This window comes from Juglans regia, chromosome 12 (assembly GCF_001411555.2).
Source record: "Juglans regia cultivar Chandler chromosome 12, Walnut 2.0, whole genome shotgun sequence".
Taxonomy (NCBI): Eukaryota; Viridiplantae; Streptophyta; class Magnoliopsida; order Fagales; family Juglandaceae; genus Juglans; species Juglans regia.
Window position 1 is genome coordinate 22733307 of NC_049912.1, and position 110777 is coordinate 22844083.

Sequence of the window (110777 nt, forward strand, 5' to 3'; positions counted from 1 at the left end):
AAAAAAAAATAAATTATTTATTTTATTTTATATTAAAAATTATAATAATTAGATGAGATGAGATAGGATAATATATTTTTTAAAAATAAATAAGACTTGTTTAGAATTTATATTTTTCAATAATTAATAAAAGGCTCTGAAATAAAATATGAATATGTTATTTATTTGACAGCTAATATACAACCGTGTAGAAAAAAAATAGATATTGAAATATTTAATTTAACCATACATAAAGTTACTGTTCCAACTATGGTTGAAATAGTTGAGAAGGAATAAAATATTAAAAAAAACAAAACAATGTCTACTTGTTATCCCCAAAACAATGTCTATTGAATCATTGAGTAATGGATGATAAATCATTTTTTAATTATTTATATCATATTATAAAATAATAAAAATATGATGATAAAACATATGATAAATAGTATTTCTCTTCAAATAATGATAAAACAAAGACTATTCTTCAATAGAGGCGAGCCACATTATAGAATTGTAGGAGGATGATACAACAAAGACTATCCTATAATATTGTTATTTTTAAAATCCGAGAGAGATTTTTTAGTTTTATTTCTTAATTGTTTTATGAAAATCGTGGGACTCCTAAAAAAACATATTTAGATTGGCAAAGAATTCTATGGTATGTAGTTAGTGGGGTTTATAAAATAAGCGTAACTCAATAAAAATATGTTAGGAAAAAAATTTCTTTAGGCTATTATTATTGGAAAACTTATCGTTTAAATGACATTCTTGATTTGACACCACCACATAATATCACGTGATTTATTAAAAAAATAAAAACACAAAATGATATATTCAAAGAGACAGAAGCTCTATGTTCATTTTGTATTTGTATGTTTTTAGTTCCCTCTATAGTACTTTCTTCTCTTTATACTCGGCATATATATATATATATATATATATATATATATATTTATATATATATAAATAGATAAAAAATTCTACATAGAAATTCTACACCACATATTTTCACCTTACGGTAGCATTACAGCTATCGAGGATTCCCACCGAGAAATCCCGATAATGCCATTTCAACTTTTTTTTTCCATACATTTTTTTATATCCTTAAACATTTAAGAAAAAGCACAACATATTAAAAATACTTCCTTGATAGTTAATCACTAAGTAAAAAAAAGAAAAAAATTGAATAGGAAAAATGTCTCGGGACCACCTCTCGGTGGCCCAAGCATTTTCCTTTCACATAAATTAATATGTGATTTGTCATTTTTATTATTTTATTTTAATGTTTAAATATGTTTGTTTAAATAAAATGATAAATCAAATGTTAGTTAGCTTGAGTGTATAGTGTAAAACATTCTTGTAACATTTCTCTAAGGCTATTTTTGGGTAACTAAGTATTCTCAACACTTTTCAAGTATTTTTATATTTTTGTTTTTGAAAATACTTCACATGCCGAACTACTTAAAATATTCTCAATGAAACCCACAAACTCACTTCAATCTCTACTCAAAAATATTTACAAAGATTCTATAATACTTATAACTATTATATATAAATAACAAATAAAATCATTATAATATTTATCACTATAATATATAAATAAAAAATAAAATCACAAAAATATTTATCTCTATTATATATAAATAAAAAATAAAATCACTATAATATATAAATAAAAAATAAAATCACTATAATATTTATCACTATTATATATAAATTAAAAATAAAATCACTATAATATATAAATAAAAAATAACATTACTATAATATTTATCACTATTATATATATATAAATAAAATCATTATAATATTTATCACTATTATATATAAATTAAAAATAAAATCATTATAATATTTATCATTATTATATATAAAAATAAAATAAAATCACTACAATATTTATTAATATTAAAAAATCACTTTAATAAAATCATTATAATATTTATTACTAAAAATAAAATCACTATAATATTTATAGGATCCACATATTTTTCAACTACCTATCCAAAAGTCAATAACTCAACATAATTCACACATCTAAACAACTTAAAATACTCTCAATGGGACCTATAAACTCACTCCAATCTTTACTCATAACTATTTACAAATATTCTCGACACTTCTCAAATATTCTCGCTACCCAGTAAATTAATTGAGAACCACGAATCAAAACCTGGATAGTGATAAGATGGTCTGATTCGAATATTGAATTTAGACGTTGGAATTAATTTGAATCATGTTGTACCCCTAAAAATCCGTCTAAATCCAAAGGGATATTTTTCCACCTAACGACTCTGAATGAAATCTCTAATTTTCTTCATCATGATCTGAATGGCCATGTCAAATAATGGTGAAACGTACATCGAGTAGCCATATTGAGAATTGTCTCCAAATTATAATAATCCATGCATGCATGCAAAAACAGAAATCAATTAAGAAACAACTGTTCGTGAAGATCCACTACAAGACAAATTGTCTTTTTTGGTGCCATTAATAATCGTCGCAAATAACTCCTAATATCGCCGTAATTAATCTTTCTTAATTATTTCTCCTGCACGAACGTTCATCGTTATTGTTTATTCACTTATAAGTTGAACCAGGCCAAAAATCGTCGCAAATATATGATCATTTTCAGCGATTTTGTTTGCTGCAAATACCAGGAAAATTCATCGCAACTGCACTTGCACAGTTCAAGGTGAAATTGTTGGAAAAATTATTTACAGCGGCACATAACTGTCACAAATACTTGGAATATCGCCGCAAATAGGTATGTTTATTCCCAACATTTGGAGAAATCATCGAAATTCATATATTTCCCAGCATTAAAAAATCGCCGCAAATATAATTTTCAACATCACAATACTATCTATTTCGACGCTTAAAATCACCGCAACAAAATTTAGCAACGACTTTTGGTTTGCCCCGAATAAATCACCCATCTAGATAGCGATTTGTCACTTCAAACTAAATTCGCCGAAAGAGTATTTATAGCGAATATGGATTTGCCGGTAAAAATATTTGGTAGCTACTTATTTTTTTCGCGTCCAACTATATTCGCCGAAAAAGAGATTACCAATCTAACACTTAGTCTCATCGATTTAAAAATGGCTGCAAATGGACTTATAATTAGCTATGTCCAGTACACAAAATGCAGCCTTTTTTTGGGTACCTAATTTCGTGGACATGTGTTTTTTGGGTTACTTGTGGCCGTATATATCCCAAAATACCACTTCAAATCCTACTCCAACTCAGTTACAATATTCTCAAATACTACAATACACCATATGCTAAACAGCCTAAACCAAAAAAATCAGTCATCCAATACTTGGTAACTTTAATAGCATATAAATTCAATCATCCAATACAACAGTTTCAGATTCTTTTAGTAATCTATACACTAACATGGTGCATTAATGAAAGGCAATCAATATACTTTAAGTTGGTTCACGGCCACTGCATATTATATATATTTTTTGGAAAATATAAATATACTTTCGTATCAATAAAATTTCTTACTTGTATATCATATATAAAATTAAAATTAAAAAAAAAATAACAAACCCATATTCTTTCCACTTCAACTCAATGCACAGCTTCATAAGCTGATCATGACTGGTTTGCCAATTGAGTGGGAGAGCACCAAAATAGTCTAATAGTCTATTGTTGTATGTGTAAATTTTCTCAACCTAAACTTCTGACTTCCTAACAAAGTAAATTTTCTCAAGTTCATGTCTTGGATGCAAAATATTCAAATTCATTAGTGAGACATTAATGTTCATATATGGTGACTGTTACCAGAAAACGTATGCATATAACCAAATGTTAGAGACAAAACCTTCGAAATAAGTGTTGGGAATAATTGTATATCTAAGACTAACTCGAAGTAAAGTAGCGGAACTAAACAAAAGAAAAGATGACAATCACACAGAAAGGACACCAAGAATTAAGTGGTTCGACTCAAAATGAGCCTACGTCCACTGGTGGGGTCGGTATCGAAGATTTCACTATCAACAGAGATGGAGTACAGATGAATACAACAAAACTTCACAAGGAAGTTATCTCTCAAAACTCACTCTATAACTTCTCTCTCAAGAAAACACTAAAAACAAGACAAAATGTGATTTTCTGAAGTTGTGGGAGAAGTGGGCGCCGTTTGATATTTATAGGAACAGAAATGTTCACTTCTGTGAACATTGGCTCGAGCGAACACTCGAGCGTGTCGAGCGAACGTAGGTTTTCTGTACTTCGCTCGAGCTAACACTCGAGCGAGGGTCGAGCGAAGCTCTTTCTGACTTGATCTCGCTCGAGCTGGGTGTCGAGCGAGGGTCGAGCGAAAACTCTCTGACTTGATCTCGCTCGAGCTGGGTGTCGAGCGAGGGTCAAACGAACACTCTCTGACTTACTTCGCTCGAGCCAAGTGAACCTTCGCTCGAGCGAACCTACAACACATGCACTGTTCCATCTGATTCAAGCCACCTCATAACAAATCTCCACCTTGGCTTGAACTCTGCCAAAAAACACAAAAAACCTCTGATCACAAAACCAATCCCCACCCCCAAATCCCTTACGGGAATAACAAACTGCAAACACCAATCAAGTCCAAACAAAGTTTGAACTTGTATACTGCAACTGGCTTAGTCATCATATCTGCTGGATTCTCTGTAGTAGCAATCTTCAGAATCTGTATAAGACCCTCTGTAACGGTCTCTCTGAGAAAATGATACCTGACATCAATGTGCTTCGTTCTCTCATGATACATTTGATTTTTGGTCAAATGTATTGCACTCTGACTGTCACAAAATACTGAGATCCTATCTTGCTTCAAACCCAAATCATTGACCAGGCCTTTCAACCAAATGGCCTCCTTAACAGCCTCTGCTGCTGCCATGTACTCTACTTCGGTAGTTGATAAAGCAACAGTGGATTGCAGTGTTGCTTTCCAACTAATAGCTGACCCACACAGAGTGAAAACATAACCTGTCAATGATCTTCTCTTATCTAAGTCTCCAGCATAATCAGAATCAACAAAACCAGTAACTTTGGAACTGAGATCGACATCTCTATAAAAAATTAACCCAAAGTTCATGGTTCCCCTCAAATACCTGAGTATCCATTTCACAGCCTGCCAGTGAGTCTTACCCGGATTAGCCATATACCTGCTAACCACGCTCACTGCCTGTGAAATGTCTGGACGGGTGCAAACCATTGCATACATGATGCTGCCAACAGCGCTGGAATAAGGAACACTAGCCATGAACCGTTCCTCTTCATCTGTCTGAGGAGATAGGCTAGCTGAAAGCTTAAAGTGCGTAGCAAGTGGTGTACTTACTGGTTTGGAATCAAACATTCCAAATCTCTGAAGCACTTTCTCAATGTTCTTTCCCTGGGACAAGTACAACTTTCCAGCTTTCCTATCTCTGATGATTTCCATTCCCAAAATCTTCTTCGCAGCACCTAAGTCTTTCATTTCAAACTCATTTCTGAGTTGGGTCTTTAACAAACCTATGTCAGATATGCTTCATTGCCTTGGCGACTGCTTCAAACCATATAAAGATTTCTTCAATCTGCACACATGATCTTCCTTGTTTTCAACAATGAATCCCTCTGGCTGATGCATATAAATGGTTTCTTCAAGTTCACCATGAAGGAACGCTGTTTTAACATCAAGTTGCTGCAGCTCTAAGTCATACAATACTACTATGGCAAGTAGCAATCTGATCGAACTGTGTTTCACCACTGGAGAGAAGACTTCATTGAAGTCGATGCCTTCTCTCTGACTAAAGCCCTTAGCAACTAAGCGTGCCTTGTATCTTGCATCGGTATCACCCTGGATTCCCTCTTTTCTTTTGAAGACCCATTTGCAGCCAACAGTCTTCACCTTCTTTGGCAACAGAACCAAATCCCATGTTTGGTTTTTGTGAAGAGACTCAATCTCTTCAGTCATAGCTGCGCACCACTGAGCAGAATCTGCTCTCTTGACAGCTTCAGAATAACTGGAAGGCTCCTGACCGACAATATTCTCTGCTGTAGTAAGAGCATACATCACCATATCTGCATGAGCATATCTCTGAGGTGGTCTAATCTGCCTCCTCTGTCTACCAGTCGCTATACTGTAGTCTTGCTCATCTTGTGCGCTGCTACTCGGATCAGAATCATGCTCATCTGCAATAGCATGATCTTGGGCGCCACGAGGCAGCCCTTATGGTGCTTCAACCTGAAACTCCACCTGCTTTCTGACATCCTGTTCTTGTCCTGTAGACCCAGTAATCTCCTTTCTCGGAATAAGCATGGATTTTTCATCAAAAGTGACATCCCTACTGATCACAAACTTGGGTGATTTGGGATCAGTACACCACAACCTAAATCCCTTCACCCCACTGGCATACCCAATGAATATGCCCTTCTTTGCCCTTGGCTCAAGTTTTCCATCATTAACATGGAAATATGCAGGACAACCAAAAACTTTCAAATTCAAATAATCAGCAGGAGTATCAGACCATACCTCATTCGGAGTCTTCAAACCAATCGCTGTGGCTGGAGAACGATTGATCAAGTAACAGGCTGTGTTGATTGCTTCAGCCCAGAAATCCTTACCCAAACCTGCATTAGAAAGCATGCTCCGGGCTCTCTCCAAGAGAGTCCTATTCATCCGTTCAGCTACTCCATTTTGCTGTGGAGTATGTCTAACTGTACGATGTCTGGCAATACCCTCATTCCTGCAGAATTCATCAAACTCACCTCCGCAGAACTCCATACCATTGTCAATGCGAAGTCGCTTGATTTTCTTGCCCGTCTGATTTTCAATCAAAGCTTTCCACTGTTTGAAGTTAACAAATACATCGCTTTTCTGCTTCAGAAAGTAAACCCAAACCTTCCGTGAGAAATCATCAATGAACGTAAGCAAATACTGAGCTCCACCTTTTGACGGAACTGAAGATGGACCCCAAAGATCAGAATGAATATAGTCCACAGAACTTTTGGTTCTGTGAACCCCTGTAGAGAACTGAACCCTACACTGTTTTCCAAACACACAGTGTTCACAAAAATCCAGTTTCCCAATCTTCTGATTACATAGCAAACCCTGCTTACTCAAGATTGACATCCCCTTCTCACTCATATGACCCAAATGCATATGCCACAAACGTGTGACATCTGAATCCGGATCATCTGAAACAGACACTGCAGCTGCACCTGTCACTGTAGAGCCCTGAAGGAAATAAAGACCATTTGTCTTATCTCCCTTCATCACAACCATAGAGCCCTTACTGACTCTGATAGCTCCACCTTCACCAGTGTACTTATAATCCAACGAATCAAGTGTGCCCAAAGAAATAAGATTCTTTTTCAAATCTGGAATGTGTCGAACATTAGACAATGTCCGGACAATTCCATCAAACATCTTAATTCGGACCGAACCAATTCCAGCAATTCTGCAAGCCATATCATTCCCTAACAAAACGGAGCCTCCGTTGACCGATTCATAGTTAATGAACCAGTCCCTCTTGGGACACATATGGAAAGTGCAAGCTGAGTCCATGACCCACTTGTCACTAAAGCGACTATTTGAGTCGCTAATTGCTAGAACGAGGTCTAGGTCGTTAGACCTATCATCAGCAACACTGACGGCATTAGATGAACTAGTGCCGTCCTCTCTGTTTTTCAGTTTTGGACACTCATTCTTGTAGTGGTCAAACTTATGGCAGTAATGACATTTGACGTTCTTCTTACTGAACGTTGTTTGTGAACTGCCCCTGGATTTCCCCTTATTCTTATCTGAACCCCTGTCATTTGACCTACCCCTGCTTGAGGACCCCTTAACAAACAAGCCACTAGCTTGTTCATTAGTGTTCTTCACACTCAATTTATTTCTCAACTCCTTAGAATTCAAAGCAGACTTTACATCTACCAAGGAAATTGAATTTCTACCATATAACATGGAATTTACAAAGTTCTCAAAGGATGTGGGTAATGAACATAAAATAATTAACGCTTGATCTTCTTCTTCAAGCTTAATATCTATGTTCCTAAGATCCATAATGATTTTGTTAAATTCATCTAGGTGTTCAGTAATAAGAGTATCTTCCTTCATTTTTAGAGTGTATAACCGTTGTTTCAAATACAAACGGTTTGTGAGAGATCTTTTCATGTATAGATTCTCAAGTGCCGACCAGAGACCAGTTGCAGTCTCCTCGTCAGCAACCTCTCTTAATACTCCATCAGATAGTGACAAAATGATAGCACTGTGTACCTTTTCTTCTTCTTCTTTCGAAGGAGCCGGAGAATCTTCGGATATCGACACCTCTAATACTTTTGACAAGCCCTGTTGTCGCAGTAAAGCCTTCATCTTGATGCGCCATAAACTGAAACTGTTTTGACCGTCAAATTTCTCCACTTCGAACTTAGCCATAGCCATCCCTCCAGATCTGTTTGAGCCAAGCTCTGATACCAGTTTGTTGGGAATAACTGTATATCTAAGACTAACTCGAAGTAAAGTAGCGGAACTAAACAAAAGAAAAGATGACAATCACACAGAAAGAACACCAAGAATTAAGTGGTTCGACTCAAAATGAGCCTACGTCCACTGGTGGGGTCGGTATCGAAGATTTCACTATCAACAGAGATGGAGTACAGATGAATACAACAAAACTTCACAAGGAAGTTATCTCTCAAAACTCACTCTATAACTTCTCTCTCAAGAAAACACTAAAAACAAGACAAAAAAGTGATTTCTGAAGTTATCTAAGAAGTGGGCGCCGTTTGGTATTTATAGGAACAGAAATGTTCACTTCTGTGAACATTGGCTCGAGCGAACACTCGAGCGAGTGTCGAGCGAACGTAGGTTTTCTGTACTTCGCTCGAGCTAACACTCGAGCGAGGGTCGAGCGAAGCTCTTTCTGACTTGATCTCGCTCGAGCTGGGTGTCGAGCGAGGGTCGAGCGAACACTCTCTGACTTGATTTCGCTCGAGCGGCATGTCGAGCGAGGGTTGAGCGAAGCTCTCGAAACTCTCTGACTTGATCTCGCTCGAGCTGGGTGTCGAGCGAGGGTCAAGCGAACACTCTCTGACTTACTTCGCTCGAGCCAAGTGAACCTTCGCTCGAGCGAACCTACAACACATGTACTGTTCCATCTGATTCAAGCCACCTCATAACAATAAGATCATAGTATTTGGATAGAAGTCCATACTAAAAGTAAATCGCTACGGGGAATGAAAACATCATCTGTTCGTTCAACCTCCCTAGAATTTTTGCAAATGACTTTTGGTCAAACATAAGACAAAACTAGTCTCAGTCCAGCTTTCCAAGAGTGAGCGTAATTGCAGCTTCTTTCAAATTCAAGTTAGAAGTATATACACACATATATATATATATCTATAGCTGAAGATACATGCATGCAGGTCTTTATCATCCACCAATTACCACCTTAAATCTTAATTTTGTGTTGAATTTCTCGTACTTCTTCCAAGAATTACTGCAGAATAGAATTAGCAATTCCCTCGTACGTACGTGTTTTATGTGTCACAGAGAGAGAGAGAGAGAGAGAGAGAGAGAGAGAGAATTATGGGTATATTGAGTGCATATATATGTCGTTGGTCAGTCTCAATATTTGACCTGGAACTAGAAGCTAGCTAGCCAGCCAGCCATTTGCAAATTACAATGCTCGATTGGAGTCTTGATCACGAGAATGAATCCAACCTGAAATTATGCCACAAAACATGGTTTCTGTTCCTTATAAAGCGGGTTGAATATGACATCAATCTTGATCGATAGACTAGTACTACTTTGGCATGCATGTGGTTCTAACATTCAATGTCACTCTGAAGTAATTGATCATCCCCCATACTAATTCAAGTTTCATATCAACGAATTATATGTTTTTTTCAAAAGCAGTAATCAAATCAACATACCTATCATTTCAATATTGGATCATGACAATCAAATTATAATAAACCGCGGCCGGATGCTAAATCCCATGTGAGTGGGGAAAAATGCATAAGCTAAAAGTCTCGATTATTCAATGGAGTTGGTTAATAATGTCAAAGTTTGATGGGGTCAACATCTCGCAGCAGCTTCCCCTTTGGTGGGTTCAAAAAGACTCGTAGAAGCTGGTGCAAAATCATTGTCAAGGCATGCTAGTTGCTTTTCACAAATTAAAGAAAACAATTAACCGAGACCCCCCATATTCATTCTTTTCACTTTCTTAATGATGGTGATAAGATACCTCCACCAGAATCACTATTTCTATTTTTGAAATATTTTAGCTATATTTAAATTTCACAAAAATTAATTCAAATTGACGTGATTTTATGTAATATATTAGATTATAAAATTATTTTTATTGTAAAATAAATCTAACATATCATATAAAATCATATCAATTTATTAGTTTAAATATTTTTGTAGCTGTAACGGCACTCGCACTTTTCTTAAAAAAAAAAAAATCAAAAAGATAATAGAACAACATGGATTATTTTAATTAAAACATTGGAAAATAATGCACTTCTTAACTTCTTCTTCTAATGACAAGATTAGCGGCAGGATTACTTTGATGATTTATTTTGTCGGGAGATCTTTTGCTAACTTTATTTAATGCAGAGATTATCTTTGGTGGATCGCAAAAGGGTGCATGGTTTTTTTAAGGAATAATACTAGCTAGTCTTTCCCCTGGCGGCTCCCGCTGATTTTTTTTTTTTTTTAAGTGTTTTTTTTAATGATATTTTAAATTTTTTATTTTTAAAAACTATTTAAAAATGTTAAAAAAATATATAAAAAAAATAAAAAATACATAAAATATACTGATGAGAGCTCTAAACAATAACTCTAGAGTTACATTTTTTTAAGAAAAAAAATTGAAATACACTTGGGTTGTAGATGGATAATAATAGGATAGTAAGCCTATCACTATCCTATAATTAATGAAAAACTCTATACATTATACTATTATCTCATTTTCATCTCACTATATATGACGTGACATGTTTATCATCATTGAATGATCATTTATTAAATGATTTATTATTATTTAATAATAATAAATATGTCATATCTTACATAATAAGATAAAAATAAAATAATAGTATAGTATATAGTATTATTCATAATTAATTCAATATCCTTGTGGTCCTATGGAGGGAAAAGTTTCATCAATCAAGGTCTAGCTACCTATCTTGTCCAGCTTGATGAAACGTCTACGTATTATATTATCATTCCAGCTATGTCTTACCACACAAAGTCCAATCACAATAAAGTAAACATTTTTTTTGGGGGGAGGAAATCTACTCAACTCTATGGTATATCCGTTGCACACCACACAACACACATTTTACATGGCAAATCTGGTTGGTTGGCCACGTCACGATTCTTCTCCCCTCACTCTTCCGAGTTTTCCTTTCCCTAGCAATATATATTTATGCAAAATATTATCTGTCAAACTACAATTCTGTTTTATTTTTCTTAAGCTTGGTTTACACAAATTGTATTCTTTTTTATTTTTATTTTCTTTTATGTCAATTTAGGAAAAGTTTAGATTCAAAATTCATCTCAACTCATCTCATCTTATCGTTACAATTTTTTTAAATTTTTTACACAAAATATAATAAACAATTTAACTTTTTCAAATCTCAAAACAACTTTCTCAAATTTTCACACAAAATATAATAAATAATTTAACTTTTATTCTACTATTTACAAACTATCTCAACTTATCTCTGAATCCAACCTCTCCATAATTCTTGATTAGTCTCCCATTGAGATTTTGTTAATATATAATTAAAATAATTAAATTTACTTTTTCTATTAATTAATTTTTAGAACAAGCAATTATTTAATAAAATATTAAAGCACAATTTTTAAATTGATTTTTTTACTCTACATTTCGTCCCCTCTAATAATAATTTAGGAGAAGAGACGATTTAACAGAATTTAAGATATAAATTACAAAAACTTCTAAATAAACTATAATTTTAAAGTAATGATAGATACAGTCTTAGAGTGTGCTAGTCTCGCGCATTCTATTTGAAAAAAAAAGTGAGGTTCATCATTAAAAATGTTATTTTTTTATTTAGATTTTAATTTTATTTACTTTTTTTAAATAAAGTATATAGAATTTACACATCTTAAAATTATAAATATCATTTTTTTTTATTAATTTGGATGGGTTGATCTGACATGGGTTCAAGTTCTTAGCAGATATGAAGCCCAGTAATATTCTTCAAACAGCTGGTGTTCATCTATTCAACTATTAAGTGACTCGGCCCGTCATAGCCCAATACACCCACTTCCAAGATCACTTCGTTTTTGGGCTAAAACTTTTTTTTTTTTTTTTCGGATTATGGTTCAGATTACTCAAAGTTTTAATTTTTATAAAGCCCTTCCTTAATTATTAAATTAAAAAAAAAAAAGTACCGGAATCTATTATGAGAACGAGTAATGCTACACAACTTTTCAATCTCCACGTATTATATTATTTTAAAATTTTTATTTTTTTTAGCTTACTTTTTTTAAAATAATTCAATTTTTCTATTCATTATTCATATATTAAATATTTGATAAAAAAAAAATTAAAAAAAATGTGGTGTGTGGAGGTTGTGTTAATAGTAGAAGGTTGTGTAGATTTTTTGTATGAGGACCCACTATCGAAACACTTAATATATTTCTTAAAATATAAATATAGATTAAAAGAAAATAAATATGTAAAATAAATCATACAATATTTATGGATATTTATCTAATTATAAATTGAGTAGTGCTATGGGAAAGCCCCATTAATAGCATCGAATTGCGGACGTGGATAAGTTGAAAAATAAAAAATAAAACAAAAACAAAATAGAAGCTTCTTCTCCTCATGTACGAGAATGAACTGCTTCTCCATGATTTCTTAGCAAACAAAGAGGATGACTCCAAAGAGCCATCCTACGAAAAGATTACAGCATACCGAGACAAATGCATTGGGTTTTTTATATTCAAGTGAAGATACGCATTTCCTTCATCCTATTATGAATTTTTGTTGACAAAATCCTCAAGAACTTCTGGATGTTGGACTTTGCACGTGTATTTTTTGTCTGTGATCTCAAGGGCAGAGATTCATAGCATAATTGCAGGAAAAAAAAAAAAAAATCACTTTTACGGCATAAAAAATTCTCCAAGGTATATATATATATACATACACACACTACAAATATATCAAAAGTGACTATGAGAGAAAGTAGTGATTAATACAGAAAACGACATACTAGAGAAAGACAACGAAATACGAGTAGAGCATTACACACATCAAGTTGTGTTTTAAAAGCGGGTAAATTTGACATTTTACGATATAATGAGGTGGAGGGTGTGCATTTCCTGCTACTAAAGAGGTGTCCTTTTTAGAATTTTTGTTATAAATTTTGTAGTTACACATTATGTATCGAGCTACACTACGAATCAGCCACTATTTACAGTTGATCCGTAATACACATGACGTCTTTTTTTTTGTATTTTGTATTTTGTATTTTTTAAAGCAAAATCTCATTTTCCCCTCCCCACCCGATTCTCTCTCCCCCCACTCGATTCGCTTTCTCGACTCATTGCCTCACCCAGCTCTGTTGTGCGCCACCTGCAGTGCCACCACCCGGCTCCCCCTTGTGCCGGCAACCTCCAGCCACTTGCAATGCCCTGTGCTTGACGGAAGCCCCCACGTGTAGCGCCCCCATGCGCAACTCGAAATGGGTTCTCCTAACGGTTTGCCGCTGCTATTGCCGCTGTTGTCAGCCTTTAGCCCCACCGTCGAGCACTGCTGAGCTCCTTGACCTCCCCTTAGCCCGTCGAGCATGGTAGCCCTCTCCCTCTCTTTCCCAAAATGGGTTTCACCCATACATACGGGTTCTGTAGTGCCACCGAGCCGTACGCCGCCACCTCGATCCTCCCTCAACCACCAGTAGCTCCACTGCACCTCCCTCAGCCGCCATGCTCAGCCATGCCTCTCATTTGGCCTTAGGGGGGTATGAGTAGGGGAGAGGATGTGATGCGAGTTGCATGCAGGTGGGGGAGAGGATGGCAACACCAAGTGGGAGAGAGAATGCCGACGCGGGCAGGTGGAAGGGGTGGGGGGAGAGGATGGGCGAGGGGTGGGGTCGAGGGAGCAGGAAGAAACGTGAAATGAGAGGGAAGTTGGTTTTGTTGTGGGGGGTTTTTTGGTCATTTTTCTTGGGGACACATAAGGTGTGTCTCAACTGACCCAAAATAGTAATTGATGCCAAGATTTATTCTTAGAGCCGTGCTATACATCAGCCGGCACTCTCTACACACTGTGATTTTTTTTTTTTTAACTCAACACACTGAGTGTGTTGAGGATTACATCAAAAGTAGGCTGATGTAAGTAATTTCTCTTATTCTTATGTGCCTCTCACTTTAAATCATAGAACATTTTCTACACCAGACTACTATCTCATTTTTATCTCACTATATAAGACATGTCATATTTATCATTATTGGATGATTTTTTATTAGATGATTTTTTATAATTTAATAGTAATAAACTTGTTACATCTTACATAGTGAAATGAAAGTAGGACGTGAGTGTACTATATAATATGCTGATACTTTCTTCTCGATTCCTTCTTCTATAATCCGAGCTCGGAGAAGGAAGAGATAAGAGGGCCCCATGGAAAATGTGGTCAGAAATCCATAATAGAGTCCGACCACAACGACGGAATTGATTATCTTCATGCATAAGGATACTAGATTACCTAGTATAAAATATTGAAAAATCATCACAAACTCCCCTTTTTCTTTTCTATTGCAATTTCTGGATTCTTATATGATGATTTTTCAACTTTCCATATATATAGAAATAGAAACAGATAGACTAGAAACGACATCTCTTATCTCAATGACACCAAAGGGATATTAAATGAATGGAATTGGGACATGGATGGAATATAATGAAATAGAGCTGCTTTGAGGTTCCCTATGAAATGAGGCATGGAACAGAGCCACTACGAAGAAGTTTCCGGAAGTTACTCATGATTCAAAAGTTGGATAAATAATGTAGATTCATGTTGAAAAATAAATACAGTAGTGAGTTCTTTGTGTCCAATATCCATTATGCAATTCTTTGTAGACATTTTATGTTCTTTAAACGCCGTAATTAGTTTCCAAAAAAAAAACACTTTTGGGCCTTGCCTTGCTTTGCTTTGCGTTGGTCAATACGGTGCCGTAGCTCACACAAGCACGTGGCTAAATTGCCAATGAATTTTACTTGCTATAAACACCGCAGTTTTGCTGTGAACTATAGAGCTGCACTGCACAAGGTCGACTTCCTCTACGGCGTCGGTTCCTGGCTCTCCATTTACAGCCGGCAGCGCTCTCTCAGGCTCCATCATCTGGATCGGTAAACGTCTCTCTCTCTCTCTCTCTCTCTACACGCTATATGTCGAACTTGATGTGATAAGCTCCATTCTGTTTCTTGAGAAAACGTACGGAAAGAAAGGAAACTTAAGAATTTGAGTATTATATATTTTATCTTGTAGGAAATGATGAATAAAAGCTCAAAAGCGAGTATTTTGAAACTTTTAGCACGATGTTTATTTATTTATTAGTTAGAATTAAATGATGGGAGCTATGCGTAAGAGAGAGATGGCAGTGACAGGCAAATTTCTTGAAGAGGCATTGTAGATTTAAGCCCTTGTATTCCATTCGATTAGAGAAACATAGAATACTAACCTTCATGGTCATCATCCGCTCTTAAGTTGATTTCCCACCTCAAATTTTGATGGTGTTAGTTTTATGCATAATTGTGCTAATCAGATAATCGAGAAGGAATTTAAATGATAGCGGGGGCAACAAGCCCAGACAAACAACGAAATAACTCCCAGTCCCTATTCATCGATATAGTTTTCCAGTGAGAAAATGAGTCCCTCATGTCACTTGAAAAAGTCCAATTTTGTTTAAATGAAGTTTCATCTTGGGTCTCTGAAGCTTGGAGACAGCTATTCGGTGCTTTACAATGTTTCACAAGAAAATAATGAAGATTTTAAGCCATAAAATGACAATTAAAAGAAAGAATCGTCGCTTCCCAGGATAACTCTCAGAAATTTTAAAGGTAAAATAACTTATCTAGCAGTTATTTGTCAGCGGTTTACTTATAAAAAAAAAAAGTTATTTGTCAGCGGTACTTCATTGCTAATATTTTCAATACTAACTGGATGAAAAATAAAATATTATCTGGCTGAAGCAGTTTTTTTTTTTTTTTTCTTTTTTGAAATCATCTGTGCCTAACACCATCTTTTGCAGTCATTTTATCAACAGGGTTGCCTTCCGCTCACATATACCTCTGTTAGCCTGCTATGGCTTCCATTGACCCCTCACTAGCTTTGGACATTTTAGGTACCTAATTTTTGTTTTCGTTATCATAAGCTCTATATTGGCTGTCTCTTATTTTTCTTTCTCCTCTACCAGTTAGGGGACCAGAAGGGTTTTGTCTCTGGAACGGGCCCCCATTTAGCAATGGTCAACCTGGTATCAAGATTGAAAAGGTTCCTTGCAGTAATGCAAAGTTCAGTGAAGATGGATCCAGACTTATGGTGATGAAATCTGATTCCGTGATTAGCATCTATGACTGCAGAAGCTCCAAAGAAATCAGATCTTTTCAAGTCCCCAATGTAGCTGCAGCCAATTTGTCCCCATGTGGGAATTTTTTTCAAACCTTTCATAAATCCTCTACTCCACAGGACAAAAATGTGAATTTATGGAAGATTGAGACTGGTGATTCTGTTTATAACCACTTTCAAAAAAACATGACAACAGCCACATGGTACACCTAGTAGAGTTTATTGCACTGGTTTTTTACTCTTTCCTCTTGAAAAATTATACTATATGAGTTGATTTTACTATTAGACCTAATAGAGTAATTAAGGTCAATTTTCTGGTAAAACAGAGCGTGTGCCTGTTTTGAGATCCTTGTTTTGAAAAGTAATTTCAATTGTTAATTGTTCTGCCCTTCAGGCCTTCAATTCGATTTAGCTCTGATGAAGCTGTTGCATGTCGACTGGCAACTAATGAGATCCAATTTTTTGATGCTCAAGATTTCTCCAAAGGAGTTGTCTATAGGCTAAGAGTTCCTGGAGTGGCAGCAATTGAGCTTTCTAAGGCACCTGGGTCCCATGTGGCAGTATTTGTTCCAGAATCTAAGGTTTGTGCTCTGTAGGCCCAGACTGATTTTGTGGGCTGTTTTCTTTTTTCTTGACATATGAAGAGATAACTTGGAGTTGCATGGGAATGAGTTTAATTGTGTCCTAAGTGTATAGTATTCTGTATGCCTTTCCATTTGTGTGGTTGCAGACCGGATAAACTGGATTCCCCTACCCACCCTTCAAACCGTGAACTGGGGCATGCATCCTATTTTGTGATACTGCCTTATTCCATTTTGTGATAACTGGGGATCTTGAAATGCTGAGTTTGTTCATCGGGGTTGAATAGGGATGGAATATTTGGTGAATTTTTTATAAATATATGGGAAAGATGAAGAACAAGAGATATACACTTGTCTTAGATATTTTTTATTCTGTATATACATAAAGTGTGTTGATATAAATGTACATATGCATGTACGTATAAAAATCACACCTAAGCAACCTGAATAAACTGTTGATGCTAACCACAACCTAAAATAACAAAGCGACTAAGCTAGCCTGAATGTACTGTGTACCAGGTGTAGGAGCTATCACATCTCCATACCTGTATGACTGCCATGTTCTTGTTGCATACCAGGGTTTTCTATTTTTCTTTCCCATCTATTGGATCTTAACTATGTCATTATAGGAAAGAAAGTTTTGACTTCTATGTCTGCCTTTTGTCACAAGATAAATGAGATGATATTTGATAGCTTGCTGGACCTTGTTTTTGGGGGTTGAGTTTATTATTTTGAAATCCTGAAAGAAAGCAGCTCAGCATCTATCAAGTGTTTCAAATGCAGAAAATATTGAAAATTAAATTCATTTGAGTCAGTTATTTGAAAATAATAATAATTTTTCATTATATCAATCGTATGGCAATATGGTTAAAGCCAGGAGTGTCATATACAATTAATTATTTGATTGATTTGTACTTATCAAAAAATAATTATTTGATTGATTTGTCAATATGTGCCATGTATGGAGGTTCAGTACATCCAGTGGATGGCCTAGCATTCATTTATGCTAGAGTCAGATATGATAATTTCATTTACTGGTTACATAGCATCTGGAAATATAACTGATATTCAGCTTTTTGAGGTTTTATTTCATTATCAATTTATTGTATCCCATTAGAATGGGAACTGAACTCTATGAGATCCAATCCCCCATTGTTCCTCAGTAGCTCAATGGTAGAGTGGTTGGCTATCAACTGGCTGATCATAGTTTCAAATGCATGGTTTTTAATTATAAAAAGGTGAGATATCCTCTAAGTTAAATACTCTACGTATGTAGGGGGTTCCTGCCAGCATCCAGATATTTTCCTGTGGAAAAGATTCACAGAGTCAACCTATTGCTCGTCGGAGTTTTTTCCGATGTTCAACAGTGCAATTAAATTGGAATCGTGGCTCATCTGGACTTCTAGTTGTGGTGCAGTCTGATGTTGATAAAACCAACCAGAGTTACTATGGAGAATCAAAGCTAAACTACTTGACTACAGATGGGACATATGAAGGAGTTGTGTCTCTTCGTATGTTCTAAGTTTTACTATAAATCAAATAATGGTTCTAACTGTCTGCCTGCAACTGATCATTGATTAACCTGGCAGGTAAAGAGGGTCCTGTTCATGATGTTCAGTGGTCTTACTCTGGTTCAGAGTTTGCCGTTGTTTATGGATGTATCCTTTTTCTCTGTTTCATTACTTATTTCAGAGGAGAGGTTTCTACCGGTGAAAGAAACAGCATTATATTAATTTGGATGAGCATAACCCATAGGCCATATATTTATTCTTTACCCTTCAATGTTCCAGCTTGTGGTTAAGTTATCATCGATTGGCCCCCCTTATGTGTTTCTAAATAATTTCTAGAAAGGTTCCTGGTGGTACAAAGTCAATTTGTAAATCTTTTGTTTGATAAAACACTAGATTTTTTTATTTTTTATCATTTTCCATTGCACTTTATTATGCTTTTTTTTTTTTTTTTGAAAAACTGATAAGACACAGATGATATCCAGTTTTGGGCCCCTCTACTGGTGATTCTCTAGTACTTGGCATCTGTTGATGGTGTTAGTGTCAATGTGACAGAACAAGGATTTAAAAGATTTTCCTTTTTCTTTATCTTATATGGTTATGGCTGTTAACGTATTTGATGGGAATGCAATTGAAAAAGATGGGTTGTTTTTTTATCCGTTTGTTTTTCTTGTCACCTGTTTGATCCCTTGTTTTCTCAGTTGGCATTATTATCGCACTTATCCTTGACTAATTTTAGTTATGCCCGCTAGAGCAACTGTGTTTGACAAGAAGTGTAATCCTCTGCTTGAGCTTGGAACAGGCCCTTACAACACCATCCGCTGGAACCCGAAAGGGAAATGTATCCTACATTGAAAAAAAATTGATCTCTTTTTTCGTTGAGAGCATTAGAAATTTATACATCTATTTTGTGGGTTTGAAATAGTTCTTGACCGTATATATTTTTCTAGAAAAAGAAAAGAAAATACCTTTCAAATCTGTCGCCTTAATTCTCTTGTTTGCAGTTCTATGTTTGGCGGGCTTCGGTAACTTACCTGGTGACATGGTATGTAATTTAGATGTTTTCTACTTTACTGTTACTCCAGTTGTCTTTTGAAAAGGGGTCACTACCCAGTGCTGGTCCCACTTAAGTGGGGTACTTGGAGGCTTTGCTTGGATATGGTCTTGCTCTCAGCAGTTTTTGTATGGAGTGGCTCCTTTCAGGACTCTATACGCACACTTGTGCTTGGCAGCCAGGGGCTTTTACCGTAGTCTTGGTGATTAGAGGGGACAAAAAATAATTAAAAAGAGTATCAATTTTTATTTTTTTTGCTTTCCATAACTTGCAACTCTTATCCTTCTAAAATAACATAAATCGGTCATGATTTCTTCCCTGTAATGGAAAAAAGTTCTGAAACATATTTATTTTTCATTTTTTATCATTGATCGACATAATATGTCAATTTCTTTAGAATTTGTTTTGGTCAATAGGTATTTCATGTCCTTGGTTGATAATTGTTGGACCGATATTTCAATATTTTTTCTTGGATATTATCATTAGTGGCATTTGAGATGAAGAATCTATGGCTGATACTTCTACCGTATCCCTCTTGCTTATTTCCCACCTTGTGCTTTTTTCAGCTTTTTCTCTGCTTGGGAGTAAATTTTTTCTTATTGAGAAATCGAAGGAAAAAGAAAAAGTTGAAATTTGGAGAGTCGCTTCTAGCCTTCTACAAGCACTCTTATATGCATCAAAGAATTCTTTTTCTTTTTCTTTTTGGTCCTGAGAGGACTTATCATATATTGGTTGTAATCTCAGAGTTCATATATGTACTTGTTTACCCTATAGGCATTTTGGGACTACACAGAGAAAAAGCAGCTTGGAACAACTAAGGCTGAATGGTCCGTTACAAGTGAGTGGTCTCCAGATGGCCGGTATTTCATGACTGCAACAACAGCTCCAAGACTACAAGTTGACAATGGGTATGTTAATCTTTATATACTGTGTCAATGTGTTTTTGGGAGAGGGCCTAGTTAGTTAATAGATACATACCATTAAATGGTGCATACCAACTACCAAGGCATGCTTCCCACATGTTTATCTGGAACTGTAAGTTTGAAGGCTTAAATTTTTATTTTGGCTGATCAAGAGCACCATCTCCAAGTAAATTCCATTCTCCTTATTATCATTCAATAAGAAGTATTAGTTGTTGATTCGCAGGAATAATTTTTTTCCTGGTGTGTAATATCAATCAGACATTCCATCTTATATTGATTTGATTGTTCCATTTGGTGGTATTTTCCATGGATCATGAATAATTCCAATGAGAATATCCTTGCTGGTAGATTACAGTTTTGACTTGTGGTACTTTAAATTCACATTTTGCTACTAAAGTTAATGATGCTTAAACTACAAGGTGACTCGCACCTTAGGCCTTTTGTTCTAAGTCTTGGCATAGCATGTAGGAAAGAAGTCCTTTGTGATTTGAAAGGAAGTGCCTACTATTTATACTTGAAAAGCATAAAATGGAAGTAATAATATTCGTATATTTTTCCCAGTTTCTGGTTTATATACAAGCAATACTAATGGTGGCTGGGACTCAGCCTGATGATGTGATTCTGAGAAACTTATTCTAAACGAACCACTTACTGATTTTCCTGTTCTTATTTAAGGATTAAAATTTTCCACCACAATGGGTCCTTGTACTTCAAGAAGATGTTTGACAAGTTGTACCAGGTCAGTGTTGATCATCAATGTTCTCATATGTGCTCATAACTTATAGCCCCTGATTATTTGAGGAAACTATCTATACAGGTCGATTGGAAACCGGAGTCACCTGATAAGTATCCTGAAATTGTGGAACTCATCAAGTCTATTGACTCTTTAAAGGTTGAAGACACCAAACCACAAGGTTCTGTCTTGTATTTTGAATCTTGAATTTTTTTTTGTTTCTGGATTTTTTGGTTGTATACGTTTTTTTCAATTGCACAGTCTAATTGATTTTCAGGACAAGGGTCAAAATCTTCCCAGGCCTCCACAAAAACCACCTCCAACAACCCTCCTGCACAGAAACCTGCGGCATATCGCCCACCACATGCTAAGAATGCTGCTGCCGTTCAGGCAGAGGTATACACGAGCTACATTTGGTTTCTTTATCCTGAATTGTTTTGTTTGCTGGAACCAAAGGCGAGACCGTCATTTAGATGTCTTTTGGCATTCATGGTCAGACCAAATATTTGTGTCAGACACAACATACAACAAGATTTTCTATATTTGAGATTAGTTGACTTTGTATTTACTGAAGATAAGACACGTTTCCTACTGCTTAGATTGAGCTTCAGTTGGATTTAGTTAATTGCTATGCTTGGTTCTCATAATTTGATATTTTTTTGTAATGACAGCTATTTGGGGAGAGTCCTCAAGAGTAAGTTCAATCCGTATTGATTGGTCATTTGTTCTTTACATTCATGGTTTGGATTCATTGTGAAATGCTAATGGATTGTTTGTTTAATTTAGAGCAACGAGCAAGAATGCTTTGAGAAACAAGAAAAAAAGGGAGAAACAAAAGGAAAAAAAGGCTGCTGAGGCTGGTGGTGGTTCATGATTATATGCAGGAATGCTTTGAGATGGCTACGAAGTGCATCATATACATTTGACGCACTGAAGCATGACTTTGATACTTCTGGTGTGAATGCCGCTGCAGTAGATCCTTCTTGATCAGGTTTCAGCGGGTATGGTTCTCGGGCGGGGTTCGGCTTACAATTCTTGAACAATTTTGAGGTCGACAAAATAAAAGGATTCAACTATAAGCATGCATCCTTGTATGTGATGCTTGCTTTGTCATGCTGTTTTGGAAGAATTGTGATATTACTAGACGAGTCATAGATCTATTTATTTTAAGCAATATGGCTTATGGAAGAGTTTTTCAACAGATGAGATATTTTCGGCAGTATCAAAAGCAGGTCGATTATTTTGAATTACAGCTGCATTTAGGACTACTAATTGAACCAAGCTCTTCATTAAAATTCTGATCGTTTGAGTCACAGCCGGATATCATCCTATAAATCCTCTCTTTGTTGGAAGCTTGCTCACCAATAATCTCTCTTTAAAATATACTTCCATAATAAATCCCATTTACATTCGTCTTTCCAACAGACTGCCCACTTCCTAATCCTCAAATACCATTAGCCGAAGCCAATTAAACATAATTTGGTTTTGCACGATTCATTTTCTTCGAAATCAGCATATGATGATGATATGGTACGATCATAGGGTTTGTTTGGACATACTATTCATAAAAAACTCAGCTTAACTCAACATCTAAACGCAGCCTTAGGGTTTGTTTGGACATTAGGCCTTGTTTGTGTACACAGATATTTTTAGGGATTCTCATTTATTCCCAAATATCACTCAAACGCAAAACACTTTTTACTTTCAAATTCTCAATTTTTTTTCATTTAACCATTACAATTTTACCAAACTTCCAAACAAAACATTAAGAAAAAGTACATTTTTTTCAAATTTAAAAAATATATATTTAAACAAAATTTTAATTTATAATATTTTTATTCAATTTTATCGAATTAATAGTCCTTTAACTGAGTTGATGTACTCGTTCCCTTCCTTTTCATGTTTTTTTAATCAAGGTTTACATGATTGATTACAGCGAATAATATATAGTTGGTAGAAATATGCTCTGTGAATAACTTTAACTTATGGAAGGAAAGGAATCTACTTGTTTAATTTTTTTTTATTGGGTCCCAAAACAAATTATCAGCTAATCCGGGGAGTGCACACCCTCAGCACGAGTTGGGAAAGGAATCTACTTAAACATATACACAATCTGTGATAGAAATCCAAGTTCACATGATATTCAGTTCGCTTCTTGAAGCTGAATGACTGCATCAAAGCTGAATTTTTCACCTGCCACGAATGTTACTTCGAGATCTTCGAAGCTTTGCTCTACTCTCAAGTCTTTGCCGACCTTTAAACCTTCCTGCAACGATTTAAAACAGTAAGGAACTAAATTTAGGCTCCACCACATTTGTATGTTTACAAAGTGAAGTAGGATTTCTTCTCTACTTCTCTTCTCTTTTCTGCTTCCCTAATATTGTTTATCTATCATCCCAACCATCTTGCATGTACTTGACCTACATTGATGCTGAACTGCATTCCTAGCAGTGGATCATCCAGGAACATGATTACCTACTCTCTTGAGGATTGAGTTCTCTAGAATATATATCACAAATCAACAATACCCTAAAACTTGATGGATATTTAGTAAGAGAAATGTTACCATGCCACCCCAGTTATACCGCTCACTTTACTCCATTGATGTGACACCACGTAGCTTATTAAAAATACAAACATAAAAGGGGTAGAGGGAAGTTGGGTTTCAATCTTCCTCTTTTTGTGTTTGTGGACACCATTTTGTTTTGAATATATATTTTTTTTTAATAAGCCACGTGGTGCTACGTCAATGAAGCAAAATGAGTGATATGACTAGAACAACATGGTAACGATACTCATTTAGTAAAACCAATAATTACATGTTTGATTTCTTTTTTGGACACAAGTGATTTAAATGAGAGATAGCGGGCCATGATGATGTGTGTCATCGGAAATTCACTTTAGGTTAGAAATATTAGGCATTCACTCAGAATACCTTATCTTGCCAAAAACTATTGTTACTTGAATACCAATCAACTGGTCGATCATTCATATACAGGCATCACATTTCTATTCTGCAAAAATTGCTTTTTTGCTGAAACACAGGATTTTTTTTATACAGTTATATGCATAACCTTTTAAACAAAAATGCTGGAAATCAATATTACATGCCCCAATTTTCAGAAATTCTCATATACTTTTGCTCCAACTATTAAATGCATGAATATTAGAAAGAAGATGCCCATTTTTCTCTACTAAACAGAGTTCTTTGTAGCACTGAAGAAATCTATTCCCACCATAACAACAGCAATTATAAGTGAGCACAGTGGCAACATGGTGAACATTTACTGCATATCTATAGTATAGCTATCTATCATCAGTGACATTGACCACCCACTCTTTTTTTTTCGGTTGATAAGTGACATTTACCACCCCATCATAGATCATTAATTTCTCATACAGTTACCACTTTAAGATGCACTAGTGCTTGTCAGTCTACAAGAACACAGGAACTAAGATATTGGAAAGGTCAAATTTGGCTAAACATTTCTAAGGTTTAATATTTATCATTAATAAAAATTATCACTAAGTTTATACAAACTGAAAATTTAAAATTCATAACATCCAGTACAAGCATTTGAATACACTTCAAAGAATTTGCCTACTAATATTAGAGCATGACTAATATAATGACAATGGCCGGCAACAATTATTTAGATAAAGCAACTAAGACAAATTATTCTAATATGTATTTCAAAAAAATATGTAGTAAATAGAAATAATTCAATACATATTACCTTTTCTACATATTCAGCAATGGTAGAGTTGATTACTTCCATGATTACTTGCTTGTAAACTTTAGAAGGTCCAAGAACTTCTAACAGAATATCTCTTGGTATCTGCTAAAAAAAAAAAAGAGTAATGCAACCCTCTCCAGTCTCCACGGAACAAAATTAGGAAACCACAATGCTTGTGTGTCTGCTATATCTCTCTCACACGCACAAAAACAGAGACATACACTTGAATGCATGTATGTCTGTGTTTGTGGAAGTATCTGCACATAAATGCATCTCTGTTGGGTGGTTTGGATGGGCGTTTGATCTATAAGATGCATGCATCAAGTGTGGCTGGTAAGGGCTAGGGTGGACGGTGTGCCAAGAATGCCCCAGCAAGACATTCACTTAGCTTCCACTTGAAAACCATTTGTCAATTAAATTACCAACGACAGTAAGTTAAACAAGTTGGCTGCGGGCAGCGGCAGAATTAAAGGAAACAGATACTTACATTTGGTGTTTTTCCTGATGATCCTCAAATTGTTGGTCAGAGACAAAATAGCCAAGGAGAGAAATCATGAGAAAAAAAAAATGTTAGACATTGAGAGTAGGACATGACAAAATAAAATTCAAGGAGGAAAATGAAAAAGAAAAGAAATTACAAAAATATGCTCTTTGTGTAGAACAATCATTAGTTCTCATTTTAACAATCTACACTACAGTCAATTTAACAAAGCATTCCAGCTTGCAGAAATAGAAGAGACCAGCATTTGGAAAGGGAGTATAATCAACCAAAGGCAGCAACAGAGGACACTGCTGCCACAAATTCTCAATGGACGCAGCTATGCTGTGAAGCAATCTCTTTGAAATTCTTTCCCCTTTGTGGGGTTGTCCCCTATATCAGTCTAATATATTCTCATCCCCAATCAACTTATTTTTTCTTCTTTTAATGTAGGGAGATATCCACTCTCTGACTTATAATCCTTATCATATATTATATATAAGGAGCATTTAGTTCATTTTTCACAGATCTGTTACATAACAGTTCCAAGTTTCAAGTGTTATATCAAAGAATAAGACCCATGCCACAAAAGTAACACGTGATCACCAAAAGCAATGGTGAATGTGACAATACCAAAAATAGAAGCCACCAATGTCATGGCATCATAATTACCTACCAGAATGTTATGTCAAATACTACAAGCAAATACGTGCACAGGAGTGGTGGCAAAAAGTGCATGGTCGGAGCATGTTGAGGTCCCTACACTCAAAACCACTTTGGTTCTCCTCCATACTAGCCAACCTTAAGAGGCCACTTAAACATTAAGGCCTTGTTTGTTTTCACAACTACTCTCAAATCATCTCATCTTATCTAATCATTACAACTTTACCAAATTCCCACATAAAATAAAATAAAAAATTCAACTTTTTCAAATCCCAAAACAATAATAATATTAAAAAAATATTTCTAACAATATTTATTCAACTTTTAACTTTAATTTCAACTCATCTCATTTCATCTCATCTCATCTACGAAAACAAACGAGGCCGAAAGCCACTTCACGGACCATGGTGACTCTTCGTAGATGACCCATATGGGCCATATGCAGTTGAAGAGAGATATTTAAAGAAATGAGCCTTTCCATTATAAGATGTCCCCTGAATTGAATGTTCCTACCTCCTTTTACTCTTCTAAAGCCAGGGATCGGCTGGGCTGCAGCGACCATTTTGTCAAAAACACTCTCAAAAATTGCTTTAGTTCTGGCACCAAAGACCTCAACACTTATCTGGCAACAAAAAGTTACAAATACAAATTGCAGTCGAAATCCATAATAATAAAGACTAATTATGAACATCTCTGTAACACAGATCATTTTAATAACAATAAAGGCCTAGATGTCCTGGATTACCATTAGTTCTCTAGCATCACTGACCCTCGATCTAGTGACAGAGAAATCATCCAATTGAGAAGAAACTTCAACATCTTCCACATCTAAGAAAGTAACTCAAAGCATTATATGGCAGAATATTAAACAATATATGGTAACTAGAAGAAACTCCAACATCTTCCACACCTAAGAAAGTAACTCAAATCATTATTTTGCAGAATATTAAACAATAGCATGATATGGTAACCAGAGGTGCTCCTTGAAAGAGAATGAGTGGGAAGTCACACCTGATAATATGGCACAAACAGGAGGAAGATGTTCATGACTTATCCTGAAAAATAAAAGGGAAACATGAAACAAAACAACGAACTAAATGCAAACATCCCGAAAGTCTTGCTCATTATATAAACTCATTCTCCAAAAAAAGGTGACCCACTTTATGAAGGAACTAAAAATGATGCCATTTAAATGAGAAACATTAATGAATTCCAATAAATGACCTCAATCCCAATTCTTATAGTGATGCCTTCTGTATTGGAATCTACCAACTTCTTTGTTCAGAAGTTATCTAAACCGAAATAGATTGAAAGCTTTCCACAATTTCCTCCAAGGTCAAAGCAAAATTATGATGGAAATTCTGAGAGTCGCTTAGCTAGCATGTCAAAACAAACACCAACATACCACAGGCTCAGTTCCAATTAACCTTCTAACGATTTCCCATACTACACTTTAAACAGTCAATATGCTGTTCAAACATGGCCAAAAAGAAAGAAAAATTCCTCATTGTTTGTTAAAATTTTCAAAGAATGACCATTCCCATGCCCTATCCAGGCTATCCTGCTCAACTTCGAATTTCACTAGTCATGCTTGAGCATTTCTGTTAACTTTTGAAAAAATGGGAAAGAAACAAGTTTAAGAAATATGTACATAAATTAGCACAAACTATGATAGTTAAACCTTTGAGTATTCAGAGTGCACGGATACCCTGCGCGAAATTCTCGAGAATCGAATCTGAAATGACGTGAAAAATCAGAGCTTCCGTAAGTAAGTTTTGGAGCATTGCCACCCACGAGCTTCTTGCGATTTACTATCATCTACACAAAATTCCATTTTGCAAAAGAAAAATCTACCATGTTACTGAAAATCTTTAAACGCTTGAAGGAAAGGAAAATAAACTTAGGAGTGATAACCTTCGGACTCAAACTGAAGAAGAGGACAGCTATATCCATTGTTCCTTTTTCTCCCTCCCTATGTTATGCTCTTTTAGAACTGACTATTGAGATTTGAGAACACCCAGCCTCCCACGTTCTAACGATGCGAGTAGACAAAGCTCGGTCGCGGCAACAACGACGTTGTGATGTAAGTCTATGAGTATGCATAGAGATTGTTATTTGAGTAATCATATCTCTAACGTTTGTTTTTACCAACGATATAAGTGAATTGAAATTAAAATTAAAAGTTGATTAAATTATTATTTAAATATTTAATATCATTTTTGTTTTTAAGATTTAAAATAATTGAATTATTTATTTTATTTTATGTAAAAATTTTAAAAAAATTATAATGATTAGATGAAATGAAATGAGATAAGATGAGTTGTGAAAGTAAAATTTCGTGTGGAAAATGATAATTAATCCCCTCAATTCTACTGATCAATATTATAGCTTTGGCATTTTAATTTTTTCTTAATGATTAAGAAAGTGATTATTAGGTCTTGTTTGGTTACATATATGAAATGAAAAATTTATAAATTGTAGTAAGATAATTTGTGAATAGTAATAAAATAATTTGAGTTAAGATATTTTATGGGATTTTGGAAAAGAAAAGAGAAAAAATTAAATAAAAATTTATAAAATTAAAAGAGAGAATATTATTTTTATTTTAGAATTTGAAGAAGTTAAATTATTTTTTGTGTTTTGTTTGAAAATTTGTGAAAGTTATAATGATTAAATAATAATTATATGAAAAAGTTTAAATTTCAAGAATTTGAAATTGAAATTTTTTTGTATTTGAATGGTGTTTGGATATTCAGATGAGATAATATGAAATGAGATAGAATGAGATAGTTTCAAAAGATTTTTTAAACCAAACCAGGCCTTAGTGAAGTATTTTTTTTCCTTAATGCTTAAAGATGTTAAAAATATATATATTTTTTAATAACAATTTCATTAGTAAAAATAGAAGAAACATTACGATGATAAACCATATAATTGCACATTAGCATCTAGTAAGACTCTAGATTGAATAAAATTTGGACATTGCAACCACTGAACTGTATTATCCACAAGACTAGCATGTCTTGCAAGTAAATGAGCTGCTTCATTATCTTATCTCCCAACATGAAGTACATTAGAGTTCTCAAAAAAAGGAAAAAGTCTTTGGATCTCATATTTTTTTTTTCTCTATTTGGAATATTAGGTTCCTTTGAGACAATTTAAGTTCCTTAGAGACAATAGGTTCAATCAAAGACAAATAATCTCCTTCTAATAACAAACTGAAGAAACCCAAATGTAAGAGCATCTTTAAACACCTCAAAATAGCCAAAGCCTAAATATCATCCACTTCAAACAGCCCAACTTTTTTCCAACAGAAAGCAAATAAAATATCTCATTTCTCATTCCTTAAATAGCTCCTATACCTCCATATTCAGAAGAATGAAACAAAGCACTATCAAAATTAAGCTTTACCGTACCTTGCAAAGGAGATTTTCAAGAAAGAATGATATCCTTACATACAATCGATTGGTGCAATTTACTCCTCGACATTTCCCAAACAATTATCAACCACATCATTAAGTATACAGTCAGAATTCTAAAATAATTTCATATTCCTATATTTTCCAAACACCTCAAGAAATAGTAATAAAACGTGAACTCAATTTATATCATATTGCATCAAAACTCCTACCAAATTAGAATAAGAACTCAGTCTCCAAAAAAGGCATAACAAAAGGACAACGTACAGACAGCAATTTCTTCACATCTAGATAGCCCCAAAAAATATGACAACAATCTTTCACTGCCAATAAGCAAAGAGAACAATCCACATTAAAAATATTATCTTTACATGCTCTCCACCCAAAATTCTTAACTTTGTTCGAAATATTTAAATTCTAGAATTGACGTCAAAAGAATGAAGAATTCTGGAAATCAAAGTTACCCGCACTAACAATAAAATAAAATCATGTGACAACACGATGATATATAGACTTTAATGAATTCAAGCCATTTTTAGTACTTGTCCATACAAACTTATCATCTCAATCCCTTGAAAATAAAGGAAGTTGTACAATAGCATTAGCAACAAAATGATAAAATATAGATTGAATCAAATCCACATCCCAATAACCATTAGGTTGATGCATAAATATATTAACTTTTGAATAATCATGAATGACATAATTTGGTGGACGAGACTCAGGTAACTAGAAAATTGGGAGCCATTTATTTCGAGTTATCCCTACATTAGCACCCTTCCTTATCTTCCAAATACCCCCAGCTGGCAAAAGTGATTTAGCAGCACAAATACTTCTATATACATAGGACAACTTACTACCCAAATGTGAATGAAAAAAATCTGTGGAAGGGAAATACTTAGCTTTATAAACGAGAGACATCAAGGAATTATGATTTTGAATCAACCGCTAATCTTGTTTTGCTAACAAAGCCAAATTAAAAAGCTCAAGATTCTTAAAACTCATACCACCTCGAATCTTTGAAGAACACATCTTTAACCAACTAAGTCAATGTATCTTCCTTTCAGATTGACGTTGTCCCCACCAGAATTTAGCAAACAATCCTTATATTTTTTTACAAAAAGACTTTAGTACTAAAAAACAACTTTAAAAACTTAAAAGAAAGGAAAATAAAATTAAGAGGGATAACCTTTGGACTCAAACCCAATAATAGGGTATTAACAATTATATCAATCATTTCATTCTTCTTCCTCCCTCTAGTATTTGGCTCTTTTATAACTAACTACTAAAAACACCAAGACTCCCACATTCTAATGATGTGAATAGACAAAGTTAGGTGGCGGCAACGACGTCATTGTGATGTGAGTGTATACGTTTGCATAGAGATTGTCGTTTGAGTAATCACATATTTAAATTTCGAGTGGAAAATGATAGTTAACCCCCTTAATTCTATTGTTCAATAATACCACATGGGTATTTTTTTAATGATTAAGTAAACGATTATTAGTGATGTTATTTTTTGTTTTTAATGGTTAAGGATGTTAAAAAAGTATTTTTTAGAACAATTTCATTCATAAGAATAGAAGAAAAATTGCAATGATGAAAAATGTAATTACACATCAACATCTAATAAGACTCTAGACTGAATAAAATTTGGACATTGTGACCACCACTGAACTGTATCATCCATAAGACGAGCATGTCTTGCAAGTAAATGTGTTGTTTCATTATATTGTCTCCCAACATGAAGTACATTAGAATTCTCAAAAGAAGAAATAAGTTTTTGGATCTTCGATAATATTTTTCTTATCTGGAATAGTTAGGTTCCTTAGAGACAATAGGTTGAATCACAAGTAAATAATCTCCTTCCAATAACAAACTATAAAAACTCAAATGTAAGATCATCTGTAAACACCTCAAAGTAGTCAAAGGCTCAATGTCATTCACTTCAAACAACCCAACTTCTTTCCGACAGAAAGCAAATAAAACAACCCCTTTATCATTCCTTAAAACAACCCCCACGCTCCCAGCTTCAAAAGAATGAAACAAAGCATCATCAAAATTAAGCTTTATCATAACTTGCAAAGGAGGTTTCCAATAAAGAATGATGTCCTTAAGTACAATCGATTGTTGCAATTTACCCCTCGGCATATGCCAAACAATTATCAAATACATCATTAAGCCTATAGTTAGAATTATGAAATAACTTCATATTCCTATATTTGCCAAACACCCCAAGAAATAGTAATAAAACGTGAAACTGAAGTTATATCATATTGCATCAAAACTCCAATCAAATCAGAATAATAACTCAATTTCTAGAAAATGCATAACAAAAGGACAACACACATGCATCAATATTTTCACATCAAGACAACTCCAAAAGATATGACAGCAATCTTCCACTACCAATGAGCAAAAAGAACAATCCACATTAGAAATAACCAGGGGTGTAAGGAATTCAGTCTGGATTGGAAAAACCGACTGGACCGAACCATTCGATCAGAACAGGAGGTCAGTTTCAGTCCCATAAGTTGTGGACTGAAAAAATTCGGCCTATAAATTTTGGACTGGACCGGATCGGACCAAACTCCTATATATATTTTAAAAATACTTTTAATAATTTAATATATTATTTTTATATAGTAATTATATAAGTTAATGATGTAATTTTCATTTAATTTATTATCATTGATCATATAAAATATTATTTTTAATGAGTTAGTTATATAATCCACATTAATAATTCACTTAATTTTAATTTAGTAATTTGAATAATTTTTTATTAATTTATTTGAAAAAAAAGGATAAAAAATAAAAAATAATTGGGCCAGACCAATAGCTACCAATTTAATCCGGTACTTATGGATGTCCGGTCCGGTCCGGGGAAAATGATGGACCAAAAATTTCGGTCAATCACCCCCCGGACCAGGTCAGACGGACTGATTTATACCCTTAGAAATAACACTCCTCTGTAGCAAATTCAGTTTGTACAAAAACTACAAAAACTATCTTTACATTCTCTCCACCGAAAATCAAAATAAAAACTCATAGTTTCCAATAAAGAAAAATAAAATTATGAGAGATAATCTTGGGTCTCAAACCCAAGAAGAGGGTAGTAACAACTATATCCATTGTTTACTTTTGCTTCCTCCCTTTGGTATTTGACTCTTTTATAACTGACTAATGAGAACACCTAGTCTTCCACATTCTAATGATGCAAATAGACAAAACTCGATCACGGCAACGACGACGTTGTGATGCGAGTGTATACGTATGCATAAAGATTGCCATTTGAGTTATCACATATCTAAATTTCGAATGTAAAATGATAATTAACCCCCTCAATTCTATTGTTCAATATTACCGCTAGGGTATTTTAATTTTTTTTTATGGTTAAGGAAGTGATTATTTGTAATTTTTCTTTTTCTTAAAGGTTAAAGACATTAAAAAAATATTTTTTTTATAACACTTTCATTTATAAGAATAGAAGAAACATTACAATGATGGACCATGTAATTACACATCAGTATCTAGTAAGATTCTAAACTAAAAAAAACTGGACATTGTGCCCACCACTAAACTGTATCATCCACAAGATGAGCATACCCCTCAAGTAAATGGGCTGCTTCATTACCTTGTCTCTCAACATGAAGTACAACAGAGTCCTCAAAAGAAGAAAGAAGTCTTTGGATCTCATATATTATTTTTCTTTGTCTAGAATAGTTAGGTTCCTTAGAGACAATAGGTTCAATCACAGATAAAGAATCTCCTTCCAATAACAATCTGGAAAAATCCAAATGCAAGATCATTTGTAAAGCCCTCAAAGAAACCAAAGCCTCAATGTCATCCACTTCAAACAACCAAACTTCTTTCCGGCATAAAGCAAATAAAACATACTCTTTATAATTTCTTAAAATAACCCCACACCCCAGATTCTGAAGAATGGAACAAAGTACTATCAAAATTAAGATTTATTATACTTTGCAAAAACGATTCGAAAAAAGAATGATATCCTTATATACAATCGATTGATGCAATTTAATGGTACTGTACCCATCAACATATGTCAAACAATGATCAACTACATCATTAAGCATACAGTTAGAATATTGAAATAACTTCATATTCCTAAATTGCCAAACACCCCAAGAAATAGTAATAAAACGTGAAGTAGAAGTTAAATTATATTGCATCAAAACTCCAACCAAATCAGAATAAGAACTCAGCTTCCAGAAAAGACAACAAAATGACAACGTACATGCTGTAATTTCAATTTTGTACAAAGAATATCCTTACATACTCTCCACCCAAAGTTCTTAACTTTGTTCGGAATATTTAGATTCCAGAATTGATGCCAAAAGGATGAGAAACGAAATCAAAGCTACCCGCACTAACAGTAGAATCAAATAATGTGACAGCAAGATGATATCCAGAATTTGCTAAATACAAGTAATTTTTAGTACCAATCCATACAAACTTATAATCTCAATCACTTGTGAATAAAGGAAGTTGTTCAATATCATTAGCAACAAAGGGAGGAAATATAGATTGAATCAAATCCATATCCCAATAACCATTAGGCTAATGCATAAGCATATTAACTTTCAAATCATCATGAATGACATAATTAGGTGGAAGAGACTCAGGTAACCATAAAATTGGGAGTCATTTATCTTGAGTTATCTTTACATCAACACCCTTCCCTATCCTCCAAATATCCCAAGCTAGTATAAGAGATTTTGCAAAACAAATACTTCTTAATACCCAAACGTGAATGAAAAAAATCTATGAAAGGAAAATACTTAGCTTTATAAACCCGAGACAACAAAGAATTAGGATTTAAATCAACCGCAACCTTGTTTTGCTAACAAAACCAAATTAAAAAGTTTAAGGTTCTTAAAATTCATACCACATCGCATCTTTGACCAACTAAGCCAATATATCTTCCTTTCAAATTGATGTTGACTCCACCAAAATTTAGCAAACAATCATTCCAACTCTTTACAAAAAGACTTCGATAATAAAAAATAACTCATGGTGTAGGTAGGTACTGCATGCACAACCACCTTTATTAATACTTCTCTACCCTATTGTAAAAACAACTTCTCATTCCAACCTTGTAACTTATTCCAGACCTTATCTTTTAAACCCTTTAAAGTATTACATTTCGACCGTCCGATAAAAGAAGGAAGACCCAAATAGTGATCATGAGACTGTAAATTATACACATCCTAAATAGCCATAATTGCATTAACTTCCTCAGCCTTTGTATTAGGACTTATCAAAAGTTCATATTTATTCATAAATCTACGAGGCTTTTCGTTCCCAAAATGAAAATCTAAAACAATTATTACAAGTTTATGGGTTGGCAGGAGCTTTAGGACAAATTCGGACCCTATTGATCAATTTTTTATGTTCAGTAGCCTGAAGTAGAGAGAATAACCCCTCAGCACATAGAACAAACAAAGTACGGTAATAAAAGATCATCCTGACGCAACCCCTAAATTGCAGTAAATGAATAAGTAGGCACTCCATTAATAACCGCCTTATAAGAGACTGAATTAATGCAAGATAATAAAAAAGCCACCCATCTTCGATCTAAACCAAGTTTCAACATGACGTTCTCAAGAAAAATCCATTTGACCCGATCATAGATTTTACTCATATCCAACTTCAATAAAATCATACCACAACGACCCCTCTTCCTTCTACGGATACAATGCACAGCTTCAAATACCACAAGAACATTATTCGTTATAAATCTACTCGGATAAAAAACACTCTAACTATTTGACACCACTAGGGGTAAAATGGTTTTTAGCCTATTAACAATAACTTTTGCAATGATTTTATATATCACATTGTATATGCTAATAGGCCTAAATTTTTGAATTTTCTCAGGCCTCTTCTTCTTTGGTATAAGAACAATAAAAGTCTCATTTAAAGCATATGGAACTAGACCATGATTTAAAAAGTCTAAGACTGTCCGTATAACCAAACTCTCTACAATGTGCCAATATTTTTGGAAAAACATTAAACACAAACCATCAAACCCAATGCCTTTAGAGGGTGCATCTAAAATAAAGCATAGCATACCTCATCAGCTAAATAGGGCTTCAAGAGATCATCATTCATTGCTATTGTGACCCTCAAATTGACAGCCTCAATCAAGTCTCCATACATGTTGGATAAGAAATTGTATATAAGTGTTGGAAATATGATAACACCAAAGAATCTAAAGCACGACCTTCAGTCCAACAACCAGAGTTATCTTTAAGCTACGATATAAAATTTCTTAAATGCAATTGTGAAGCCTTCCGATGAAAGAATTTAGAATTATGATCCTCTGAATGTAACCATAAAGCCTTAGACCTTTGTTTCCACATCAACTCCTCACATTGCAGTAAAATATTAATATCATGTCTAAGGGAGTTCAAACTAGATCTGGAAAATAAAGATGAAGGGCTCTCTACTAAGCGAGTTAATTCCATTTTCTTTAATCGTAGCTGAGATTGCAAATTACCAAATTGACTACCCTACCAAAGTTCAAATGTTGACTACATGAAAAGATAGCACTCAACAATTCTGAAACAACATCAACTGTTCTGATGATTGCCAAGACGTCTTAATAATGCCCTCACACCCTTTAGCCCCCACCCACATAGCCTCAAACCGGAAATGTTTAGAACCACGTCTCCAAGAACCAACTGAGCCATTGGTATTGAGGATCAAAGAAGTATGGTCAGTGTAGATGTAAAAGTTTGGCTAAGACTAGGTGACTAAGTTGATAAATTTGTATAGGATTAGACGACTAAAATGATAGAGTTTATCCTATCATTAAGTTGGTAATTTTGGATGAATGTAAATTATTTATTGACTTTATCTATAACAATATTAAGTTTATCTAGGATGTATTAGAAGTTGTTTAGATAAGTCATAAGTGGAAAAATCGAGTCCCAAGTAATCTGCATTTATCCAGATAAGAGGTTGATCTGAAATCTGCTACTGCAGTGAAAAGTTATTGCGAAATGTCAGCATTCTGTCAAGAGACGACTTCGCGACCGTCAGCAGAGTCCTACTACAGATCATATTCCTACCAGACTAATTCCGTCAGTAGAGTCATACTGCAGATCAAACTCCTATCAGATTTGTTATGTCAGCATAATCCTACTTCAATTGGAATTGATTTTTAGATTGTTTATTTAATGGATCCTTTTGGTTAGGATCAGAAGAGATTCATATTTGCATATTTTCTAGAGCACTTTCCAGTGCATATTTTGGTGAGGGATTTCCTTATAGAATTTTTATATTGTTTCTCTCAGAGAGTGGTACTTAAGTGTAAGAAACTTCTCTTCAGAATTTTCTAGTATTTATCTCTCTTTTTGAGTGTGTGCATACTCCATGTTGGAGAATTGATTGGTCAAGTTTCAGCCACTGGAGTTTCAGGAGAAATGCCAATATTTGAAGATCGTCAGAGGTTCTGGCTGCTGCTACGGTAGAAGACAAATGTGTCATTTGTTTGGTTAAGTAAAAATGTTACTTGACAAATGTTTTGTAATTGAACTTTACTTGGAATTGATTTTCAAATAATAAAATTGAATTTTCTGGGTTTGACTACCCCGTAGGATTTTACCTTTAAATAGTTTTTTAAAGGGTTTTCCTTCGATACCAATTTTGGTGTTACGCACTTCGTTTATTTTATGTTATTATTTAATTAATAAGTTGATAGTATGCTTGACGACTAACCAATTTGTTGAGTATATTGGTAGATATTTTCGCTGCATTACGATACATGGATACTTCGGTAATTTCAGTTAGAATAAGAAGTAATAAAATTTCTAATCCAGGATCCTAGGAATAAAGACAGGCAATCTACATTAGCTAGGAATTGATCTAGTCGTTCTTGAATATTAGCTACCACATCCCGCATATTAGATTAGGTAAACAAAGATCCATCAGTATCGAGGCCTTTAAAACCACAATAATCAACAATCTCTTTAAAAATATTCAATTGTCCAACCATACGATTATAGTCTCCTTGCTTTTCACATTGAACCAAAATCTCATTAAAGTCCCCAAAACAGAACCATGGACCCATAACTGAAGTACAAATAAATTTCAATAATTTGCACATCTCACAACGTTTTCAAGCTTTAGGATGCCCATATACTGTTGTTAGTCCCCACTTTAACCCCAATACCCCATCAATCACCCAAGCATCAGATTGATGCTTTGAATAAGACACTAGATCTAGATTAGCATCTCAACGTCAAAACAATCCCAACCCACCACTACGACCATCGTAGCTAACTGCTAAACATCCAAAAAATTCCAACCCAAATTTCAACCTTTCTAAATTACAAACTAATAATTTGGTTTCCATAAAAAAACCAGATTAAGATCTTCTTTTCGAATTAAGTCCTAAAGGACTTGAATTTCTGTGGATTCCCAAGCCCCCGGGAGTTCCAAACTGAAGACCTTCATGATCGTCCATCAAAACCACCCCCACATAAAAAAGAAAACCATCTTGAGATTTAACCCTTTCGTATCTCCAGAGTTAACAAGACCAAATGAAGAATTGACATCAACAAGTCTTTTTGAGAGAGTTAACACTAACTAACCTGTGTCGTCGTGCCTCGAGGTCTTCCCTTTCTGGTGTTGTCGTCTCTGCAGGCGAGCAGTGTGCGAGATCGGAGCCCTCTTCCTTTTGTCCCCAAACTCCAACAAAATAGACTCCCTAAAATTATTCCTTAGCAGAAAAGACCCTAACTCTGATTGGCCAAAAACATAGTTAAAACCCAAGCCCATATTAGTCTTTAGCCCACACCCTTGGAAAGACATCACCCCAAGTTGCACTGCAAATGCCTTATTCTTCAACCATGCCCCATTATCGTGAGCCCCCACAACAATCACTCCAAGTCCAGTTGGGCCCAAACAAGAAACAAAACCCAAGCATGCATTTTAGATTTTGACTCACGACCATGTAAAGAAGACACATCTGGAATCTTTACCATGGCGTTACCAATTGACGAATCCCCTTCCTCCAGAATAGTGGCCCTAGAACTAGAACTCCCATTCGGACTCAACTCACCACTCAGGAAATTACCCTCATTCTGGGTATCCTCATAGTTATTTTCTGCATGGTCGCTTTTTTCAAAATATTTTTCTGGAAACTAGAGCCACCACCCAAAGCCCACAACCATGCACCAAACGGAAACCCGTTTTTCTCATAGTCAGATCGATTAGCCCCCCCACAAAACACAATCTCGATTTTCATGATCCAATTTGCCACAACAATAGCAAAGATTGAGTAATTTTTTATACTTAAAACATACTCATACAATATGAGAATCACCCAGTACCACTTGCTTTACTCAAGGTAATGACTTGTTAATATCTAGAGAAACATGAACTCGTGAAAAAATCCCCCACTCCGAAGAATTTGTTGGCAAGTCAATATATTCAACAACGCCAATAGAAGCACCAATCCATTTAACAATTTCACATGTCATTCATTTTAATGGTAAATCATAAATTCGAACCCAAAACGAGGCAAAATCCATTTTAATATCAGATGGTTTAAGATCCCCATTATAATGGAGGAGAAGGATTAAACTCTTATCAAAAGTCCAAGGACTATTACGAAGAACATTTTCTTGATCACCCAAATCAAAGAATTGTGCCAAGAAGAGATTTTCACCCAAGTCAAAAAATGTTACTCCTTGCATTAGATTGTAAACTTTTCGCATCATCAATTTAAAGGCCTCTTTGTTGTAAAATGTTAAAAAAATATTAAAAGAAAATGAAAGAAAAAAAATCAAATATACTATGGGGCACGCCAAACCATACATGCTGGGCAACCCCTAGCCGTGTCCATTTTGCGTACTTCTTTAATAAAAAAAAATTTCAATTGTTAAAATAATATTTTTTATTTAATTTTTAAATTTGTTCATTTTTTTCAAAAAAATACTTACAAGTCATTCACATCTTACAACTATACAAATTATTTCCTTCGTCATTTCAAACAATATGGAGATTAATTTTTTTGATGTAAAATATGAACTATATTAAATATTTTTTTATCTATCAACTCAACAATGTTAAAAATAAAAATACTAAAACATCACATTTTTTTTTATTAATTGAATACTCTCAGTCTGTCCTTACAAATATAAACATTTCCTTCCATCTTTTACTCTTTTTTGTTGTTTGAAAAAAAAATTAGTTAGATTAAATGATGGAAATTGGGCTGGGCATTCGGGTCATATTAGAGCTAGGGCCCATGAAGGTAATGGGCCTATACTCGCCTAGTTCAACCTCCAACCCCCAGTCATGGCGACGATATCATCACTCATAAACCCTACTTGCTAACGTACCACTTAGGGACCAGGGTTTTGGGGACATTTTCTGTGAAGTGTCGAGCGTTGAGACTACACGAGAGATTTCAAATCCTCACCGAAAGGTAACTCAATTTTTTTACTTGTTTTTCATTGTAATATGCACTCTTTTCATGATTGGGATTTTATAGAAAACCCAACTCTCCGTTTTTTTAGTTGATATTTGTTCCCTGAAAGTGTTTTCAATGGAGGCAAACAGAGTCCAATGCGAAAATTTGTTATTGTTATTTATTTTATTTTATTTCATATCTGTGTAAGTTAAATCTATTCTGCAGGCGTTATCGAAATCCTTATAAGGTGGAAGGCAATGGGTAAGAGAGGGAAGGGACAGAAGAAAGACTACAAAACCCCTAAGAGAACTGCCCGCGACGATGACGTTCTATTGTCTGACATGGACGACGAAATCGACGCCTGTAAGCTTTTTTCTATTATTCGTGCAATTAATTTTTCGTGGTTCGATAACACTTTCTCACATGAAGGCAAGAAAGTAAAATTGAGCTGGTGCTTGATGCTATGCTCTTCTTAAGGCTTTTCGATTCATTGTTTCTGTGCTGCTCACAGTCAAATGTTATCGAATGAAGGATACACTTATCTTGTGTTGGTACCTGTTTTTAGTCGAGAACACAAAAAATTAATGGGATTCTAATGATTTTGGTCCCATTTTTTTCCCTCTTTGGTGAACTGATAACTATTTTAGTGGAAAGAAATGAGCATGGATGAATTGAGAAAGCGAGGTATCATTATAATGGACTGGTGTTTCATGTGCAAAAGGGGTGGTGAATTGGCAGATCACCTTCATCTCCATTGTGATGTTTTGAAGGCTTTGTGGGATGAGGTTTTTGCTAAGCTTGGTATTGCTTGGGTGATGCCTAAGAGGGTGGTGAATCTCTTGGCCTGTTGGAATGGGATTCAAGGCAATGTTTGGAAAATGGTACCTCTTTGTCTTATGTGGTGTATTTGGAATGAGAGGAATGGGCGCTGTTTTGACAATAGAGAACGCTCGGTGGGAGGGATTAAAGACTTCTTTTATCATACTTTGTTGTTTTGGGGTTCGATTATTGTAATGTATGGGGATAGTCTAAATGACTTTTGTGCTGTTTTTCAGCTTTAGTTTGTAATTAGGCGTTTTTCTCTTGTATACTTCCTGTGTACTTGGGCTATGCCTAATTACGTGGTTTAATAAAAAATTTACTTTTAAAAAAAGAAATGAGGATAGGAATGGGTCCTCTTATTTTATTTCTGTCCTATTGTTAGTCAAGGAGAAAATAATGATGCTAAAAGAAATCCTGTGTGTTTGCAGTTCACAAGCAGAGGGATGTTGTTCCGCTTGATGTGAATATTGGTGTTGGGGAGTCAGATGAAGAAGAAGAGCTGCCTGTCTTTGATCTCAAGGTTTGTGTTTTCCCTTTTCTATCAAGTTGTAATAGGTGCTTTGAAAGTTTGAAGATATTATGTCTATTATTCTATTGAGAATGCTATAGGTTTCACTTGAGTTGTAGGAAATTTTTTGAGTGCTTTATCATGCATGAGTTAAAATTTAGGTTGCTTTTATTGTTTTTGTTTTTGTTTTCTTTTTGTATTATACATAACACTGAAACATTAAACAAGTTAAGGCATTGTTCTTATTTTTAGATTTTGTTTGAGCGAGCATAAGCATTAAACAGGCTGTGGCATTTCCATTTGTATTTTTTCCTTTCAGGCCATCGGTTAATGTTAATATTGCTTGTAGGGTGTCGATGGTGATGAGGATGACGACGATGATGACGGCGATATCAGTGACGATACCCAAGAAACTGGCTTTGCTGCAAAAAGTAAGGAAGATGGTTTACCATTCCTTGCATTTTGTTATTGCATTTGATAATTTTAAGTGGTTTCTTACTTATAAAAAAAAAAAAAAAATTAAGTGGTTTCTATTTTGAAAGTATAGCTGAAGCTGTTTGTCTGGATCATTTTTTGCTAAAAACACTTGAAAAAGTGCATTTATAAACAGACAGAAGCTTGTACTGGGATGATTTAGTTTAATAAAAAGTAAAATATATTAAGTCATCATATCACTCAATGGAAATATATTCTTCTTGTTGGGTTTGACATGGGTCAACATGCTTGCACAACAAGTGATTGTCATTATGTATGCTAGAAATACTATAAGTTATTGCATCATGTGCATCTTTTTAAAATTTAGTGAATTATGGAAAATATGTGTCAGCCAATGGCTCAGCTAGAATATACTTTAAAATCAGGTATAGAAATATTCAGGAAACCCTATGAACCATAGGGATGTGGTGGGTGGGATTGGTAAGCAATTGCACTGGTTTTTATCGGGAGTCTTTTTATGCAACCCATGGATTCATCCCCTCCTCCATTTAATCACTATATGTTTTAATTTTGATTGGTTGGCTGGTTGTAAAATTGATTTTTAATACTAGTGGATAAAAATATTGTACAAAACAATTCCCATTCACTAATATGATTAGATTATGTGCTAAATGTTCACTTATAAAAAAAAAGATTATGTGCTAAATGTTTAAAACAAGTTATCATCTATATATTCCTTGTGTGCTAGGGTGTTGTCTTTTTTGTAGATGGGTTTATGTGGAATGAGCTACGTGGTATGAAATTTCAATATCTTCATAATCTTGTATATAATTATCAGCTTATGATCAACTTGGATAAAAAAAAAATATGGAGATCAGTTTATCTGATACATTAAAGATTACATTTATAACTTCATTGTTTGATATCTTTCTTGGGTGAAATAAGAGCATTTACTCCAAGGAGAATCTTGTTTATTTTTTCAGAAGGGGGGGATGGGGTGGTTGGTGAGGGGATGCTAAATCATCTAGGGGTATGTAGTATACCTACTTGGCTGTTCTGATAGGATTGCAACTTTTATTAATTACGAATACTCTCTGTAGTTGCTAGGCAACAGAAATTTTTACGGGAAAAGTTTGGTGGTGTTGAGGATGACATGCATGAAGATGAGGATGAGGATGAACAAGAAGCCATATGGGGTGGAAAAATGAATCAATATTATTCTGCTGATAATCGTGATTTTGAGGTGATGATTTGAAATTGATTGTCCTATCTCCCCCCTTCCCTTTTCACTTTCTATCCATATATGTTTAATATATAGGAAAAACTGAATTATTCACCCTAAACTACCTCCACTTTTTCAGTTTGCACTATAAAGTATCAAAATTGTCAGTCGGCACCCTAAATTACCAAATTCTGGCCATTTGCACTCAGTTAAGATTGTACTGTTATGATCGATGAAAAATAGGACATGTGGCACAATCTTAATGGTCATATCTTAACTGAGGATGTAAATTGCCAAAAATTTTTAGATTTGGTGCTAATTGCCCGTTATGGTAATTAATGGTGCAAATTGAAAACTTGGTGGTAGGTCAAAGGTGCAAAGTGTAATTTTCTTTTATATATATATTTCTAGAACAAATAAATTACTACCTTGATGGCAACCTATTGCCAACGAATTTCTTATTGCATTCAGATGAACATAAGTGAATTCATAAGTGATGGCAAGTTCTAATTTCCAACTTTTTGATGAAGAGACAATCAAGTGATGATGAGGACCTTGCAATAGAGGAGGAAGAGGCTTTGAAATTGCAGAGGCAGAAAGCAAAATCTTTATCAATGGAAGACTTTGGCCTTGAAGATGTTAATGAAGATGAGAGTGATAGGGAATTAACTCTAGAGGTGGGATTCAATTCTCTCCTTGATAAAAAAGAATTTGATAACTTTAGTTTGTATTTAGTTGTATTCTCATATATACTCTCTGTATACTTGGGCTATGCCTATTTACTTGGAATAAAATCTCTTATTACCTATAAAAAAAAAAAATGATAACGAAAAGTTTGTTAAACCTTTGGTCTTAGTCTTGTGTTCTGTTTTTCCCTAGGCATTTTTTTTAACTTGGATTATTCCCTTTGTGCTGCTATAGTTAATAACTTTTCCTGATAAGTAGAAAGGGACATCTAAAAAAACATTATTTTGAATGACGTGACATGATTTCTCTGCTTGCACAGGAAATATCGACCAAAGGAAAAAACAGAAAAGAAGCTCCAGTGAGAAAAGAAACCATAGATGACATGGGCATGGCTTATGAGGTTAAGAAAGATTTAAATGCTCTATCAAGGGAGGAACAAATGGATGTTTTATATAGGTAGTTTGATTTTCTTTTTTATGGTTATTACAAATATGAGTTTGGTGATTTTTATATTTCTAAGCTATATCTTTTATACCTATGCTATAAGATGTGATGTAAATTGGTTATAGGTTTATTCATAAAAACAATAAATTAGTAGAGGCCCTTTTAGTGTGGTTCAGCTTTTCCAATAAAAAACACGAGGTGCTTATAATTTGTTGTTTTTCTTGATACAAAGAATTACATACTTGTCTTTGGCATTTGTAGACTTATATATTTTTTTAAAGTAAAAATTTTATGAAAAAGCACAAAAGGCACAACCCTATTATACAAGATGTATACAAGGGTGATGATAGATCCATCTAGAATGGGAAAAAAAAATATAAGAAAATAATGAAAGTTAAGCCCACAAAAGTCTATAGAAGTTGTCCAAAGAAAGAGTGTATCGGGAATGAAAGCTTGGAGCTCGTGTACATTCATTCACGATCAAAGTTTTTATATTATCTAGTTCTTACAATAGTTATGCTGCTTACAAATGCTCATAAATTACTTTTCTGGTTTTCTTTGGGGCCTTAATGTGTGCTTCTCATTGAAAATATCTCTGCTTTTGCCAACTACTGCAGTTCAATATCCTATGCTTTTGCGTGATAATTTTTTTATCCCACAGTTCTGCGCCAGAATTAGTTGGTTTGCTATCAGAGCTCAATGATGCACTTGAACAGCTTGAAAGTAAAGTGAATCCACTTCTGACTAAGGTATTATCCGTTCGTCTTGTTCCATTTTCTTATAAGAGGAGTAATTTGCAGTGCTCCAATGAGGACAACTTATGTGGCATGTTCCAGGAAGTGGGTTGATTTATCTCCTAATTCAGAATCTATGCTTTTAGAGGGCCTTATATTGTTTTTATTTTATTTTATTTTATTTATCTGTGGCATCTGCGGAGTCAATAATACGTTCCTCTTGGTAGTTTGACACGAGATATTAGTATATGTGATGGATTCTTTTCTCCTTTTAAAGATGCTCTTAAGGACCTCTCTAGTTCTCGTCTTAAAACCATGTATTCCCAACAAAAAAGATAAATAAGAAATGTATTTTCAGAAAATTATTCTTGAAAGTAGCTGGTTTTAGAGAATATCGAAGTGATGCATCCTGAAATCTTATTTTTTTTCTAGTTTAGGAATAAAAAAAACCTTTGAAAACATATTGTTTGTGTTTTCCAAAGACACAACAAAACAAGCCTTTTTTTCTTAAGTTTGGATATTAACATGCTTGTATATCTAACTTGTAAGTTTGTCTTAAATCATCTAATACGTTGATTTATATAATTTCTATTTGTTTCTTTTCTCCTGCTTTGTGCTGGAGTCCTCATGAACGGATCCTCCCCCCTCTGGGCAGTGGCTCCATTCCCAACCGCACTCCTGACCCAAAGTGTGTTGTAAGATGTTTGATTAGTTCATTTACTTCCACTTCTGTGAAGGTTAAAAAGGGGGAAACCCTGATGGAAGGGGGAATCCGCTATTTGGAGGTGAAGCAGCTTCTTTTGCTCTCCTATTGCCAAGCTATAACGTTCTATCTTCTTCTCAAGTCTGAAGGGCAGCCCATTCGTGATCATCCTGTGCTAGCTCGCCTTGTAGAGATCAAGAGCTTATTGGATAAGGTCCTCCATTCTCTTTCCAAAGACTAAATTATCTTCTATAAGCATTAGGTTTTTTGCTCCAAAATAATAATTTAATTTTCATGAATGTTGAAAATGTGGTTTGTGCTTGTACTGTGCCTTATCTTTTCACTTTTGATTGTTGTTGATACCATACAAATGTATATGTCGCAAGCGTTTGTGCTCTTCTTCAAAAAGAAGGTTACTTCTCCTCCTTGATAATGTTTAAAATTGGTTAAATAGGTACACCATGGCTATTTATTTCTGTGATTTTCATTGTCTGGATAAGTCCCATGCCAAGAGTGCTACTTGAACAATCCAAATTTAAAGCAACATCGAAAATTAATTCATTTATGTTTGAAAATTTTGGTAATATTTATTACAGCTGATCAGCTTTAGATCAAATGACACATTTTCCTTAAATAATGAGATGGAGGTGGGATCATTGGTACCGATGGAAAATAAATATTAGGATTTATTTCAAGAGAAATACTTTAGCTACAAATGGATTGTACAAAAGTAAACTCACAAACTGATATGGCTTAATGTGATTCGTTAGATCTACTTTACAATAAAAGTAAGTTTGTGAGTTTACTTTTGTATAATCTCTTTGTGGTCTAGCACTTCTCTTATTTCAATGCTGGGTAGGCACCTGAAAGGTTAATATATCTATATTTCTGCTGGCTTTTACTTATAAAATATATATAAATATATATATTTCTGCTAGCTTTAGACTTGTATTTGTTTTTCCTGATAGGTACTATTATTGAATGGTTACCTGTAAGTCATCTTAAAGTTTGCCTATTCTATTGAATTTTATGAAATCTAATTTGATTTGCAAAAGAAAAGTTGTCAACATGTTTGCAACACGATGACTGTTAAAGCCAAGTACTTCAATTTCTGGCCTTGTTTGTACTATATTCTTTTGGTAATAAAATGCCAGAGAAAATTCAGATTGGACCTAAGTTTATTGTTATGATGGTAACAAAAGTGAAAAAATCAGCTCAGCAAATAAAGAGGAAAAAATCGGTGTTTTCCCAAAATTCTATATTTTTTAAAATTTGGTTATATAACTAATTTTTTTCCTACAGATTGTTTCCTCTCACTTTGTGCACAAGTACTATAACAGCTATAAATTTGTTGTGGTTCTGTTCAAAAAAAATTTGTTGTGGTCCATCACTTGCTTCTAGTTTCAAAGGTGAAATTAGTTTCACTCATAGCTTGCAACTTGTTAATATTTGCTTCACTAAACAGATAAAACAACTTGATGGGAATCTTCCATCTGAACTTGAGAAATTCCTCAGTAATAATCAAGGGGTTGATGTGGTAGTAAAGTTGGGTGAGGAGAATACTACTTATCAGGATCCCCATCCTTCTGTTGAAACCCAAGAAGCAACAATGGTAATTACTACTTTGACTTTATCTCAGTAATGTGTGCTTGTTTTTCAAGTGATTATCTTTCATGTTTACTTATGGCTTTCTTTTACTACAGCAGCTGCATGACACAAACAAGTCTGAAAATGTGGTCTATTTGAAGGATAAGGATAACAAAGCAGGAAAGCGCAAGCGTCAGGTGAAATTATTTCAGTTTTGATGTTCTCACCTTTATTTTCATTCTCATAATCAGTTGGTTTTTTGTTTTTGTTTTTAATTAGAACTCACCTCAACTAAACCTTAATCCAAATTAACTGGGGTTGGTTTACATAATTCTTTTACTCCGTCCTACAGTTGCCATGTCCTTACTTTTTTCCTTTTGTTTTTAAGACATTTGTTGCTACAATTCCGCTCATGAAAAAAGATGGTTGAAATATGCAGAGTGAACAAGTTGGTGGTCAGAGCATGGAAATGTTAAAAGTAAGAGCTGCCCTCGAAGAAAGATTGAAGCAGAAGGGTTTTCTTAGCTCCATAGTTCCTAAACCTAATAAAGCCCAGAAACATTTGAAACCGGTTAATGGGTACAGTTTTTCTCCTAGGCTCTATGATTTGCTTCTTTCTCACATTGTGAGGACTAATTCAATGAAGCTGGTATGGAACAGACAGCTCGTGACGTATAATGATTTTGATGATGATGCTATAGATGTGGGGTCCACACGATTCGTTAATGATCCTGCAAGCTCATTGAGCTCAAGCAAACTTTCCCACATTGTTGCTGCTAAACAGAATAAGCCCAAGGTACAAAACTCGTTGACTTCCTCTCGGTTGGCCTTTTATAGAGTTTATGGAGACCTTAACTTCATACTTAATTAACCGCTCGCATGAAAGAAAGTTAAAATCAAAATTATTACTGTGGATCTTTGCGATGAAGCATTTTTCGGTCGTACATGTTGATGTCAAGTTCACAGACCATGTTGGTTATCGTCCAATATTGGAGCGTGATGTTGACTTGCATGCATCCTGTCCACCATTGTATGGGTTCGGACTAGAGACAACACCGATGTGCCTGCTCCTCAAGGATTTATGTTTTGATCTGACAAACTAATTAATTTGTAGTATTATGCTTCAATTATTTACTATTCTTAACATTTTTAAATTTCTCAGTAGAATGAGAACTACTGTTTTCAACATTTCACCATTTTTTAGTAGGACTGAACTTGAAATTTTGAAAATGCTGCCCTGTCTTATGTTTGTGAAATGGATTTTTGCTTGCTGTTTACCACTGATCCTCCTTCCATGAATGGTTTCAACAGGCCACTGTGGTTCCTGCCTCCTGCAACCTACAACTTTTTTTTACAAGTAAAATTAAGTTTTATTGAATCAAGTAAATAGCGTAACCCAAGTACACAGGAATTATACAAAAAACCACCCGGTTACAAGTTAGCAGCTAGAAATGGATACCAACTTTATTGTACTTTGACTATCAAACTATTGAAATTAGCTCTGAAAAAAAGAACAAATGAAAAGACTATTTGACCATCGGAGTTAGTGTTTTAGGTTTTTCTTGTGGGTGATTATATCTGGACAGTTCTGGTCTAGGATTTAATGTATTTACCTCTAATTGCAACCTAGGGATTCTGGATCTATGGAATTTTAGGTTGTAATTTCAGGAGAATCTTTTATTGTGCTCTGTGAATATGAGATTCTTCCTCTATCTGATAAGATGTCCCACTACTGCTAAAAGATGAAAAGGAGGTGGGCAAGACGTGGGAAACCCTGATAGCTAGTTGATTGTGTCAAGAAGTTTCGAAGTATTTATCTATTTAAATAACATTTGCATGCAATTTTTTCTGGTTTTCCTTTGCTGGAAGGTGGTTTCTGGTGATGATGATTTACCTATGAGGGATGATATTGGAGAAAGGCGTAGGAAGCATGAGCTTCGAGTGTTGGCTGGAGCTGGAATCAAATCTCAGGATGGGTTTGGAAATGAAGTTGGCAACATTGATGCTGATGAGGATGCTGACATGGAGGATGGGGATGCTGACTTGGAGGATGGAGATGCTGAAATGGAGGATGGTGATGCAGGAGATTCAGAAGATGAGTATTATAAACAAGTCAAGCAACTAAGAGCTGCAAAACTTGCTGCTAAAGCTGAGAAGTATTCAAGGTGTGTTTCTGCACTTTGAGTAGCTGGTACCTTTTTACCACCTCCCAACCAACTATAGTCAGGTTGCTTGGTTTCTTATCTCTTCTGCCAGAGACTTGTGTTCCTTAGTACATTTAAGAACAGGGATGATAACTCATCCGTGTCTTATAGCTACATTATTCCTCATAGGTATATCTTGAGTGCTAGAGATCGATATCTCTCTTTCTGTTTGTTTATGTGCATGTGTTTCATTATAATTATTATCACTGTTTGTAGGTCTCTTGCAATTTTTATGGTTTCAATTGAACTGTTAAATGGCCTTTGCTACACATCGATTTTCCCCTGGTTCTGGTTGTGTTCTCAAAACATGCTTGCTTCTGCAGGACCTCAGCAGTCCCATCTCTTCCTGAAACCATAGATGGAAAACGTCAGATCACTTATCAGGTGAGCACATCCCTATTTTCACCATCTTGTTTGATCTTGACTATAGGACCCCGCCATATTGAGTTAGTTTGATTGTATGATGGGGTGGTGATGGGATGCCACATTGTCTAGGAAATAGAAGTCTTTGGGATTATAAATTATTCTAAGAAACTCCAACTGTAATCTTGACCAATCCTTATGGAGTACAAGTACAAATGTGGTTAGTGCTTTCATTGGGTTGTTAAAAATAGCATCAAAGACAATTTGTAGTCAAAAGTGTGGGTCTTAAGTCATGGGGGTTGAGAAGCTACAACAGAGTGGTCTGACGAGGACATTAGAAATTTCAGTGTGGGAGATGCAATATCCTAGATTGAGTTAATTCACTTGTATGAGAGGGTGACGATTGAGTTTGGTGAATGAGATCCCAATTTATTTGGGGAAAGAGAAGTTCTTCAGGTTTATCAATGATTCTAAAAACATCAATTATAACCTTAACTGATTCGTTTGGAGTATAATAAACGCATACACGATTAGTGCTTTTATTGGGTTGTTACATTGAATTACTGTCGTTGGTCTCTTATCGTTTTTCTTGCCAAATTTGCCACAGATGGAGAAGAACCGGGGGTTGACTCGTAATCGTAAGAAGCAGATCAAAAATCCAAGGAAGAAGTACAAGGTATTACATCATAAATTCAAATTTTCAGATATAGCAAATCATGTCATCCTCTAACGTCCTAATCTCTCTCTCTCTTTCGCTCAAAATGTGCAGGAACAACACAAGAAAAAAGTAAATCGTCGGAAGGGGCAGGTGCAAGAGATTAGGAAACCTAGCGGTCCATATGGTGGGGAAGCCACTGGAATTAATATAGGAACCAGTCGGAGCGTCAGATTCAAGTACTAGATACCGTTTCTTTGTTTCATGTTTTTCCCCCCATGCCAATCGTATTATACTGGTTGTTGGATCCTGTATTAATGTTCGCGTTGAGCATTCAAGTTTTGGGATGACATAAACTAATAGAAATAGTGCCCCAACTGCGGTCACTGCACAACTTCTACGTCCCTTGTTGGCATAGGCATTCTTCTTTTTTTTAAAGTAATTTTAGCCATCCTTCTTTGCTGCGTTTAGATGTTAACCTAAGCTGAGTTTTTTATGAATAGTAGTGAGTTGAGATGGTTGGGTGAGTTTTATGAGACCCATTTAAGACGAATTTAAAATATGTTTGGATGTATATTTATGTGAAGTTGTAAAATTATTGGGACCCACCATAAATATCTACTGTTTATTGACATTATTGTCTCCCCACAATACGTCGAACTTGCAAAAAAAAAAGTTTTCTACACTTCATTCTGGCGCAAGGATTAAGGAACAAATGTCATTCTGTGGGTTTGAGTTGTAGGACCCAACAACACATGTCAATGAGTAATGCACTTGAAATTCATTTTCTAGCCGATGTCAATTGTCAGCTCATGTCTGGGGAACCATAAAGTCCCTTTCGGTAGTTGCCGATGCTATTTACATGGGGCCCAGACAACGAGTTCAAGTTGAATTGTACTCATTTGTGTGTTTGGATGTCCAAAGCAGCTTAAAAATAAAGTACACTCAATTGTTTTGTACATCCAAATGGAGTAAACCCGAACATCTCGCGTTTGGCCCAAATTTGATTGTGCTCTAAGTTTTTCATAAGTTTGATTCTGTGCGGTCCAACTTTTTCTTTTGAGATTGGAAACCCATAATTGATTAAAGTAAACTTATATGCTCATAATCGAGAATAATTAATACATTAATTACCTCTACAAAATCCGATTCTAACCCAATCCTAATTAGATCAAAGAGTTTTGTTACTCGCAAGTAGGTTTATAAATACATTACTTATTTATGTATCCGTGTTGTGCCACATTGCGGCTAATAATATGATTTTTTTAAAGTAATGCTATACACTACACTTTCATCTCATTTTTATTCTATTACGTAAGATGTGATATATTTATCACCATTGAATAATAAATATTAAAAAAATCATTCAATAACGGATGATATTGTGGTGTATAACTTTTTTTTTTTTACATCAATGCCCACATATTGAAATGGTTTTCAAAACCTCAATTACTAGATAAATCTGAATCCGATCCAAATTCTAGAGTTTAGATTACTAGATAGTCGAAGAAGACATTGTGAAGTGAAATTGAACGCTAAAGTATTAATGGGCATACATTTCGCATTGCCTTTCATAAAATTAAGGTTGTCTCTTACTACTCCATTTTATACAAGAATGGCATGTTTGCACCGTTTGGTTTACTAAAAGGAAAAAACTACCTTGCCTCCCAATTGTACTGTTCTATTTGATTGTTTGTCCTTTTTTTTTTTTTTTACTTAGTAATTAAGAAAGTAATTTTAAGTGTATTGAAATATTTTAAAAAAATATATATTTTAAAATATTAAAAAATATGAAAAAAAAACAAAACCTGAAAAGCGGTTAACTTGAGCGGGCTACTTAGAGCGGCAAAGTAGCCCGACTCTTATTAAAATATTAGATTATTACTATTGGGTTGTCTGAAAATTATTGTTCAGATGATTTTTTTTGACGCCAAACCACCACCTAGTGCTATGTGATTTATTAAAAAATAAACATATTTAAAATAAAAAGGACGTCTGAAAATGCAAAAAAAAAATTGAATTGTTTATTATATTTTGTGTGAAAATTTGAAAAAATTATAATAATGAGATGAGATGAATAAAGATAAATTGATGTGAGTTTCGAATCCAAATGAGCCTAAAATCCAAATCCCTTACATATTTTGTGCTTGTGTGTTTAATAAATCACACGACAACACATAATAATGTCACGTCAAAAGAGTCATTAGCGGTAAATTTCAGATTGAGCAGTGCTACGGCTATTGAAGAAGTAGCTCGAAATTGTGTCCCGAACGTGATGTTTTATTTTTTTATCTTTATTTTATTTTTTTTCATGTGTTTTTTTAATCATCATAAATATTTTTTAAAAAAATAAAAAATTCACAATATCTTTAAAAAATATTTCTTTAATCACTAAATTAAAAAAGAAAAGAAAAGAAAAAGAGATTCGGGACACTTTTTTATCCCAAATTCAAAACCCAAGGCATTATGTTTCAGATTACCCAAGAGCATTATTTAAAATATTACTAGATATATTTCAAACAAATAAACATAAATATTTACTTAATATGATTGACTTCTTTAGTAGATGTAAACCAATTAGAGAGACGTGTATTCACCAATCTAAAGTATTTGGCATTGTTGGGACATAGAGTGGTTTCATCTCACTTATTATTATAATTTTTTTAAATTTTTATAAAAAATAATTTAATTTTTTTTAAAATTTTAAATAATAATAATATTTTATAAAAACTAATAATAATATTTTTTTTCCATTCATAAAAAATCATTTCATCCAAACCAGCCCTTAAGACTGACGTTACACGGAGATAAAATTGTAGAGAAACCGTCATATCTCCCGTTCAGGCTCAGTCAAAATCCTTGATTGATCGTGACACAAACTTACAAGTACTCAATTTACGCGTCCCTGTGAAATTATAATTCTCGATTCAACGGCGAAAGGGTTTTGCTTCTCTCACTGAATTTGAGAGAAAGAGACTGCTAGGGATTTGGGTCGGCGATTAGATCTCAACCACAGCCTTCATCATGGTTATTCTCTTCTTTCTGTTCCTCTGCCTTTTTTCCGTACGGCATTTTGTTAATCTAAGAATTTTTCCTGTTGGACTTTTTTTTTTTAAAAATAAATGGATGTTCTGTTATTGCTGATCCTGTTCTCCAATATTATCACTGCGAGCAATAGGATTCGTTGTTCAAATGTAGAGTACTAAATAATTTAGGCGATAATATTGCTGTATATGGATTGTATACGTATGGGTATAAGTCTGTATTTGTGCATGCATTTCTAGATTGTATTTATTTGCAATGCTCGAACTCGTCACTTAGCTATTCGGGACTGTAACCTTATTATTATTATTATTTTGTCACATATGCGTGGTTTTCAATTCCACAGACCAAATTGGGAAATTATTGTATTATTGCTTTTTGGTTAATTATAAATGAAATGGTTCTATATATTATGAAGCAGGGTTTGGATTTATTCAAATGCTTTTTTTTTTTATTGGCACCGGTGTCTGAAAACAAAGTCCTGACTAATCCGGGATGCATAGGTACTGGGCAAAGAGTTTCTGCAAGTGTACCTTGGGTAATTCAGGGGGAAGTCCCCCAGTCTGATGGCCTCTTGAAATTGTTTGCACCCAAGCTGATTCGAACGTTAGACTTAGAGGTGCATACTACCAAGGCCAAGGCTTTTACCACTTAAGCCAACCCCTAGTGGTTCAAATGCTTGCTCCCTGAATGATTCTGTGTTTTATGGGTTAAATTATAATTCCATTGTTGTTTTATGGCAAAGATAGCCTATTTCTGGGTAGCTCCATTTGCAGTTGCTTTTGTGCATGCTTTGATTCCTTTTTGTGATTGGGCTAGATTCTAAAGCAGACTTTTCTTTCTTTCCTGTCCACTTGAAATATTTTTTCAGGTTCTTTTACAGCTAGACCCATTCCTCAATGAACTCACTAGCATGTTTGAGCGCAGCACTGAGAAGGGCTCTGTTTGGGTTACCCTTAAGCGATGTATGTGTCATTCTTTCCTTTTAATTCCATTTGTTTTAATCAGGCTGATGAGTTTTTGGGTGGTCTGCTTGGTATACTAATCAATGCTTTTCATTCTTGTGATCTCTTAGCATCCTTGAAGTCTAAAGTTCAGAGGAATAAAATGGCAACTGCTGGTGAAACGATTGAGTATAGATGCCTTATCCGTGCTACTGATGGGAAAAAGACGATTTCGACTTCAGTATGTAGTCCTGACAATTAGTATTAGTTGCATGCTCTTCCATTATTGACCTTTATTTTTCAGAGTTGAGATTCTAGGCATGTTCTGGAATTGGGTAATGTATAGCTGTTTGCTTTTTTTTTCTTCTTCTCTTTCACCATAGGAAATTATGCACTTGTTATGTGGTTTTGAGTGTTGCGATTTCTTTTTTGTTTCTTTAGGGGTTTGATGAGTTCTGTTATTGGAGGTTGGGTTCTAGTTTTAGATCTGAGATCTGAATGATGCATTGTTCTCCTTTTTATGTGAATCATTCTCCTTTTTATGTGACCGATATGATCCATTCATATTCATTTGTTGCATTTGTAATTTTTTGTATCTTAGGAATGATAGTGCTTTGTGGAGGTTTGATGGACCTTTTATTTTAGAGACTGTTCTTTGAAGCATCGGATTTGGAGAAGAGAGTAAACTGCAGTCCTGGTGTTAATTTAGGAAAAGTTAGGTGGTTGATTTTTCCCCTTGATTTGAAGGAAGGTTTTCGTAAATGCTGTAAAATCTTTAATATTACTTTTACCGATAAAAAAAAAAGTAAATGCTGTAAAATGATAATTGGAGACTCATAAGAATTAGTTAGAGTGGAATGTCTAGGATAGATCAATAGATTGATGAGGGAAGGATGAGATTGTAGATTTGGGTAGGAAAGTGGGCGAAACTTTTGTTGCTTGATTTGGAAACTAAAGGAAATATGAGTGATTAATTCTCCAGGGTGTGTCTTACATCTTTGAGGAATTTGTCAACGGTTAGTTTTTGATAGTTTGTGTTGTCATATTTTCGTGGAGCAGGGAGAGCCTGTGGAAACCTTGGTTCAAGATAAAAGGTTGATTAGAATATGAAGACATTGTTCCATATATTGTGATTGAGGAACTAGCCCATATGGTTTGGATGGCATGATACTGAATACTACAAGGAATGCTGAGATACGAACTCTATACATTTGACATTTACTTTTCCCATGAAAAGTATGTTTTGGCTATTCTAATTCAGAAAACCGATGCTTGGATTGTGCACTTTCTTTTTAAATTAAAATCAAAGATTCTTGGGGGCACAAAGGAAAAAAGGAATTGAAGATGCCTTATGCTTTTAAATATCGTCATGCTAAAATCAAAGTTGCTGCTGCATGGTTGTGGGAGCTTTCATCTCTTCTATTTAATGATAGATAATTGTTGGTAAGTGGGTGTTTGTAAGGCGTATTACAACCTTTTGATCACGTATGACCTTACTCCATTCCCTTGGAAGAACATCTGGAGATCTCGTGTGCCTTCCAAAGTTGCTTTCTTTGTTTGGAATGCCGCACTAGGAAAGATCTTGACTATCGACAACTTGAGGAAAAGAGGATGTGTGGTGATGGATTGGTGTTACATGTGCAAAAAGAATGGAGAATCGGTTGATCATCTCTTACTACACTGTGAGGTAACAAGGGTGTTGTGGGATGAGATCTTTCGGAGGGTTGATGTCGCATGGGTAATGCCTTCGAGGGTGGTGGAATTGATGGGCTGTTGGAGGAATTTGCAGGGTTGTCGTCAAGTGGCAGCAGTATGGAAGATGATTCCGCTGTGTATCATGTGGTGCACTTGGATGGAAAGGAATGCGCGATGTTTTGAAGACAAGGAACGTACAGTGGTGGAGCTGAAGAATTTCTTTTTTAATACTTTATTGCTTTGGTTTTCTGCTATTGTTTTAGTTGGGGACAATATTCAAGACTTCTTGTCTTTAGTTCATCGCTCTTAGAATGTATTTTTTAGGAGTTTTGTGGTATACTACCTGTGTACATGGCTTTGGCCTTTTTCATTAATAAAATTTATCTCTTACATATAAAAAAAAAAAAAGTAAGTGGGTGTTTGGGTTAAGAAAACTTGATACTGTTTGGGTCTGTGATTTATTTAAGAGGTGATGGTTCATTTGGTCTTTGGAATATGCATTTTTTAGAGTTTTATTTTTTATTTATTTATTTTTTGTAATTTGAGATACGTTAGATCGCCCACCCTGGGGCTTGAACCCACAGCCACAAGGTTAAGAGCCTTGTGCTCTACCAAGTGAGCTAGATGGGCTTACTTTTATATGGTCGACAATTGTACCAAATAGGTCCCATTATTGACCTTTTTCCTAGATTGGTCCAAGTTGATGGACATGCTCAGTAATTTTGCCTGTAGATATTAGTGTCCATTGCATTTGCTTTACTTACCAAAAAATAGATGTTAGTGCGCATTTCTTTTTAGTCCCTGGCTAAACAGTTTTTACTGGTTTTCATTGGAAAGGTTGGAGCAAAGGATCATCAGCGTTTTCAAGCTTCGTATGCAACTATACTCAAGGCCCACATGACAGCTCTAAAGAAGAGGGAGAGAAAGGATAAGAAAAAGGCTGCAGAGAGTGATAAGAAAGAAGGGGTTGCGAAGAAGCCCAAGAGGGTGTAAATAACTCCCCCCTTACCTTGTAGTCTCCTCTTTTCTTGAAAACAGAGAGAAAAAAAATTAATCAAGAACAAAAATTGTGTCAACATTGAGCAAGTACAGGGATTGAAGAATACGGGTTTTTGTTTAATTGCCCTTTTTTTAGATGTTACCCTGTAATTGACGATATTCTCGTGATTTGATTGCATTGAGAATTTGAAAGACTTTGCATGGAGCCATTTATAACTTGTGTTTGAATGAATGCGAAAGATTTATTGGATATTTTGGTTTCAGCGTGTTGCATGGTAGAATGAATTGCGTTTACAAATTTCCTGGGGTCAGCATCAAAACATACATTGTTCGTGCCTCTTCTGCTTCAAAAGATAAGTGAGAGTAGTATGTTGTTCAGAATAATGTCTTTAGAGAAGCTTCATTATCATTTGAAACTTTGCTTTCTCGTTAATGTTGAACTGATGGCATGGGTCCAATATGGATACACTTCATCTATTTTCCATGGACGACCGGCCATTGCCTGTTTTGTCTCTGAGAATTTCCAGTTTTTTTTTTTTTTTTTTTTTTTCAGACCAGACCAAAATGGTTAATAGTTTACAATGACTATCCAATCTTTTTGGACAGATTAGGCTTGTTTTGGCCCTCACTTCACCAGATATGAAATTCCCGGAGTTCCTGTTTATGTACGAAAACATTTTTTACCCTAAAAATGTACATGCACATATGAGCTCGAACTGAGTTTTGCCTATATTGTCGCTCTAAAATAAAAAAGAAAATATAGGAAAACAATAGCACAGTGTCAGTAATATGTTGTAGTTGTTTGCAGAAACTGAAACTGATATATATTTTACGAGACTTTCAAATATATCAACAGAAAAGATATTTGCAACTGTGAATTGTGTAATTATCGCGTAATTACTTTGAAAAAAATGAATAAAACATGATACTCACAAGAAAAAAATTAATTTTTTAATTATGAACCCACTATTTTTCAAAGCAATTATGCATATATCGAAACTCCATGCCATTTGATCAACCATTTAAGGTTCAATGCATAGAAGATACCTTTAACTTACGAATACAGTAATTAAATTGCTCAAATTGGAAGTGTAGGAACCGAATTGACACTGCTGTTCAAGGGTGGTATTTGTTAAAAAAAACCCCTTGGAAGTTAAGATAGCAAGTCACCAGAATCATAGTAATTTCGTCTGGAGGTGGGTACCTCAATATTATTTTAACAAAGCAACTGCAAACCTTCATATTACATTCTTTTCTTCAACCTTCATCATTTAAATCGTTGACAGCACCATCTAATGCAAAGTGCAAAGCTGTGGCAGGAATGATCTAGGCAAAGCATAGGAAGTTCTTCTTCCCCGCACCAAGTATAGTGGGTAACATCAAATTTCTATCCTAGATTTTAATTGCTTTTTCACTACTTGTAATCACAAAGTTCAGCCACATAAGACTCTCAACATGTCTAAATAATAAAACCTCGTTCATGTAAATTTTACCAAAAACTGAGACCATCTTGCAACATCAACAGAAATGCAATAATCTGAACAGAAGGCAGGATGATACAACTGAATTCATTATTCCTGATCAGAATTTGATTCTAAAGCCCTAACGAGACGACGGTATTTTTCGGGGCTGTCCCACCAAGTTGTGGTGTTGATAATTGACTTTTCCAACCAAAGCGGATCAGTCTTCTTCTTCTGAGTCAGCTTCTTGTAGAACCTTCCCCACTTGTACATGGCACGCCGTAAACGAGCACTCTGATTTCCGCCAAATAAATACTTGATGTAGTCCTTTGCTAGCCGGGTCATCTCCTCACCGTTGATGATGTAAACATACTGCAAAAAAAAAAAAAAAAAAAGGGAAAAGAACAGAAAAAAGAGCAGTGTTACCCAATAGAGCCTGCAGAAAACCAGCAGAACCTGGATTCCTTCCAAGTTCTGAGCCCCTACATGGCGTTTATTTAAACAACATACAGGTGACCCTTGCTTTAAATCTGAGCACAATTAATCTAATTACTAAAACCAATTCATGAGATCAGGCCACTCCTATACTACATATTAAAATTTTTCATTCTTCATGCATGAAACTCCAAGCCAACATTACTGCATGCCCATCACCTCCTCCATGAGGATGATCCAATGGATTCACTGCAACACCAAGAACAATGGGGCATCTGCCTAACCACCGGCTTTGTCCAGCTTTTCTAAGCTTACGTACACCATGGTTAAGATTGAAACTCTACAAATAGTAGCTCGGCATCGGGAATCAATGAGTTTTTCAACACCGGAAGGTGTGCAGCCTAAGAGATAGTGTAGTGGGTGCTGGTTCCAACATGCCAGTTTATACAATTTAGTTAAGCTCTTAGCTTGTTTTCTGTGCTAGACGTGAAAAATTATGTTCAATTCTGCACATCTTTCCCTCTTTTACCTTCATCTTGGCATATTCATTTCAGTTATCACTCTCAATAGAAGGATATGCTTGAAACTAACCCATTGCAGTCATAAGGAAGTTACCAAGTGCTTCTTAACATGGGTGTGCGAGTGTGAGTGAGAGAGAGAGATGAATACCATAAAAATAAAGCCAATAGTTGCTAAAATCACTTGCAGAGTTTCATCAACGATTCCAGCAAGGCCTTCATCCTCTGATCCACCAGAAGCATCCCCACCACCACCACCACCACCACCTCCACCACCTGGTGGACGTATTCCGTCACCGCCACTATCATCATAGTATCCTTTCTTCTCAATCCGCTGCCGTAATTCATCTTCTAAAGACTTTCCCTTGAACCTTCCGATAACATTCTGAATAGCTTTCCATGGAGAACCCTGATGGAATATGTGAAGTTGAGAGAAATGTATACAGTTTCCCTGATAAAATATTATTAAAAACTCACTCTTTCCCTTTGCTTAGATAACAGGTCCCATAGTCTATTATAGACGACTGAAACATGATAATACATCCTTACAATGCCCTTCACCATGACCAGAAAAAATTTTCATGGACTTTACATAGCAAGAACTAACTATATAACATAGCACACAAATCTAAACATAAAGGCTTCAGAAAAAAATGACAAGGTCCACAAAAAGGGGAAAATTATGATACTCATTAAAATAAAGGCTTCAGAAAACAGCAGAAGACCCAGTAGGATTAAGAAAATTAAAATGATTAGGTTCATAGATAATTTTTCGTTTATTCTGTAGGGCCCAAATGGAATGGAGCCCAACGTGTACTGGGAGTAAAGCTTCCAGTGATATTCACAGTAAACAAATAGCAACTATTAACAATAATCCAATAACGATATAGAAAATCAGACAAAAATGCCTCTTACCCCATTGCCACCTTCCTTATTTCCTTCACCTCCTAACGAGCAAACAGGCATGCTTTGCTGGTAATTCGACACAGCCATGCATTGCTGGTGGTATGATGCATTGGCGGATAGCCTCAAGGAAGTTCTTGGAAGACAATTATCACGGATGGCTAAAATGCATCGATTCGAAGGTAGGCGGTGGGATTGAGAAATAATTCTAACATAGGGTTTTGGCCTGCAGGCAGTTATCTGCGTGGTGCTCATCCTTCAACAAAGAGCTCAGCTGCTTTCTAAATCACACATGGAGCTCCACCACCTATACCACCATGCTTCAAACATCATTGAACAAAAATTTCCCCCCGATAAGTGCATTTAAATTCCTAACATCATAGCAGGCATACATTTCCATATGCTATTAAATATGATACAGTACAAGTATCATTTTTCCAGTTGAAAATAAAAAGATTAAACTTTTCCTTCATAAAACCAAAAGGGTTCTATAGTCCGAGAAAGTTAAATAACTTCACCGAAATATAAGAAGCTTACTCATTTGACTCACTTTCAAATAAGATCATTAATGTCCGTAAAAGTTAATGATAATGCTACTTGACGAACCGACCAGAAAGCTCCCGGAACACAATCAAATCAATAAAAAAACTAAAATTGAGAATCATAAGAAAAATACATATACACAAATTTACACGGGTATATGTCTGCGCAACAGCCTGGGTTTCAGGTTGCTACACTGTTCAACGAGTTTAAAAAACGAAAGACGAAGAATAAAAATCAAAAGCAAGTTCACAAGCCAAATTTCGAGTGCCTAATGGAAATGGTAGTAGGAGAGAGAGAGCTCACCGTTCGTTCTGGACCTTTGGGTTCACCGAAGACAGTCGGGTGCTGCCGCAGAAGAAGAAGAAATGAAGAAAGAGAGAGAAGATAACGTGACGAACAGGTGAGGAAGAGTCTGGAAGAGGCTTTGGGTGGCCGGCCAGATTTGATATGTATTGGGCTGTGATGGACTAATCTGCGTTTTATCTTATTGTGAAAAAGTTAGCAAGGTGGCCCAAAATTAGTGGGCCTAGAAATCGAAGCCCAATAAAACAAATCTGCCATCGTATAAATTCTCTTCATGACTTCACCAGCTAGCCGAGCTGCTCGCTTTCAAGTTTCCACTCCCCCCATGGATTTTGAATCTGATTACGAGATTGCCCGCACCGCCGAGTTTCTTCTCTCTCGGAACTTCACCAGAGTCGCTTTACAGGTTAACTTCCTGAAAACCCTAGAAAAACCCTCTTATGTTTGGAAGCTCTGTGTTTTTGTTTCTGAGAAAACGAGAAGAGAATCTTTAGTCCCTTTGTTCTGGAAGTAAAAAAAAAGAGAGAGAAGCAATTCACAGAGAACAAAAACCAAATAAATTGAATTCTTATATAGCCTTAAAACCTTCCACTAGTCCTTATCTTTATCCTCTGTTTGGTTGCCGAGAAACTGAACGAGATGGAAAGGAAAAGGGTTGATTGTTTTGGCGAAAATTTAGATGCCATGGATTTCATGGGTTGGAGTTGCTATTGTTTTCAAGGACTATCTATGGAAACCCAACTCTATACCTGAATTTATTCTGATAAGTACACCTGGATTTATTTCAGTTATCTCAATGATCAAAGAGAGATTTAGGGCTTAATTTCATTGCTCGTTAATCGAAATCAAACTCTGTTTTTCTCTAATTTCAGTTCCCAGATGAACTATTGAAGGATTCCACGAGAGTGGTGAGAGCTCTGCGCGACCAACTTCGGTCACTGAGAAAATGTGGCGCCGAACAAAATGGAGGCAACAAAGATGTTAGATTGTTTGTGATGGCGGACACAACATACGGCAGTTGCTGCGTTGACGAGGTTGGAGCGTTGCACGTTAATGCCGAGTGTGTTGTACATTATGGGCACACTTGTCTCAGCCCGTGAGTACTTGTTGAAACTTTCGGTGATCTAAATGCTAATTGCTGTGGATGTGCTTTGCATTTTAGTGTTTAGGCAAAAGAGTTGTATACATACTGTACCTTATTCCGTTAAGTCATTCAATGTTTAGAGAGACAAAGAAACATTGAATACGGAAATATTAGGCCCTTTGAGCAGACCAGTTGTTGGAAATACATAAACTTTTCAATGTTTATTTTGAATGCCCATGTCTCAAATACTGGGAGAAAATAAGTTATGCTTCTACCATACGCCTGTTTCTTTTCTCTGATACGCGCATCTCAATTAGCTCTAGGGAAAAGAACACCTAGCATATACATTTTTGCATTTTTCTTAAAAAAGGATTCCCATGATAAATAATCCTTAATATTAGTTTTACGTGGGGTTCTTTTGGAATACTGATTTACTTGTAAAAAATGGAAGTTCTATGTTCCACAGATGCACCTAACCCTATCATTCTACATTAATTCAAGATTCCTTGCGGGGTCTATGATTAGTAGATTGAAGGAGTGCCTGCTGCTAAGTCCCACATTTTTCATAGCTCTGATGTTGAAGTTCATATCTTGCAGGTCTCTACAATCTTTTGTCTTGAGTCTTTCGGGCACTTTTGTTCTTAAAACACGTTAAATGTGTTCTAGAGCATTTCCCTGCCAGCATTTAGCACCATCATTTGATTGCGTAAGAGGTTTTGAAAATTAAATCCAAAACTTCATGAAAAAACTATATTACTGGTAGTTAGGGAAGGATTTAAGGCCAAGGGAAGAAAGTGGTTGGGTGTAATAGAGACCATCATATCTAATGACTTCCACATTGTGACATATTAACTTACAAGAATCTTAGTTCTCATAGGTTGGTAAAGGCCATTAACCCTTCAGGGCAGTATTGCTTTGGGGTCTTTGATATTACGGAACTCGAATATGATATAGTTGTCTTGAGTTTAGGTTTAATCTTTTGTCGTTATTACTTTTAGTTTAGGATATTTAACTTAGCTTATCTCTTAGTTTGTTGTAATGTTGTGCCTTCCTTTCTAGTCATTGGAGTTTTAATTAATGAGTGTAACACCAGAATTGGTTTTAGCTGTGTGGTTTTCTCTGCTACTGTAGTACTTTTCTGTGTACTTCATGTGCCATTCTATTGAAGGCCCCATTTTTGTTTGCAGGACAACAACTCTTCCTGCATTCTTTGTCATTGGAAAGGCTCCTGTTAGCATACCCAACTGCATTGAAAGTCTTTCAAGTTATGCTTTGACCAATGACAAGCGTATCCTAGTACGGAAATCTACTTGAAATAATTTTTTTGATTTCTAGACTGCCAACTTCACATAAATGGATGTTGACAATGGAAATGTGGCTATTTACTGTACACTCTTATAATTTCTTTAAGTATGCCTTCTTTTACTTAATCAAAAAATCAAAGAAAGATTCCTTTGTGATATACTACCAACTCAATTACAATGCCAAGGAAACCACAGTATTGATAGGACATCTTGCTTGGTGGAATTGACATCCTATTTGTAGTTTGGAATTGTTCACTACCTTGATAATGGGAATGATTCTCTCTCTGGTTGCATTTTCCTCTCCATCTAAATACACAACATAATGCACAAAGAAATCATCTTCCAAACTGCCGCTACTTGGGGATAGCCTTGAATCTCTTTCCAACAAGCTATTAAATCCACCACCCTCAAAGGCATAACCCAAGCCACACCAACTCTTCTAAATATCTCATCCCCCAACACTCTTATCACCACATAATGCAGTAATAAGTGATCCACTGATTCTCCATTCTTCTTGCACAAATAACACCAATACATAACAATGAGACCCCGCTTCCTCAAATTGTCCGTGGTCAAAATTTTCCCAAGAGAGGCGGTCCATACGAATAAAGCTACTTTGGGAGGCACACAAGACCTACAAATACCCTTCCACGGGAAAGGAACATTACCATGTGATGATAACATCTTGTAATACGATCTCACTTTAAACCGCTTGCTCCCGTTAAGCCTCCATTGCATCCTATCCCCATGTGCCATTAGACTTCCCGTGGAATATATCAAACTAAAAATTCTGAAACATTATCCATTTCCCAATCATGAATATCCCTATTAAATTGAACATCCCACTAGTGCGAACCATGGGAAAATGCCATCATATCCGACACAGAAGCATCTCTATTGACAACAATGCGATATAGAGCTGGAAAAGCCCTATAGAGAGCGCAATCTTCACACCAAACATCATGCCAAAATCTGATTCTAGAGCCCTCACCTGCAACAAAACAGATTTAAGTGATAAAACTCTTCCAACCCCTCCTAATAAATTTCCATAAGCCCACACCCTACCCCCCCTTCACTTCGTTAGAATGCCAACCCCCCCAAGCACTTCCATGTCTATGATCAATAACCTCCTTTCAAAGCAAATCCCCCTCCAAATGTTACCTCCACAACCATTTCCCCAATAGGGTTTTATTGAATGTCTTCAAGTTGCGCACCCCCAAGCCTCCATAAGAGATTGAAGAACAAACTTTATTCCAATTGACAAGATGAAACTTTGTTTCATCCCCCATTCCACCCCACAAGAAAGTCTGAAATAAGTTCTCAATCCTATTAGCCACCCCTGCTGGCAAAGCAAATAAAGATAAAAAAATAAGTGGGGAGGTTGGATAAAGTACTCTTAATTAATGTGAGTTTACCCCCTTTCGATAAATACATCCGTTTCCAACTAGCCAACATTTTCTCTACTTTGTCAACAGCCCCATCCCAAATGGCTCTAGCCTTAAATGTTGCCCCTAACAAAAGACCCAAATATTTCATAGGCAAGGAAGCCACTTTACAACCCAAGAAACTCGCCAAGCTATTGATACTAGGCACCACACCCACGGGAACCATCTCGCCAAGCTACTTTCTCACACTTTTTTTTCTCTATTATTTAATAATTAAACTATTTACTTTTGCACATTGGTGGCAAGAACCGTTACCTAAATTTGTTTTAAACATTGTTTACCTAACTTTCCTAGTGCAGGTCCTTTATGGGCTGGAATATGCTTATTCGATAAAGCATATAAGAGAAGCATTGGTAGAGGCATCAAAGTTATCCGAGTCCAAATCCAAATTAGAAGTCTGTTTTGCCGATGTTAGTTGTTCTGTTATGAATTCGTCTGATGATCATAGAAGCTCCACTGGACTTGTGGAACCAGCTGGTGTTTGTACCGATGATAACACTTATGGGATGGCACCTGATAATAGATATAAGATTGGGGGCTTGATCTGGACTTTACCTGAAGGACACAAAATGGAGGACTACTTGCTTTTTTGGATTGGTTCTGACAACCCAGAATTTGCGATTGTTGTACTTACATTTAATTGCTGTGATATAGGTAGAGAAATTACTATCCCTTATATGTCTGTCTGTTGTGTTGACAATTTAAAATAAAGTAGTTGCTCATGCGTACACATAAAAGCTAGTTGTTTTGCGTGTCATCTAATATTTTTAAATTGATTTTGTTTATAATTGGCGTTGTTTTACTCATTAAGAATATTTTGTAATGTTGGTTTTAGTCAGGTACAATTTGATTCTTTTGAACATGCTAAAATAAAGTAGTTGCTCATGCGTACACATAACAGCTAGTTGTTTTGCGTGTCATCTAATATTTTTAAATTGATTTTGTTTATAATTGGTGTTGTTTTACTCATCAAGAATATTTTTTAATGTTGGTTTTAGTCAGATACAATCCAAAAGAGAACCGTTTGGTGACAGATGTGTCTCAGCAGAAAAGGATTCTTAAGCGCCGGTATTATGTAACATAATCTTTCTCCCCCCCCACTCCGCATTTCACCTTTGATATCCTTTCCTTCTTAAAAGTGTATCGATTCACTTGTGGCATGGAATTCTGTCCGTTATAGTGTCCAGTACTTCTTTTGCGGTATTTACTGTGGCAATTTTTCCTTGCAGATATTACCTAGTCGAAAAGGCAAAGGATGCTAACATTGTTGGGATTTTGGTGGGAACTCTTGGTGTAGGTTAGTTCCCCTTGAGCTATCAATTTGTACGAGTCTGTTCTGTGTTGAACTATGTTGTTATTTGAAATGATTCATTTAATTTCTTATTCTTATCTGTTCATAAACCATTGATAATTATATACTTATGGGGATGTCATACTGACAAGGATTTAAGTTGTATTAGTATCTTTTATGTGTGTATGGTTATTTTATTTCTCTTAACTCCTTGTTTGGTGTATGATTATGTAAATCTTGAGAATTAAATGGAAAGTTTGCTGAGATCTCTTCATGCTTCTTTCTTAGTTTGATGCAGCAGCACAATCTGGGTGCTGAGAGTCCGAATGTTATTTTTCTTGTACTGTTTTCAACATTATCTGTCATAGTTTTATAGTTTTCCTAGTGGTGATTTGAACGTTACAAGATTTCCTAGTGAACGTTCCAATGACAGCAGATTACGACTAGTGATGACAAAATTTTAGGAGTGTATTTTCGACCTGGGTTTGATGGATATTCCTCTCATGGGTGGTACTTACACGTGATCAAATAATCATATGTGGTCTAGATTGGACAAATTTTTAGCATCATCGGAGTGAGAAACTTATTATCTAGAGCTTTGTCAAAAGAGTTTGCCTCGTCTATGTTCGGATCATTTTCCGTTATTACTAGATTGTGGAGGTATTCAAGGTGAGCGTCGGTATTTTAAGTTTGAAAATATGTGGCTGAAAATTGAAGGTTTTGTGAAAAGAGTTAGGGCAGGTTTGGGGGGTGAAATGAGAATTTTGTGTTTTGTTTTGAAGTTTAAAATATTATGTTTTAATATTATTATTGTATTGGGATTTGAAAAAGGTGTATTGAGATTTGAAAAAGTTGAATTGTTTATTATATTTTGTATGGGGATTTGAAAGAGGTGTAATGATGAGATGAGATGAGATGAGAATTTTATGTTTTGTCTTGTGTCCCAAACCTGCCCTTAGACAATGATGGGATTCTTATCAGTTTAATGTCACTCCTAACTTCATTTTTGCAGGTAAATCGAAAGCTCTAAAAAATGATTTAAAGCTATGGAATATTCAATCTTTTGGTAATATAGGAGATCGTAAAAAGACTATTCTAGAGGAGCTTCAAGAGGTAGAGAGGACACAGGAGGGGCGGGTTCTATCTATGGAGGAAGCATCTTGGACGGATGAGTTAAAGGCAAAATTAGAAAGGGTGGCGTTATTGGAGAGCTCTTGGCATCAAAAATCAAAAGTTTTATGGTTGAAAGAAGGAGACTGCAACACAAAATTCTTTCATAGAGTGGCCAACTCCCATAGGAGAACTAATACTATTGAGATGTTGAAAATAGATGGAGTGGAATGTATGGAGGCTCCGGTGATTAGGGAGCATGCTTTGGGATTTTATGAATGCTTACTTTCTGAGTAGGTGGGATGGTGGCCAACACTTGATGGACTAGTCTTTGACTCTATAGATCCACACCAGGTTTTGTGGCTGGAGCGGCCCTTTGAGGAGTTAGAGGTCCACACTGTGATAAGGAGAATGGTCAAAGATAAAGCACCTAGCCCCGACGGCTTTTCCATGGGATTTTTTCAAACTTGTTGGGATGTGGTGAGGGCAGATTTAATGAAAGTGTTCTAAGAATTATTTTCAGTCGAGAAATTTGAGAAGAGCTTCAATGCCACATTTATAGCACTAATTCCTAAAAAGATTGGGGCTTCGAGGTGAAGGATTTCCGGCTTATCAGCCTTGTGAATGAGATATATAAGATTATTTCTAAGGTGCTTGCCAATCGTCTAGGAGAGGTTTTGGGGAGGATCATTACAAAACCCCAAAATGCTTTTGTCAAAGATAGGCAAATTCTGGATTCAGTCCTCATTGCTAATTAACGCCTTGATAGTAGACTAAAATCTGGCCAATTGGGAATCCTATGCAAGCTAGATATGGAGAATGCATATGATCATGTAAACTGGGAGCTCTTACTATATGTGCTTGGGAGGTGCGGTTTTGGAGAGAAATGGTGCTTGTGGATAAGATGGTGTATTTCTACGGTGAGTCTTTTAGTATTGGTGAATGGCTGCCCAAATGATTTCTTTAATAGCTCTCGGGGTCTTAGACAAGAAGATCCTTTGTCCCACTCCTATTTGTTTTTGTCATGGAGGCACTTAGCAAAATGATTTTAGTCTTGGTGAACAATGGCTTTATTGAGGGATTCTTGGTAGGTGATCCTAATAGGGGCACTATTAACCTATCTCATTTATTGTTTGTAGATGATACACTTATTTTTTGTGAGGCAGAACAAAACCAAGTTCAAACATTAAGGGCATTATTACTTTGTTTTGAAGCGGCATCCGGTTTGAAAGTGAACTTTGATAAATTAGAATTGGTGTTAGTGGGCAATGTTTGTAACATCAGGCAACTGGCTAGTATTCTTGGATGTAAGGTTTCCTTTCTTCCCATGAACTACCTTGGTCTTCCTTTGGAGACAGTTGCAAGATCTATATCGATTTGGGATTAAGTGGTGGAGAAATTGAACGCAGATTGACAGGTTGGAAGAGATTATATCTCTCGAAAGGCGGTAGGATTACCTTTATCAAAAGTACTATTTCTAACCTACCAACGTATTTTTTTTTATCTCTATTCCCAATTCTAGGAAGTGTGGCGAACCGTATTGAGAAGTTGTATCATGACTTTCTTTGGGGTGGGATAGGAGAAGAATTCAAGTATCATCTAGTCAAGTGGGATAAGGTATGTTATCCAGTATCTTCGGGTGGGTTGGGCATTAGAAATTTGATGATCTTCAATCGAGCCTTGCTTGGGAAGTGATTGTGGAGATATAGTATAGAACTGGAAGTCCTATAGAAGTCAGTGATCGATTGCAAATATGGGGCGTTGGGGGGGGGAGCACTAGGGAGATTCACGGGGTTTATGGAGTGGGATTTTGGAAACACATTTGAAGGGGGGGGGGGATCTTTAATCGGCATACTAGAATGGTGTTGGGCGATGGATCTAGAATAAAATTCTGGACTGACCTATGGTGTGGAGACCAAGCCTTAAAGGATTAATTTCCATCAGTCTTTAGGATCACAGGTGAGAAAGATGCATTAGTGGCTAATTGTATGGAGTTATTTGGGGACCTAGTCCAGTGGAATGTGAATTTCACTAAAGTCGCCCAAGATTGGGAAGTTGGCAGCATTGAGGAGTTCTTTGCTCTTCTATACTCCATGATGCCGAGAATCCAAGGAGCAGACAAGATGTGGTGGATTCACACCGGTAAAGGTACATTCTCAGTCTGCTCCTTCTATCTCTTACACAAGCACAAAATATGGAATAATTCCCATGGAGAAAGATATGGAGAAACAAGGTGCCTCCCAAAGCGGCATTTTTTGTTTGGACAACAGCACTAGGTAAGATCTTGACGACGGATAATCTACGAAGACGTAAGGTGATCATAGTAGATTGGTGTTGCATGTGTAGAAAAAATGGAGAAATTGTGTATCATTTACTGTTGCATTGTGAGGTGGTTGGAACATAATGGAATGAAGTGTTTAATAGAATGGACTTAGCTTGGGCTATGCCTGACACAGTGACAGAGCTTATGGCCAGCTGGATAAATTAACAAGGTCTCCCACAAATCACTGTGGTGTAGAAAATGGTCCCGATTTGTATCATGTGGTGCTTGTGAAATGAGCGAAATGGCTGGACATTTAAAGACAAGGAGCGCTCACTAGTAGAACTTATATGATTTTTTGTTAGTACTATTTTTCTTTGGGCCACGGCTGTAGATTTTCTTGGCCTCGATTTTCATGGTTTTCTTGTTTCTATTACTTCGCTCTAAATAGGTGTGACCTTTTGTATACCATCTTGTGTACTTGGGCTATGCCTATTCATATCAATATAATTGTTTACTTATTAAAAAAAAAGTTTTATAGTTTTGAGACAATTTGATTATGATGAGATTCATGTGTATCACCAATTTTTTTTTCCAATCAAAAAATTTATCCTAGTCAGCTAGATGTCTAATTAATTCTACAACTGTTGATGCAGCTGGTTACCTTCACATGATTCACCAGATGAAAGACCTGATCACAGGAGCTGGGAAAAAGGTCTATACACTTGTTGTTGGAAGACCAAACCCTGCAAAACTTGCCAACTTTCCCGAGGTAAACTGAGATAGGTGCAAGTCGATTTCCGAATATGCATGTTTATTAAAAATTTTCGAATTGTGCAGTGTGATGTTTTCATTTATGTGTCTTGTGCCCAAACTGCCCTTCTGGATAGCAAAGAGTATCTAGCTCCCGTTATCACTCCATTTGAAGCCATGCTTGCTTTCAACAGGTACTGGATAAAACATTCTTTTTGGTTAGATCTTAAATTCCTAGTTTTGAACTTTTTTTACCCTTTATTTTTGTGGTTTATAGACTGTGTAGTAGCGCTATGTCTCTTCTTTTTGTCCTGGTCTTTTTGCCACATGAATTTTGTTTTGTTTGTAATGTTGTGAAGTCTGAATGGTATCATGCCTCGTTTGGATGTTGAGATGAGATGAAAAATCTGTAAATAGTAGTGAAATTGTTTGTGAATAGTAATGAAATGGTTTGAGTTAAGATGTTTTATGGGATTTTGGGAAAGGAGAGAGAAAAAGTTGAGTGAAAATATTAGAAAGTTAAAATAGTTTTAGAATATAATTTTTTAATATAATTTTTGTTTTGGGATTTGAAAATTTTGGTTTTTTTTTTCTTTTGTTTGGAAGTTTGAGAAAGTTATAATGATTAACTAATGATTAGATGAAAAAGTTGAAGATTTGAAATTGAAAAGTGTTTGTATTTGAGTGATCTCAACATCCAAACGAGCCTAATAGTAAGATAATTTTTTGGGGCCCAATTAAATGCTTCATTGAGAAAAGAGGCCATTGACACTAAGGATGTCTAATACTTGTCAAGTTTAAAGCTGTCCTAACACTAATTTAGTAAGGAAAGACTAAGAGTGAAGTAAATTCTTTTGGATATGGGTAAGAACCAAAAAAAGAAAGAAAGCTAAGACGGATGTATATGAGGAAAATATCAGCAATTAGTGATTTTATATTTAACTAGTTTATTCCAGCATTTGGTACTTTTTTTTTTCATCCTTGCTTAAAGTTCATTATGTCCATGCCTCAGAGGAAGTCAATGGACAGGAGCGTATGTGATGGAGTTCCGGGATTTGATCAATTCGTCTTTAGTGGAAGTTAAGGAGTCAGAAGAAGCAAGGTTTTCATTTTTGTCTGGTGGATATGTAGAAGATGTTGATCTGCAAGGTAGTTATCTCTTTCCTTTGGTTCAATTTGTTGCAATGGGAGTGATATCGTCAAGTGGTAAGTGGATGGAGGACTTTGGATAGGTGATGGATATTTTTCTGTTGAACATGCATGAGAAGTCAGAAAATGCTCGCATATGGTTTTAGACGGCTAGGTGTTTTCTCTTATATACACCCAGTGTACTTGGTTATGCCTATTGATATTAATACATTTTTACTTATAAAAAAAAAATGTTTTTAGACGGCTAGACAAGTTAGAGACTACTTCCACTGTATTTATATTTCAGTTGAAGTCTTGTAGATTAATATAGAATGATAGAATAAAAATTACAAATTAAATAAGATCCACTAGAAGGTTTCCTCTTTGTCGAGTGGTATATAAATTGAAAACTGCTTCAAACCGATTAAGATTTTTTTTAATGAATGATGTTTGTATCATTATTATATTCTCTGTCTTCTACATTGTTTTTGGTTTAAAACTTTAAAGCAATCTTAGACTTAGAAATGTTGGATGGATCTATGCGGTTGATAAGTTCCTTGACTCAATTAAGGAAACAGATAACATCTGGTGTTGACAAGTTACTTTCTTTGATTGATTTTTGAGTTTTTTTGTTTTGTTCTTTACAGGAAAAGAAATTGACAAGGAAGACAAGGGAACTCTTGCCTTAGCCAATGCAATGGAGAAGGTTCTGCAATTGCGTGATAACCCAAACTCTTTAAAAAAAAGTAGAGCTAGATCTGGGCCAGAGTATTTTGCAGCTCGATCTTACCAAGGTCTGGATATGCATTATGACAATTCCTTGCCGGAACCGTATTTAGTTGGGAGGAGTGGGAGGGCATCAGGATATGAGGATGAGAAAAAATAGCAGGTGGAATTATGATGAACACGGGGGAAAAAGAAAAAGGGATTATGAGCCCCAAGATGGGTCAAAGCTTGAGAAACAGGTTCTTAAGTTGGCTCTGCCGGATGTCAGGGGAAAGATCATATTGCTACAAATCTCCCAGGAGGGTTATGAACCTCGGCAAACTACCGGATCTGGCAAACGGTTACTCATCATTTTCGATGAACCTGAGAGGTTGCTTTTTTCCTACTTAAAATACATTTGTCAGCCATGGAACATCTGTATCAATCTTATTTGAGAGCATTTGCGAAACCTGGTGCAACCTGATCATCCTGTCAGGGGGGTTTGTCTTCATTTTTGTAATTTGCAAGTTTTAGGATGGGAAGTGGGTTTGTTCTTGTTTTTCGTTGTTTTGAGGATTTTATTGTGAATCACATGAGATAACCTGCTTCAAGATCTCAGATTTATTAGTTTATTTGATTTTACATGAGTTTATTTCGGCTAAAAATCCATGTAAAAATGGCGAGATGGCATAATGGCCTATTGAAATGTTTATGAGAAATTTTTCAGACAGGACCCATTTTTACACGGATTTAGTGAGATAGACTTTGTCGAAATAAAACAACCATAACTTTTGAATCCAAAATCGGATGAAGGTGATCTTGTTGGCTTTAGAAAGCTCATTCAAAGTCCTACAACTTCACTCTTTACTCCAATTCTAATGCTTACTGGTTCAAAACAACTCATCAAGTGAATGTAACAAAATCTAAGTTGAATAGTGCTTTGTAATCCAGATTTGAACCAAGGATAATGAGGCACAATTTTTATTCGGGACTTGAGCATTATTTTATAGATTTGTTGTCCCCGAGAGAAAATCCTGGTGAGATATCAAGCCTAAAAGCCAAACAGTCTGCTCTCCTATATACAGAACATCACCATGTTGATCTTTTTTTATCCCTTTGTTCTTGAGTTGATGCTCTTGAGTACTCCATTGGTGTGGACATATTCATTTGTCGAAAGGATTTCCTAAACTGCCATTGTTTCAGAGATCAAGCAGGTCATTCGTGAGACTGCAACAAAAATTTTGTGACTGTCTAAATCTGATTGTAATCAGTTAACTCTATAACATATTTGATCAAGGCCAGTGATAACTGAGAATCTGAAGTTGATTTTCTTTCGAAGAGTTCTTCAAAAGTTTTTCATGTGACCAAAATCTCGTATTTTTTTGCTTTTATTACTTTGGTTTGATATCTGTGATTCCCATATATATATATATATATATATATATATATATATATATTGGTTTGCTTTGTTAGTTAATTCTCCGTTACTCTTGAACTTTTAGAAGTATGCATAGGAAACCGAAAGTGATAATACTGTTACTTTCAGCCAGTGCTAATGCTGAAATTATATCTTGAAAGTATTTCAACTCAAATTGGTTCGTAGTTAGGTGAAGGTAAGGTTGCAATCAAGTTGAGCTAAATGTTTGGAATTGGTCATGTGTAATATATAGTTGAGTATATATCTCCCCAGCTTGGTTTTGGTACTTTTGTTTCAAGAGAAATAGGGTTCTTCATTCTGAAACTTGTTATGATCATCTCTAATCTTATTTGATGATATAATACATTTTAAGTTATTCTGTCTATATAGCTACTACTTAAATGAAGGGAAAAGCTTATTTGCCGCCTATGTTTGACCGTCCTAGTTGACCGTTGGTCAATTTTTTTTTCTTAGTTATTAAGGAAGTGATTTTAAGTGTATTAGTAAATTTTTTTTTTTAATTTTTTAAAAATATTTAAAAATATTTAAAAAAATGTAAAAGAAAAAAGAAATGCTTGGGCTAGTAGAGATGACAAAATTTCAAATAAAGAGTAGCATTTCCTCTAAGAACTTCGCAGAATTCATTAACCTTGTAAATTTCATATGACATCCGATAACCTTGATGATGTTTGACATTTTGAGAATCTATGATCATTTATAGACTTGTATTTTTTTCACTAGGCCTGGTTTGGATACAAGAAACGTTTCATTTCATCTCATAATTATAATTTTTTAAAATTCTCATATAAAATATAATAAACAATTTAACTTTTTCAAATCTTAAAATAACAGTAATATTAAAAAATAATATTTTATTCAACTTTTAATTTTCGTCTCATCTCAACTCACCATCCAAACCACACCTAATCATCGAAAAAAGCATCAAGCCTCTACTAAAGTCATCCGAAGTTATTTGGCCTGTTCCACAATGACAAAAGGTTAATATCGTAGACGTACGTCGCAAGCACTATTGAGAATAATCTCAACACATACAGATTGACATGGATAACTGATCAACTCGGAAAAATTAAGCTTATTGCACATGCAATATCCCCAGTCATGAATTAAAAGTCGGAGACTAGCAGCTACTTCCAATTAGATATTTGAATACAAGTGAATGTCTTCTAGATGATCATAACCAAATTAAGCTTGCACATGGCCTTTCAAGAGTAGATGTGTCAAACAGGATTTTCCTCAGTCGGCGTTGATATTAATGATCATGAATTTTAGTGCATGATTTGGTTTTTTTTCTTGAAAATGATTTTTACAAACCCCGTCGATATTTTCATAATTAATTATGAAAAATATTAATATGTCGCTTTAGTTATTTTAATTGCTCATATATTTAAATTTTTTTTATTTAATGATTAAAAGGATAATTTTTAATGTATTTATATATTATTTTTTTATTTTTTAAAAATATTTAAAAATATTAAAAAAATATAAAACAAAAAGAAAAAAATAAAAATGTGATTTTGTGCTAATGGCACGCCACCGTAAAAGCTGGGCGGCACGACACATTAATTATTCTGTACGTTTTCTTTTCCGTTCCCAACTTCCCCCTCAATTGTATTTTTTATTTTTTATTTTTTTGTTGACTGGGAAACGATCGAGATCAGCCGACGTCTTGGGTGGGATATGATCATCTCCCAGTCTTTTGAGTTTGCGTTTGTGGAGAAATTTAAAGCTAGCAAGCAAGATAGGTACATGCATGCATGCATGGTTAATTATATTGAGAGTTGGGACAAGATGAAAGTAGCCATGTCAGAAACAAAGACTTGCATGTGTTCATATTGTATGTGATCAGTAGCAGTCGTCTTGATCTTGGACTAGCTAGCTAGCAGCCTGCAGGCCAGCCAGGGTTTTCCATTTGCGTCTTAGGACTTGCGTTAATGATGTTGACTATTAAATATTAGGAATACTTTTCATCACCCCGCGAGTTACGGGAATTTAATTTCATATATACATTATTAATATTGAATGTATCTGAATATATTAAGTCTTCATGATCAGCAGATTCATGTGTATATACATATATCCTGCATGCCTATTATATAAAGATATGCTAAATTCGTGACAATTAATTAATTAGCACCGGTCGATTTAGGCGTTGATGGAGGACTAGGCCGAGGGTTGCCATCGATATATATATATATATATATGTATATATGAGCAATGCTAAATTTACAATAGTAATTTGGTATATTGTTAGAATTATTTTACGATAAAATATATTTATATAAATCTAATCAGTTTGTAAAGATTATTTTGTGAATCAAACATTTATATATATATATATATATTATTGTAGTAACTTCAAAATTTGGGTAAGGAGGCTAGCTAGTCTTTCTATTTTGGCTAAGCCAATATTAGTTGAAATAATGCACTCAACAGAGACTGCGGCCAGCATAGCTCAAATGCATTCTTTTTCTAATTACATATAATTAATCCAAGACGATCGAGGACATAAAAGAGGAAGTTTTATCTAAATTTTAACCAAGGAATTCATTTTAGCTTACGAACCTAATGTCAATTCCCTAAAGCATGAGTAGCTAGTAATTATTAATTGGTTGGGTAGAAACCAATCGAAACTCTTGACTTTTGAGGGGGCGGCTGGAAAGAGAGAAGAAATCAGTAATGCATGGAGGAGCTTGATGTGTGGGACTGAGGAAGGCCACGACTTCTTGTGAAAAACTTAAAAAAGATGCAAATACTTTTTGGGGCATCGACTACTACTTAATTAATTAGGATCGAATTACTATGGTAATTAACTATTAGAAGGTAATTAGGTATAATCATCGACGTGACCCTTTGAAAATGGACCACTTCAACTCGTGATTACAACTTGGTAATTTGGGACTTGAATATATAATAACAACATTAAAAGTTCTAATTCTTAAATTTATTTATATATACTTTTAGGCATACGTAAGAGTAATAATTTACGTACAATATTTTTTATAATCACATTTTAAAATGAAGTTATATATATATATATATGTAAAATAACTTTATTTTTGTACGTTATTAATTAGGGGTGGCAGTTTGTATTTTCTAATAATGTTTATGTTAAATCATGGACATTCGACAATATAGTACGTAATAGGTCAATTCAAACCCTACCCGTTAAGCTAAACATGCCAAACTTGTCAAACCTTAGCCCGACACATTTAAATAACGGGTCGTGTTGTATCACTCGTTTTGACCGTTTAATAATTAAGGAAAATTTTATACACTATACTACTATCATATTTTCATCCCATTATATAAGATATGACACTTATCACAATTTCTTTATCATTTAATGGTAATAAATGTGCAACATCTTATTTAGTGAGATGAAAATAAGATAGTAGTGTGGTGTATAACATTACTCAATAATTAATTAAAAATAACTCAACACGACATGACTCATTTCAACCCGTTTCATGTAAATGAGTTGAACTAACATGCATAGCCCATTTGACATCATGATTAACGTAATTCACATACAATTTAAAATCTATATTTATTAGTAGCCACAATATTTAAAAAAATAATAAGACTACTTAGTAACAAAAAATATCAATATTTACCAAATTTTAATACCTATAATAAATATTACAACCCTACAATAATAAATATAAGGATATGTCCAGAATTACAATCCCAACAATAAAAATATAAGCATATTGAGAAATACCAATATTACAACTCAACAATAATACAATTATAATTTTGAAGTAAATTTAAATGGGTTATAACGGTTGATTTTGGGTTAAGTGGGTTAACCCGTTATTTATCCGTTGATTAATCGTGTCTTAACAAATTAGTCCATTTTGACCCAAACCCATTTATATTAAACACAAATCAACTAATTTTATGTTGTGTTTGTATTAGATTCATAGGTCATGTCATATATTATATACCACCCATATTATTAAGTATATCTCATTTAAAACATAGTTGTATAGATAATTATAAAAAAGGGTTGTATCTATACGTAATTTTCGATACATATTATATAGATATTTGACTATTCTTGATCTAATTGCATATATATATACATATATATATATATACATATACACACACACACACACTAGGGAACGATCCTGTATGCATTAGTCTCGGGGTGTACCTGATATAATGATTTAAATAAAAAAAGTGAAAAAATCAGTAGCTTATTTATCTGAAAAAAGAAAATACAATATTAAAGAAAGACAAAAAATCAAGATTAAAAAAAATCTAAACTTCAACAAAATATTAGCATTAGTCTGCATCCATATTGGATTATCTATTTACTCTCTATATAATAATAAAATATTATTAATTTAATAATTTTTTTAATTTTTATTTTTATCACATTTTATAGTTCTACTAATTAAAATATTAATAATAATTATATTCTAATCAAATTAGTAATATTCAATATTAATATTAATAATAATTATATTCTATTAAGAGTCGTTTGATAAAATATGATCATTCATTAAATTCTATAAATGAGCTATACGTATGATTAAGGGTTTTAAGAACTTTTTGGTAAAACATGATTCTTTATTAAATTCTACAAGGGAATTACACGTGAAATGATCAAGAATTTTAAAAACCTTTTGGTAAAACAAGACTTAACGGACTCAACGAAAAAATAAAAAAAGTTAACGAAAAAAAAATAAAAATTAATATTCACAGTTCGATAGCCACTTATTATAATAAAGTAAATATATATTTAGTTGCTTCAGTTTTAATTTATGGCCGGCCATGCATGCACGGACCACCAACTGGCAAGCTAGAGAAATGATAACCATATATATATATATATATAGGTGGGTACGAAACTTACTTTTAATTAAGGGATTGGCGAAATATTTGTTCACAAGAATATGATTCAACAAATTAAATTAAGGCCTAGCTGTTATAGTTCTAGATGATCAACCAGTCAAAGTCCAGCATTAACAAGACTCAAATCATGACACGCCTTCTGGTAGTCATAACGATGTCATTGAATTGAAACAATCTAAGCGAGCTAGCTAGCTGCACTACTACTATCTATAAATACCAAACAAGTAGTACTTCCCATTAATTCATCCCACACAATCAGCTTGTTCAATATTCTTCTTTCTTATAACCTTCCCCAGATGGCTGCACTCGGCTTGAAAAAGAATCTACTAACCCTCATTCCAGTTGTAATCTTAGCACTAGTACTTGTCCCCGGCAAAGTGAAGGGTCAAAATTCGGTGGCCGATATTGTGACGGATGATTTCTTTAATGGGATACTGAATCAGGCGAGTGGAGATTGTCCAGGAAAGAGCTTCTACACAAGAGCTGCCTTCCTTAGTGCTCTTAGCTCGTATGATCAATTCGGGTCTGGTTCTGCTGACGAGTCCAAGCGTGAGGTTGCTGCTTTCTTCGCTAATGTTGCACATGAGACAGGATGTAAGATCCTACTCTCTCTCTCTCTCTCTCTCTCTCTCTATATATATATATATATATCTGTGACTTTTTATTATCATGAGTGATCAGTACTACATATAAATAATACAACCTTATGCACCAAAAACAACGTCGCATGCATGATATCCAATTGATATTTGATGTCATGATCGTTTGGAGCTTATAATTAACATAATATAGCATATATAATTTTACATTTATATATGTTTTTTTCTTAAATTTTAATGAAAACACTAACTTTCTAAGCATGAATTCACAAAATATTTAAATGGGAAGTGTATGATCTTTTACTTTTAAGCTCACATACATATATAATCATTAATCATAGATCACATATATATATATATACAGGTTAATTTGTAGCATATATTCTTGTCCATTACTAGGGGTATATATATATATAATATGTATATATATTAGATTTTAATTAGAAAATATATTCACAGCCTGAAATTAAATTAAGCAAATTGTTTATATTTGGGCAGCTTTGTGCTACATAGAAGAGATAAACGGTGCTTCGCAAGACTACTGTGATGAGACCTATACACAGTATCCATGCAACCCTGATAAGAAATACTATGGTCGTGGACCACTTCAGTTAACTTGGAATTACAACTATGGAGCTGCTGGAAATAGCATTGGATTTGATGGATTAAACTCCCCTGAAACTGTAGCCACAGACCCTGTTATTTCATTTAAGACAGCCTTATGGTTTTGGATGACCAATGTTCACCAAGTCCTAAACCAAGGGTTTGGTGCAACCATTCGAGCCATTAACGGTGCAATTGAATGCAATGGTGGGAACCCTGGTGCTGTCCAATCTCGTATCCAATATTACACTCAATATTGCAACCAACTCGGTGTTGCTCCCGGTGATAATCTCAGTTGCTAGGAGCTGCTGGATCATGATCATGTCTGCGTCTCGATCTTTTCTGGGATATCATGTACTGATCTAGCTTGCTTAATAATTAATTAATGAGCTAGTAAACTTAAATAATGTATACAATAAAATGAAATAAAGAGTGCCAACTAGTTAAGTTGGCAAAATAATTAATTAAAGAACATTATTATTATTATTGTTATTATTTTGCTTCAATTAATATTTAATTCCACTGCATTTGTTAGTCTTAATTTTATGGTCATGAATCGACTCATGATCATGTTGGCTCTAGTGATCTAGTACGCGTGATCTTATTATTTTTTGTTTAATTTAGGAAATTTTCTTCTCATATATATATATATATATATTGCCAGAGGTCGATCGTATGAAGGATGAACAAATAGGTTTGGATTAATCCCAAAACAAAGCTAGCTAGCACGTTGGGTCCTAAAACTTGATCAATCCAAACCAAATATATATTCCAAACTCTTTTAAGAAAAAAGACTGGTTTTGCTAGGAACGGGATATATATATCAATGAAAAATCCACTGTCGATCACCCAATTATGTCGCAAAGTACCAGTCGGTTTCAATAATCGATCGAGAATCTTACTAGAATGTAGGTTATTAAATAATCTCAAATTAAGTACGAAAATTATTTACCCTTAGTACTATATATTATAATGGTAGCACATATGCAGAACTTGAGCTTGTGTTCAATCGGTAATGCTATTATATATAGTCTTGGAGTATGCAGTTTCGGCATACTCATTTTTAAAAAAAAGTGGGGGTCACTATTAAAAAATAATTTTTTTATGTGAATCCTAAATTTACCTACTTCTTTATATGAAAGCTGCACATTCCAAAACTGTAAATATAATTTCTTTATCAATTAGAAATAAACTCATCTTAATCTTTATAAGGAGTTATCCCACTCTTCCTATTAAGTTTTTTATGGAGAGAAGTGGATGTCACTATATGGTATCAGAGCAGGTTAACCTATGACTGATAATGAGCTACTGCGACTTACCCACAATAATGGTACAAGAAATACCGGCTCACATGTGATGGGGCGTGTTGAGAAGTCTCACACGTGTTAGTAACAAACCCATCCTAATCTTTATAAAGAGTTATCCTATTCTTTCTATTAAAAATTTTATAGAAAAAATTAAGTGTTTCTATACAATCCATACCCCGTAATTTTAATTTCTTTTTGATACGTACCTAAAAGTTTTCTTTCTAAAAAACTTGAGGAGAAGATTGGGCTTATTGACCTAGCTAATTACAACCCATGGAAGGTCCTGCATGGGCTCGGAGAGGTTGGAGCCCATGTAGAAATCAATTCTCTTTTTGGAAGCGACACGAACCTTTCTAGCTAGTTTCCATTGCTGGGTTGGATCAAGTCAATTGAGATTACTGTTGGTAAGTGTAGCCGACATATATATAGTGTTATTAGCATGACAACAACAACAGTAACGACTTCTGTTTTAACCTTTAATGGTTTGATTCACATTCCATAGGAAGTCGGCAATATTTTGTCTTCGAAGGTGATCAATAAAGAACCATCCATATATAGTTGTGACACTATCATAGTTAATTTGAACAGAATGATTCAACTCCTAATTGAGGTCTTTTTTTTATATTAGGTAGGTAATGGTTATCCCTCGAAACGGGGGCGGGGCCAAATAGCACCACGTTACCGTCTCACTTTTACATATATTCAAGTTGGAATCGTCAAATTAGAATCAAGTAGGTTCGGATCAAGTCGAATGAACAGTCTTGTACTGTACATTGTATATAATTAAGCACTACCACACAAAATCGTGTATATATATTAAGCAGAAATAGTCAAATAAATTAATTCAGTACTTCAACTGGCTAATTAATTAAAATGATAGACACCTTATAAATGTCTGACTCAATCATGCGATCAATCACTTGTTTTTTCCAGTCAAAGAAGAAGAGAATTAAGGAGGGCTATACGCGAATAAAATAAAAAAGAAGGAAAATAGAGCAAGATATCCACTTAAAATGGCAGGTGTTGCTCTAATGATAACCTTAGCTGCTAGGTGCCAACAAATAAATTATGTAATTGGTAGAATCGGGGACCAAGTCGCATCGATCTTAGCTAGCTAATTAAAAAATATTTAAGGATGAAAGATATCTATCATTTTTATAATGTACTGAATTAAGCTCATAGCTTTCATGGACATTAGTCAATGGAAAACATAAAGATTATTATAATTTTCCCTAATTCCCCTATGTTATTTAGTGCATGGACGGACATGATCATGAGTACTACTTTTGGCTACACCTAGTTAGCCTCGTACTTGAAATGCTAATAATTAAATCCATTACCCAGCAATATCTCTCTAGAACATTATTATAATATGGCTATCTATATATATATATATATATATATATATATATATATGCATTTCATAAAAACTTGACCTCAATCAATAATTTAATGCATATGAAAAAAATGTAAATTCCAAAAAATATTTTTAGATAATAATAGTTAAGTGGAGTATAATAATTACATGTTTGGATAGATTAGAAAACAAAAACTTTAGTTCAAAGATCAACATAGTCTAATACATATTTATCATACTGATAGTTTTAGGAAACTGTTTAGGTACAAGTCTAACAGAAAACATTAGTTCAAAATGTGGCTTCCTTGGTTTTTCTATTGTGATTCGTCATTTTGAGTCATCATGTATGGGATCAATTGAGATGATATTGGAGTTTTTGTGCTGCTACTAGTTGAATCGGTCAGGCTCTGCAACAATCTGAATCATCCACTCTTTTTGTGAAACTTGTGTTGTAACATTATCTATATATGGCAAATGCTCATGCATAATAAATATATAATAGCTTTGCATGATTAATACAAACCTAAAGAACTTATTTGCATGGATTAATGTATTTTCTCATTGATTCAAGTGCAAAAGAGATAGAGCGCAAAACTTGTATTCTTATATTCAATGAAGAATTTTCAGTTGACTTAAAATCAATTGACATATCTTATTCAAAACGTTCTAAAAACTCTCTCGAATTAGTTGGATTGTAATAAATCAATATTGTTGCAAATATCCATCTTAAGCTGAACAATATTGGATACAAAGATGCTTCATATAAATAATCTTTTAAACTGCTATCTCTCCCTAACAAATAAATCATGCATAGTAGCTGCTTAGTAAAATGTTAGAGTCACAATATCATCAACTGTCCTACAATTATCAAATGACAAATGACCTCTTATATGATTTAGCAATATCCGTAGATAATACCTTTCACTTTCAAACGGATTTTTTGTAGCAATTCGACCTATAAGAATTTTTTTTTTGGTTCAAGGAGTCCACATTTTGTATTGTTAGCTCCAAACATAAAATTTTGAAAATTCTTTATACAACAATCTTCTGGCATTCTCATCTACTCGATTTGTTGCAAAGAATTCTGTTAACATCAATTTTATAGATAAATCAGAGTTGAGAACATGAGTTAAGTTTTCATGTGCCCGAAAAGGCATTTGGTCTTAATCTTTAAGATGTAAATGTAAGCTATAGATTGTTAGATATATTTCATTAACAACAAGTCATATATTCTCCACATAGCTCCAGGTGGAGCAATTCATTGGGCCAATTAGAATTGTTTAATTTCATCAATTTGTTGCATGCTTTATTTAGAAACCAAACTAAAAGTAACATGACCATGGCCTTTGTAAATATACTTATAACACTCAATATTTTAACCAACTCGGTGTTGCTCCTGGTGATGATAACCTTAGCTAGCTGCTAGCTAGCAAGGTGCCAACAAATAAATTATGTAATTGGCAGAATTGGGGATCAAGTCGCATCGATCCTAGCTAGCTAATTAAAAAATATTTAAGGATGAAAGATATCTATCATTTTTATAATGTACTGAATTAAGCCCATAGCTTTCATGGGTATTATTCAATGGAAAACATAAAGATTATTATAATTTTCCCTAATTTTCCTGTGTTATTTAGTGTATGGATGGACATGATCATGAGTACTACTTTTGGCTACACCCAGTTAGCCTTGTACTTGAAATGCTAATAATTAAATCCATGCTAAATTAGTTAATTAATATATATATATAAACGTAAGATTTACGAGTACATCTTACAGTTCAGTTCGAGAAATAAGAAAAATAAAAAAATGGCGGATTGCACACGTTACCCGCGTAATTATTCATCGTCCAACAAAGACCAGTTTATGGTATTGACAACTCAAAAGTCTAGTCAAAGACCCATGAGTTACGCACCCTTTACAATTTCTCAGGTGCAAAGAAGTTTCTTTAAAGCTATTCGTAATTTCGTACCCGTCTCTTGACATGTGCCAGCTGCCCTATTATTAAACCAAATGGAAAATAGAGTGCACCAAGAGGTGCTTGAAAAAATACATCAAAGAAGACTAAAGTCTGAAACAAGTATTTCTAGTATATTGAAAACTTCCTCAGTACAGTAACTCTCAATTTATAGATGAAATGTTTACAGGAAAATCTTTCTAGAAGAGTCTACAACGTCATTCTATTGAGAAGAGTTGGTTTTACCATTCTATTGAGAGGTAGCTACGGATGGAATGGAGGTGGCTTTTTGTTGAGAATGTGCAGAGGATATAGTAGACATGGTTTGTGAGGTGGTATCCCCTAAGGCAGGTCCATGTGCTCTAATATTCCCCTTCGTTTCAAACGGCACTGGTAGAATGGTGAGGCTTGACTGTAAGAGTGCAAATCGTGATGAGGAGAGCTGCTTTGTGAAAATATATGCAATTTGTTCCTTACTTGGGACAAAGGAGACAATGAGAGTTTTGTTAGCAATACGATCACGTACAAAATGATAATCAAGATCCACATGTTTAGTCCGTGAGTGTAAAACAGGATTAACCGAAAAATAAGTTGCACCAATATTATCACATAACAAGTGTGGTGCTTCAGAAATAAAAATTCCCAATTCTTTAAGCAAAGCTTGTATCCACAGAAGTTCACAAACAGTATTTGCAACAGATTTATATTCTGCTTCAGTCGTAGATCTAGCTATTGTTGGTTGTTTCTTGGAATCCCAAGACACTAACAACTCGTTTGTTTTCAGAGATGAGATGAGATGATATGAGATTAAAGTTAAAAAGTTGAATAAAGTATTGTTAAAATATATTTTTTAATATTATTTTTGTTTTGAGATTTGAAACAGTTGAATTGTTTATTTTATTTTGTATTGAAAGTTGGGAAAGTTGTAATCATTAGATGAGATGAGATGAGATGTTTTCTGAAAATAAACTAGGCCTAAATGGGACCCAAAGTAGACACAAAAACCACCCGTCGATTTTCGATCATCTGGGCAACCAGCCAAATTAGCATCTGAAAATGCTGTTAGTTTATGAGGTGAGGTAGAAGAGAAAAATAAACCAAAGGAGGTTGTGAGTTTGACATAACGCAGTATGCATTTGACAGCTTGCCAATGAGAGTTACGGGGGCAGTGCATATATTGACAGATTTTATTGATTGCAAATGAGATATCCTGATGAGTGAAGGAAATGTACTAAAGACTACCAACACCACTTTGGTAGAGGTGAGGATCCTCAAAGGAGGACCCATCAAGGGTGGATAGTTTATCAGATGTAGACAGAAGTGTTGACACGGTTTTAGACTCATGCATATTAGTCTTCTTCAATAGATCATAGATATAATGAGATTGAGATAGAAATAGGCCTTTGGCCGTGCGACAGACATGAATCCCTAAGAAGAATTTAAGTGAACCGTGGTCTTTTACAGGGAAAGACATGGACAGAGAGTAAATGAAATCAGTAATGAGAGAAGATGAAAAAAAAAAAAAAGATGAATCAGAAATGGAGGCATGAAAACCGAGTGCTAATAATTTCGAGCTAAGTTTGGCAAACCAAGCCCTAGGGGTATGTTTCAAGCCATAGATTGATTTTTTTAATTTACAAACAAAATGGGGGAGATCAAAATGAACAAACCTAGTTGGTTGTTGCATAAAGACATCTTCTTCCAAGTCATCGAGCAAGAATGCGTTTTGAATATCCAACTGATGAAGAGGCCATTTTCGAGAAACTTCAATAGAGATCAAAAGCCGAATGGTGACTGGCTTAACTACTGGGCTAAAAGTCACTGAGTAGTCTAGCCCGACTTGTTGATGGAACCCTTTGGCGACGAGGCGAGCCTTGCATCGCTCAATGGTTCCATCGGTAAGCCGTTTGGTCTTAAGGACCCATTTTGAACCAAGAAGATTTTGACTGGGATGGGGAGGAACGAGAGTCCAAGTATCATTTCGGAGAAGAGCTTCAAATTCACTAGTCATGGCAGTACGCCAAACAAAGAATTTAGAAGCCTCTGTGTAGGAGGTGGGCTCGTCGGGGATGGAGGAATGGGCAGTGAGAGAGGCACTATGTTTTGGAGGTGGCCATGGAATGGTGCCATCTTGTCGTTGAAGGGGACAAGTGATGAGAGCTTTGGATTAAGTAGTCATTGGGTGAAGATTTATGGAAGAAGGGATGGAGGAGGAAGAAGCAGCAGATGAAGAAGGGAATTAGGATTTGAAGGGGACGTCACAATAATGTTTTCGGAAGAATGAGATGAATCTGAAGAGTGATTAGGGTTTGTTGTTATGGGCTCATGGGCTAAAGTAATAGAAAGGAGATTGGGAGAGGGAGCCGTGTAGAGGGATGGAGAGATGGGTTCAGATGGGCTGTCTGGAAGGAGGATTGATATATTTGAGAGGAGGCCCAACATATAAGGGAGGAAGTAAAGAATTCGGTGAAGTGGGCACATATGTGATGGGAGTCGAAGAGGGATCTTGAGGAGAATGAGAATCAGACGATACGAATGGGAAAAATGTTTCATTAAAGCGCACATCTCATGAAATATAAACTCTGCCAGAAGAAATATGTAAGCAATTATATCCTTTGTGATCAAGAGTATATCCTAAAAAGACACAAAGTTGAGATAGCATGTTTAATTTGTGATGATTAAGAGAATGAAGATTAGGCCAACAGGGCGAGTCAAAAACATGTAAAAAATTATAATCAGGTGGAGAATTAAAAAGAGCTTGAAATGAAGAAATATGATGAAGGATGGGTGTTCGCATTCAATTTATAAGAAAAACAACTGTTTGGAAAGCATCAGCCCAATATTTGGTAGGTGCTGAAGATTAGGCTAAAAGAGAGAGACCAGTTTCAACAATATGGCGATAACGTCGTTTAACGTTGCCATTTTGTGCATGAGAATAAGGGTAGGTGATTTTATGAGAAATGTCAATATTTTGCAAGATACCATGAAAGGGATGGAACTCACCGCCCCAGTCAGATTGAACAACTATAATATTTTTAGAAAAGGTATTACGCACATATTTAACAAAGTTTAGAAAATTGGGAGAAACATCAGATTTTGTATGTAAAGGAAAAAAACCAAACATATTTTGTAAAGTCATCAATAATGGAAAAATAAAATCTAAAATCACTAGATGATAGCAGAGGCGTAGGTCCCCAGACATCTAAAAATAACAATTGAAAAGGAAAATTTGATTGAGAAGGTGAGAGTGAGTGAAGAAGAGCATGTGATTTGGCTTGAAGGCATGCTGAGCAAGGAGATGTAGTAGACGGGGAAGTGATTGGAAGATTGTGATGTCGTATGGTAAAGGTAGTGATCCGAGTAGAAGGTTGACCAAGGCGAGCATGCTAAGTGTTTGGTGAGGTCCTTTCGCCAATGAAAGCATTGTCGTGAGGGAAGAGTGACATTCTTGTCATCAATTGGAAGGACGTACAAGCCATTCTTAATGGGGCCCTGAAGAAGTACCTCCTGGGAATGCAAATCCTTCACAACAAAACCAGATGAATTAAATTCAAAGAAAACTGAATTATCCAAAAAAAATTATCTAATAGATAATAAATTCCGAGAAATTAAAGGAACATGAAGTAGTTGGGGAGAAGAAAATTGCCAGAAGGTGTCAGAAGTAAGCCGGAGCCATAATTTTGAATACCAAGGGATGATCCATTGCCAATAGTTACTTGGTCTGGTCCTTGATAGGGAGTGGACTCCAGATTAAGTTTAGAAAAATCAGAAGTGAATTGAGTCGAGGCAACAGTATCAGGGAACCAATTAGGAGATGCAGTGGACATATTCGAAAAATTAGTAAAGTTGGCTGAAAGAGAAGGAGGAGGAGGAGGAGGAGGTTGATATGCATAATCAAACAGATGATAATAGGAGATTACTGTGTGACCAACACGATTACAAAGCTGACATGTGGGCCGGTTTGTCTGAGACGAAGAAAAGAAATTCAAAGGGGGCGAAGCAAAGTTTCGACCACCCTTTCCACGCCGAAAGCCACGACCACGGCGTTGGTTAGGAAAGGAACCTCGAGTAGTGGTGGAGTTAGCAGTGAAAGAATTGTTGGAGAGAAGGGACAAAGTTTGATGAGCTAGACGAGATTCGTGATTTACTAAAAAATTGTAAACCTCAGAAATAGATAGAGGGTCGGGACGCATAGTGATGAAAGACACTATGGACTCAAAGTCAGATCCTAAACCAGTAGAAAATAAATGATGAACTCAGACTTAGGAAGGGGGTGACATGCGGCGTTGAGAGATGCCGAGAGTGCTTTGGCTTTGTGAAAATAGGTGGAGATAGAATCAGATCCTTTTTTAAGTGTGGCAAGCTGAAATTTCGTGAGCATGAGGTGGGCTGTGGTCTGGGCGGAGTAAAGATTGTGAAGAGTTTTCCATATTTGCTGGGAAGTAAAGCAATCAAGAATATGAAAGAGAACCGTATCAGTGAGGGAGGAATAAATGGCCGACATTATGAGTTGATATTGAAGAAGCCAAGAGGTATAGTTTGGATTGGGTACATTGTTGATGGTGGTGGGAGGCATGAGAGTGGATCCATTGACATATCCAAAGAGTTGGTTGCCGCAAAGGAATGTGGAGATTTAGGCGTGCCAGAGGAGGTAGTTGTCTGTAGAGAGTTTAATGGTGATGAGATGTGCAGTTGAAGTGGTGATGGAGGGATTCAGAGAAGTGGATTTGGGTGTTGTCATCATGATCGGAGAAGGAAAGAATGGGCATTGGCCCTATCGGACTCTTGATACCATGTTAATCCGAATGGAAAATAGAGTGCACCAGAGGTGCTTGAAGAAATACATCAAAGAAGACTACAGTCTGAAACAAGTATTTCCAGTATATTGAAAACTTTCTCAATACAGTAACACTCAATTTATAGAAGAAATATTTACAGGAGAATCTTTCTAGAAGAGTCTATAGCATTCTATTGAGAAGAGTTGGTTTTACCATTCAGTTGAGAGGTAGCTACAGATGGAATGAAGGTGGCTTTCTGTTGAGAATGTGCAGAGGATGTTGTAAACGTGGCTTGTGAGGTGGTATCCTCTAAGGCAGGTCCATGTGCTCTAATATCTATAAATATCAACCAATTGACCTCACTTTTACTCCCAACACATTTTATCTTTCACCTGATCGAACACCACCCAAGATGGCTGCTTTTAGTCCAATCAATTTTTCTTCTAATAACCATGTTTGACAAATGTAAAAAAAAAAAATATTAAAAAAATTTCTGACAATTTTTTATTTTTTGAGAAAGGAAGAATGTCCTTTGTGTTTTTACTTTTACCATTACAATATAAGTTATTTTCTTATGAATAATGTAGTAAATTTCTCAATCTACGAATCCCTTAACTTTTTTCTGAGAAAGAATTTACAAAAATTTATACATATACAATTCAAGAGGTAAATTTGCTTCAAACGTGTGATTAGTTTGATTAAATTTTATAAAATGGACTTCAAAAAAATTTATTTATACCAAAGGAATTTAATTTTGTAGGAAAAAAGTAAGTATAAAATTCAAACAGCAAACTTGAGCCAAATATGTCATTAATCTGACATTAATATATAAATTATTCAAACAGGGAAAAGCTTTACATTTATAAATATAAAACTGAGAAGAATAACCATAATCATACAAAAAAAAAAAAAGTAAAGAACAAATACCTCAGACAAATATGTCCCACAACAATAACATGTTAAAAAAAGGCTGCACATTATCCAACTTCACATTCATACAAATTTTAAACGAAACAGGCAAACCCTCAAAGCAAACAGTCCAAACCTGTTTGTTGGAAGTCAATGGACAGGAGCGAATGTGATGGAGTACCGGGATTTGATCAATTCGTCTCTAGTGGAAGTTAATGAGTCAGAAGAAGCAAGGTTTTCATTTTTGTCTGGTGGATATATTGAAGATGTTGATCTGCAAGGTAGTTATCTCTTTCCTTTTGTTCAATTTGTTGCAATGGGAGTGATATCGTCAAGTGGCAAGTGGATGGAGGACTTTGGATAGGTGATAGATATTTTTCTGTTGAACATGCATGAGAAGTCAGTAAATGCTCGCATACATTTTAGACGGCTAGGTGTTTTCTCTTATATACACCCAGTGTATTTGGTTATGCCTATTGATATTAATACATTTTTACTTATAAAAAAAAAATGTTTTTAGACGGCTAGACAAGTTAGAGACTACTTCCACTGTATTTATATTTCAGTTGAAGTCTTGTAGATTAATATAGAATGATAGAATAAAAATTACAAATTAAATAAGATCCACTAGAAGGTTTCCTCTTTGTCGAGTGGTATATAAATTGAAAACTGCTTCAAACCGATTAAGATTTTTTTTAATGAATGATGTTTGTATCATTATTATATTCTCTGTCTTCTACATTGTTTTTGGTTTAAAACTTTAAAGCAATCTTAGACTTAGAAATGTTGGATGGATCTATGCATAAGTTCCTTGACTCAATTAAGGAAACAGATAACATCTGGTGTTGACAAGTTACTTTCTTTGATAGATTTTTGAGTTTTTTTGTTTGTTCTTTACAGGAAAAGAAATTGATAAGGAAGACAAGGGAGCTCTTGCCTTAGCCAATGCAATGGAGAAGGTTCTGCAATTGCGTGATAACCCAAACTCTTTGTTAAGAAGGAGAAGGAGACGTGTTTGAATAACTCAACAATCATATTCTGTATTGTGCTTTGTACAAATTATATAGATGTACAATGAAACTAAGTAAGGAAATTTACAAATAAGGAAAACATTATTATGTAACGTATGCCTAGAAATGAGTAATCCCTGATTTGGTGTAATCCCTGATTTGGTGCAAGATATGATTATGTCAATACTCCCCCTCAAGTTGGTGCATGGAGATCCGTAATGCCCAACTTGTGTGAGAAATGATGGAAGAGATCATGGCCTAAAGCTTTGGTGAAGACATCTGCAATTTGCTCATGTGAAGAAGTGTGAACTGCTTTGAGGAGACCGGATCGAATTTTATCACGAGTGATGTGGCAATCGATCTCAATGTGTTTAGTACGTTCGTGGAACACTGGATTGTGGGCAATATGAAGAGCTGATTGATTGTCACAGTAGAGGTTGAATGGCTCGGGATGAGGGATGCCGAGATCAGTGAGAAGTTGCTTTAGCCAGGTGAGCTCACAGGTGGTGACAGCCATGGCGCGGTATTCAGCTTCAGCGAAAGAACGAGCAACGGTAGTCTGTTTTTTTGTACGCCACGAGATTGGACTGGTACCGAGCTGGATGAAGTAACCTGTGGTGGAACGACGTGTGGTGGGGCAGCTGGCCCAATCAGAATCAGTATAAGCTGTGACTTGTGTGGTGCTGGAGGAAGAGAAAAAAATACCTTGGCCGGGATTCCCTTTGAGATAACCAAGAACACGCGTAGCCGCAGTCATATGAGGAACACGAGGGGCATGCATGAACTGACTGAGAATGTTGACGGCATAAACAATGTCGGGTCGAGTGATGGTAAAGTAAATGAGACGACCAACCAGACGACGATAAATGCTAGGATCAGGAAGAAGAGATCCATCTTCAGTGGAAAGCTTCAAATGTTGTTCCATTGGGAAAGAGGCAGTTCGGGCACCAAGTTGACCACTATCAGAAAGTATATCAAGAGTGTATTTTCGCTGATTCAAAAAAATACCTACAGAAGAACGTGCAACTTCTAGGCCAAGAAAGAACTTGAGAGTGCCAAGATCCTTGGTTTTGAAGTGAGTGGAGAGGAGGTTCTTGAAAAAATCAATTTGGGAAAGAGCATTGCCAGCAATTAAGATGTCATCGACATACACAAGAACAATAGTGATGCTGGTGTGGGTGACAAGGGTGAATAATGAGTGATCGGCCTGAGATTGACGAAAACCTGCATCAAGAAGCACAATGGTTAGTTTGAAAAACCAGTTGCGGGAGGCTTGTTTGAGACCATATAAGGACTTTCTGAGTCGACAAACACGGGTCTCCCCCTGAGTGCAAAAACCAGGTGGTGGATTCATGTAGACTTCTTCATCAAGATCGCCGTGCAAAAAAGCATTGTTGACGTTGAGTTGATGAATGATCCAATTTTTTGTAGCAGCGATTGTTAATAAGCAGCGGACGGTGGTCATTTTGGCAACCGGAGCAAAAGTCTCATGATAGTCAAGACCTTCAACTTGAGTGTAGCCCTTGGCAACCAGTCGGGCTTTATACCTTTCAATGGATCCATCGGCTTTGAGTTTGGTTTTGAAAACCCATTTACATCCAATGGGTTTCTTACCAGGTGGAAGATGCTCAAGAGTCCAAGTGGAGTTATCTCTTAGTGCCTGTAGTTCAGCGGACATCGCCTCGCGCCAATGAGGATGGCAAATAGCATCAGAGTAACATGAGGGTTCAATACAAGAGGTAAGATCATTTAAATAAGTAATATGGGAGGGAGAAAAACGAGAATATGAAAGAAAGGCAGATAAGGGATGAGCAGTACTTGAAGCCGTGGAAGCAGATGAAGATGCCGTGGGCTCTGTATGTAAGGTGGGACATATGTAGTCATTGCGATAGGTGGGTCGTGTAGTGTGGCGGCGAGGACGAGATACAGGTGAAGGAGGGGGTGGAGGTTGAGGAGGATTAGGAGGTGTTTGGGAAGTAGGGAGAATGAGTTCAGGGATGGGAAGAGGAATGATGGGAGATGGGAAAGGAGAAAAGGAGATGTCTGGAATATCTTGAAAAGGGAATTGTTGTTCATGGAAGGTGACGGCACGAGAATAGAAAATAGACTGATTATCAAGATTGTATAGTTTGTATGCTTTGTGGGTGTTGGGGTAGCCGAGAAAGACACATTTAGTAGCACGATGAGAGAATTTATCACGGTGAGCACGAAGAGTTTGTGCATAACAAAGACATCCAAACACACGAAGGTGGTCGTAGTTGGGTGTTTTGTTGAAGAGAACTTCAAAGGGAGATTTATTTTGGAGAGTGCGACTGGGAGTGCGATTAATGAGATATGCAGCAGTGAGAACACAATCACCCCAAAAAATAAGGGGTAAGTGTGCTTGAAAACGGAGACTGCGGGCAACATTAAGAAGGTGCCGGTGTTTACGCTCCGCAACACCATTTTGTTGAGTAGTTTCAACACAGGTACGTTCATGAATAATGCCATGATCATGAAGATATGATTGAAATTGATGAGAAAGAAATTCTTGACCATTATCGGTTCTAATAATTTTAACGGTGGTGTTAAATTGATTTTGGACAAGGGAGAAAAAATGCGTTAAATGAGTGTAAGCTTCGGATTTAAAACGCATTAAATATAGCCAAGTTGTGCGAGAAAAATCATCAACAATTGTAAGAAAATAATGGGCTCCACATAAGGAAGAAGTATGATATCCATCCCAAATATCACAAAAAATCCGATTAAAAATAGAAACGCTTTTAGTAACAAAATTTGGAAAGGGTAATCTTGTTTGCTTTGAACGAGCACAAACATCACAATCAGAGAGAATACAAGAGGAATCTAAAACATTAAGGATAGTAAAACTGGAGGGATGACCTAGACGTTGATGCCATAGAGTCTTATTAGTAGTGGATTGAGTAGCGAAAACCATAGGGGGTTCAGGACGGTACACATAAAGCCCATTGCATAATTCACCCGCTCCAATCAGCTTCATCGACTGTAGGTCCTGAAATAAGCATTTATTAGAAGAGAATGTAATAATGCAAGAATTTTGAAGGGCAATTTGGGGAACAGATAATAAATTGAAGGTTAAAAGGGGAACAAAATAAACTTGAGTTAAAGTGAGGGATGGAGAAAGGATACAAGTGCCGAGACCTTCAGCTGGGATATCCTGACCCGTGGGAAGCCGAATGGAATGGGGAGTGGCTAAGGGATGGAGATCGGTGAAAGCTTCCTTGTGGTGGCAGATCTGGTGGCTGGCGCCACTGTCTACCACCCAATGGAGGCACCGATTGAAGGGAAAAAAAGGTTGAGGGGAAGAAATGTTACCAATGAAGTTGACCGTGGAGGACGCGAGTGGAGACGGGGATGGCACGAGCAAGTCGAGGAGCTTCTGGTATAACTCCGGTGAAAAACCAGGTACCGGACTCGAGGTCGATGGAGCAACGGCAAGTTGGTTGATGCTTGATGGAGGCTGACCGAGAACAGAGGGCTGGGTCTTGGATCTCGGGTTATGACCAGGAGGATAACCCACTAGGGTCCAACATCGATCTCGGGTATGTCCTTCTTTGCCGCAGGCCGTGCACTTGAAAGGGGTTTTTGGGCGCCCACTAGCTCGGACTGCCATGGCCATGGTGTCCGATGAAGGGGGCCGAATGTTGAGCAGCCTTTGTTGCTCTTCCTGAAATAAAATGGAGAATACTTTGCTGATGGGTGGGAGGGGATCCATGGCTAAGATTTGAGTGCGGAGGGAGGCGAAATAATCGTTGAGACCGAGGAGGAACTGGAACACCCGTTCATCTTCGGCTTGCTGTTGGAAGGCTTGAAGGTTAGTGCTCTGTTGGAGATGACTAAGTTCATCCCAGATTTGTTTGATTTGCTTGTAGTAATCATGGACTGAATTGGTTGTTTGGTTGAGGGAAGAAAGGGCCCGTTTGAGTTGATAAATTCGGGCATTATTTCCATGACAAAAAGGGGATGAAAGATCAACCCAAACATCACGTGGGTCGGTATGGTATTCAAGAGAATTGGCAAGAGAGGGACTGATAGAATTAAGAATCCAGGTAGGACCATGTCCTTTGTTTGGTTCCATTGAATGTATTCGGGTGTGTTAGGGGCAGGGGGTTTGAGAGTGCCATCGACAAAGCTAAGCTTGTTTTTGGCATTGAGAGCTCGTGTCATGGCTTTTTGCCATTTGGGATAGTTGTCGCCGGTTAGAAGGCCATTGACAAGGGTTAAGCTTGGGAAATCTGAGGGGTGAAGAAGGTAAGGGGAAGGGAGGGTTGGGTTGGAGGATTCAGTCATGACTTTGCAAGACCTCAACCTAGCCTGATACCATGTTAAGAAGGAGAAGGAGACATGTTTGAATAACTCAACAATCATTTCTGTATTGTGCTTTGTACAAATTATATAGATGTACAATGAAACTAAGTAAGGAAATTTACAAATAAGGAAAATATTATTATGTAACGTATGCCTAGAAATGAGTAATCCCTGATTTGGTGTAATTCCTGATTTGGTGCAAGATATGATTCTGTCAATACTCTTTAAAAAAAAGTAGAGCTAGATCTGGGCCAGAGTATTTTGCAGCTCGATCTTACCAAGGTCTGGATATGCATTATGACAATTCCTTGCCGGAACCGTATTTAGTTGGGAGGAGTGGGAGGGCATCAGGATATGAGGATGAGAAAAAATAGATAGGTGGAATTATGATGAACACGGGGAAAAAGAAAAAGGGATTATGAGCCCCAAGATGGGTCAAAGCTTGAGAAACAGGTTCTTAAGCTGGCTCTCCCGGATGTCAGGGGAAAGATCATATTGCTGCAAATCTCCCAGGAGGAGGGTTACGAACCTCGGAAAACTACCGGATCTGGCAAACGGTTACTCATCATTTTCGATGAACCTGAGAGGTTGCTTTTTTCCTACTTAAAAACATTTGTCAGCCATGGAACATCTGTATCAATCTTATTTGAGAGCATTCGCGAAACCTGGTGCAACCTGATCATCCTGTCAGGGGGTTTTGTCTTCATTTTTGTAATTTGCAAGTTTTAGGATGGGAAGTGGGTTTGTTCTTGTTTTTCGTTGTTTTGAGGATTTTATTGTGAATCACATGAGATAACCTGCTTCAAGATCTCAGATTTATTAGTTTATTTGATTTTACATGAGTTTATTTCGGCTAAAATTCCATGTAAAAATGGCGTGAAGGCATATAATGGCCTATTGAAATGTTATGAGAAATTCTTCAGACAGGACCCATTTTTACACGGATTTAGTGAGATTGACTTTGTCGAAATAAAACAACCATAACTTTTGAATCCAAAATCGGATGAAGGTGATCTTGTTGGCTTTAGAAAGCTCATTCAAAGTCCTACAACTTCACTCTTTACTCCAATTCTAATGCTTACTGGTTCAAAACAACTCATCAAGTGAATGTAACAAAATCCAAGTTGAATAGTGCTTTGTAATCCAGATTTGAACTAAGGATAATGAGGCACAATTTTTATTCGGGACTTGAGCATTATTTTATATAGATTTATTGTCCCCGAGAGAAAATCCTGGTGAGATACCAAGCCTAAAAGCCAAACAGTCTGCTCTCCTATATACCGAACATCACCATGTTGATCTTTTTTTATCACTTTGTTCTTGAGTTGATGCTCTTGAGTACTCCATTGGTGTGGACATATTCATTTGCCGAAAGGATTTCCAAAACTGCCATTGTTTCAGAGATTGAGCAGGTCATTCGTGAGACTGCAACAAAAATTTTGTGACTATCTAAATCTGATTGTAATCAGTTAACTCTATAACATATTTGATCAAGGCCAGTGATAACTGAGAATCCGAAGTTGATTTTCTTTCGAAGAGTTCTTCAAAAGTTTTTCATGTGACCAAAATCTCGTATTTTTTTGCTTTTATTACTTTGGTTTGATATCTGTGATTCCCATATTTATATATATATATATATATTTGTTAGTTAATATTAAAAAATAATATTTTATTCAACTTTCAACTTTCATATCAATTTATCTCATCTCAACTCAACATCCAAACCACACCTAATCATCGAAAAAAGCATCAGGCCTCTACTAAAGTCATCCGAAGTTATTTGGCCTGTTCCACAAAAGGTTAATATTGTTAACGTATATGCTGAAGATAAATATGATGAGTCATCATCTCAATAACAGAAATCATATCTTAACATGTAACTGATTGTATTTATTCTTATCACTTAGTTGTTATACGTATCTAGTTTTTTCATGGTATCGAGCCAACAAAAGGCCTACGCCTACATCTGATTTTTTTTTTTTCCTTCCTCATGGCTGCCTCAAATCCAGTTGTTCCCCATCCTTCTGCCCTCACCAATCTTTCTCTTCCTCATCTACCACAACCCATTACTCTAAAACTTGATGATAACAATTATCTCATGTGGTTATCTCTCTTTTTACCTGTTCTGAGGAGTCATGATCTGTTGGGTATCGTTGATGGTACTGAACCGTGCCCACAAAAATTTCTACATCCTCTCGAAGGAGAGCCATCACTTAATCCTGCTTACACCATATGGATTAAGAAAGATCAGTTTTTATTGAGTTGGATTAATGCAACCCTCTCTGAAAGTGTTTTGTCCACTATTTATGGACTCAACACATCCAAGGATGTTTGGCATGCTTTGGAAACACGTTTTGCTTCCAACTCTCGGTCTCGTGTCACTCATCTGCGCAGGCAGTTAAACACCATGCATCAAGGTTCTCAATCTTGCCTTGCATATCTTAATCAGGCCAAATCTTGGTCAGATCAATTAGCTGCTGTTGGAAAGCCACTCACTGATGAAGATCTTATCTCCTTCCTTGTTAGTGGTCTTAACCCCTCCTTTAACTCATTTGTCACCTCTTTTTCCTTTGCCACTCGTGAGACATCTCTCTCTTTTAATGCCTTTCGAGATGAATTGTTGAATCATGAACATTTATTAAACCAGCAACAATCATCAAGTGCAGATCCCTCCACTTTTGCTCTTTACAGTAAAAAAGCCTTTCCACCCTTCCAAATCTAATCAATCCTTCAACAAACAGAAACCATCCTCAAACTATCGTGGATCATCCTATCCCAAGAATATCTCTTCTTCTTTCACTCCCCCTATCTCCACCTCCACTACCTCCCATACAAATCTTCCCACCTTTTCTTCCAGAAATCGTGTACCCTGTCAAATATGTGGCAAAACTAGTCACCAGGCTTTGGACTGCTACCATAGGATGGATTATTCATATCAAGGTAGGCATCCACCTACTCAACTTGCAGCAATGGTAGCACGCACCAATGAGGCCTTTGAAGGACAACAATGGATAGTGGATAGTGGTGCTAATGCTCATATTACTAATGAGCTTGCAAATCTACAGATTCAGCAACCCTTTGAGAATAACACCATGGTGGCTGTAGGGAATGGAGCAGGCCTTGCTATTGAGAACACTGGTTCAGCATTTCTAACTCCTCCTCAATCTGCTAAACCCTTCCTTCTTAATAATGTCTTACATTGTCCCCAAGTGTCTTCCAACTTATTATCTATTCATCAGTTTTGTGTAGATAATCATTGCTATTTTATCCTAACCTCTAATTATTTTTGTGTGAAGGACCTTCGGACCAAGGCAACTCTGCTGGAAGGCAAACCTGAAAATGGTCTTTATTCAATCTGGCTGCAAGGAAAGTCTCTCAAGAATAACAAATCATTTAGTGCTTTGATTGGCATCAAGACTTCCTCTTTAGTTTGGCATTCTAGATTAGGACACTCTGCTTTGGATATTGTCTCTCGGGTTGTTAAACATAACAATCTCCCTGTTTCTCAATTCAATTTCAATAAAAATAATGTTTGTGTTTCTTGTCAATTGGGAAAGAGCATTCGTTTGCCATTTTCTTCTTCTACCCGTATCTCTACCTCCCCTTTACAATTGATCCACACTGATATATGGACTTCTCCCATCACTTCTATAAGTGGTTATAAGTATTATGTATTATTTGTGGATGATTTCTCCCGTTATACATGGCTTTATCCACTTCACTCAAAATCTGAAGTGTATGACTGTTTCATCAAATTCAAAATTAATGTTGAGAATCAACACAACTCCAAAATCAAACAGTTACAATCAGATGGTGGTGGAGAATATACTTCCAATCACTTTCAAACATTTCTCATCAACCATGGCATTGTGCATCGAAAATCCTGTCCACATACCTCCCAGCAAAATGGTCTGGCTGAGAGGAAATTGAGACACATTCTAGAAACTGGTCTCACTCTATTAGCACATTCTCATCTTTCTAATAAATATTGGCCTGATGCATTTCTCACTGCAACCCACATTATCAATCTGTTGCCCACTCCTACTCTAGACTACACATGTCCACACTCTAAGTTATACCAAACAGAACCTAATTATCAGAAACTTAGAGTCTTTGGATGCATGTGTTTTCCTTTACTTCGACCATATGGTCTTCATAAACTAGAGTATCGTTCAAAACCTTGTATTTTTCTGGGTTACAACTATGCAGGCTATAAATTTCTTGATCCTGTTACCAATAAAGTTTATCTATCTCGGCATGTTATTTTTTATGAGACTACTTTCCCAGCCAAGGAGAATGCCACATCAAAACTGCCTTCCAAGTTGCCAGCTGAAGGTGAGTCTCCTTTTCCTATTCCTCACAGTATTTTTCTTCCCTCTCCATCTTTATCTTCACCAAATACTTCTGCAGCATCCCTTGCACCAGAACTCAGCAACCAGTCATCTCCAATTAGACCACATGATCCCACAACCTCCCCTCCTCCATCTGACCCTACCACTGCTTGTGACCCCATATCTATCTCTACTTCACCTAACCTTACCATTGCTCCACCACCTGCTCCTTCTCATCCAATGCTCACCAGATCAAAAATAGGAACTCACAAACCTAAACAATTTCCTGGCTTTAAACTGTACTATACTCCTAGACATCCATTTATTCTTCATCATTCCATCCTAACTGAGTCTGAACCCACATCTTATAGCAAAGCTGCTGCAGACCCGAGATGGCACAAAGCCATGTGCACTGAATTTGAAGCACTTATGTCCAACAAAACTTGGACATTGTGTCCTAGGCCTGTTTCTCACAATATTATTCGAAACAAATGGGTTTACAGGATTAAACAAAAACCAGATGGGAGTATAGAGAGGTTTAAGGCTCGGTTAGTGGCAAAGGGCTATGAACAACAAAGTGGAGTTGATTACACTGATACATTTAGTCCTGTTATCAAACCTTCTACAATCAGAGTTATCCTCACTCTTGCAGTTCATTTTCAATGGGACATAAAGCAACTTGATGTCTCCAATGCATTTTTACATGGAGACTTATTGGAAGAGGTGTTCATGGAGCAACCTCAAGGATTTGTTGACCCTCAACATCCCAATCATGTGTGCAGATTATCCAAGGCACTCTATGGCCTTAAGCAAGCTCCTCGAGCTTGGTTTACAAGACTTTCCACCTTCTTACTTGACATTGGCTTTAAGGGTTCTCGGGTTGACCCTTCTCTCTTTATTTACAGCTTTGAAGACATCACTTTGTACTTGCTTATTTATGTTGATGATCTTATTATCACGGGTTCCAATTCTACTGCCATTAGCTCACTGATTCTCAGATTGCAGCAAGAATTTCCAGTCAAAGATCTCGGGCCACTTTCTTTCTTTCTTGGCATCCAAGTTTCTCGCACAGCACAAGGCTTGCACCTTTGCCAATCCAAGTATATTTCTGATATTCTACATCGAGCACACATGACAGAGACTAAACCAGCACCATCACCATGTCCCTCTGGTACTAAATTATCAAAGTTTGATGGCTCTCCCCTATCTGATTCCACATAATACAGACACATAGTTGGTGCCCTTCAATACTGCACATTAACTAGACCAGACATTGCGTTTGCTGTAAATCAGTTGTGTCAACACCTTCACTGCCCCACCACGACTCATTGGACAGCTGCTAAACGTGTTCTAAGATATCTTAAGGGCACTGTTGATCATGGTATTTTGTATACATCTTCTTCACTTCAATTGAATGCATTTTGTGATGCTGATTGGGCTGGCAATCCCGATGATCGTCGCTCCACCTCAGGATCTACAATATTTCTTGGAAATTGTTTAATCTCTTGGAGTGCTAAGAAGCAGAATGTAGTTTCTCGATCAAGTACAGAGGCAGAATATCGCTCTCTTGCTCTCACAACAGCTGAACTCTATTGGCTTAGGATGCTACTCTCTGAACTTAAAATTGTCCTACCAGTGGCTCCTGTGTTATGGTGTGACAATATTAGTGCCTTAGCACTAGCCTCCAACCCTGTGTTCCATGCTAGGACTAAGCATATTGAAGTAGACTATCACTTTGTGAGAGAAAAGGTCTTAAATCGTGACATTTTGGTGAAATTTATCTCTACTGACGACCAACCATCAGACATTTTCACCAAGGGTCTTCCTTCCCTGCGCTTCCTCAAACTCAAATCCAAGTTAATGGTGGTTTCTCCTCCCATTAACTTGCGGGGGCATGTTAACGTATATGCTGAAGATAAATATGATGAGTCATCATCTCAATAACGGAAATCATATCTTAACATGTAACTGATTGTATTTATTCTTATCACTTAGTTGTTATACGTATCTAGTTTTTGTATTTTAATCTTATTAGGTTGTTAAGTTGTATAACCTGATCTGTCTATGATGTACTCTATTTAAATCACAATAGAATACAGGGTTTGGCATATTGCCAACTATTATTTTCTGCTCTTTCTTTCAAATATCGTAGACGTACGTCGCAAGCACTATTGAGAATAATCTCAACACATTCAGATTGACATGGATAACTGATCAACTCGGAAAAATTAAGCTTATTGCACATGCAATATCCCTAGTCATGAATTAAAAGTCGGAGACTAGCAGCTACTTCCAATTAGATATTTGAATACAAGTCATGAATGTCTTCTAGATTATCATAACCAAATTAAGCTTGCACATGGCCTTTCAAGAGTAGATGTGTCAAACAGGATTTTCCTCAGTCGGCGTTGATATTAATGATCATGAATTTAGTGCATGATTTGGTTTTTTTCTTGAAAATGATTTTTACAAACCCCGTCGATATTTCCATAATTAATTATGAAAAATATTAATATGTCGCTTTAGTTATTTTAATCGCTCATATATTTAATTTTTTTTTATTTAATAATTAAAAAAGATAATTTTTAATGTATTTATATATAATTTTTTATTTTTTAAAAATATTTAAATATATTAAAAAAATATAAAACAAAAAGAAAAAAATAAAAATGTGATTTTGTGCTAATGGCACGCCACCGTAAAAGCTGGGCGGCACGACACATTAATTATTCTGTAGTTTTCTTTTCCGTTCCCAACTTCCCCTTCAATTGTATTTTATTTTTTGTTGACTGGGAAACGATCGAGATCAGCCGACGTCTTGGGTGGGATATGATCATCTCCCAGTCTTTTGAGTTTGCGTTTGTGGAGAAATTTAAAGCTAGCAAGCAAGATAGGTACATGCATGCATGCATGGTTAATTATATTGAGAGTTGGGACAAGATGAAAGTAGCCATGTCAGAAACAAAGACTTGCATGTGTTCATATTGTATGTGATCAGTAGCAGTCGTCTTGATCTTGGACTAGCTAGCTAGCAGCCTGCAGGCCAGCCAGGGTTTTCCATTTGCGTCTTAGGACTTGCGTTAATGATGTTGACTATTAAATATTAGGAATACTTTTCATCACCCCGCGAGTTACGGGAATTTAATTTCATACATACATGATTAATATTGAATGTATCTGAATATATTAAGTCTTCATGATCAGCAGATTCATGTATATATATATATATATATATATATATATCCTGCATGCATACTATATAAAGATATGCTATATTCGTTACAATTAATTAATTAGCACTAGTCGATTTAGGCGTTGATGGAGGACTAGGAGGGTTGCCATTGATATTAGCAATGCTAAATTTACAATAGTAATTTGATACGTGATATTTACTTTACGATAAATATATTTATATCAATTTGTGAATTTACTATTATGAGATTTTTTAAGTGAATTAAACATTTATATAAATATATTATAGTAGTAACTTCAAAATTTGGGTAAGGAGGCTAGCTAGCTAGTCTTTCTATTTTGGCTAGGCCAATATTAGTCGAAATAATGCACTCAACAGAGACGGCCTGCATATATGGCTCAAATGCATTCTTTTCCTAATTACATATAATTAATCCAAGACGATCGAGGACATAAAGAGGAAGTTTTATCTAAATTTTAACCAAGGAATTCATTTTAATTAGGCTTTTAGCTTACCTAATGTCAATTCCCTAAACGTTAAAGCATGACTAGCTAGTAATTAATTGGTTGGGTAGAAAGTTGAAACCAATCGAAACTCTTGACTTTTGAGGGGGCGGCTGGAAAGAGAGAAGAAATCAGTAATGCATGGAGGAGCTGGATGTGTGGGACTGAGGAAGGCCACGACTTCTTGTGAAAAACTTAAAAAAGATGCAAATACGTTTTGGGGCATCGAGTACTAAATTAATTAGGATCGAATTACTATGGTAATTAATTATTAGAAGGTAATTAGGTACAATCATCGATGTGACCCTTCGAAAATGGACCACTTCAACTGATTACGACTTGGTAATTTGGGACTTGAATATATAATAACAACATTAAAAGTTCTAATTTTTAAATTTATTTATATATATTTTTAAGCATACGTATGAGTAATAATATACCAATATTTTTTATAACCACTTTTTAAAATGAAGGTGTGTATATATATATATATATATATAATAACTTTATTTTTGTACGTTATTAATTAGGGGTGGCAATTTGTATTTTCGGATCTTGTTCATATCAAGTCATGGACATTTAGCTATATAGTAATTAATCAATCCGAACATAACCTGTTAAGCTAAACATGCCAAACATGTTAAACCCTAATTCGATCCATTTAAATAACGGGTCATGTCGTGTCACTTTTTTTGGCCGTTTAATAATTAAGAAAAATTCTATACACCATACTACTAGTAGTAGTACTATTACTCAATAATTAATTAGAAATAACTCGACACGACACGACTCATTTTAACTCGTTTCATGTAAATGAGTTGAACTAACATGCATAACCCATTTGACATGATTAACATAATTCACATACAATTTAAAATCTATATTTATTAGTAGCCACAATATCTAAAAAATAATAATAAGACTACTTACTAACAAAAAATATCAATATTTGTCAAATTTTAACTTATAATAAAATCAATATTACAACCTTACAATAACAAATATAAACATATGTTCATAATTATAATCCCAACAATAAAAATATAAGCATGTTGAAAAATAATAATATTACAATTCAACAATAATAAAATTATAATTTTGAAGTAAATTTAAATGGGTTATTATGGGTTGATTTTGGGTTAATTAAGCGAGTTGATCCGTTATATTTTACCTGTTGATTAATCGTGACTTAACGGATCGGTCCGTTTTGATCCAAACCCATTTTTATCAAACACAAACTAACTAATTTTATGTTGTATTTGTGTTGGATTTGTTGTGTCACATATTATATACTACCCATGTATTATTAAGTTATAAAAATATATGTCATTTAAAACATAGTTGTATAGATAGTTATAAAAAGGGTTGGATCTATACGTAGTTTTCGATACATATTATATAGATGTTTGACTATTCATGCATCTAATTGCATATATATATATATATATATATAGATGGGTACGAAACTTACTTTTAATTAAGGGATTGGCGAAATATTTGTTCACAAGATTATGATTCAACAAATTAAATTACGGCCTAACTGTTATAGTTCTATATGATCAATCAGTCAAAGTCCAGCAACAAGACTCATATCATACACGCCTTCTGGTAGTCAGCACGATATCATTGAATTGATCAAACTATCTAAGCTACAGGGTTTACCGATCAACTTGCTGCATTCAAGCTAGCTAGCTGCACTACTACTATCTATAAATACCAAACAAGTACTTCCCATTTCAGCCCACACAATCAGCTTGTTCAATATTCTTCTTTCTAACCTTCCCCAGATGGCTGTACTCAACTTGAAAAAGAATCTACTAATCCTCGTTCTAGTTGTAATCTTAGCAGGAGCACTTGTCCCCGGCAATGTGAAGGGTCAAAACTGTGGTTGCCAAGCTAATGAATGTTGCAGCCAGTATGGCTATTGTGGCACCAGCAACGACTACTGTGGCCCGGGGTGCCAAGAAGGCCCTTGCACTAGTACTGGTGGTGGTTCGGTGGCCGATATTGTGACGGAAGATTTCTTTAATGGGATACTGAATCAGGCGAGTGGAGATTGTCCAGGAAAGAGCTTCTACACAAGAGCAGCATTCCTTAGTGCTCTTAGCTCGTATAATCAATTCGGGTCTGGTTCTGCTGACGAGTCCAAGCGTGAGGTTGCTGCTTTCTTTGCTAATGTTGCACATGAGACAGGATGTAAGATCCTACTCTCTCTCTCTCTCTCTCTCCATATATATATATATATATGTATGTATATCTCTGTGACTTTTTATTATGAGTTGGATATCATGATGATCAGTACTACATATAAATAATACAACCTTATGCACCAAAAACAACCGCATGCATGATATCCGATTGATATTTGATGTCATGATCATTTGGAGCAACTAACTTATTATAATTAACATAATATAGCATATATAATTTTACATTTATATATGTTTTTTTCTTAAATTTTAATGAAAACACTAACTTTCTAAGCATGAATTCACAAAATATTTAAATGGGAAGTGTATGATCTTTTGCTCACATACATATATAATCATTAATCATAGATCATATATATATATATATATATATATATACAGGTTAATTTGTAGCATATATTCTTGTCCATTACTAGGGGTATTATATATATAATATGTATATATATTAGATTTTAATTAGAAAATATATTCACAGCCTGAAATTAAATTAAGCAAATTGTTTATATTTGGGCAGCTTTGTGCTACATAGAAGAGATAAACGGTGCTTCGCAAGACTACTGTGATGAGACCAATACACAGTATCCATGCAACCCTGATAAGAAATACTATGGTCGTGGACCACTTCAGTTAACTTGGAATTACAACTATGGAGCTGCTGGAAATAGTATTGGATTTGATGGATTAAACTCCCCTGAAACTGTAGCCACAGACCCTGTTATTTCATTTAAGACAGCCTTATGGTTTTGGATGACCAATGTTCACCAAGTACTAAACCAAGGGTTTGGTGCAACCATTCGAGCCATTAACGGTGCAATTGAATGCAATGGTGGGAACTCCGGTGCTGTCCAATCTCGTATCCAATATTACACTCAATATTGCAATCAACTCGGTGTTGCTCCCGGTGATAATCTCAGTTGCTAGCCGGATCGAGCTGGATCATGATGTCTGCGTCTCGATCGATCGATCTTTTCTGGGATATCATGTACTGATCTAGCTTGCTTAATAATTAATTAATGAGCTAGTAAACTTAAATAATGTATACAATAAAATGAAATAAAGAGTGCCAACTAGTTAAGTTGGCAAAATAATCAATTAAAGAATATTATTATTATTATTATTGTTATTATTTTGCTTCAATTAATATTTAATTCCACGGCATTTGTTAGTCTTAATTTTATGGTCATGATCATAAATAAGGAATTAGACATTGAAAAATCCACTGTCGATCACCCAATTAATGTCGCAAACCAGTTGGTTTCAATAATCGATTGAGAATATATACTAAAATGCAGGTTATTAAATAATCTCAAATTAACTACGAAAATTAAATACCCTTAGTACCATCACTACAAATATTACAAGCTCCAATTTACTATTGGTAGCACATATGCAGAACTTAAGCCTGTGTCCAATCGATAATGCCATACATATTCTTGTAGTATGCAGTCTCTACGTATTTTTTTTTTTTTTTAAAATAGAAGTTACAATTAAAAAATAATATTTTCATGTAGATCACAAATTTATTCATTTCATTCTACAAAAGCTGCACATTCTAAAATTATAAATATCATTTCATTATGCACAGTCCATATCCCATACGTGAGGAGAAGATCGGGCTTAGATTGACCAAGCTCATTACAACCCATGGAAGGTCCTGCATGGGCTCGGAGAGGTTAGACATTTAGAAATCAATTCTCTGTTTTTATTTTTCTTTCTTTTTTTTTTAAAGCGACATGAACCTTTCTAGTTTCTATTACTGGATTTGATCAGGTCAATTGAGATTACAGCTGGTCAGTATAACAACAACAATAACGACTTTTGTTTTAAGTTTTTTGTTTTTTGGTCTTCTGTTTTGAGCAGGTACGTAGTAATTAACCTTTAATGGTTTGATTCACATTCCATAGGAAGTCGGCAATATTTTGTCTTCGACAATATTTTTCATGCTATGAATATACTTGTGAAACTAACATAGTTTTGAACAGAATGATTCAACTCCTAATTGAGGTTTTTTTATATTAGATACGTAATGGTTACCCCTCGAATCGGGGGTGGGGTCGTGTAGCACCGACCGTCTCACTTTTACATATATTTAAGTTCAGTAATGTTATACACCACACTCTCATCCTATTTTGATCATAATAAATAGTATGTAGCATATTCATCAATATTAAATGATAAAGAAACATGCAATAAATAATTATTTAATTATAATAAATATGTCACATCACACTTAATAGAATGAAAGTAAGATGATAGTATGATGTGTAAAATTTTTCAATCAAGTCGAAATTGTCAAATTAGAATCAAGCAGGTTCGGATCAGATCAGTTGAACAATAATGTACTGTACGTTATATATAATTAGGCACTATCACACAAAACCGTATATAATATAATATATATATATATATATTTAACGGAAAAGGCCCACCTAAACTCTGATCCTATCGTTATGTAATTGGCAGAATCGGAGATCAAGTCGCATCCTAGCTAGCTAATTAAAAAATATTTAAGGATTGAAGATATCTGTCATTTTTATAATGTACTGAATTAAGCCCATAGCTTTCATGGCTTTTATTCAATGGAAAACATAAAGATTATTATAATTTTTCCTAATTCCCGTGTTATTTAGTGCATGGACGACATGATCATGAGTACTACTTTTGCCTACACCTAGTTAGCCTCGTTCTTGAAAAGCTAATAATTAAATCCATTAACCAGCAATATCTCTATAGAACATTATTATAATATGGCTATATATAAATATATATACTATTGCAGGAGTAAATCGTAAAACACGTTTGTCTATATAGGTAAAATGGTTATTTTAAAAAAATAATATGCTTTTCATCAAAAATTGACCTCAATCAATAATTTAATGCGTATGAAAAAAATGTAAATTCTAAAAATTATTTTTGGATAATAATAGTTAAGTGGAGTATAATAATTACATGTTTGAATAGATTAAAAAACAAAAACATTAGTTCAAACATCAACATAGTCTAATACATATTTATCATATTGATAGTTTTAGGAAACTGTTTAGGTACAAGTCTAATAGAAAACATTAGTTCAAAATGTGGCTTCTTTGGTTTTTCGACTATGATTCGTCATTTTGAGTCATTTTGTATGTGATCAATTGAGATGACATCAGAGTTTTTGTGATGTTGCTGGTTGAATCGATCAGGCTCTGCAACAATCTGAATCATCCACTCTTTTTGTGAAGCTTATATTATAACATTCTTTACATATGGCAAATGCTCCTGCATAATAAATATGTAATAGCTTTGCATGATTAATAAAAACCTAAAGAACTTATTTGCACGGATTAATGTCCTTTCTCATTGATTCAAGTGCAGAAGAGATAGAGTGCAAAACCTGTGTTCTTACATTCAATGAAAAATTTTCAGTAAACTTAAAATCAATTGACATATCTTGTTCAAAATATTCTCAAAACTCTCTCGGATTTGTTGGATTGTAATAAATCAATATTGTTGCAAATAACCATCTTAAACTGAACGGTATTTGATATAAAGATGCTTCATATAAACAATCTTCTAAACTACTATCTCTCCCTAACAAACCATGCATAGTAGCTACTTAATAAAATGTTAGAACCACAACGTCATCAACTATCCTACGATCATCAAATGACAAATGACCTCTTATATGATAATGCAATATTCGTAGATCCTCTTATTTTCAAACGGATTTATTGTAACAATTCGAACTAATAGAACTTTTTTTTCGAGGAGTCCACATTTTGTATTGTTGGCTCCAAACATAAAATTTTGAAAATTCTATGTACAACAATCTTCTAGCATTCTCATCTACTCGATTTGTTGCGAAGAATTCTGATAACATCAGTTTTGCAGACAAATCAGAGTTGAGAACATGGATTAAGTTTTCATATGCCTGAAAATGCATTTGGTGTTAATCCTCAAGATGTAAATGTAAGGTATAGACTGTTGGGTACATTTCATTAACAATAAAGTCATAAATTCTTCACATAGCTCCAGGTGGAGCAATCCATTGGGCCAATTAAAATTGTTTAATTTCATCAATTTGTTGCTTGCTTTGTTTAGAAACCAAATTAAAAGCAACAAGATCATAGCCTTTGTAAATATACTTATAAAGATATTTGACTGCCTTTATTGTAGAACAAATCTTCACATTAATATGACAGTCAAATGTTGCAACCAAATAAGGATTATATAAAACAACCCAACATTTATCCAAATTATGGCCTCTAACCTTAACAGTAATTCCATTGTCAGAACGGTTATATACTGTAAAATAGTCATTTTCAACAGTTATATTTGATGAAAAGTTCTTTAGATGATGGTTTTTGAAACTACCATTTGTTTCTATGCATACATTTGTCGGATTCAACATGTCACACGGTCTATGCATGATATGCCTAAGAATGACACTATACAAATACAAATTCTTATTTCTATCAGGTATTTTTACTGATACAATCTCGTCAAAAGATTCAGGGACATAGAGTTTCTAATCCCTCTGATAATTAAAAAATGTGGATGCAGAAACCTTCTTTTTTGGTGTTCAATAACATAGACATATGATGAAACTTTTTCAAATATTTCCCGCTTGAATAATTGATCCTTTAACTCCTCTAATTTTGCACGAAAAATTCAAGAAATCAAATCAGGATATTTTGTGTCTCTTCATGCGGCATCAATTCATTAAAAATTTATTCCTAGTTTGGATTGCATGTCATTGTCAAGAAACTGTCTAGTTTATCATAACGCTGAACTAAAGTCATTGCTTCCACATATCTTGTTCACGTGTCTCTTGGACCCCCAATAAAAGATGAAGGCAGAATAATGCATTTTCTAATCTTAGAAGCATTAGTTTCTTCAAGCGTGATGCTATCAGCAATACCTTGATATAATTTGGATCAAATATGTTGTTGTTTATTACGAAAATAATTCAACATTGATGTCTGAATCTTAACATATATATCAACCACAAAT

The 110777-nt window shown here is 35.3% G+C and overlaps 8 protein-coding genes and 1 non-coding gene across 13 annotated transcripts; 6 read left to right on the forward strand and 3 right to left on the reverse strand.

Annotated features, from left to right (window-relative positions):
* Positions 1-15230: 15230 nt before the first annotated feature.
* On the forward strand, positions 15231-22615 carry LOC108982788 (eukaryotic translation initiation factor 2A). Of its 2 annotated transcripts, none has more exons than XM_018954252.2 (14): positions 15231-15347; positions 16250-16342; positions 16415-16769; positions 16961-17147; positions 18424-18658; positions 18737-18805; positions 19395-19496; positions 19660-19700; positions 20484-20617; positions 21308-21371; positions 21450-21546; positions 21643-21761; positions 22037-22059; positions 22152-22615. In XM_018954252.2, exons 2-14 carry the CDS (start codon positions 16303-16305, stop codon positions 22237-22239), a joined length of 1554 nt encoding a protein of 517 aa, XP_018809797.1. In that variant the 5' UTR covers positions 15231-15347; positions 16250-16302; the 3' UTR covers positions 22240-22615. The 2 variants fall into 2 exon arrangements, with proteins under 2 accessions (XP_018809797.1, XP_018809798.1); XM_018954253.2 differs by having other exon boundaries at positions 15233-15347; positions 16265-16342.
* A 733-nt stretch (positions 22616-23348) lies between these two features.
* LOC108982786 (trigger factor-like) lies at positions 23349-28330 on the reverse strand. 2 transcript variants are annotated; one of them, XM_018954250.2, is made up of 8 exons: positions 28158-28330; positions 27952-28061; positions 27255-27298; positions 26989-27071; positions 26757-26865; positions 25590-25603; positions 25103-25204; positions 23349-23631 (listed from the first exon to the last, which is right to left on the reverse strand). In XM_018954250.2, the coding sequence occupies exons 1-8, from the start codon at positions 28194-28196 to the stop codon at positions 23509-23511; spliced, it is 624 nt and encodes a 207-aa protein (XP_018809795.1). In that variant the 5' UTR covers positions 28197-28330; the 3' UTR covers positions 23349-23508. The 2 variants fall into 2 exon arrangements, with proteins under 2 accessions (XP_018809795.1, XP_018809793.1); XM_018954248.2 differs by having other exon boundaries at positions 27925-28061.
* An 11678-nt stretch (positions 28331-40008) lies between these two features.
* Positions 40009-50946, forward strand: LOC108982784 (something about silencing protein 10). 2 transcript variants are annotated; one of them, XM_018954245.2, is made up of 17 exons: positions 40009-40127; positions 40338-40475; positions 41363-41454; positions 41792-41873; positions 42978-43120; positions 43630-43776; positions 44106-44242; positions 44892-44979; positions 45702-45881; positions 47133-47279; positions 47371-47451; positions 47694-47833; positions 47915-48050; positions 49124-49419; positions 49782-49842; positions 50429-50497; positions 50591-50946. In XM_018954245.2, the coding sequence occupies exons 2-17, from the start codon at positions 40370-40372 to the stop codon at positions 50720-50722; spliced, it is 2037 nt and encodes a 678-aa protein (XP_018809790.1). In that variant the 5' UTR covers positions 40009-40127; positions 40338-40369; the 3' UTR covers positions 50723-50946. The 2 variants fall into 2 exon arrangements, with proteins under 2 accessions (XP_018809790.1, XP_018809791.1); XM_018954246.2 differs by having other exon boundaries at positions 47374-47451.
* A 2286-nt stretch (positions 50947-53232) lies between these two features.
* LOC108982787 (signal recognition particle 14 kDa protein-like) lies at positions 53233-57418 on the forward strand. Its single transcript, XM_035683438.1, has 4 exons — positions 53233-53503; positions 54390-54483; positions 54594-54703; positions 56995-57418. The coding sequence occupies exons 1-4, from the start codon at positions 53501-53503 to the stop codon at positions 57148-57150; spliced, it is 363 nt and encodes a 120-aa protein (XP_035539331.1). The 5' UTR covers positions 53233-53500; the 3' UTR covers positions 57151-57418.
* On the reverse strand, positions 56715-56787 carry TRNAK-CUU. The gene has a single exon. It is a non-coding gene; the product is annotated as a tRNA-Lys (tRNA).
* A 1105-nt stretch (positions 57419-58523) lies between the features above and the next one.
* LOC108980800 lies at positions 58524-61445 on the reverse strand. 2 transcript variants are annotated; one of them, XM_018951809.2, is made up of 4 exons: positions 61319-61445; positions 60485-60779; positions 59721-59978; positions 58524-58988 (listed from the first exon to the last, which is right to left on the reverse strand). In XM_018951809.2, the coding sequence occupies exons 2-4, from the start codon at positions 60725-60727 to the stop codon at positions 58728-58730; spliced, it is 762 nt and encodes a 253-aa protein (XP_018807354.1). In that variant the 5' UTR covers positions 60728-60779; positions 61319-61445; the 3' UTR covers positions 58524-58727. The 2 variants fall into 2 exon arrangements, with proteins under 2 accessions (XP_018807354.1, XP_018807362.1); XM_018951817.2 differs by having other exon boundaries at positions 60485-60792; positions 61319-61434.
* Positions 61446-61613: 168 nt separating this feature from the next.
* LOC108980772 (2-(3-amino-3-carboxypropyl)histidine synthase subunit 2) lies at positions 61614-73063 on the forward strand. The gene is made up of 10 exons (XM_018951782.2): positions 61614-61724; positions 62191-62414; positions 63590-63698; positions 65451-65805; positions 66150-66219; positions 66381-66448; positions 70469-70584; positions 70653-70759; positions 71578-71714; positions 72341-73063. The coding sequence occupies exons 1-10, from the start codon at positions 61644-61646 to the stop codon at positions 72577-72579; spliced, it is 1506 nt and encodes a 501-aa protein (XP_018807327.1). The 5' UTR covers positions 61614-61643; the 3' UTR covers positions 72580-73063.
* Positions 73064-78929: 5866 nt separating this feature from the next.
* On the forward strand, positions 78930-80429 carry LOC108980812 (endochitinase EP3-like). Its single transcript, XM_018951826.2, has 2 exons — positions 78930-79293; positions 79797-80429. The coding sequence occupies exons 1-2, from the start codon at positions 78996-78998 to the stop codon at positions 80201-80203; spliced, it is 705 nt and encodes a 234-aa protein (XP_018807371.1). The 5' UTR covers positions 78930-78995; the 3' UTR covers positions 80204-80429.
* Positions 80430-105225: 24796 nt separating this feature from the next.
* Positions 105226-106908, forward strand: LOC108980790 (endochitinase EP3-like). The gene is made up of 2 exons (XM_018951800.2): positions 105226-105768; positions 106297-106908. Exons 1-2 carry the CDS (start codon positions 105360-105362, stop codon positions 106701-106703), a joined length of 816 nt encoding a protein of 271 aa, XP_018807345.1. The 5' UTR covers positions 105226-105359; the 3' UTR covers positions 106704-106908.
* Positions 106909-110777: the final 3869 nt, after the last annotated feature.

Coding starts and splice junctions, on each gene's coding strand:
- LOC108982788 (XM_018954252.2), top strand. CDS start 16,303: ATGGCTTCCATTGACCCCTCACTAGCTTTGGACATTTTAG. Junction 19,701..20,483: donor GTAACTTACCTGGTGACATG/GTATGTAATTTA, acceptor TTTACCCTATAG/GCATTTTGGGACTACACAGA. Junction 22,060..22,151: donor TTTGGGGAGAGTCCTCAAGA/GTAAGTTCAATC, acceptor TGTTTAATTTAG/AGCAACGAGCAAGAATGCTT.
- LOC108982786 (XM_018954248.2), bottom strand. CDS start 28,196: ATGGATATAGCTGTCCTCTTCTTCAGTTTGAGTCCGAAG. Junction 28,062..28,157: donor TCTTCAGTTTGAGTCCGAAG/GTTATCACTCCT, acceptor AATTTTGTGTAG/ATGATAGTAAATCGCAAGAA. Junction 27,299..27,924: donor TGCACTCTGAATACTCAAAG/GTTTAACTATCA, acceptor TTTATTTTTCAG/GATAAGTCATGAACATCTTC.
- LOC108982784 (XM_018954245.2), top strand. CDS start 40,370: ATGGGTAAGAGAGGGAAGGGACAGAAGAAAGACTACAAAACCCCTAAG. Junction 40,476..41,362: donor GGACGACGAAATCGACGCCT/GTAAGCTTTTTT, acceptor GTGTGTTTGCAG/TTCACAAGCAGAGGGATGTT. Junction 49,843..50,428: donor AACGTCAGATCACTTATCAG/GTGAGCACATCC, acceptor AATTTGCCACAG/ATGGAGAAGAACCGGGGGTT.
- LOC108982787 (XM_035683438.1), top strand. Junction 54,484..54,593: donor TTGGGTTACCCTTAAGCGAT/GTATGTGTCATT, acceptor GTGATCTCTTAG/CATCCTTGAAGTCTAAAGTT. Junction 54,704..56,994: donor AAAAGACGATTTCGACTTCA/GTATGTAGTCCT, acceptor TTCATTGGAAAG/GTTGGAGCAAAGGATCATCA.
- LOC108980800 (XM_018951809.2), bottom strand. CDS start 60,727: ATGAGCACCACGCAGATAACTGCCTGCAGGCCAAAACCCTATGTTAGA. Junction 59,979..60,484: donor ATAAGGAAGGTGGCAATGGG/GTAAGAGGCATT, acceptor ATATTCCATCAG/GGTTCTCCATGGAAAGCTAT. Junction 58,989..59,720: donor CTATTGGCTTTATTTTTATG/GTATTCATCTCT, acceptor TTTTTTTTGCAG/TATGTTTACATCATCAACGG.
- LOC108980772 (XM_018951782.2), top strand. CDS start 61,644: ATGGATTTTGAATCTGATTACGAGATTGCCCGCACCGCCGAGTTTCTT. Junction 62,415..63,589: donor GGGCACACTTGTCTCAGCCC/GTGAGTACTTGT, acceptor TTTTGTTTGCAG/GACAACAACTCTTCCTGCAT. Junction 63,699..65,450: donor CCAATGACAAGCGTATCCTA/GTACGGAAATCT, acceptor TTCCTAGTGCAG/GTCCTTTATGGGCTGGAATA.
- LOC108980812 (XM_018951826.2), top strand. CDS start 78,996: ATGGCTGCACTCGGCTTGAAAAAGAATCTACTAACCCTCATTCCAGTT. Junction 79,294..79,796: donor TGTTGCACATGAGACAGGAT/GTAAGATCCTAC, acceptor ATATTTGGGCAG/CTTTGTGCTACATAGAAGAG.
- LOC108980790 (XM_018951800.2), top strand. CDS start 105,360: ATGGCTGTACTCAACTTGAAAAAGAATCTACTAATCCTCGTTCTAGTT. Junction 105,769..106,296: donor TGTTGCACATGAGACAGGAT/GTAAGATCCTAC, acceptor ATATTTGGGCAG/CTTTGTGCTACATAGAAGAG.